This window comes from Lipophrys pholis (genome assembly GCF_963383615.2).
Source record: "Lipophrys pholis genome assembly, chromosome: 9".
In the NCBI taxonomy this organism is placed as follows: Eukaryota; Metazoa; Chordata; class Actinopteri; order Blenniiformes; family Blenniidae; genus Lipophrys; species Lipophrys pholis.
This window is the reverse complement of record NC_137639.1, coordinates 1,373,945-1,491,444: the sequence shown is the minus strand read 5'-3', so window position 1 is coordinate 1,491,444 and position 117,500 is coordinate 1,373,945. Positions and strand designations below refer to the sequence as shown.

General features: G+C 46.5%; 3 protein-coding genes across 6 annotated transcripts in view; 2 read left to right on the top strand and 1 right to left on the bottom strand.

Annotated features, from left to right (window-relative positions):
• Positions 1-7,402, top strand: part of gask1a (golgi associated kinase 1A) — a 53,482-nt gene extending 46,080 nt beyond the window's left edge. Inside the window, exons 5-7 of one of the 3 annotated variants that reach the window (XR_013935593.1) lie at positions 5,100-5,203; positions 6,133-6,477; positions 7,160-7,402. Coding sequence is in view for 2 of the 3 variants with exons in the window: in XM_080470829.1 (XP_080326955.1) it covers positions 5,100-5,203; positions 6,133-6,337 (309 nt within the window). In the remaining variant the exon portion in view is untranslated. Of the gene's footprint in view, positions 1-5,099; positions 5,204-6,132; positions 6,478-7,136 lie in introns of all 3 variants that reach the window. The other 2 variants (XM_080470829.1, XM_080470830.1) reach the window with 2 other exon arrangements.
• A 12,785-nt stretch (positions 7,403-20,187) lies between these two features.
• pomgnt2 (protein O-linked mannose N-acetylglucosaminyltransferase 2 (beta 1,4-)) lies at positions 20,188-39,850 on the bottom strand. Of its 2 annotated transcripts, none has more exons than XM_080470693.1 (2): positions 39,486-39,850; positions 20,188-22,380 (listed from the first exon to the last, which is right to left on the bottom strand). In XM_080470693.1, exon 2 carries the CDS (start codon positions 22,290-22,292, stop codon positions 20,490-20,492), a length of 1,803 nt encoding a protein of 600 aa, XP_080326819.1. In that variant the 5' UTR covers positions 22,293-22,380; positions 39,486-39,850; the 3' UTR covers positions 20,188-20,489. The 2 variants fall into 2 exon arrangements, 1 of the variants encoding a protein (XP_080326819.1); XR_013935590.1 differs by lacking the exon at positions 20,188-22,380 and adding an exon at positions 38,331-39,041.
• An 11,648-nt stretch (positions 39,851-51,498) lies between these two features.
• Positions 51,499-114,068, top strand: snrka (SNF related kinase a). Its single transcript, XM_080471288.1, is given in 9 exon segments — positions 51,499-51,690; positions 58,981-59,674; positions 85,247-85,388; positions 92,542-92,754; positions 100,423-100,557; positions 108,949-109,147; positions 109,375-109,487; positions 109,846-110,361; positions 110,363-114,068. Coding segments are annotated over 8 exon segments (2,499 nt in total). The 5' UTR covers positions 51,499-51,690; positions 58,981-59,085; the 3' UTR covers positions 110,955-114,068.
• Positions 114,069-117,500: the final 3,432 nt, after the last annotated feature.

The window sequence follows — 117,500 nt, the reverse complement described above, 5'->3', positions numbered from 1 at the left end:
CCCTGTCTCTGACTCTAGAACTTTGAGAGAGTCCTTCATGCCTTCATGTCTTCCAGACTGGACCACTGCCCCTCCCTCTACATTGGTCTGGACCAGTCGTCTCTTTGTCTCTCCGTCTCTCCATCTCTCCGTCTCTCCAGCTCTCCGTCTCTCCATCTCTCCGTCTCTCCATCTCTCCATCTCTCCGTCTCTCCAGCTCTCCGTCTCTCCAGCTCTCCGTCTCTCCATCTCTCCATCTCTCCGTCTCTCCAGCTCTCCGTCTCTCCGTCTCTCCGTCTCTCCATCTCTCCGTCTCTCCAGCTCTCCGTCTCTCCATCTCTCCGTCTCTCCGTCTCTCCATCTCTCCATCTCTCCGTCTCTCCAGCTCTCCGTCTCTCCAGCTCTCCGTCTCTCCGTCTCTCCGTCTCTCCGTCTCTGCGTCTCTCCGTCTCTGCGTCTCTCCAGCTCTCTGTCTCTCCGTCTCTCCGTCTCTCCAGCTCTCTGTCTCTCCGTCTCTCCATCTCTCCGTCTCTCCGTCTCTCCATCTCTCCATCTCTCCGTCTCTCCGTCTCTCCGTCTCTCCAGCTCTCCGTCTCTCCGTCTCTCCAGCTCTCCGTCTCTCCAGCTCTCCGTCTCTCCGTCTCTCCGTCTCTCCGTCTCTCCAGCTCTCCGTCTCTCCGTCTCTCCAGCTCTCCGTCTCTCCGTCTCTCCGTCTCTCCAGCTCTCCGTCTCTCCATCTCTCCATCTCTCCGTCTCTCCAGCTCCTACAAAAAGCTGCTGCCCGACTTCTAACAGGGACTAAGGAACCAGAGCACATCCCCCCAGCTGAGCCGGACTCCACTGGCTTCCTGTCTCTGTTAGAATTGTTCTGAAGACTTTATTATTGGTTTTTAAAGGATTAAATGGGTTGGCAGCGTCTTATTGGTCCATCTTTTACATGTTCACACTCCAGTTTATCACTGAGCTCAGCCAGTCACATGGTCCTTGTTGTACCCAGATCCAGACTGGAAGCTGGAGGTGACGGAGCCTTCTCCCTGGCTGCTCCCCGTCTGTGGAACCGTTTGCCTCTCCACATCAGAACTACTCTGTCTCTTCAGTCCTTCAAGTGTCCACTCAGGACACGCATGTACTCACTGGCTTTTAACTGTAATCGAGTACTGTGATACTGTGGCACGGTCAGTTTACTGTGATCTTTACTCACTCTTACCATGTTTTTTACTCGTTGTTGCCCTTTTTTGTTTTATTGTTTTATTATTACTTTTAACTGTGAAGCACTTTGATCGACCTCGGCTGTTGTGTTCAAATGTGCAATAGAAATAAAGTTGGATTGGATTAAAGATGGTTGGTGACACGGCCCAGAGCAGTATCTGTGCTGAGGGGAGAGGAACCCTGACTGGAACTTCTCATACAGGCCGTCCAGATGAAGATGCTCCTGAAGCTGAGCTGCAGCTCCTTTTTCTAGCGCCTTAGAGATGAAGTGAGGTTGGAGTTGGTCTGTGGTTGTCCAGGACTTCTGGGTTGAGAGAAGGTTTTTTCAGGAGTGGTTTAACAACCGCTGCTCTGAGTGCAGATGGAACCTGGCCAGGCTGTAGGGAGGTTAGATTTGATCAGGGTTGTGGGTCCAGGAGGCAGGGGGATGCTTTCATTCTCCTGATGAGGGCTTCTACTTCAGCTTGTGGGACTTTAAGGACCGTGTGCTGGGAACAGGACCACCCCGAGCTGGAGCTGGGTCACTGGAAAGATGAGTGTGACTGGTGTCCATTCTGAGTGTGTTTGGGACTGAAAAGAGCTGCCGGGAATCTCCGGGGGTTCTATTGTTGACATTAGAGTAGAACTGAGGACTTCATCCTGGAGTGACTTTGCTTTCTGATGGTCTTTAAACCCTCGCCTCTGGACAGAGAGACCAGATGTTTTAGCACGCCGCTCAAGGACCAGGGGGCTGAGCAAGAAAAAGACCCAGTCCTGGTTTCTAGAGGGGCGTGGAGATCCAGAAGATCCCTGAGAGCTTTACTGTCCACTGAAGAGAAGAGAAGCTGGCAGAGGCTGGATGCAGGAGGTCTGAGGAAAAGTAGTCAGGATTGATGTTTTTGACTTTGTGGAAATAGATTTGGCGTTTTGGCTTGGAGAAGGAGGAAGACATGGACCCTGGAAGAAAAGGACTTTCTGATCTGAGACTCCGAGGTGGTAGAAGGTTAGTTCTGGAGGTAGAATCCGTGAGAAGCAGGTTCCTTGGTAGGTGGAGGTGAGAACATGCTGATTTAAGCTCAGAAAGTCCAGGATGTGCAGAAGTTCAGCAGCTTGACCACAGGAAGGCGCCAGTGTGACGTTTAGGTCCCCAAGAAAAGAGCTACCAGGTTGGATCGTTGTTATGGTGACTGTCAACATAAATGCAGTATATCTAGTACCTGTTCCACTGTTCTAGGCTCCATGGTTCTGGTCCGGCCCACTCAAGATGGAACTGAGCGGAATGTGACCCCTGAACTGAAAAGGGTTCCACCCCGATTTAGAGTTTGTCGGAAATTAATCTGCCTTGATCTTCATTTTCAGTCTGAATCCAGACGGTGAAAGAGTTGTGGATTATTAAATACTACATTATTAAATACTACATTGTGGATTATTAAATATTACATTATTAAATACTACATTGTGGATTATTAAATACTACATTGTGGATTATAAACACTACATTGCGGATTATTAAACACTACATTGCGGATTATTAAATACTACATTGTGGATTATTAAATACTACATTGTGGATTATTAAACACTACAGTGTGGATTATAAACACTACACTGTGGATTATTAAATACTACATTATTTAATACTACAGTGTGGATTATAAATACTACATTGTGGATTATTAAATACTACATTATTAAATACTACATTGTGGACTACTAAATACTACATAGTGGACTACTAAATACTACATTGTGGATTATTAAATACTACATTGTGGACTACAAAGTACTACATTGTGGATTATTAAATACTACATTGTGGATTATTAAAAAATACATTGTGGATTATTAAATATTACAGTGTGGATTATAAACATTACATTGTGGATTATTAAATACTACATTGAGGATTATTAAATACTACATTGTGGATTATTAAATACTAAGTTGTGGATTATTAAAAATTACATTTTTGATTATTAAATACTACATTGGGGATTATTAAATACTACAGTGTGGATTATTAAATACTACATTGAGATTATTAAATACTACATTATGGATTACTAACTCAATGCCTCTGTTATTGATCATATCATTTACCCACACGCACAGCTGTTAAATACAGGAAATGCCCACTTGAAATCATTTGGCGCGCCCTGTAGCACGAACCCCCTGTAGAACGAACCCCCTGTAGAACGAACCCCTTGTAGAACGAACTCCCTGGAGAACGAACTCCCTGGAGAACGAACTCCCTGTAGAACGAGCCCCTTGTAGAACGAACCCCCTGTAGAACGAACCCCCTGTAGAACGAACCCCCTATAGCACGAACCCCCTGTAGAACGAACTCCCTGGAGAACGAACTCCCTTGTAGAACGAACCCCTTGTAGAACGAACCCCCTGTAGAACGAACCCCCTGTAGAACGAACCCCCTGTAGAACGAACTCCCTGTAGAACGAACCCCCTGTAGAACGAACCCCTTGTAGAACGAACCCCCTGTAGAACGAACCCCCTGTAGAACGAACCCCCTGTAGAACGAACTCCCTGTAGAACGAACCCCCTGTAGAACGAACCCCTTGTAGAACGAACCCCCTGTAGAACGAACCCCCTGTAGAACGAACCCCCTGTAGAACGAACCCCCTGTAGAACGAACTCCCTGTAGAACGAACCCCCTGTAGAACGAACCCCTTGTAGAACGAACCCCCTGTAGAACGAACCCCCTGTAGAACGAACCCCCTGTAGAACGAACTCCCTGTAGAACGAACCCCTTGTAGAACGAACTCCCTGGAGAACGAACCCCCTATAGCACGAACCCCCTGTAGCACGAACCCCCTGTTGCACGAACCCCCTGTAAAACGAACCCCCTGTAGCACGAACCCCCTGTAGCACGAACCCCCTGTATAGAACGAACCCCCTGTAGCATGAACCCCCTGTAAAACGAACCCCCTGTAGAACGAACCCCCTGTAGAACGAACTCCCTAGAGAACGAACCCCCTGTAGCATGAACCCCCTGTAGCACGAACCCCCTGTAGCACGAACCCCTTGTAGCACGAACCCCCTGTAGAACGAACCCCCTGTAGCACGAACCCCCTGTAAAACGAACCCCCTGTAGCACGAACCCCCTGTAGAACGAACCCCCTGTAACACGAACCCCTTGTAGCACGAACCCCCTGTAAAACGAACCCCCTGTAGAACGAACCCCCTGTAAAACGAACCCCCTGTAGAACGAACCCCCTGTAGAACGAACCCCCTGTAAAACGAACCCCCTGTAGAACGAACCCCCTGTAAAACGAACCCCCTGTAGAACGAACCCCCTGTAGAACGAACCCCCTGTAACGCGAACCCCTTGTAGCACGAACCCCCTGTAAAACGAACCCCCTGTAGAACGAACCCCCTGTAAAACGAACCCCCTGTAGAACGAACCCCTTGTAGCACGAACCCCCTGTAAAACGAACCCCCTGTAGAAGGAACCCCCTGTAGCACGAACCCCCTGTAGAACGAACCCCCTGTAGAACAAACCACCTGTAGAACGAACCCCCTGTAGGATGAACCCCCTGTAGCACGAACCCCCTGTAGGATGAGCCCCCTGTAGCACGAAAGCCCTGTCACACAAACCCCCTGTAGCATGGTGCTCCCTGTAGCACAGCGCCCCCTGTAGGACCCCCATACAGTGCAGACCCCCACCACCACTGACCCTGCTGATGTGTTCCAATAGAAATGTTGCCCAGACGTTTGTAACTCGTCTCTTTTACCTTCATGAGGCTCATTAAACTATTAGGGCTCCACCAGTCTACACCCCGATGACATGTGTGTGTGTGTGTGTGTGTGTGTGTGTGTGTGTGTGTGTGTGTGTGTGTGTGTGTGTGTGTGTGTGTGTGTGTGTGTGTGTGTGTGTGTGTGTGTGTGTGTGTGTGTGTGTGTGTGTGTGTGTTCAGGTGCGACAGGCGGACCCCTCCAGGCTGGTGTTCATAGACAACGCCGGCAGACCTCAGCTGTTGACCAACAACCTGAACTTCAGGCTGATTGAAGGAATCGATCAGTGAGTGAATCATCCATCTTCTATCCTGCTCATCCAGTTCAGGGTCACAGGGTGCTGGAGCCGATCCAGGTCCACCTGGACAGGTGAGGGCAGGTCCACCTGGACAGGTGAGGGCAGGTACACCTGGACAGGTGAGGGCAGGTGCAGCTGGACAGGTCACCAGTGTGTCACAGGGCAAAAAGAGTCAATGAAAACACAAGAAGACACTTCTTTAGGGACACATGTCAGGGGACAGTTTGAAGAAGCCAGTTCAGAAACACGTGACACAAGTAAACTCCAGTTTCTCCCCAGTGAACAGTTTTCTATCTGTCTGATTATATGACTGAGCCTCCTTTAGCTCGCCATTCAGTATGCTGAGGGAATCAGGTCTTCGTCTGTCACTTGGGATTACTGAATGATGTGGAGATGAATGAAGTGCAAAATGACTGAGTTCAGACTGTGACATACTTCTCAGATCATGTTTAAAGTCATTATCATTTAGACAAAGATGGTGTGTTTAGATGCACAGAGGGGACCCCCCCCCCCCCCGCTGCTCCAGGCTGGGGGATGAGGGGTGGGCTACCTGCCACAAACATCCACAGAAAATAACATTTTACTTTTACTTGAGTCCAACTCTGGAGTAAAACCAGGACTTTTAGAGGAATATATTGAAATAATCTCATTATTTGCCTCCCTTGTTAACACTTCATCATATTGCACCTTTATAAATGCAAATCTTCTCTACAAAACAATTTTTCTATAGTTTTTATCCAGCCATGGAGAAACTGTGATAAAGTGGTTTGTCATATCATATTTGGTGACAACTATCAGCTAGTAGCTACAGATTAGTACTCATACTTATACTAGTACTTGTCATTTAAAGAAGTAGTATTGGTTGTCAGGACCTTAATAAGGAGAATATTCTGTGGTAATGTTGCTGCTCTGCTCAGGTTTCCAGAAGAAGCTGTGTCCATTTTGGGCTCCGGCTGTCTGGAGACTCTTCTTCTGCGCTCCCTTTACGTGGACCGGGAGTTCTGGGAGAGCCGGGGGGGGTCTAGCGGTCTGCGGCCCCTGGTCCACATGGTGCAGCAGCGAGGCCTGGTTCTCCTCCAGCACATCCAGGACAGGAAGCTGCAGCTCCGGAGGGACCTTTGACTGGCCCAGGTGTGATCAATGACTCCTGCTGCAACCAAAACCAGTGAAAGAACCCAAACCTGCAGACACACGATGAGCCGGAACCACGTCAACAAACTCCCATTTCTTCAAGAAACAAACTTGGATCAGGTGTTGAGTCAGTGAGTTCAGTGGTTTGCTAGTCTGTCGTTTGAACAGAAAATACACAAAGGAAATGTAATGTAGAGGTAATGTACTTTTTTCAGTAACGAGTAATCTGGCACGTTACTATTTCTAAACCAGTTATCAGATTAAAGTTACTTCTCCAAGTCACTGTGCGTTACTATTGTAGCGTTAATATTATAGCATTACTATTGAAGTGTTACTATTGTAGTGTTACTGTTGTAGTGTTATTTGCTAATATCTACACCCCCACCCACTCTTCACACACACGCACACACATGCACGCACACACACACACACACACACGCACGCACGCACGCACACACACACACACACACACACACACACACACACACACACACACACACACACACACACACACACACACACACACACACACACACACACACACACACACACACACACAGAGGCTTGTTTGTCTCCATAACAACAAGCTCCAGAGGCGATGTGGTCAAAGGAAACATCTTCCCTCTCAGTCTGAAGCGTTACAGCCGATCGACTGACGGATTTGGACGTCTGTGTTGTGGTGATAAGTTTTAACGGGGGATTAAAATGGCTGCTGGAGCAGATCCTGGGACTCATTTGATGAAATGGTTCAAACATGAATATATAATGTTTTGTTGAAATGTGTTTTCAGAGGGATGTCCCTGTATTTTGTAGAACTGTGCAGCAGTGTGTGGAAGCGAGGGATGAGAGAAGAAGGAAGAGAGACTGGAGGAGGATCAACCAGAGAAGGAAGGAGTTCCTCCACTGGACCAAACCGTCTCCGCCCGCCTGCTGCATTTTAAAACTTGAAGCTGGTTCACAGTTCCCCCCTCTTATTTACACCAGTTTGTCAGAAAACATGTTCCATTGTGTGTCAGATGCTTAGTTGTTCTTATTAAAATCAATCATCAGACCTTTAAAAGCATTCAGATCATTGTTTAGTTTAAAAATGGGATTCAAGCCAGAGTCTGGATTTGATGTTGACTCACTACGACTTCCTGCCTTCAACAACACTAAAAAGACTAAAAACCATTGTTAGGGTGAAGAAGTCTGCAAGTCTCTGTCACCGTAACAACATGATAAATACTCTCTTTCTTTGTGCAAAATGGGCAAATGATTATAACAGCAGGGTAATAACAGAGATAAAGTGTTTATAACACCAGGATTAATAACACAGATATAAGTGTTTATAACACCAGGATTAATAACAGAGATAAAGTGTTTATAACACCAGGATTAATAACACAGATATAAGTGTTTATAACACCAGGATTAATAACAGAGATAAAGTGTTTATAACAGCAAGGTTAATAACACAGATAAAAGTCTGAAGTCTGTGTGTTTTGCAGGAAAAGTATCACATCATCTGCATAGAGACATATTTTATGTCTTACATTTACTGATGGTATTCCTTTTATGTTATTGTTCTGTCTGATGGCTGCTGCTAGTGGTTCCATAGAAATAGCAAAGAGAGATGGTGAGAGTGGACACCCCTGTCTGGTGTCTCTCTCAAGAGTGAACCTTGAGGACATTTGGTCACTGGTTTTAACACAGGTACTGGGTGAGGGGGACAGGATCTTTATCCAGGAGAGGTACTTTTCTCTAAATCCAAATTTACGTAGTGCATCGAGTAGAAATTCCAATTTACCCTATCAAAGGCTTTTCCTGCATCTAAGGAGGTGATAATGCTTTTGTTTATTATGGTGGCAGTGGTCTATAAGATTAATTAATCTACGTGTATTGTTAGTGGAGTGGTCTATAAGATTAATTAATCTACGTGTATTGTTAGTGGAGTGGTCTATAAGATTAATTAATCTACGTGTATTGTTAGTGGAGTGGTCTATAAGGTTAATTAATCTACATGTATTGTTAGTGCAGTGGTCTATAAGATTAATAATCTATGTGTATTGTTAGTGGAGTGGTCTATAAGATTAATTAATCTATGTGTATTGTTAGTGGAGTGGTCTATAAGATTAATTAATCTACATGTATTGTTAGTGGAGTGGTCTATAAGGTTAATTAATCTACGTGTATTGTTAGTGCAGTGGTCTATAAGATGAATTAATCTATGTGTATTGTTAGTGGAGTGGTCTATAAGGTTAATTAATCTACATGTATTGTTAGTTCAGTGGTCTATAAGATTAATTAATCTACATGTATTGTTAGTGGAGTGGTCTATAAGATTAATTAATCTATGTTTATTGTTAGTGGAGTGGTCTATAAGATTAATAATCTATGTGTATTGTTAGTGGAGTGGTCTATAAGGTTAATTAATCTACATGTATTGTTAGTTCAGTGGTCTATAAGATTAATTAATCTATGTGTATTGTTAGTGGAGTGGTCTATAAGATTAATTAATCTATGTGTATTGTTAGTGGAGTGGTCTATAAGGTTAATAAATCTACGTGTATTGTTTGTGCAGTGGTCTATTAGATTAATTAATCTACGTGTATTGTTAGTGGAGTGGTCTATAAGGTTAATTAATCTACATGTATTGTTAGTGGAGTGGTCTATAAGGTTAATTAATCTACGTGTATTGTTTGTGCAGTGGTCTATAAGATTAATTAATCTACGTGTATTGTTAGTGCAGTGGTCTATAAGATTAATAATCTATGTGTATTGTTAGTGGAGTGGTCTATAAGATTAATTAATCTACATGTATTGTTAGTGCAGTGGTCTATAAGATTAATTAATCTACGTGTATTGTTAGTTGAGTGGTCTATAAGGTTAATTAATCTACGTGTATTGTTAGTGGAGTGGTCTATAAGGTTAATTAATCTACATGTATTGTTAGTGCAGTGGTCTATAAGATTAATAATCTATGTGTATTGTTGGTGGAGTGGTCTATAAGGTTAATTAATCTACATGTATTGTTAGTTCAGTGGTCTATAAGATTAATTAATCTACATGTATTATTAGTGGAGTGGTCTATAAGATTAATTAATCTATGTGTATTGTTTGTGGAGTGGTCTATAAGATTAATTAATCTACATGTATTGTTAGTGGAGTGGTCTATAAGGTTAATTAATCTACGTGTATTGTTAGTGCAGTGGTCTATAAGATGAATTAATCTATGTGTATTGTTAGTGGAGTGGTCTATGAGGGTAATTAATCTACATGTATTGTTAGTGCAGTGGTCTATAAGATGAATTAATCTATGTGTATTGTTAGTGGAGTGGTCTATAAGGTTAATTAATCTACATGTATTGTTAGTGCAGTGGTCTATAAGATTAATTAACCTACGTGTATTGTTAGTGGAGTGGTCTATAAGATTAATAATCTATGTGTATTGTTAGTGGAGTGGTCTATAAGGTTAATTAATCTACATGTATTGTTAGTTCAGTGGTCTATAAGATTAATTAATCTATGTGTATTGTTAGTGGAGTGGTCTATAAGATTAATTAATCTATGTGTATTGTTAGTGGAGTGGTCTATAAGGTTAATTAATCTACATGTATTGTTAGTGGAGTGGTCTATAAGGTTAATTAATCTACGTGTATTGTTTGTGCAGTGGTCTATAAGATTAATTAATCTACGTGTATTGTTAGTGGAGTGGTCTATAAAATTAATTAATCTACATGTATTGTTAGTGGAGTGGTCTATAAGGTTAATTAATCTACGTGTATTGTTAGTAGAGTTGTCGATAAGATTAATTGATCTACGTGTATTGTTAGTGCAATGGTCTATAAGATTAATGAATCTACGTGTATTGTTAGTGGAGTGGTCTATAAGATTAATTAATAGATGTGTATTGTTAGTGGAGTGGTATATAAAATGAATTAATCTATGTGTATTGTCAGTGGAGTGGTCTATAAGATTAATTAATCTACGTCTATAGTTAGTGGAGTGGTCTATAAGATTAATTAATCTACGTGTATTGTTAGTGGAGTGGTCTATAAAATTAATTAATCTACATCTATTGTTAGAGTGGTCTATAAGATTAATTAATCTACGTGTATTGTTAGTGGAGTGGTCTATAAAATTAATTAATCTACATCTATTGTTAGAGTGGTCAATAAGATTAATTAATCTACGTGTATTGTTAGTGGAGTGTCGTCCTTTAATAAACCCAGTTTGCTCAGGGTATATGATGTGAGGTGTGATTTTTTCCAGTCTGCTTGCTAATGTTTTCCTAATTATTTTAAGATCTACATTGATTAGTGATATCGGCCGATAGCGAGATGGTAGTGTGGGATCTTTATCCGGTTTTAGAAGAAGACTGATATTTGCACAGTTCATATGTTGGGGGAGAGTTGAAGATTCTTTAATCTCCTCAATTATTCTGAAAAAAATAGGTGAGAGTAAAGAACATAATTCTTTGTAAAATTCAGTGGGGTATCCATCAGGTCTTGGAGCTTTACCATCATGTCCTGGAGCTTTACCATCAGGTCCTGGGGCTTTACCATCAGGTCCTGGAGCTATACCACCAGGTCCTGGAGCTTTACCATCAGGTCCTAGAGCTTTACCATCAGGTCCTGGAGCTTTACCATCAGGTCCTGGAGTTTTACCACCACGTCCTGGAGCTTTACCATCAGGTCCTGGAGCTTTACCACCAGGTCCTGGGGCTTTACCATCAGCCATGTGCTGGAGAGCTTCATGCAGTTCTTCTACTGAGATGGAAGCTTCAAGGCCTTGAATCTGTTGGTCTTTTAATTTCAGGAGGTCAACTGTGCTCAGAAAGTCTATTTCAGATTGTGAAGGGTCAATTTGTGAAGAGTAATGTCTTTTGTAAAATTCTCTGAAGGTATTGTTTATTTCTTGAGGGTTAAAAGTGATTTTACATTTTGAGTTTGGACTGAGGGGACTGGACACTTTTCTTTATTTCCTTTTAACTGATTGGCTCAGAGTTTTCTGGATTTATTACCATGTTCTAAGTTCTCCCAGCGTAGTCTCTGTAGTTTAAATTGTGTTTTATGTTCAATTATTTAATTCAAGTCCATTTTTTATTTCCTTAGTTCCATCATTAAGCGCTGGTCTTTGGAGGCAGCATGAGCTGTCTCCATGGTTTTGATTTCTTACTGAGGAGTAAGAAATGATTTAGTCTCTCATGAAGACTCTAGCGCCTCCCAGAGGACACAGGGAGAGACACCAGGCAGGTCTAGCGCCTCCCAGAGGACACAGGGAGAGACACCAGGCAGGTCTAGCTTCTCCCAGAGGACACAGGGAGAGACACCAGGCAGGTCTAGCGCCTCCCAGAGGACACGGGGAGAGACACCAGGCAGGTCTAGCGCCTCCCAGAGGACACGGGGAGAGACACCAGGCAGGTCTAGCGCCTCCCAGAGGACACAGGGAGAGACACCAGGCAGGTCTAGCTTCTCCCAGAGGACACAGGGAGAGACACCAGGCAGGTCTAGCGCCTCCCAGAGGACACGGGGAGAGACACCAGGCAGGTCTAGCGCCTCCCAGAGGACACGGGGAGAGACACCAGGCAGGTCTAGCGCCTCCCAGAGGACACAGGGAGAGACACCAGGCAGGTCATTTGTTTCTAAAAAGATTGTCCATTGTTTTTTAAAGAATGTGAGGAAGTCTGGATCCTTGAGCAGTGGTGTGTTAAATCTCCATTGTCTGATAGGAGGGTGATTGTTCTGTTAGTGACTGTCATAGTGACAGGTCAAAGGTCAAAGGTCACTGATAGTGATGGGGTGAATCTGTTTGTCCAAGGTGTCTTTAATTTGATTGATAATTGATTTACTCACCAGAAAGTAATCTAAGACTGAATAGGATTACAAGTACAAGTACAAGGTGTACTCTTTAAGAGTGGGATGAGAGGTGAGCCAAGCGTCGCAAAGACCATAGTCACTCATGGACTGCTGGACTAGATCTATTGATTAGTGACCATAGTCACTCATGGACTGCTGGACTAGATCTATTGATTAGTGACCATAGTCACTCATGAACTGCTGGACTAGATCTATTGATTAGTGACCATAGTCACTCATGTGCTGCTGGACTAGATCTATTGATTAGTGACCATAGTCACTCATGTGCTGCTGGACTAGATCTATTGATTAGTGACCATAGTCACTCATGAACTGCTGGACTATATCAGTGGATTCCCAGTGTCGGGTGTTTGCTGCTTTACTACCTCTGTTTACTTGTGGATTGAGGACCTAGTTGAGGACTCCTCCCACTGTCAGTGTTTGGTCAGAGGGTGGTGAGAGGGTGAAGAAGTTGTGATAGAAGGAGGGTCATCAACATTTGGGCCGTAGATGTTTGTGATCCACATCTCTATGTTCTGAAGAGAGATGTGAAGAATTATAAATCGTCTGAAAACAGGATTTGAATGTGAAAAAAATAAGATCTTTATCTGAAAACATTAAACCTGCAAGAGAAAAAATAACACCTCCTTTGAAAAAAATATATTTAAGAGTGAAAAATGAAAATAAAGGATTTTATCAAAAGAGTTCCAGAGCTGAATCAAAATTCTATGTAAAGTGAAATTACTTTTCATACACTTATGTTTTAATTTTCCAATTCATTATTTTTTTGAACATTCAGATTAAAAATGTTTTTTTTCAATCAAATTCTTTTTCAAATGAACAAACCTTTTGACCTCCATAGGAGTACTTTATTCTGTAGGATCTTTTTATGATTGTTTCCTCCCATTAACTTAGAAACAGATCAAAAGATGTGCTGAGGAGAGCAGTTCTGGCCACGCCGAGCCGTGGAGGATCACAGACCGGCTGCTGGCCCGATGTTCAGGCCCCGGATACAACGACCACCACGCATTGTGAGCCCACAGGAAGGTGGCGCCCGGCGTGGGACATGAACCCTCTACCTTGAGAGTCTCATGCTCTACCAGCTGAGCTGGCCGGGGGCTACAGCAGAGAACAACGAGTTCTAAACATTAACAACAGGAGAACACCGACATTCTACTGGACAGAACACCAAGTTGGATTGTTATTACGGTGACTGTCAAAATAAAAGTACCAGGTCCAGGAGAACATGGACTGGGAGTCATGACACCAGGGAGGAAACGTTGTTCTGATTGGCTCTACTGAGCATGTGCAGAAGGACTAGTTACCAATGCTGTAGTGATCGCGGGCAGTAGCAGTGGTTCTGCTGTTTACATGGAGTCAGAACGTTTCCAGAAAAATGTGTTTCCTCCATGAGACGGAGTCATGGCATTGTCAAGTTCTATCTTGGGAGCAGTTCTCCAAAAAATGCCTTATCAATGACTCTGAGCGCCGTTGTCGTGGAAACGGGGACTAAATAAGGAAAATGTTGCTGCTTGTGACCAAAAGCAAAGTCAGTCAGGAAAGTGACAGTAGTGAGAAGGAACAATCTGGACAGGGGTTTATAGCGTGTCGCCCTGATCACGGTCTGGTGGCTCATTACTTCACTTTCAGAGTTTCTGCCGTTTCCTTGTTGTCAGACCTCATTTTAAAAACGTTGCTGTCTGGACTTCTTATCTCATAAGGATGACGTGGTTCCGTTACAGGAACACGCAGAATCTAGAGAACTTAGATAGAAAAACTATTTCAACAATAGTAACCAGCATCGGCAGCTCTCAGCTCCTCTCTGGGTTTGTTGCTGCTCTGAACAGATCGCTAATAAAATCTGTTTTCTTTGACATTCTTGGTGGTTTGTTTAGGGGGCGGAGCCTGTAGTGGGCTGGTGTGTGACTCCTGGTCGAGGGTGGATGTGAGAGTCTGTGCTGTGGATTCTGGGTTTCTCTGCTGCGTGTCCGGCCCGTGGCGTCGTCCATTATTGATGACAGGTGGTGTTCGGGGTATCGTCCTCTCCAGCACACAGCTTCAGTCCTCCAGTTTGGACTGGATGACCTGACCCCTCTGGCGTTTGCGTCGCTTGGCCGCCATGTTTCCTGCTGCTGCTCTGGTGAATGACGTCACCATGCAGGGAGCGTAGCTTGCAGGAGTTCCGTGACATGCTGCGTGAAGTCAGTGGAAACAGGAATCCATCACAGAATTAGCAAACGGTTCAATAAAATTAAATCACTAGGAACCAGTTCTCAACAAGGACCGGTTCTGAATTCTGATCCCTGTCCAGTAGAGGGCAGTGTAATCCAGAAGCTCAGTAGTCCCACCAAATGTCTTTAGAGTTTCTTTATTTCCACGTCCAGGTAAAGTCCCATCGTGGACCAACTGGTATAAACACACTCATCGTTCTTTCCTTGAGAGCTCTGACATCTCGGTTTTGTACAAATTCTCTCTTCTTTGTTTCTTTCACTGATCGCACATGAACTACACAGCACAACACTGCCCCTACAGGTCATCTGTGGTATTGCTGCGCTATGCACCTCAATAGAAAAGAACCAAATTACAGAGGAAACGAAAGCCGAACATGGACAGCAGGCTCCGTCTGTACCCTCTTGTTGTTTGGGCGTTGGCTACTGAAAATGATGACGACTTATGTCAGTACGAAAGTAAAAAAAACTTGCAGAAAGTAAATAAACAGAGCTAACAGAGAATCAGGTTGTTCTAGAAACAGACAGAATAACGTGAACGTGTTTGATGGTTTCCTCAGAATCTGCCCGTTGGAACTCATTCTTCTCTTCTGCACTTTCTATTGGATAAACTAGACGCAGATAAAATCCCTCAGTATTCAGCGGCAGATTGAAATGGTGCTTCTTTTAACTAAAAGCTCAGTAAACCATTGAACTCAAAGTAAATATTCTCATTCTGAGAAAAATAAGATCAGCATTAAAACCGAACCGCAGAGGCGAGTTTGTCATGCTAATTGTTGTCAAAGTGACCGGCGGTAAGGAGCAACACTGGAGTTGAAAATGAAACTTTTGGAAGGAAACTTTAAATTAATTAACATTAAATGCACAAACAATGAACATTTGAAGTTATTACTTATTATTGTGGGTATTTACCGTGCTTTCTTTAGACTGGTCTGGCTCCATTGACGCTCCATGTTGAATTAAATGGAGGAAGTCAATATTCCCACAAGATGTACTCACCAGGAGACCAAACCAAAGAAAAGCAGAGTAAAATTTGAAGTGCTGGTTGTACTGTGGTGACTCTGAACACGAAGTGTCGGCTCGGGCAAAAAACCTGCTGCTCGTTGGGCAGGATTGATTTACATAGTCTGAGCAAAATATTCACTTAAAACTGTGGGAAGTGTTCCAAAAGTAAGAACGGAGCAGGAGTATCATAAATCTACTGCACTGGAAACAAGCAGCCACCTTAAGAGTTTTCTCACAGAGATCGTAACACTAACCCAGCAGGAAGACCAGGCTAACCCACACAAGAATTCATAAGATTAAAGCCAGATTTTCACTCAGTATCTTTCACTGAAAAGTACAAAAAAAAAAAAGAAACAAAAAAGGAACAAAAGTGGCCCACAGCACGATGTCTTGTTATACCAAAAGTCACCACAAGGCGGTGCAGTGGGACAGCAGAAAGAAAAGAAGCGCTGCAGCAGTCTTACTCTGAAGAACGGGAAATTTGATGAGAAAATTCTTGGCCATAACTAATGCTGAAACTGAAGAGCATTGCCTCACCACTGCCCCCCAGAGCGCAAAGTTAGCATTACATAAAAGTTCAATACCGTTGAAGCCGGAAGTGTTTGGTTAAATCGGTTTATTCCTTGGCTTGTCCTCTAACTCCATTTGAATCAAGCTTTGTGAACAAAGAAAATCAAACCACACTGTTACACCAGATCCAACTAAATACTAAATGTAGCACAAAGTAACTGAAATATACTTCAATTGAATATACTTTGTGAACCATGAATGTTTCAGTTTTGGGAAATCACAGATTTGACACAGACCTCTGCTATCCTGTAAGAAATAGACGTCTTTATTCAATCACAGTTACTCAGAAAGAAACTCTGCTAAAGTAGAAACCAGAGGCGTGTTACACTCATCACACACGGAGGCAGGGATGCACATAAACATCTATCCAACAACACAAACTGCACACAGACAATGGCCTGAAATGACTAATCATGCACCGAGAACTCAGGTTATGTGTACAGGTTGTAGTGATGTGGCAGATGAAGTGGCTGTAAAGGAAAAGTACTCACCCTTTCAGAAGTTTGCAGCTTGTTTGTATCATGACAGTCAATAGTTTGGTTTATTTAGTTTACTTTTCAGAACTTAAGGGAATCAGATTACTGCCATGGAATTTAATCTGACAAACAAATACACAATGTAACTTCAATATTTCGTACATTTCAGCCGCGGTCTGACTAAGAACCAGTTTCCACAGCAGCAGTGCGGGGGGGGGTTACACAACACCGGCGCTCGGAGCCTCTGAAACAAAACCTTTTTCAAAATGGCTGCCAAAGTAGAAATGTTGGGGCTCCGTTGTCGTGTCGACGTGTGAAAATAGCGAAGGTCACGAGTCCATATAGTCCCAGGACTTGGGAGTTTTGTAGTTGACAGCAACTGAAATAACAATGTAACTTGGCGTATTGTTCCCTGCGTGAATATGTGTAGTTTCATTACAAAATAAACAAACGGCGCCAACTGGTGGACTGGCACAACATTGTTTTCAAGGTTTCTGTGCAAAAAGACGTCGTTTTCAAAAGCTTGCAAAACTTTCTTGAAAAGAAAAAGCTGCGATGCTTTTTCACTTGAAATGCTTTTTATTTAACGGGCCTGATTCTGGGAGGAACAACAGAACTCATCCCCGTGAGTCCAAAGTGTCTTGTGTATTAAAAGACTGAAGTCAGCCAGAATTCCATCACAAACCACAGCATGAAGACGATATAAAGTGCAATGGATTCTGTCTGAAGGGTTTGGAAAGGTCCAACACAGGAAGAGGACAGACTTGAAAAACTAAAAAAATGTAATTTGGTCTGATGAGACAGAAACAGAACTTATTGGACAGAAATGTATGTGCTATGTTGGGTAGACGTAAATGGTGCACATCTACAGAACCAGAACATCCCTATTATGAAGCATGGGGGTGGCATCATCATGCACTTAAGTGGCACATGTTTGTAAGTTGGAACCTTTAGAGAGAAAACGCCCCAAATAATTCAGAGAAAACCGAACAAGAAAAGTTTATAGACGCCGTTTACACAACAAGGTTCAAGTGTTTCTGGTGTCTATACCGAGTCTGAGCGTCTTCTGAAAGGGTTTTAAAAAATTCCGCATCGGGAGCCATTTTCATAAAGCTGTGCTCCCATTGGCTCCGAGCAGCATTGTTGTGTAAACAAACATCCGAACCTCAACAAATGTTTTGCATTTTCAGTTGAAAATGTGGTCAAAGACTGGCTGGCTCCAGGGGGGTGTTGGGGGGCGGGGCGTGCTGGGGGCGGGGCGTGCTGGGGGCAGGGCGTGTTGGGGGCGGGGCCTGAGGCTTTGACAGCTCCGACGTTGTCATAATGACATCTGTACATCTTCTAAAACATAATAAGACTTTTTTGAACCAACCTCACAAATTCTTTTGGAAGGTTTTGTATGTTTGTGAGAGCGGCTGTTTGGCATCAGTGTAAAGCAGGGGTGTCCAGCTCCGGTCCTGGAGGGCCGGCGTCCTGGAGGGCCGGCGTCCTGGAGGGCCGGCATCCTGGAGGGCCGGCGTCCTGGAGGGTTTAGCTCCTCCCAGTTAAAACACACCTGATTTCAATGAGCAGCTCGTTATTGGGCTTTTTCACAACCTTGGTGATGACATCATCATTAGATTCAGGTATGCTGATGCAGGGAGAACTAAAACATGCAGGACAGGGGTCCTCCAGGACCGGGGTTGGACACTCCTGGTCTAATGTAAGATATTAGTTCAAATCGAGTCCACAAACAGCGACAACAAAAATAGGTTGGTAACCACTGCTGGAGATATAGATTACATACCAACTGGATGGGTTTGAAATATATCAACACTGAAAAACATTTGAGGGGTGAATACTTTTCCACAGGCACTGTAAAGGGAACAGAACTCTGAGTAATCAACAGTAGTTCTAAATACAAGAGAAAACTATATTACTGATGGCACAATAGAACTAAATCTGTTGTTTTGTTTCTGCAGCCGAAAGCTTCACACTGTTGGTTGGTAAGTTCAACACAGAACATTTGTGCAATTTCTGCTTAAGGTTTGACAGTAATCCTTCGTACGGCCAGAAGTAAGCTACAAAAACATGAGGGAACATTCTATATGGTAATCGACAGTATTTTAGGCCGTTTCCACGACACCCAACACCTAATCCGCTAAAAAAAGGAGAGTGTTTCCACTGCAGCAGCGGACACACAGACAACGGTGTAGTTAGTCTGCCGGGCCACTGGAGGGCGCTGTTGCTTGTATTTGTAATGAAACTACACAGACGTGTGCAGAGAACAAAACACTATAAAGGTGAAGAAAATGTAGAGAACCTGACATCCTAGTGGACTGATGAGGAACCGGATGATATCAGGGAGAGTCTCAACTATTAAACTACTGATCTGGAGGAGAAAACTAGAATATGGACCGCGGGTCGTACCACTACGGGTCGTACCACTACGGGCCGTACCACTACGGGCCGTACCACTACGGGCCGTACCACTACGGGCCGTACCACTACGGGGCGTACCACTACGGGGCGTACCACTACGGGGCGTACCACTACGGGTCGTACCACTAGTACCACTACGGGTCGTACTACTACGGGTCGTACCACTACGGGTCGTACCACTAGTACCACTACGGGTCATACCACTACGCGGCCGCCATGTTGGTTTACTGGTGGATGAGCAGGAGGGAGGGAGAGATGAGCAGTAACAGGCTCCGCCTCCATCAGTCTCTGCAGGGGGGAACAGTGACCGTGAAAGAATCTTTACCTCGGGAGGCGGATTAAGAACTTCATGGACTCAGTGGATCAGAACACTGGTGTCGTGGAAACAGACCCTCCAAAGTGAAGGAAGTTTTGCAGATACACTCGTATTTGTTGTGGTGAAAACGAGGCCGAAGACGAGGCAGTGTGATGCCAAGCTGCATAAAACCTTGTTATCATCATAAATACTAAGAAGTTCCCAGAAGCAGTACAATCCGGCTGTCCAGCAGTAAACTGCCAGACGCACGGAGGAGGGAAACCGCTCGACATTAATTACAACTTGACACTTGCCACAGGAAATTATGAGTCGAGTATTTAGTGTCAATTACAGGAAAATAAATATTTCATTTATGCAAAAAAAACATGTTAATTATTTATAACACTGGAGGCAACAACCAAGCTGTGAAGTACTGCATGTAACTGTGCTACTACACATAGAAAAGAGATTAGCGGAGCATTTATAAAAACATCCTTCTGTAAAACCGTCACCGGATTTAATTACCGACTGTTCAGTTGTTGGTGACGAAGACGACAGCGGTTCCCCATCTGGGGGGTGGGCGAGGTGTCGCCTGCTCTGAGGCCAAATGAAGCTTCGCACTAAAACAATGAGGCCGATTGGTTCTGATTCTGACGGGTCTTACTTTGGATGTTGGGGAGGATATGAGTGTTTTTCATTGTAATGTTTGGCAGGTCAAAAGTCAAAGAGGGGGTCAGAAGTGTTTCTTACAGGCAGTGTGTGTGTGTGTGTGTGTGTGTGTGTGTGTGTGTGTGTGTGTGTTACATGAAGGATTATGAAAGAAATCTAACAGCCTAGGTGAAAGTATGGTGCACACACACACACACACACAACATGGGACAGAAACCAAAAACATAAAAAATTCCTTTTGTTCTAAAATCTCTGCATCACAAAGAAGCTACATTGCATACTGTAAAAGATCCAGTGTTTCAGCTATTACTAGGAAACTGTATATATTATTTCTTTTTTTCACATAAATAAATCTGCTGATCTGAGTCCTGGTAGTGTCGGGAGAGACGTCGTTCCTTTCTCAGAACAGGAACTCTACTTTCCAGTTGGTGGCAGCCTGAGACCGCGGTCGGACTCGGCAGGTTCACTCTGTCGTCGTTCTTCCAGTCGTCTCCATGAAGGTTGAGCCAGGGCAGGTCAAAGCATCACTGAGCAAGAGTTCACAAGAACAGAAGCCTTGAAAACTGTAATCCAACAATACTCTGGTCCAACATGATTCTCTGGACCAAGAAAGGCCCCGACCTCTGTGTGAAAATGTTTGTACTAAGTCCTGCACATCAGAACGTCTGCGAAAGGGCCCAACAGGCTCTTGTTGAAGATGCACCTGACCCACACCAGGTAGGTGGTAAAGGGTTTGATATTCTCTGAAAAGGTGTAGTTCTGCTGGGGAAGGATGTAAGGCATGTAGGTGTTCTCTCCCTGCTCCTGGATCCACACCTCGTACTTGACCTCTCTGATTTTCAGGTACTTCAGATTCCACGGGATCTGCCAGGAAACGGTGAGCTTGGCCTCGTTGCTGGTCTGTACCGAGGTCTGACACTGGGGCTCTCGGACACGGCCGGGGTGGACGATGCTGGCTGCCTTGGACTTCTTCAGGTTCGGTTTGGACTTCATGCCCTCCCGCATGACGTCCAGGAAGGAACCGATGTCTACCCTGGTGTCCTGGTAGATCCTGAAGAGCCACTCCGGGTTTCGGCAGCACAGGTGTCTGGGCACGTCCTTGCTTGCGAGGATACGCTCCTGCTCCTCTTTTTCTAAATGTGCAATGCCTCCTTGTTCCCAGGGTCTGTCTGGATGGGTGACGGTGTTCTCCTCCATCATGTTCCTCCAGGAAACATAGTGGATGTCCATACCTGGCAGGGAGGCCAGGGTTTTATACGGGGTGTACTGCTCTGGGTTGACTGCAAAAGGGAAGAGCTCCACCACAGCAGCTCCTCTGGGGAGGAAGAGCGAGGTGATGAGCTGAGCTCCATGCATGCTGACCAGCATGGAAGCACCGCTGATCACCTGGACGATGCTGGAGAAAGACTGTTCTTCTAACGACACAGTGACCACTTTCATCTGAAACTCCTGGACCAATGTCATTATCAATTCAGCTTCATTTAAAATCAGCCTTGTTGTCGAGCGACTAAACACAACAATGTATTCATCTCTCTTCGTATTCTCTTCTTCAACACTTCCTCCATCCTTATCTGCCTCTTCTGGCCTTGTAATGTTCATTTTCTCCATCAGAGCCCTGGCAAACTGCCTGATCTCGTTCCCAGAGACCAGGATGTTTGCTTTAGGTCCCTGCGGCTGGACGAACCCATACTGGTACCAGGTGGTCATTTTGGACAAGCCTACATAAGACTTAGTGAAACACATGAGCTTGCCAAAGTTCCTCAGCTGCTCTTTGAGCAGAGGCTGCTTGTTGCTGAGAAGTCGGTAAAGATCGAAGTGTGGGCCTTCGCTCCAGCCCTCCATGAAGACCAGGCGCGCCTCGTCGTCCAGGTCCAGGTACTGCTTCATGGTGTAGTAGGCCGGCAGTAAGTCATCATGGAACACGTGCATGAGGTTATCAGGGTTGAAGCGGTTTAGGATCAGAGTCACATCTGGCACAAACACAGGTTTGGGCATAAACTTTAGAGCGGCAGCAGGAAGTTCTAAAAAGTTGAAGTACTGAGTGTTGTGATCCTCTACTGAGGACAGGTCCAGCAGGGCGGGCTGGAAGCGCCTGGACCCCAGGTTAGGGAGCATGATGGAGGAATTGGAGTGGAAGAACACAAATTCCTCAGCCTCTGAACAGTAGCAGAGGTAGTCGAAGCGACAGATGCGGTCGGTGTGCATCTTGCCTGTGCAGACCATGCGAGTGCCGTGTTCCTGAAGAGCCTGCAGGGCGACATGGTAGTCGATGCGGGCCTGCGAGACCTCTTGGGACTGCTGCGTCATGTGCAGCTCTTCCTCCAGCAGGGCCGCTCGCTCGCTCAGCTTAGAATACTTCCAGAGCAGAGCCGCAACCACGGAGACCAGGAGGCCGTTTAGTAGCGCGCCCACGCTCATCCTGCAGCCTGCCACCGAAGCCCGCATCACTGCCGCCGCCGAGGACCCGCCTCCTGACTCCCACTGGCCTCCGACCGCACAGGGAGGCGACGAGACATCCACTGCAAGGCAACGACTGGAGGTGGGGGCAGGTGGAGAGGAAGGAGAGGGGAGAAGAAAGGAAAGAGCTATTATAGATAAGTTCATTACAAAAGCCACTAAGAAACACAAAGAGAAATACTTGGTGAACGGAGATACAAAGGAACAGTGATATAATGAAGTCATGGCGAGCCGGAGCTGCTGCACAGATCTTTACAGAAGCAATCCAATCTGGTGATTCATCAGAGCAGGGTTCAGCTTTCACCGCTGGGAATAGTGGAGGTTTACCCCGGCAACAAACCTTCCGTCCCCCGTCACCCTACCTGGATATGTCAAGACAGATTCCACTGCGAGCGGACGCAGGCAGAGAACAAGAGCGGCGCTCGCAACTCTTCTCATTTGCATCAGATGAGAACAAGTGAGTCATTGAGAGACTGGAAGTCAAAGCGGTGGCTGAACTCCAGCAGCTGCCTGCAGATACCAGGCAGCTCGCATGCTAAACACCCAGCAGGGGGTCGGCCCGTCCGACTCAGGGCCAAGGTCGTTACTGGAACCAGCTGAACACGGGCACTCAGGCTGAAGATGGACTCAGGCTGAAGATGGACTCAGGCTGAAGATGGACTCAGGCTGAAGATGGACTCAGGCTGAAGATGGACTCAGGCTTTGGAAATTCTATTCAATAAGTTGTAAAGGTCTCTGCAGAGGGAACCAGCACAGAAGATAAACGACTCAAACTGAAGTTTAGGAAGCATCATGAGGACTCAGCTGTTATTTACATTTCTTTTAGAAATCTCAAAAATCATTCCATTAACTTGACTGGAAATCAAACCCAGGCTGAAGGAGAGAATCCCTCCTCACATGAGGGAAAACCATGAAGTCTTCTAGCGATGTAGTGGAACATTACTTGGATGATCATCAACATAGACTCGGACTAAATTCACAAACTTTCAAATCCTAGTGTTCTTAAATTCTGCTTCAAGTAATGTGATGCTCTGGAAAGCAACAGAAACGACAGAAACGACAGAAACGACAGAATCCTACAACATCCGCAGTTTGTGATGAAATGATGGGATGAGTATTCTCCACCCTTAATAGTCATTAAAAGCCTCCTTTTATGGGCTAATCGGCCATTTTACTGTTGCTGTTGATTGATGATGATTATTGTCTCGTGAGAAGACAGTTCTTTAATAGTTGCTGAGCACAAACCTCCTCTGGCTACGGCTTTATGAGCTCTGTTGTTGCTCTGGGCCTTTATTCTGTCCTTGCTGACTCCTCCCACCACCAGGTCTAATTCTGTCCTGACTCCTCCCACCACCCGGTCTAATTCTGTCCTGACTCCTCCCACCACCAGGTCTAATTCTGTCCTGACTCCTCCCACCACCAGGTTTCATTCTGTCCTGACTCCTCCCACCACCAGGTCTAATTCTGTCCTGACTCCTCCCACCACCAGGTTTCATTCTGTCCTGACTCCTCCCACCACCCGGTCTAATTCTGTCCTGACTCCTCCCACCACCAGGTTTCATTCTGTCCTGACTCCTCCCACCACCCGGTCTAATTCTGTCCTGACTCCTCCCACCACCAGGTTTCATTCTGTCCTGACTCCTCCCACCACCCGGTTTCATTCTGTCCTTGCTGACTCCTCCCACCACCAGGTTTCATTCTGTCCTGACTCCTCCCACCACCAGGTTTCATTCTGTCCTGACTCCTCCCACCACCAGGTTTCATTCTGTCCTGACTCCTCCCACCACCAGGTTTCATTCTGTCCTGACTCCTCCCACCACTGCTCTGGAGGAGCTGAGCAGAGTCCAGGGATATTTTTCACATCCAGCCCAGTGGAACACTGAGGGATAGTGACCACAAAGACACCGTGTAGATTTATCACCAGTGCGGTATAGACAGCTGCAATATAGGTATCACTAAAGACTGACTACAGTGCAATAAATATTATAGTATTTCAAGTACTGTGCATTCACGCTTTACTTGTAAACAACCAGATGGAGCCGTGCTTTCTGAGCTGGTGTTGACAACAGACAGTATTTAACGACACAAAGAAAGACTGAAGCAACAAACTGGTGGAAACTGCAGAGGCGTCACCACTGCATCCATCGATTGGCATTTTAACTCAGAAATAAATATCCCAAAGTACAAATACATCTACATCATAAGTGTTTCCTTAGTGGAAATCATATTCCAACTCCCCATCTCTAGTTTCTCTCAAGATCCATTTAGGTCCGTTTCTGTATTTAGTGAACAGTGGTGAGTCGTGGCATTACAGGATTTCAGCTCAACCAGTGTTTGTTCATCCTTATGTTCACTGGTCGCAGTCTGTTGACTATGACATGTATTCACTACGTCTCCAAGTTGAAAGACGCTCCCATTATACTCACACGAGCGCTGCACTTTCAGAAATAGCCAATAGAGCTCCTTCGTTGGGCCATGTGACCTCGGCCCTGCAGGGCCACACTGAGCAGAGTGTCAGCGTTTCACTCTCGGCTCCAGGAATCAATATTTTCATTCATAATGCAGCAGGTGCCTGCAGGTGAAGTAGAAGTGAACGACTCTGTTATCTTCAAATTTGTACATTTTCCAGCCTGACTGCGTTGCTTTCAGGGGAACTTCTAATGGACCTTTACTTCCTGACAGAACCTCTGTACTGTTTCTGTTAAAGAGGAAGTGGGTCCGGTCTGAATCCAGTCAACGCGTTCGACACGTTAACTAAACGGTTAAACGTTTCAAGCCTCCAAGGCGCCGCCATTCACCGGCCCGCCATTATTCAGACCGCAGAGAGACGCCAAGGTTTCCCCTGGAAAAAAGCAACGTCTGAATTTTTGTTTCAGAAAAGTTTCGCACATAAAGCAACGTTTTAAAAACAATGTCTGTTTCCACGCAAACAGCAGTAATGCAGAAAACAATGTAGTTTTCATGTTGGTCCACTAGGTGGTGCTGTTGTTAGTTTTAGTACTGAAAGCACACACACACACACACACACACACACACACACACACACACACACACACACACACACACACACACACACACACACACACACACACACACACACACACACACACACACACACACACACACACACACACACACACACACACACACACACACCAGCATGAACAACAGGAGAACACAGACATTCTAGTGGACGGACCATCAAGTTAAACTACCAAGTTGGATTGTTGTTATAGTGACTGTCAAAATAAAACCACCAAGTTGGATTGTTATTACAGTGACTGTCAAAATAAAACTACCAAGTTGGATTGTTATTACAGTGACTGTCAAAATAAAACTACCAAGTTGGATTGTTGTTACGGTGACTGTCAAAATAAAACTACCAAGTTGGATTGTTGTTACAGTGACTGTCAAAATAAAACTACCAAGTTGGATTGTTATTACGGTGACTGTCAAAATAAAACCATCAGGTTGGATCGTTATTACGCTGACTGTCAAAATAAAACTGCCAAGTTGGATTGTTATTATGGTGACTGTCAAAATAAAAGTACCAAGTTCCAGGAGCACATGGATAATATGTTAAAACCACTTTGTTATAAACAGTGTTTGTTAAACCAGTTTTCTGTGAGTAGAAAATTCATATTTCTCTCCTCCAAATAGTTTTTGAAAGTAACGGTCAAGAGGAGTATTTGGTGAGAATTTGTATTGCCAATGACACTCACTGTGAGGCAGTGAGCTGATGAGCACAGCAGCCCAGTGAATGAAATGTGTGCCTTTGTGTACACTGACCATATTACAGACGGTATCATGGAGACGACAGACAGACTGACACAGGGAGTCCTAAAAAGCACCGCTCACTGTGTGTCTACATTTGGTGTCCATATTATTGTTTAAAGCAGGGATTTTTAAACTGTAAGAGGATAACCTCACCTAACAAGGCTTCATCCACATATTCTGTCACATCTAGAAGTCATGTATGGTTGAGAGGAGGCTTTCCAAATGCTTTTTACATTATAGGTGACAACATTTGAGCTGCAGCCAATAAAAGGAAAACTACCTCAAAACGTTTAATGTAGACTGCTACTGTTGTTTTGCTAACAGTTTGGCACTAAGGAAATATTCCTGCTTTGGCAGTCATTCTCATGACCCCCAGATTTCTCCTGCTGCTTTACCCCCCCTGCACTTCTGTGGTACGCCAGGTACCCCGACACTTTGAGAACCACTGATTGAGAAAACAATGAGTTTTCACTCGGACTGTTTCCGTGTAACCATGGCCCTGATATTCAGTATGAACTCGACACTGCTACACTGCTAAAGCTACACTGCTAAAGCTACACTGCTAAAGCTACACTTCTGGAGCTACACTGCTACACTGCTAAAGCTACACTGCTACACTGCTAAAGCTACACTGCTGGAGCTACACTGCTACACTGTTCAAGCTACACTGCTAAAGCTACACTGCCTTAGCTACACTGCTGCACCGCTAAAGCTACACTGCTAAAGCTACACTGCCTTAGCTACACTGCTGCACCGCTAAAGCTACACTGCTAAAGCTACACTGCCTTAGCTACACTGCTGCACCGCTAAAGCTACACTGCTAAAGCTACACTACTGGAGCTACCCTGCTGCACCTCTAAAGCTACACTGCCTTAGCTACACTGCTGCACCGCTAAAGCTACACTGCTAAAGCTACACTGCCGTAGATACCCTGCTGCACCTCTAAAGCTACACTGCTAAAGCTACACTGCCGTAGATACCCTGCTGCACCTCTAAAGCTACACTGCTAAAGCTACACTAGTGGAGAAGACTGGTCAGACAGACTGGACACACTCAGTGTGCTAATACGGACTCTCTACATGCACACTCTACATGTGCAAGCGTGTGAAGGAAATTGAGTGTGTTCATGCAAGCAGCTGCACTAAAGTGAAAAGAGAAAGCAGCCTTCTCCTCACTCCCGCCATAAAAACCCACGAGGCTGTAAGCAGATGACCCCCCCCCATGACTACATTTCAGAGAGAAGCCTGGCAGAAGAGAGACGGAGCGGCGGACACACCGCTGTCATATCGCCTTGATGCTGACACAGCAGCCAAAATAAAGTGAAATGAGGCGTGAAGAAGAGGCTGCCAGTGAGGCTGATGTTCGGCAGGCAGCCTGCAGGCGCCTTCACCCCATAAGGGTCCGGGTGGAATCCCCTCACTCTCCCAACCGGATGCACACGATGCCTGCTGCAGCAGAAACCGCAACGCTTGTGAATGTCAGAGCTACCGCAGCATTCACACCCCTGGTTCTGCTGTCCGTGTGTGATGGGGCGAGATGCAGTCATTTAAAGTGACCTTGAAGCCGAGTGGCTGGTGTACCTTCTCATCAGCAGCAGGATGAAGTGAGCCGGCACGCTGCCCTACAATGAGAATGCTCAAATTAGAGAAAGGTCACCACGCTTCCAAATATAATCAAATGTGAGCCGAGACGTGTCTCCTGGGCAATGCCAATATGAGGGAACCATCTCATATTTATGTTTTGTGTGTGTGGGCACACATGGTTGAGTAACCCTCCACTCCTGTGTCCCGGGGCCACAGATAGAAATGATGCATAGAAGCCCTGTTTGCACAGTTCCTACCAGATAATTCAAGGATAACATGAGGAGAGGATGGACACTCCAGCGAGGCTTCACACGGAGAAAAGCCGTCACAAGCCATTAGCGCAGCTCAGCCTTGATCCAAATCTCATTTGAGGTGTTTTCCTGTTTCTTGTGCTGAGCAGACGTCTGACTGGACACTCGTGGCTGCTCTACTGCTAAATTACCCTTATCTTATATTAACTGTGAGACGGCAAACTCTGAACCGCTCCAGAGAGCAGAGTCTAGTGGCTTCCCTCATGGGATCCCCCAGGGGGCGCCAGGGATCATTTAACAAGGCAGAGGCTTTGTCTGCTCTGTCAGAATTAGATGTCAAAGAAAAGCTCAGTGAGCCACTTTATTTCCTGTGCTGGGGGGAAAGGATTGTCTTCACTGGAAAGTGTTAGTGAATCAGACATCGGTCCACTGGAGATGCACGCTAACTTACATGTCGCTGCATTTTATGATCTGCTATTGATCCAGCGCTGAGGACGAGTGACAAAAACATGCACTGGGGGTACCTGAGCAAGACCCCCGGCCCCCCCCCCCCGAGCTCCCTGCTTTCAACCCGGTCCGAGGTCTGCTCTGTACGGTGGCCACCGAGGGGCAAATCTACTCATTTCACTACCTGTTAGTGACTGTGGTTATTGCCATTGTATGTGACAAATAAATAAATAAATAAATAATGTTTGTAAAACTATAAAATAGGGCTTCTTTTAAATTCAATTAAACATGAATATGTTCTGTTGAAGCACATTTAAGTAGCATCGCACTTAAAACCTCTCAGTGTTTCCTCTACATTCATTTAGCAGCGGCAGGCAACCATTGCTAAATCCTCGCCGCCGCTCCTTTAAATAAAAAAGAAAAAATGAATAGTTGCAGATACACCACCGCCGCAAGTCTTCACAGCAGAGTCCCGCACGGGGTCGGGTACTCGTGAGAACGTGGGCTGATGGGAGGGACAAACGGGCTGGATGGGAGAGACTGAACTCAGACGGTATCTATGCTGCTAAAGTCCGTTTCAGTGTGAAGTGAAATCGAAACTCAACGTGAGAACAGCGCACATATTGTGGTGAGATGCTGGTGAGCTGCAGTGCTGCCACACTCGCCTGCTCGCTGGATGCAAACTGTGGACTGGATTTCCTGACTGGAGGCGGGTCTCAATGAGCCCAGCAGCCGGCAGCCAATCAATGGTGGCGTCGTCTCAGCCGCCCGTAAAGCACAGGAACGGCTCATGAATGGGAAATTTCTGAATGACGTTGGTATCAGAACCCGACGCCGACACTGGATCAGACTGGCCCAATCTAACACGTTATGTTTGTTTCATGTCGGGCCTCATTTCTACTCCATACTCAAGGGCAATGCGTTGCCGTGAACCATCTCCACCAAGCCTCCACCTACATAAACACCTAAATGTGTGTCGAAGCAGCACAGAACACAAGAGGACGTACGTAGACCCCGAGGGCTGTGATTGGTCTGTTCTACTACGTCATGGACCCCGAGGGCTGTGATTGGTCTGTTCTACTACGTCATGGACCCCGAGGGCTGTGATTGGTCTGTTCTACTACGTCATGGACCCCGAGGGCTGTGATTGGTCTGTTCTACTACGTCATGGACCCCGAGGGCTGTGATTGGTCTGTTCTACTACGTCATGGACCCCGAGGGCTGTGATTGGTCCGTTCTACTACGTCATGGACCCCGAGGGCTGTGATTGGTCCGTTCTACTACGTCATGGACCCCGAGGGCTGTGATTGGTCCGTTCTACTACGTCATGGACCCCGAGGGCTGTGATTGGTCCGTTCTACTACGTCATGGACCCCGAGGGCTGTGATTGGTCCGTTCTACTACGTCATGGACCCCGAGGGCTATGATTGGTCCGTTCTACTACGTCATGGACCCCGAGGGCTGTCATTGGTCCGTTCTACTACGTCATGTTAAGAACTCCACATGATCCAAAGACAGTGGAGTAAATGTGCACTTTATTGGAGAGGTTAAATTGAAAAGTAAAGCGCACACACCGTCCGGGGGCGGGGCCAAATATTCTGCACGCCTCTGATGATATGAACAACGCCTGCAGGTAGCTAGCATGTCGCGCGCCGCTGGGTTTGAGCTAAAGCTACGTCAAATCCTGTCAGTGCAGAAAGAAAATGATCAATTACAGTTTAAACTACGTTTTAAGTGAAAACAGAAAAATGTTCACTGAAAATGCAACCTTTTGAAAACACTCCACGGTAATTGGGGAAAACAACTTTCTAGAAATGCTGCCAATCCAATGCCAATGTGTGTGTGTGTGTGTGTGTGTGTGTGTGTGTGTGTGTGTGTGTGTGTGTGTGTGTGTGTGTGTGTGTGTGTGTGTGTGTGTGTGTGTGTGTGTGTGTGTGTGTGTGTGTGGACAGCGCCAACTCATGGCCTGGCAGGTTAACTACAGAATTTTCAGCACTTCTGTTTTAGATATTTACAAAACGCCGTCATGTAAATGTGAAACTTTACTGAAATGAACAAAAAAACTCAGAGTTTTCATTTGAAATAATCCCAGAATAATAACAGATAAAGAAAAATAAGACAGCATTTCATAGATCATATATATGAATCTTGTGCATTTGTTGTTAAGGAAACATTTCTCAAAGGTGAAACGTGCTCCAAAGCTTCTGTACCTTGTGTGCTCACTAGTGAACAGACGAGCTCAGAGACAAGGCCACTGGCACCACCATGTTATAATGTGCATGTCCAATTCAACATTTTCCTATTCAGCAGATACAGAGCAACACTATCAAGCTGTGTGTTTCCCTTCTAACGGCATCTAGATTTATTCACTGTGTGCTCACCAACATAAGCTTTCAATGAATACTGAATGTTTGCATTACTATTCACCATTATTCAATGTGAAAATGTACTAAAAGTGAAAATATGGATTAAAGTCCTGATTAAAATGCTCACACTGCTGAATGTGATGAGGATGAAATTATGCGCTGGTTATTACATTACTAGTCTTCACAATGTAATAAATATTAAACATGTATTTCATCAAGCGGCATAGAAAAACCAGACATACATGCAGATACATCTTCTGTCAGAAACACATAACGCAGCAAAAATGTTGCTTGTATGTATGCATTAAGGTGTTTTTACTTTCTTCTAGTAGTGGTTTCAAACACATTTCCGTCCCGGGGCCACATGAAGCCTAGTTTCATGTTGAGTGGACCAGACCAGTAAAACACTGACTTATACCCAATGAATGTCAATATTTTCACTAAACTAAACAATTACTACCTAAAACTGCTCCCATTGGAACGTAAAACCAATTCTAATGAAACCTTCTGGTGTGAAATACAGAGAAACGTCCCATAGTGTCAGTATGCATGTTGTTTTTCCATTGTAATGAATGATTTGCTTGGTTTGTCCGGACTGACGCCTCTTGCGGACGGTTTTGGCCCACGAGCCTCGTGTTTGACCCCACTGCTCCAGACCCGGGAGCTGTAACTTGGATAGCTCAGCTCTATATGGCTGATTCTGGTTGGAATTGCTTCAACGTGAACTTTCAGTTCGAGACACCAAACATGGCAAATGGATTTGAAGAAGTAATTAAAGGTAGTCGGTGGTGAAGGCGGTGAAGCTGACCTCTCGCTGGGTGGAGGCTGGGTTGCAGGCTGGCGCCGTGTAATTGCATCATCAGTAATACTTAAGAGCAGTGCTTCAAAAGGAGGCCTCCTCCTAGTCTGTCCTTGAGTGGACGGATTCTGAATCCACAAGGTGTTTATGTTTGTGAAATCGTGTCAAAGTGAAGGAAAGAGTTCCATGCTCCTGCTGGAATGTGAATATCAGAATAAGAACAAACATGGATGATAGACTTTTCAACCAACCAACCAACCACACGCATCATCTGACCCCGTTATCTTCAGCCAATATGAACATTAAGACTTTATGTGTTCCCTTTTAAGATCTGCATGCAGATTAATCAAGCTGCCATCAAAGACACGACGTTCTGTCCAGAGGAAGGATCTGCTCTACATGAAGGGAGGTAAACTACAAACCATTTGTGTGACGGCTCAACAGCTTCCTGAGTTGTTGTTCAGGACAGGATCTCCAGAGGAAGTAATACTTGTTATTCCTGAGTCACACTATTCCTGAGTGGAGATTTTGCTATTAAAGCCACGACTCCACAGAACTCCTTGTTCCTCAAGGTTACAGGCCGGATCACCTTCTGGTGACGTTTAATACTGGTCTGATCAGACAGTTCCTGTTGGTACCAGAGATAGAGATGAATACACTGAGGGGGTTCAGCCAGGGGAGCAGAGTGGTACAGAACACATCGGGGTCCAGGGTTTGTCTATACTGAGGTGGTCAAAGTTCAACATGTCAAACTGCAAGTTACTTTATGATTGAAAAAGGAAGCCACGTACTTGTTTTCTCAACAACCAGGTAGTGAAAACAGAAACCTTTGTTGTGTTTGGTGTGACCGTTTACATGACAACGGTGCTTTGAGCGAATGACAACACAACTTTGTGAAAACGCTCCGGGATCGTCTCCGCGTAAACAGAAGAGAACGCAAGTTTTTGAAAACGCTCTATGTCAGTGCTGACAGCGGAAACTTTGATACAGGTCATGACCACCACGGCCGCAGGAACTAGTTCCTCTGCACATGCTCAGTAGAACCAATCAGAACAAAGTTTCCTCTGTGGCATCATGACTCCCTGTTCATGTTCTCCTGGACCTGGTACTTTTATTTTGACAGTCACCATAATAACAATCTAACTTGGTACTTTTATTTTGACAGTCATAATAATCCAACTTGGTGGTTTTATTTTGACAGTCACCGTAACAACAATCCAACTTGGTAGTTTTATTTTGACAGTCACCGTAATAACAATCCAACTTGGTAGTTTTATTTTGACAGTCACCATAATAACAATCGAACTTGGCAGTTTTATTTTGACAGTCACCATAATAATATTCCAACTTGGTGGTCCGTCCACTAGAATGTTCTCCTGTTAATGTTTGGAGCTCATTGTTCTCTGCTGTGTGTGTGTGTGTGTGTGTGTGTGTGTGTGTGTGTGTGTGTGTGTGTGTGTGTGTGTGTGTGTGTGTGTGTGTGTGTGTGTGTGTGTGTGTGTGTGTGTGTGTGTGTGTGTGTGTGTTTTCAGTACTAAAACTAACAACAGCACCACCTAGTGGACCAACATAAAAACTACATGGTTTTCAGATGGGGTCTAAATGCATGTTTAGATGAAGCCTTGTCGTGTGAATGAGGCCTGAAGTTCCAACCGTCAGAGTCAACTGAGAAGAATCTCACAGCAAATTGGCCTTTTGCAGCGACTGTCCAGTGAGTGGATACAAGTCTTCTGCCATAAGACAATAATTACAAACAGATGAGAAGATCTGCCACCGGTTCTTGAAGGAACTCCAGCTTGTGCGTTTGAACGTCTGCTGGAAAAGCTCGTTTCACTTTTGCCTTAAAAACCAACCCAACGTGTCGTTAGGCCGAGGGCGGGCCAACGTTTGCATACGGTTGAACAAGTGTGAACATTTCAAGCACAGCTTTGCTTCAAGCTTCAGGACCAGTTCCACTGCTCTGTAAAAGACAAGTCTCCTTGAACGTGTCTCCTTGTCTTAAATGAAGAAACAGGTTCCTGAGACCTCCACACCCCCTGGTTGAACGGTCCGTCTGTCACGGCTCCCTGTGTCTCTGTTTGCTCTGGAGATGATGAGCACCATGATGATGTGGTGGAAATACGGTGCGGAGGCAGCCTGGAGAGTCGGACGCATTTTAATGAGAATCCTGGAAATCCAAAGCCAGAGGTGCCGTGTCACTGGCCCACTCCTCAGCAGCTGATCAGGTGATCGTCAGTCCTTCACGCCCTCATTTCCTCTTCTTCACATTCCTCTGAGCGCCACACCAGCTCTCTTCAAAATGGGGGAAAGGACAGCAACTGTAGCGTATTTTTCTTTTCCCGTCTACCTGGACGGACGTTCTCTGCAGGCGACTGATTGCTGAGCTCCTCTGGCAGCAATGATTGGCCCTGATTGGTTGTCGTCTTTGTTCCTGGGCCAAATGTGGCGTGTCAGGATGGATGAAGCTGCCTGGAGCTCAGAGTGGCACTGGGGAGAATGAATGGCCCAGCAGCCATTATCCGGCTGTACAAAGCCTCACTTTGCATCTCGTTCTCAAACACTTTGGACAGACAAAACAAAAGGTTCCATTACATGAAAAGGCAGAGCACTGCTGTCCAGTCTGAGCGTTGAGCAACAGGACGTCCCTTTCACAATGACCGTGTCAGAAAACGGTCTCTGGTTGGCACGTCACATGTCTCCAGAGTGAAAGTGATTACCCTCCTGATTGAGCGCCTGCCACTTCATAACATTTCCTCACTTCTCTATTTCAGTGTCCAGCAGGGAGCCACTGTCCTCTGCAGTCCAGCAGATTCAAGACAACCACGACACTCCACACATGTCTTCTACCTCAGGCCGCAGACTGGACAGTGTACAATGTGAGTGATTCTGAGTGTCGCGGTGACAGACACACAAGGAACAAAGTGGAAAGGACGTCCTCTAAAACCTCTACAGCAGAGCCCTCCAGTCTAACGTCCTCTAAAACCTCTACAGCAGAGCCCTCCAGTCTAGTGTCCTCTAAAACCTCTACAGCAGAGCCCTCCAGTCTAGTGTCCTCTAAAACCTCTACAGCAGAGCCCTCCAGTCTAACGTCCTCTAAAACCTCTACAGCAGAGCCCTCCAGTCTAATGTCCTCTAAAACCTCTACAGCAGAGCGGTCCAGTCTAATGTCCTCTAAAACCTCTACAGCAGAGCCCTCCAGTCTAGTGTCCTCTAAAACCTCTACAGCAGAGCCCTCCAGTCTAACGTCCTCTAAAACCTCTACAGCAGAGCCCTCCAGTCTAATGTCCTCTAAAACCTCTACAGCAGAGCCCTCCAGTCTAACGTCCTCTAAAACCTCTACAGCAGAGCCCTCCAGTCTAACGTCCTCTAAAACCTCTACAGCAGAGCCCTCCAGTCTAACGTCCTCTAAAACCTCTACAGCAGAGCCCTCCAGTCTAATGTCCTCTAAAACCTCTACAGCAGAGCCCTCAAGTCTAATGTCCTCTAAAACCTCTACAGCAGAGCCCTCAAGTCTAATGTCCTCTAAAACCTCTACAGCAGAGCCCTCCAGTCTAATGTCCTCTAAAACCTCTACAGCAGAGCCCTCAAGTCTAATGTCCTCTAAAACCTCTACAGCAGAGCCCTCCAGTCTAATGTCCTCTAAAACCTCTACAGCAGAGCGGTCCAGTCTAAAGTCCTCTAAAACCTCTACAGCAGAGCCCTCCAGTCTAATGTCCTCTAAAACCTCTACAGCAGAGCCCTCCAGTCTAATGTCCTCTAAAACCTCTACAGCAGAGCGGTCCAGTCTAAAGTCCTCTAAAACCTCTACAGCAGAGCCCTCCAGTCTAATGTCCTCTAAAACCTCTATAGCAGAGCGGTCCAGTCTAATGTCCTCTAAAACCTCTACAGCAGAGCGGTCCAGTCTAAAGTCCTCTAAAACCTCTACAGCACTCCATAACGCAACGTAACGTTCCATAACATAACGTAACGTTCCATAACATAACGTAATGTAACGTTCCATAACATAACGTAACGTTCTCCACCTTTCCTCAAGTAGTTTATGTTTCACTTCAGGAGTTCTGAGCTTCTGGATCTTTATTTTATTTAAATTGTGATTGTTCAGACGGGAGATGGAGGATCTCCTCACATAAGCGTCCAGTAGCTCTGGAGCATGAGCAGTCGGTGCCTACAGGTGGCGCTGTCGACCTCAGAGGGGCGGAGCCTAGCTCACAGGGTGGATGAAGATTTTGACATCACACTCTGCACACATGAAAGTTTGACTTTCTCTTTCCAGCAGAGAACATGAGGCCCGGGGACCCAAACCCACCAAGAGGCTCTTATCTGGTCCCGCCAAGCAAGGAGCTTATAGAGGATTTATACTAGTTTATTTTACATTTCATTGTATTTTGCACCAGAATGTTTCATTAAAATTGACTTTATATTGAGATTGTAATCATTTTCAGTACTAACTGTTTGATCTTACACAATTATAGACGATTCCATTACATCCACTGTGACCACAAGAAGGAAAAACTTTGAAGTGTAAATTTAAAGGTTATTACAGTAATATTTTACCAGGCAGGTCTACTCAGGATGAAACTAGACTATATGTGGTCCCTGAAGTTAGTTAAATCTGATTTAATAATTATCTTGTATACATCTTCTATACATGTGTAGATACACTTTTGTGCAGGTTATCAGGTCAAAGTCACTGGGGTATGTAAACTTTTGATCAGGGTCATTTGGGTACTTTCTTTTGTCATTTTGATTTAAAAAGAGTAAACACAGTTGTTTGTTTCACCCAAGCATTAACCACGAGTGGAAGAAAGGCTTTTGTGTCATCATTCATATTCCTGGAAGAACGGCCAAGAAATCATACATTCTCCCAGGGTATGTAAACTTATTACATACATAGTACAAGTGTATGTATATATATATTGTATACATCTTGTATTGGTTCAGTTATGTGTATTTAATTAACCAGAACATATTTGGTGTTTGGTTCCTTCAGTATCAACTGGTCCTACAATTTGTCCTCGTTACCCGTCTAAGAGAGGACACCTGCCTTCAGGGGATACTTGCCCTTGGATTTCAGGGTGTCCCTACGTCACAGGTTTTACTGTATATATACTGTAATCCAACATGAGGTTGTTCTGTGGCCAGAGGCTTCTCCAGTGTCTGTACACACCAGCGCCACCGCCTCATCAGATCAGGCATCACCGACTGTGCAGGGCGCCGGGAAGACCGTCTGATTAATAAAATAAGGACTCTACCTGATGGACAACTTGAAAATCTATGTTCAATGACTTTCAGATGATAAAGATTCACGCCGGGACCGTTAAAATGTTCTCTAGCTGACATCCTCACTGCTGAGCTCCATCACAGTCTGCAGGCATTTCATGAACAACAACATCGTTTTCCTGCCAAAGACGTCCGTCTGGACAGAAAGAAAACGTAGTATCTGTGGCTGTCCCCAGCATGGACACATTACAATCATTTCACATTGGACAAGTATGTGACCACCTGACTGTGAGTCTGACAGGTAACAAGTTATCTAAGGCCTCGACACCTGAGTCCGCCAAAATAAAACATTCAGTCAGTCAGAAACCTGAATCTGATGTGGGCAACAGGCTTCATCCTGTTTCACTGCAGAACAATGACTTGAGATTAAAACAGCTCAGACTCAGTAAACCCTGGAACATCTTTGAAGCCCTTAACCTGTTAGTGAGTGAATTACGTCGGTGGCTGTAACATACGTACCTTAAGGTTGTTGTGGAACTGTGTGATGGTACTTGTGTTAAATTCTACATTGAAAAATGCCTCAACAGCCACAACTTCCTGGTTACTCCTCAACACACCATGACCATTATCAAAGTTGAATCAAACACAGTCAATAAGAGCAACAGTGACGTCGTCTCCGTCAGACACCGGGAAGAAGGACAGAAGCAACCCCAGGGACGTGAAAACACTGATGGACCATAAATACCTCACAAGGTATTTCATTTCTCCTTCAGCAGTGATGTCATTACTGTGTGCAGACAGTTAACTAAGATAAACCGACCACACTGGTTTAATTTGTTCAGACTGTTCCTTTACAAAGCTGCACTCCAGAGCATTAAGACAGTAGCTGAGAGAATGAGAGTTTAACCAGACTGTTCAGGGTAAATAAGTCCAGAATGAGAGTTTAACCAGACTGTTCAGGGTAAATAAGTCCAGAATGAGAGTTTAACCAGACTGTTCAGGGTAAATATCCACGGAAAAATAGACACCTAATGTCAGAAAGTTAAATAAATATCAAGAATATTTGTCTCTCTCTTTCTCTCTCTCTCTCTCCGAGTTATGAAAGGTGTTTGCTTCTGATCAATGGTTCCAGACCAGGGTACCAGGACCCCGCTGTGGAGAGCACTAGAAGACCCCAGGGGGTCCGAGGCGCTCAGGTTGGTGGAATTAGATTTGCAGATGTCAAAGAAAATCTCAATACACTTTCTACACTATAGCAGGCTTCTGCTTGTTAAGGTACATTGGCAGGCTACTGGAGGAGTTAGGGCAACACGGGGGTAACAGGGCAATGCCAGTGAGTGACACTTAAGAATTAGAGCAACACTCGTCAGTGACAACAAAGACAACTCTAGTTGGCTGCAGCTGGGGTGAGGGCAGGGCGAGGGGGCAACGTTCAAGACTAGGATAACACAAGAACGTGACAATGAGGGCAACACCGGTGGGCTATTGTTGGGTTGAAGGCAAAGGTGGTAGGTGATGGTGAGCATTAGGGCAACATTAAAAAGTGACGATTACGACAACACCAGACAATGACAGTCAAGGTTCGGGCAATGCCAGTGGGTGACACTGGAGGTTTGGGCAAGTTTAATTGGCAATGGTTAGGTTTCGCGCAACACTAGTGTACACAACTGTCACGATGAGAGCAACACAAGCGTATACAACAGTCACGATGAGAGCAACACAAGCGTATACAACAGTCACGATGAGAGCAACACAAGCGTATACAACAGTCACGTTTAGGGCAGCACTAGCGTACACAACGATCACAATGAGAGCAACACTAGTGTACACAACGGTCACGATGAGAGCAACACTAGTGTACACAACAGTCACGATTAAGGCAGCACTAGCATACACAACGATCACGATGAGAGCAACACTAGCGTACACAACAGTCACAATGAGGGCAACACTAGTGTACACAACAGTCACAATGAGAGCAACACTAGTGTACACAACAGTCACAATGAGAGCAACACTAGTGTACGCAACGGTCACGATGAGAGCAACACTAGTTGGTGATGCTGAATGTTGGGGCAACAGTGTTGGGTGCAGGCTGAGGTTAGGGACACACTAAAACTCCATTGTTGGGCTGCAGGTTCAACAGAATAGGGCAACAGGGTTAAGGCGACCCAGTGTTGATATTCTGGTCACCAGATAGGATGTAGGATGTAATGCTGAGATAAAGGAGACACATCCTGCTCCCAACACATTATAGTCAGCCAGGCTCCAGTGATCGGCCCCACATGTTGAGCCTGAACACAGAAACATCATGAGTCAGTTCCACCATATCTGGACCGTGAATGCTGAAGTCGCAACAAGAATAAATTTGTAAAATATTGTGCAGCCTGAATATAAATGTTGAAGGATGCAGTCTCAGGGAGCTACGACTTCCCAACTGGGAAGTTCCCAAATGAACAGTGGTCAGCTGGATTTTCCCACATCCACAACTGGAAACATGGTAAAAGATTAGAAAATGTAATGAAAGTGATCGTTAATCTGAACAGAAAATACTGAACAGAATTCCCACAATGCATTGAAATGGTACTGGGCCCAGCTGGAGGTACTTTAAGGGGAAAACGAGCAGGTTTTGGGGTCTCCTGCAGGTTTGTGGTGAATTAGCTCAGAATTGTGGAAATACATGTGAGCTGGAGGCGCTGCACTCAGCTGGAACCACAACCAACACTAGAGATACTCACCTCCACCTCCTCCTCCTCCTCCTCCACCTCCTCCTCCTCCACCTCCTCCTCCAGGGAAAGCGGTTCTTTCTCTCTGCGGACGGAGGTTAGCTCATCCAGCCGGCAGCATCAGCGCCTCAGCGGGCTGTTCGCTCGATTCGCAGCCGGGGACATGGAGCGAGCGGCGGGGGGATGAACAGAGGCAGTCCGGAGGAATGAACGGCGGCAGGTCCGGTCAGTGGATCCTCTGAGACGCCCCCGGTGTTGTTCGGGAGCGGAGCAGGGAGACGGGGACGGGGGACCGGGGACCGGGGACGGAGGGAGCAGCGAGACACCGTGACTGCCGCGACACACAGCGTCTCCTCGTCCAGGCCCCGCCCACCACCACTGATCCCGCCGCGAGATCCCGCGAGAACTCAGCAGCCAACAGGCACGGCATAGATATATAGGACTAGAAACCATTTCGAGAGGAGAAACATAGACGTATAGTGGTAGAAATGTAAGGTATAAAAGTAGAAACTAAAATATATTGAATATATAAGAGTAGAAACATCAACTTTTTTTTACTTTTTATTTAATCAATATTAACAGAATATGAAGATGTAACATAAAATCAAACCTGTTTCATTTTATTATTATTATTATTATTATTATTATTATTATTATTATTATTATTATTATTGTTATTATTATTTTTATTATTGTTTTTATTATTATTATTATTGTTGTTATTGTTATTATTATTATTATTATTATTATTATTATTATTATTATTATTATTATTATTATTATTATTATTGATTTTATTTTAATGGTGAGGGAATGGGTGAATGTGATGAACCATGTAAAGCACTTTGGGGGCTGCTCACACCACTGAAAAGCCGATACAAGTTAAGTCCATTTACCATTTATAATCACCCTAATTGAAATCTGATTACCTATACTTCTACATATATCCCTTACTACTTATCAATAAAGTTAAACATAAATCCAAAGTCAGGATCAGGTATAATTTACCTTTATACCATAAACCTTCACTGAGTTCTGAGTCTCTCAAATAGTCCAATAGGACGGAAGTGTACTTACAAAACTAAAACGTGTTCGCAACAAAACACATTAAAATAAAGAATCTAAAAAAATGAAGGAAAAATAGGGAGTCTCAGTGTTAGATATTGGTGATAGATATTGGTGATAGATATTGGTGATAGATATTGGTATTAGATATTGGTGATAGATATTGGTGATAGATATGGTGATAGATATTGGTGATAGATATGGTGATAGATATTGATGTTAGACGTCAGTATCATTCCAGGGGTGTTGTTGTAGAACCGATACTGGGTTCTAGTGGGCCCTGGGGCTGATGCTGACCTTGCCTGCTTGACCGTTTTCTCCACTGCACTCCATGTAGAGGCCTCGTGTCCAGTTTGGTGTTCAGGTGTATGAAATGGTGTCATGTTGCTGGGGATGGTGACTGGCTCATGCCTTCGGTCATCACGGTACACCTTCCTCAGGTGCTCTACCAAGTCCTTTATGGGCACTTTGAGACTCCCACTCTTCTCTTGGGGTCCTTGACCGCTCTTTCCTCTTGTGTTGTTGTCTGAGGTGCTCTGTTCTTCTGAGCTTTGTTAATCGCCATTTTAATTCAGCTTGTAGATCCTGGACTCAGACTGGGTTCAAGGAAGGTTCAAGGAAGGTTCAAGGACCTTTCTGCTGCTTCTGGGTCTGAATGTTTTTTGTGATTTGATTTGTTTTGTTTGTTTGTTTTGTATTTGTTCTATTTTCATATTTCAAGTTTCATGATTTTGGGCCTGATGTTAGGTTGAACGAAAAGATTAAAAAAAATAAAAGACTTGGAATAAATAATATCTAAACTAACTTCTCACATGTTCATCAGTTCTTCTAGATATGATTGATTTCCTACACTTATATTTAACATAACTGTATTTCTGTGTGTGTGTGTGTGTGTGTGTGTGTGTGTGTGTGTGTGTGTGTGTGTGTGTGTGTGTGTGTGTGTGTGTGTGTGTGTGTGTGTGTGTGTGTGTGTCATGTCAGTACGTCAGTACGTCTGTATGTCTGTCCTGTACGTCTGTACTGTACTATAGTACTGACGTACTATAGTACGTCAGTACTATAGTACATCAGTACTATAGTACGTCAGTACTTCTGTACGTCAGTACGTCAGTACGTCAGTACGTCTGTCCTGTACATCTGTACTGTACTATAGTACTATAGTACGTCAGTACGTCTGTACGTCAGTACTTCCGTACGTCTGTCCTGTACGTCAGTACGTCTGTCCTGTACGTCTGTACTGTACTATAGTACTCAGTACGTCAGTTCTTCTGTACGTCTGTACGTCAGTACGTCTGTACTGTACTATAGTACGTCAGTACGTCTGTACTGTACTATAGTACTATAGTACGTCAGTACGTCTGTACTGTACTATAGTACGTCAGTACGTCAGTACGTCTGTACGTCAGTACAGTGGATTTTTATTTATGGGAAATCATGAAATTAACACACAGAAAGACATTCCCCATGCTCCACCACCACACGGAGGGTGGAGCACATTACACCATCACACTGAGGGTGGAGCATATTACACCACCACACGGAGGGTGGAGCACATTACACCACCACACCGTGAATGGAGCACATTACACCACCACACGGAGGGTGGAGCATATTACACCACCACACGGAGGGTGGAGCACATTACACCACCACACCGTGAATGGAGCACATTACACCACCACACGGAGGGTGGAGCATATTACACCACCACACGGAGGGTGGAGCACATTACACCACCACGCTGAGGGTGCAGCATATTACACCACCACACTGAGAATGGAGCAAATTACACACCACACTGAGGGTGGAGTATATTACACCACAACACTGAGAATGGAGCACATTACACACCACACTGAGGGTGGAGCACATTACACCACCACACTGAGGGTAGAGTACATTACACCACTCACATTACACCACCACACTGAGAATGGAGCTCATTACACCACCACACTGAGGGTGGAGCATATTACACCACCACACGGAGGGTGGAGCACATTACACCACCACGCTGAGGGTGCAGCATATTACACCACCACACTGAGAATGGAGCAAATTACACACCACACTGAGGGTGGAGTATATTACACCACAACACTGAGAATGGAGCACATTACACACGACACTGAGGGTGGAGCACATTACACCACCACACTGAGGGTAGAGTACATTACACCACTCACATTACACCACCACACTGAGAATGGAGCTCATTACACCACCACACTGAGGGTGGAGCACATTACACCGCCACACTGAGGGTGGAGCACATTACACCACCACACCGTGAATGGAGCACATTACACCACCACACTGAGGGTGGAGCATATTACACCACCACACTGAGAATGGAGCACATTACACACCACACTGAGGGTGGAGCACATTACACCACTCACATTACACCACCACACTGAGAATGGAGCTCATTACACCACCACACTGAGGGTGGAGCACATTACACTGCCACACAGTGGGTGGAGCACATTACACCACTCACATTACACCACCACACTGAGGATGGAGCTCATTACACCACCACACTGAGGGTGGAGCGTATTACACCACCACACGTAGGGTGGAGCACATTACACCACTCACATTACACCACCACACTGAGGATGGAGCTCATTACACCACCACATTGAGGGTGGAGCATATTACACCACCACACTGAGAATGGAGCACATTACACACCACACTGAGGGTGGAGCTCATTACACCACCACACTGAGGGTGGAGCGTATTACACCACCACACTTAGGGTGGAGCACATTACACCACTCACATTACACCACCACACTGAGGGTGGAGCACATTACACCACCACACCGTGAATGGAGCACATTACACCACCACACTGAGGGTGGAGCATATTACACCACCACACTGAGAATGGAGCACATTACACCACCACACTGAGGGTGGAGCACATTACACTGCCACACAGTGGGTGGAGCATATTACACCACTCACATTACACCACCACACTGAGGATGGAGCTCATTACACCACCACACTGAGGGTGGAGCACATTACACCACCATACTGAGGGTGGAGCACATTACACCACTCACATTACACCACCACACTGAGAATGGAGCTCATTACACCACCACACTGAGGGTGGAGCACATTACACTGCCACACAGTGGGTGGAGCATATTACACCACTCACATTACACCACCACACTGAGGATGGAGCTCATTACACCACCACACTGAGGGTGGAGCGTATTACACCACCACACTTAGGGTGGAGCACATTACACCACTCACATTACACCACCACACTGAGGATGGAGCTCATTACACCACCACATTGAGGGTGGAGCACATTACACCAACACACTGACAATGGAGCACATTACACCACCACACTGACAATGGAGCACATTACACCACCACACTGAAGGTCCTGATCTGCCCTGATGGTTACATGAAGGTCCTGATGGTTACATGAAGGTCCTGATCTACCCTGATGGTTACATGAAGGTCCTGATGGTTACATGAAGGTCCTGATCTACCCTGATGGTTACATGAAGGTTCTGATCTACTCTGATGGTTACATGAAGGTCCTGATCTACCCTGGTGGTTACATGAAGGTCCTGATGGTTACATGAAGGTCCTGATGGTTACATGAAGGTCCTGATCTGCCCTGATGGTTACATGAAGGTCCTGATCTAACCTGATGGTTACATGAAGGTCCTGATCTACTCTGATGGTTACATGAAGGTGCTGATCTACCCTGATGGTTACACGAAGGTCCTGATCTACTCTGATGGTTACATGAAGGTCCTGATCTAACCTGATGGTTACATGAAGGTCCTGATCTACCCTGGTGGTTACATGAAGGTCCTGATCTACCCTGATGGTTACATGAAGGTCCTGATCTACTCTGATGGTTACATGAAGGTCCTGATGGTTACATGAAGGTCCTGATCTACTCTGATGGTTACATGAAGGTCCTGATCTACCCTGATGGTTACATGAAGGTCCTGATGGTTACATGAAGGTCCTGATCTACTCTGATGGTTACATGAAGGTCCTGATGGTTACATGAAGGTCCTGATCTACTCTGATGGTTACATGAAGGTCCTGATCTACTCTGATGGTTACATGAAGGTCCTGATCTACCCTGATGGTTACATGAAGGTCCTGATCTACCCTGGTGGTTACATGAAGGTCCTGATGGTTACATGAAGGTCCTGATCTACCCTGATGGTTACATGAAGGTCCTGATCTACCCTGGTGGTTACATGAAGGTCCTGATGGTTACATGAAGGTCCTGATCTACCCTGATGGTTACATGAAGGTTCTGATCTGGTCAGAAAGTGATGGAACTCCGACACAGAAAGTCCATCATCAATCTATTGTTCCCGCAATGGAAGAGTTATTGTCACACAATTATCAGGATGTAGGAGAAGATCATGTTGTTAAAACACACCAGCACGGGATTATGTAATCTATTGTCATTTCTGCTGTGAGAATCAGCCACAGTCAGGAAACCTGAGAGTGTTTTATCTTTATCTTCATCTTCATCTTCATCTTCATCTTCATCTTCATCTTCATCTTCATCTTCATCTTCATCTTCATCTTCATCTTTATCTTTATCTTTATCTTCATCTTCATCTTCATCTTCATCTTCATCTTCATCTTCATCTTCATCTTTATCTTCATCTTCATCTTCATCTTCATCTTCATCTTCATCTTCATCTTCATCTTCATCTTCATCTTCATCTTTATCTTTATCTTCATCTTCATCTTCATCTTTATCTTTATCTTTATCTTTATTAGATAAGAACACGGAGGAAAAGCAGGTCTAAAGATGTTGGTGGGATTGTGAGCAGAGCCTGAGTTGACCAGATGATAGACAGAGCAACGTCTCCATCTAGAGTGTGAAACAAGCAGAGCAGCTCACCGTCAACTCAGTTCAAATCTCCTAATCCAGATAATCTGTCCTGTTGAAGGTTGGTTGATGAAACAAGGAAACAACGAAGCTCCAGCACAGCTTGTTAAAGTCAGAACACCAGACGCTCTATAATCTGGATGTGAGAGGAGGAAGATGCTCCATAATCTGATGTTCGAGGAGGAAGATGAATATAATCTGGATGTCAGAGGAGTAAAATGAACATAATCTGATGTTAGAGGAGGAAGATGAATATAATCTGGATGTTAGAGGAGGAAGATGCTCCATAATCTGACGATAGAGGAGGAAGATGAATATAATCTGGATGTTAGAGGAGTAAAATGAACATAATCTGATGTTAGAGGAGGAAGATGAATATAATCTGGATGTTAGAGGAGTAAAATGAACATAATCTGATGTTAGAGGAGGAAGATGCTCCATAATCTGATGATAGAGGAGGAAGATGAATATAATCTGGATGTTAGAGGAGTAAAATGAACATAATCTGATGTTAGAGGAGGAAGATGAATATAATCTGGATGTTAGAGGAGTAAAATGAACATAATCTGATGTTAGAGGAGGAAGATGCTCCATAATCTGATGATAGAGGAGGAAGATGAATATAATCTGGATGTTAGAGGAGTAAAATGAACATAATCTGATGTTAGAGGAGGAAGATGAATATAATCTGGATGTTATAGGAGGAAGATGCTCCATAATCTGATGCTAGAGGAGGAAGATGAATATAATCTGGATGTTATAGGAGGAAGATGCTCCATAATCTGATGCTAGAGGAGGAAGATGAATATAATCTGGATGTTAGAGGAGGACGATGCTCCATAGCCTGATGTTAGACGAGTTAGAAAAGTTTAAATAATAATTGCCACTAATTATATTAACCCTGCACGTAATGCATGAATCTGCACACAATTATCTTCTTGTTAGTTTTAAAATCACAGAAACTGAAATCTCCCTGTCCTGGTGGAAGTTTATCTAATGACAGACCGGTGGTTGTGCACATCATTGCAGCAGTTTATTTTCACACTTTACTCAACATGTGGACTCCTGTTTCTTTGGTTCTTTCCTTTAAAAAAACCAAAAACACTTTATAATTCTGAGATTAACTTGACTCTCTGGAGCTCTCCTGAATCACAAATCCTTTTTCCTTCAGTTCTATTTATTTATTTATTTATGTTAACTTGAACTGCTTCCAGTGTGACTGTTGTTTTGTGTCTAGAGTATAAAGCTGTGTTGAGGTGGACCATGCACAGATGTACTTCTGACCACGAGCCACTAGATGTCGCTGTAAGCCCTTCCTCCCGTCAGGCCACAGTTTAACCTTCCTGTGAAAAACGCCGGTTCATGTTAAACCTGGTGCTGCTGAGACAACTGCAGGTCTCTACAGTCCTTCCAGCCGGTTTCCCTCAGTCGAACATGTTTTAAAGCAGCCGCTCGAGCTCAGACCGACAGAAACGTGTGACGTTGTGGTTCCTCTCTTTTAAACTCTCGGTTTGACGTCACAGCAAAATGCGGTGAGGATGCTCACGTGCTGCGTTCAGGAAACCTCAGGAAGAAAGAACATCGGTGAAAATACATGTACTGTATGTCAAAACAAGTTAAGAAGTTCAACTGAATGTTGTTTCTTTTAAATAGATAAGCTCAGTAGTAGCGTTGTAGCACTCCAGACAGGCGCTGAGACCACATTTTCTAGGTCTAGATCTGGTCTTGGTCTTCACTCAATCTCGAGTCAGGAGGTCTTGTCTACAACACGACTTAATCAAGATACAACTTTTATTTTCTCAGTTAGGTGATAATAATGATAATAATAATCAAGGAGAAGAAGAAGAAGAAGAAGAAGAAGAAGAAGAAGAATTAGAAGAAGAAGAAGAAGAATCAAGTCAAAGTCAAATTTATTATCAATACTACAATATGTACAGGACATACAGAGCTTTGAGAAGCCGTTTCTGTCTGGCCCGTGGTGTAAACATAAAAACATAAAAAATAAATAAAAATGAGAATCAGACAGAAAAACAGGTCCCTGACTTTATTTCTTATCTAAAAGAGGGTGGTAGGGTTCAGTGTAGAAAGGTGGATGGTGGGTATCTGGGGGAGTCCAGGGTGTGTGTGTGTGTGTGTGTGTGTGTGTGTGTGTGTGTGTGTGTGTGTGTGTGTGTGTGTGTGTGTGTGTGTGTGTGTGTGTGTGTGTGTGTGTGTGTGTGTGTGTGTGTGTGTGTGCGTGCGTGCGTGTGTCTGTGTGTGTGTGTGTGTGTGTGTGTGTTCGTTCAGGATCCAGCTTTCTTGTGTGAGAGAGGCAGGGGGGGCAGAGCCGGGAGGGTCCTGACAGCCTGGTGGACGAAGCTGTCCCTCAGTCGGCTGGTTCTGGCTTGGAGACCCCGCAGTCTCCCCCCCGATGGCAGCAGGCTGTGTAACGGGTGGGTGGGATCACCTGCGATGCCGAGGGCCTGGCGGGTGAGGCGGGTGGCGTAGATGTCATGGAGAGCGGGGAGAGAGGCACCAGTGATCTTCTCAGCTGCTCTCACGATGCGCTGGAGGGTTCTGCGGCAGGATGCGGTGAAGGCGCCGTGCGACACCGTGATGCAGCAGGTCATGAGTGACCGGATGGTGCCTCTGGAGAAGGTGCACATGATGGGGGGCGGGGCTCTGGCTCTTCTCAGCTTGCGGAGGAAGGAGAGGCGCTGGTCAGCTTTCTTGGCCAGGGATGTGGTGTTGATGGTCCAGGAGAGGTCCTCTGTGATGTGAACACCCGGGAACTTGGTGCTGCTCACCCTCCCCACAGCAGCACCGTTGATGGACAGAGGAGAGTGCTGGGTGCACAACCATCTCCTTCGTCTTCTCCACCTTCAGGAAGAGACTGTTGTGGCTGCACCACTCTGCCAGGCGGCTCGCCTCAGTCCTGTAGTTCGTCTCATCAGCACCACGGTCGTGTTGATGAAGAGGTTGGAGCTGTGTGACGGTTTGTAGTGATGGGTCAGCAGGGTGAAGAGGAGGGGGCTCAGCACACTTCGTGTTCAGAATGATGGTGCTTGATGTGTTGCTGCCGACCCGTACTGCTTGTGGTCTCCCAGTCAGGAAGTCCAGTAGCCAGTTGCACAGCGTCGTGTTCAGAACCAGCCGGTCCAGTTTGACGATCAACTGTCGGGGGATGATTGTGTTGAATGCTGAGCTGAAGTCAATGAATAGCATTCGAACAGAAGAGTCTTTTTGTTCAGATCTGTTGAAGCCGTTTGAAGGGTGGTGGTGATGACATCATCGGTTGAGCGGTTTGACCGATATGCAAACTGGAAAGGGTCCAGGGAGGGGGGGAGGACAGCCTTGATGTTTTCCAGAACGAACCGTTCGAAGCTCTTCATGAGGATGGGGGTGAGAGCACCAGGATGGTAGTTGTTGAGTCAGGAGGGTGGCGACTTCTTTGGGACCGGGATGATGGTGGTGGTTTTGAGGCATGTGAGGACAATAGCCTGACTCAGCGAGATGTTGAAGATGTCTGTGAGGACATCCGTGAGTTCACCCGCACTGTCTCTCAGCACCCGGCCAGGTATTTTGTCAGGACCAGGAGCTTTGCTGGCATTGATCCTGCGGAGTGTTGTCCTCACACTGTCCTTGGACAGCGTGATCGCCTGGTCGCCTGGAGGAGGTGTGGACTTCTGTGCTGGCATGCTGTTGTGTGCCTGGAACCGAGCGAAGAACCCGTTCAGCAGAGAGGTGGTGCTGTTGCCGGTCTGCGGTGAGGGTTTGTAGTCTGTGATGGCCTGTATTCCCCGCCACAGGCTGCCCGAGTCTCTGCTGTCACTAAATCTGTGGGCTGTCCTCTTGGAGTACTGCCTCTTAGCCTGTCTGATGCCGCGGGACAGATTGGCCCTGGCTGTCCTGAGGCCTACCTGGTCTCCTGCTCTGAAGGCGGAGTTCCGAACGTTCAGGAGCCTGTAGACCTCCCTTGTCAGCCACGGCTTCTGGTTGGCCCAAACAGTGATATTTTTGAGGTGTGTTAGGTCGTCCGTGTACTTGGCGATGTAGGCAGTGACTGTGTCGGTGTACTCCTGGAGGTCTGTAGTCTTGTTGTAGGAGGCATTCTGTTTAAACGAAAGTCGATGTGTTTTTTCAGTTCTGGAATCAGTCTTTGGGTTTGCATGGTTGAAATCACCCGCCAAGATGAAGGCAGCCTCTGGGTGGGCTGCTGCTGCTCACTGAGGTGCAGATACAGTTCATGGAGCGCCTCACTCTGGCTGCTGTTGTTGGAGCTCGGCGGGATGTAAACAGCGACGATCAGAACTGCTGTAAACTCCCTCGGGAGATAGAATGGCCGGCACTTCATAACCATACACTCCAGTAACAGTGAGCAGTGCTTGAGAACCATAACAGCGTCCCGGCACCAGGCCTCGTCCCCCGCCGCGGGTCTTACCTCCTTCGACGAGAACTCTGTCTGCTCGGTAGCATGTTAGCCGCTCGAGCTGAATGGCGCGGTCCCAGACGTTGTTGTTAAGCCATGTTTCCGTAAATACAAACACACAGCAGTCTCTCACAGTCTTCTGAGTGTTTCATAGGAGACGAGTGTAGTCCAGCTTGTTATCCAGAGAGCGTACGTTGGCCGGTGCGATGGTGGGGATGACCGGACTTCTCACCTTCACCACACCCCGCCTCAGCACCATGGGGCCCCAGCATTCAGCTGCTCAGCACCGTGGGGCCCGGGCCCCAGCATTCAGCTACTCAGCACCATGGGGCCCCAGCATTCAGCTGCTCAGCACCGTGGGGCCCGGGCCCCAGCATTCAGCTGCTCAGCACCGTGGGGCCCGGGCCCCAGCATTGAGCTGCTCAGCACCGTGGGGCCCCAGCATTCAGCTGCTCAGCACCGTGGGGCCCGGGCCCCAGCATTGAGCTGCTCAGCACCGTGGGGCCCCAGCATTCAGCTGCTCAGCACCGTGGGGCCCCAGCATTCAGCTGCTCAGCACTCAGACTCTGGGACTCCCTCTCCCCAATCAGACAGTCAGACTCCATTACATCATTCAAAACTAAACTCCAAATCCACCTGTTCAAACCGGGTTTTTCACTCTCAGTGGACTCTGTACTTAACTTTACCTGTTTCTATGTTTTTTTTTTTACATGATTTGAACGAGCTACTGCTGCTCTGCATGACTTTTCTTTCCCACTCTTTGTCTGGTAATCATGATTAAATTGGACTAGAATTCGAGTTTAGTAAATAAGCTAATAGAAACTCTATATTTTTGGTAACCATCTTTTCTTCTTACCAGTGTGGTGGGTTAACAATTGACGGCTCTCCTGGCCAAGGTGCTGAACACATTCAATAATGACCAATAAGGTCAGCATTTGTGTAGTTTATCAGACGATGATGTGGATTATGTGTCAGTGCATTCATGATCTGCAAATTCAAAACAATGGAACCACAGGTGTGATTATTACCACCTTGAATAACTCCAGAAAGACGTTGTCAAAAGAAAGATGAAGAAAGCAGTTGTGAGTCAGGAACTGATCAGTTGGTCTGGCTGGTAAAGTTTTCTGTGTTTTGGATGTTTCTGGATCTTATGAGATCTAGGAGTGCTTTGTAATGGATTTATGGACCCCAGGAAGAATAGTTGTCACTCATCAGGGGGGTCAGCTGCCGCTCAGTTGAAAGGTTGCAGGTTCAATACCACATCTCCCTGGTCCACATGTTGTCCTTGAGCAAGACACTGAATTCCAAACTGCTCCCAATGGATGGCCTGAGCGCCGATAACATGGCAGCCACCTCCATTATAGTGTGAGTGCGTGTGTGAATGGGTGAATGTGATTCATTGTGTAAAGTGCTTTGGGGCAACTAATGGGGCCCCTGAAAAATAAATGTGAGAAGAATTCATTAACATTAGATCATTTTGATTGCATGTTTACGTTCATTCCTGTAATAAAAGTCAAGGAATAAAACTTTGACATCATTAAAATGTTGTCATCCTGTGAGTACTGAGAATTCCGCCCGTGCCTGTGGTCCGTGAAGGCGGCGCACAGCCCCGCCGCCTCTGCTGGGAGGATCCGACCATTACGATCCGGGCAGCGGTTGCCAGCGATGCGATGCCCCGTTCTGTGGAGGAGTCCCGGGCATAGGCGCTGTGTGGGTGCCGCGGTCACACGGAGTGGGCTGAACCGTCCCCGGTCTCTCTGACCGAGCACCGAGAGGAACGCACGCCACCCGGCGGGGACTCGAGTTTACCGGAGAGCCGCTGGAAGCAGAAGGTGAGCCGCGGTAACTTTAGCCCGCTGCGTGCTACATGCTAACGGGGCTAGCCGCGCTGAGTCCCCGGCAGAACCTGCCTGCCTGCCGGGGAGCCGCTCGTTCCCCCGGGGGGAGGCCGGTGTGTGGCGGGGCTCTGTGACAAGGGGCCGGGCTATTCGGAGATGAATGAAGCCGAGCCGTGAACGTCCTTCACCGGGGAGCGAACGTGGATCAATCAATGAACAACGAGCTAACCTCCGGTTACCGTCAGGCTAACGGCTGGCGGCGGCTTGTCCCCGCTGCCGGGCCCGCTACACAGCCGAGTATCCGGCCTGGCTGTTCCGTCAGGATGTGAGAGGAATCCAAGCTGCTTCTGGTAGTTTTAGAAGAGTTTGAACTCCCTACGGAGCCGCACATCAGGGGATGTTAGCTGGCAGCCTCCCGGCTGTCAAACCCAGTCAGCACAGCGTCTAGAGCCGGGCTACTAACATCCAGAGCAGGGCTACTAACATCCAGAGCAGGGCTACTACCATCCAGAGCAGGGCTACTAACATCCAGGCTACTAACATCCAGAGCCGGGCTACTAACATCCAGAGCCGGGCTACTAACATCCAGAGCAGGGCTACTAACATCCAGGCTACTAACATCCAGAGCCGGGCTACTAACATCCAGGCTACTAACATCCAGAGCAGGGCTACTAACATCCAGAGCAGGGCTACTAACATCCAGACTACCAACATCCACATCTAGGCTACTAACATCCACCTCAAGACTACTAACATCGAGGCTACTAACATCCACATCCGCACTACTAACATTCACATCCTGGCTACTAACATCCAGGCTACCAACATCCACATCCCGGCTACTAACATCCAGGCTACTAACATCGAGGCAACTAACATCCGCACCGAGGCTACTAACATCCAGGCTGCTAACATCCAGGCTACTAACATCCAGGCTACTAACATCCGCACCGAGGCTACTAACATCCGCACCGAGGCTACTAACATCCAGGCTACTAACATCCAGGCTACTAACATCCGCACCGAGGCTACTAACATCCAGGCTACTAACATCCGCACCGAGGCTACTAACATCCAGGCTACTAACTTCCACATCCAGGCTACCAACATCCACATCCCGGCTACTAACATCCAGGCTACTAACATCGAGGCAACTAACATCCGCACCGAGGCTACTAACATCCAGGCTACTAACATCCGCACCGAGGCTACTAACATCCAGGCTACTAACATCCAGGCTACTAACATCCAGGCTACTAACATCCGCACCGAGGCTACTAACATCCAGGCTACTAACATCCGCACCGAGGCTACTAACATCCAGGCTACTAACAGCCACATCCAGGCTACGAATATTCCCATCCAGGCTACTAACATCCACACCGAGGCTACTAACATCCAGACTACTAACATCCCCACCCAGGCTACTAACATCCAGGCTACTAACATCGAGGCAACTAACATCCGCACCGAGGCTACTAACATCCAGGCTACTAACATCCAGGCTACTAACATCCGCACCGAGGCTACTAACATCCAGGCTACTAACATCCAGGCTACTAACATCTGCACCGAGGCTACTAACATCCAGGCTACTAACATCCAGGCTACTAACATCCGCACCGAGGCTACTAACATCCAGGCTACTAACTTCCACATCCAGGCTACCAACATCCACATCCAGGCTACTAACATCGAGGCAACTAACATCCGCACCGAGGCTACTAACATCCAGGCTACTAACATCCGCACCGAGGCCACTAACATCCGCACCGAGGCTACTAACATCCAGGCTACTAACATCCAGGCTACTAACATCCGCACCGAGGCTACTAACATCCGCACCGAGGCTACTAACATCCAGGCTACTAACATCCGCACCGAGGCTACTAACATCCAGGCTACTAACAGCCACATCCAGGCTACGAATATTCCCATCCAGGCTACTAACATCCAGACTACAAACATCCTTTGATCCAGTATACTGTACGTTATGTGAACACAGATATTTGATGTGAACATTTCTCTTATTTTCTTGTTGTTATATTATAACGCTGCAGATTTTCTGAAGGAGGAAGCATGTTTACATGTGTGAGGTAAACAAAGGTTTACACTAGATCCACACTGTACAATAATAATCAACAGGTGGATTGTACTTATATTAAACAGGTTGATCTACAGTGACTACATTACAAACTCTTTAGTAGATTATGTTAATGTTTTCCCAGTAAAATAAGTCGAATGTACTTTTCAGTGTTCCAACTGTTTCTGTGTAAATAGACATTATTTTCAAAACAATAACACAACAAGGAGGCATTTTCATTAGAAGCGTTTTAATGTAAACCCACTGTGAATAATAGAATATATATATATATATATATATATATATATATTAGTGCCGTCAAAAATAACGCGTTCATTTAGTTAATTTATTTGAAACGTGTAACTCGTTAAATTTTTTTTAACGTAATTAACATCGTTTTATTAACTTCTGTTTTTTTATTACATTTTTTTTTTTTTTTTTTTTACTCCCTTACCAGAGCAGCAGCATGAGCAGCGTCTCTGGGTGCAGCACCGTGACTACAGAGCAGCACAATACCCAGTGGAATAATATTGAGGCAGAAAGTTTGACTTTAAAAAGTTCTCTGAGGCTGATTGAGAAAATAAGTCGTTAGTTTTACGTTGAAAAGCCGAATTTAACGACCACAGAAGTAATTCTGCAGGAAAACAGCAGGTTGCCATGTTGGCTGACCAGGAGCCTCCAAGCTGCTAAAGCTGGAGGAAATACTGGAAGAATATTAATTTATCCTCATACTGTGTGTGTGTGTGTGTGTGTGTGTGTGTGTGTGTGTGTGTGTGTGTGTGTGTGTGTGTGTGTGTGTGTGTGTGTGTGTGTGTGTGTGTGTGTGTGTGTGTGTGTGTGTGTGTGTGTGTGTGTGTGTGTGTGTGTGTGTGTGTGTGTTAGTTATTGGCACTTTGTTAATGTAATAAGTAGGGATGTCCTGATCAGATCGGTAGATATCGGGCCGGTATTGGTGATTTGTGACTGATCGGGAATCTGCAAATCCAGCCGATCACCCCGCAGATCTAAAAAAAACAACAACCCCAAAACCATTTCCCCATCAGCTGCCGTAAAGCAGCCCCGTGTGCGACCTGCCGTAAACTGAGGTGAGCAGCCTGAAGCCACTGAGAGGATCAACCAGCAGTCTGGAGGGAGTTTAAGGTGGATAACCAAACCAGTCCTGAAAGGTGGAGCACCAGAGCTTCACCACAGTCCTGAGAGGTGGAGCACCAGAGCTTCACCACAGTCCTGAGAGATGGAGCACCAGAGCTTCACCACAGTCCTGAGAGGTGGAGCACCAGAGCTTCACCACAGCCCTGAGAGGTGGAGCACCAGAGCTTCACCACAGTCCTGAGAGATGGAGCACCAGAGCTTCACCACAGTCCTGAGAGGTGGAGCACCAGAGCTTCATCACAGTCCTGAGAGGTGGAGCACCAGAGCTTCATCACAGTCCTGAGAGGTGGAGCACCAGAGCTTCATCACAGTCCCGAGAGGTGGAGCACCAGAGCTTCGTTTAACACAACTAATCTGATAAGACATCTAAAACGTAAACATGCGGCGGATTACACTCAGTAAAGACCATCATCCGTGGACAATAGATGACGTAATGGCCCCCCACTGTCAAAATAAAAGTACCACGTCCAGGAGAACATGGACTGGGAGTCATGACACCACAGAGGAAACTTTGTTCTGATTGGCTCTACTGAGCATGTGCAGAGGAACTAGTTACTACAGCCGTGGTACGCTTGCCCAGTAACAGAGTTTCCGGAAAGTTGTTTTCCTCATTTACATGGAGTCTGAACGTTTTCGAAAAGTTGTGTATTCCCAGTTCCCTCGGAGCCCGAGCGTTCTGGAGAAGATAAACATTGGGAGCCGTTTTCAAAAAGTTGTATTTTCAGCGGCTTCAAGCACCGTTGTCATGGAAACGGATACACAAATAGCACAAACGTTGTGCAAAGGTAAAATGACATTTATAAAACTCATCATATAACACGAGTCCAATCGAACAAAGAACACGTGTTTCAGGCTTAGTGAAAACACTGAATTTACACTAAACGCTCAGAGGTTTGTATTTGTACATCATAAAGTGGGAAATTGCTGTCTTATTAAATCCTAGAGTATCATTAGTCCCATCGGAATCTGTAATTATTTTAAATAAAAAAAAATAATAATTTACTTGAAATAAATATGGCTTTGGACAGTATCACAATTATTTATGTTAATGGTAATCGTAAAGTTCTGGTCTTACTGTTGGGAAAATATATTTTATAAAACAATAAGTACTTAAAAGTTTGTTTACATGTAAACACGGTTCTAGATTTTCATTTCAAACTAAAATGTAATCAAAATGGGAATGAGATCAATCTGTCTTCAGTGTTTGGAAAATACCTTGATAACGTGTCCTGCAAGTAATTCTAATGAAAAGATTGATTCTTATAGAAAAACTTCACAGTTGTATTTCAAATCGTACTTGTAAAAAAAACCAAAGAATCTTTCTGAGCGTTGCCGATCCACCGGAGTGACGGTGTTGGGCAGCGTTTGTGTGGCTGCGTGAGCATTCTGTAAGAAACATACTTCACTGCAGTTAAAGTGAAAATGGCCAGACCAGCATTAGCAGAGCCAACTTGGACCGCCGGCCGAGGAAAACGGCCGTAACTCCAGAAGTGAAGTGCGTCGATACCACCCAGTCTACAAGCATCAGTCCACGCTGTGCTGCTTCCTGGATATCTGAGATGACACGGCTGTTTGTCATTTTCTTGCAAAGCAGAACCAACATTCTCTGGTTTGTTCTCATGTGAACTCTCCTCAGTGTTCCAGGTCCTGCTGCCTTTTCATTTGAGCTCATTTCTGATCCTACTGGACATGAGAAAATCTTTCTTCTGGAGCCATTTATCCAAATTCTGGGGGTTTCAGTTTTGTTCTTCGTGTTAAGCTTGAAAGATGCTTTTGAAAATACATTTCTAAAACATTTGCCATCATCCGAAGGAATCGACAGTCATCTTGTCATTTCATTGATGTCCGTGTTTTGTTTTAGAGGTCTGAATATTTAGCCGTTTACAAGTTGCATACTAACATGTCGACGACATTGCCAGAGAATTTTGAAAACATTGGTTGTCCTGTGAACATGGAAAATATAACTTTTTGAAATGCTTAGTAGTGTACGTACTCACTACAATTACATTAAATAGGTTTCTTGCACATGCGTAAGTAGACGGACGAAAATCCCAATTTGCACATGCGTAAGTAGACGGACGAAAATCCCAATTTAGAATTCGGAGTGATTGTGCTGCTCACTCTTTGAATTTTCTAGAGCTTCAACAAAGCGCACATTCATTCCCTAACATTTACCACACCATCGTCTGCATACGATGCATTCTCACATCCTGCAGAGACTAAGTGGACACACAGAGGAAGAAAGAGGATTTAAAGTTCTGTTATCCAGCGTTTCACCTCCTCCTGTTCTCCTCTTCCTCCTGCTCCTCCTGTTCTCCTCCTCCTGTTCACCTCCTCCTCCTGTCCTCCTCCTCCTCCTCCTGTTCACCTCCTCTTCCTGGTCTCCTCCTCCTGTTCCTCCTGTTCACCTCCTCCTCTTGTTCACCTCCTCCTCCTGTTCACCTCCTCCTCCTGTTCACCTCCTCCTCCTCCTGCTCCTCCTGTTCTCCTCCTCCTCCTGTTCCTCCTGTCCTCCTCCTCCTGGTCTCCTCCTCCTGTTCCTCCTGTTCCTCCTGTTCTCTTCCTCCTGGTCTCCTCCTCCTCCTGTTCTCCTCCTCCTCCTCCTCCTCCTGTTCTCCTCCTCCTGGTCTGGTCGGTCCAGAAACCTTCAGTATTCTAAGTTTCTAGCTCCTCCTTGATTTTCCTCATTTGAATATTGGATCATAGGAGCTGCATTTAGAATCTGCTGTGTCTGTGTGAGCTGGACTGGCTCCGCCCACACATGCCCATCTTGGGAAGAGGAGGAAGTACTTCCTCTCGTGGTGCCATGTGCCAGAGCAGAGCTGCCTAATTGTGGGAGGAGTCAAAGGGAGGAAAAACACAGCACCAACTGGAGGCCTCACATGAAAGAACAGAGGCTTCAGCAGTTCTGCCTTTTCTTTAGGCAGAACGTTAGAACGTTTTCACCTGAAGGTTTTCTGAAACAAACCGAGCCATTTCCAGTCAAACGTACTTGTGGAAACAGAAATGAACATGCAAGCCAGTAGTGCTGCTCAATGAATCAACTCTTCATGGTGATGAGATTTCTCCTCCAGACGATCTCAGACTCCTGTAATGGAGGAACGAGGACGATGTAGTAGAACCGATGAACGGGAGGCGGCGGCGGCGTGTTCAGCGAGGAACTCCAAACTTTCTTCTCCGTTCAGCCACACGTCTCAGTAACTCTTTTCTTTTCTCTGTGTAACACCAAGATACCTCCCACCAGAAACCCCACCTCTACAAAATAAAGGTCCCCACCACCCCACAGTAACTGGGTGAATATGAACCATGATCCATTTAAAGCCTTTAATACAAATGTTGAATAACTTGATGAGAATTTAAAAGCTGCAGTAGATGGAGGCTCTTTGTAGTACTCTGTAGTATCCCTGCACTGTGTATTCAGACTGAATCTTGGAGTAACGTCCTGAAGTCTTTAAAGCTTCAGTAAGTGAAGAGAAGCCGACCTGAGTAGTGTCTTCCCCAGTCTCAGGGTAAACAATGCACGGCAGCGGTGGTACGTTAGGATGTACAGTCTCGGTTGCTCCAGTGGGCGGCAAACCTTTGCTGGTGGCTGGAGCTCCGACTTGTGAGGTGCAAGTGCATTTCAGTTCAACATGTCCTTTCGAACAGAGGTGACGACCGATTAATGACTGATTAGAAGGTGAGCTGACGAGTCCCAGGCATCCTAGTTGATAATATATGACTGAGCTGTGATGGTTAACGTGGGGCTGGGTAAGAAGATTCTGATATTGACCACAAATCAACACATTTCTTAACCTTTGTGTTTATTTTGAGTACTTCCTCTCATACTTCTTAGCAGAGTTGTGAATAACGCCTTATAAACAAACGTTTTCATTAATGAGTGACGGTTGTGGATCATCACAGCTGCTGAACTTCAAGAGAAAACTGCTGTTAGATCTTCTAGCTTTCAGTGTCAGTTCATGACTGAAAATCAGCATCTTCCTGTAGTTTCTGTGACTGAGTCTTAATTTGAAATGCTCACTAAATCTCCCTGCTGTTGTGTCCTGCAGGAGGCCGGAGCCATGGCTTTCTCCGTCAGCCTTCGATGAACCCAAATAAGCTGGACCCCCCCCGACTCGGCCAAGCCGCCCCTCTCCCCATCGCCCTCCCCGGCCATGGCGGGATTCAAGCGGGGCTATGATGGCAAGATCGCTGGCTTGTACGACCTTGACAAGACGCTGGGCCGCGGTCACTTCGCCGTGGTCAAGCTGGCACGCCACGTCTTCACCGGGGAGAAGGTGGCGGTGAAAGTGATTGACAAGACCAAGCTGGACTCGGTGGCGACGGGCCACCTGTTCCAGGAGGTCCGCTGCATGAAGCTGGTGCAGCACCCCAACATCGTGCGGCTGTACGAAGTCATTGACACTCAGACCAAGCTGTACCTCATCCTGGAGCTGGGAGACGGCGGGGATATGTTCGACTACATCATGAAGCACGAGGAGGGTCTGAACGAGGAGCTGGCCAAGAAGTACTTCGCCCAGATCGTGCACGCCATCTCCTACTGCCACCGGCTGCACGTGGTGCACCGCGACCTCAAGCCCGAGAACGTGGTGTTCTTCGAGAAGCAGGGGCTGGTCAAGCTCACCGACTTCGGGTTCAGCAACAAGTTTCAGCCGGGGAAGAAGCTGACCACCAGCTGTGGATCTCTGGCGTACTCGGCCCCCGAGATCCTGCTGGGCGACGAGTACGATGCTCCTGCCGTAGGTACGCAAAACACAGCGCTGACCAATGTTGCTCCAGTCATGAAATGAGTCACGTTGGTAATTGGAGCCGGGTGTTGCAGAGTTGAGTTGCCGACAGGATGTGAGCTCTATATTTGATGCAGCCCAGACACTGAAGGCATTCTGTCTGTTGGATTGTTTTCGTCGGGGCTTTTGTTGCTTGTGGCATCCATTAACGATCTGCTGTCATCACTTCTTCCACAAAACAACGTCTGTTTCTGTGTCACACGTTTCGCTTCAAGCAGAAAACTTGGGACTTTCCCCTAAAAATATACACATTTTTCATCGTTACTTCCTGCAAACCCACGCACCCACTCGTCTTTGAGCTTTTCAACACGAAAGTGAAATCCTCGGTGGTAAATGTTCCTTCCCTGAAAGTCCTGCTACTTTTACTTCTTTTCATTTCAGTTTGTGTGTTTGAATCTGATATACGTCAGTTTGTTTGATGAATGAAGAAAACTTTAGGTGAACATTAACGCATAACGGTTATGTAGATGATCTTAACGCATGGTGTCTCGAGAGCTGCTGTTTTATATCACAGTGTCGTTTCTCTTGCCCCTAATGTTCACCTGCTGTGACTGGACGGAGCTTTTCATATTTTTCATCATGTGTTCTTCAGTTTGACTGGTTTTTTCTTGGTGTTTGTGGCTTTGACTTCTTAAACTACCAAGGCCCCATTTACCCTGCAACTCCTTGCATTGTGGGAGTTTGTTTATGAAGCAATGGTGCTCAGAGCCATCGAGGACAGAACTTTTCTGAAACGCTGCTTCGTGCGCTTCGTGCGCTTCGTGCGCACCACGGCTGTAGTAAATAGTACTGCTGTAGTAAATAGTACTCCTGTAAACGAGGCCCTGCTATGAAGTCATTCCAGCAGTTTGTGTACAGAGAATCAGCAGATGTATTTGTGCTGGAACTTGTGTGTGATGATGAAGATCTGTAGAGAACGTTGGTTTCAGTTGAGTGTTGAAGGTTTGACGGTGCAGGACTGTGTCCCCTTGTCCTTCCTCACCCTGGGGAAACCCCTGAAGCTCCTGGACTCTTTAGATTCCACGTCCTCAACACGTGTTTGTCCCGCTGCCTCCTTTGCCTGTAAATTGCTCTCAGTTCCATGGTTACGTCCCCTGTCCCCCCTGAGTAACCGGATACTAGGGTAGTGATGACCGTTTGACAGTCATCACTTTGCCACCGTAGCAGGCTGCAGGCTGCAGAGTCAGCTTCGCCAGTGCCAGTGTCGTCCCCCGGTGTCCCATTGCACCAAATGAAGTGCCTCGTTGATTTTCTCTGAGGGAAGCGACGGTGCAGATTGAGTGTCAAGGGACACGTATCCCATTCGGTCAAATCATGGAAAGGGCCCAGCTTGAGGATTGGATGAGGAGACGGACTGGACTGAGCTTGTTTTGGGTCAGTGTGGTTGTGCATGTGCTGCTCATCCTGAAGGAGCCTGAAACTGGTCTCATGCTTTTAATTACACAAAGAAAAATCTGTCCCACAACTTTTTCAGATCCTGTGTTTCTGTCTCTTGTCTTAGCTGAGGTAAACAAACTGGTTCCAAACATTAACACTGTCTCTCGTTTGACCAGCTGGGACTCACGTCTGTCTTCACAAGGTGAATTCTCTGAATCTGGATGACGGCACACGGCTCACCTTTCCACTGTGTAGATACTGGTACACCTCAGTACTCTTACAGTTCTACTGTGTAGATACTGGTACACCTCAGTACTCTTACAGTTCTACTGTGTAGATACTGGTACACCTCAGTACTCTTAAAGTTCCACTGTGAGGATATACTGGTACACCTCAGTACTCTTACAGTTCTACTGTGTAGATACTGGTACTCCTCAGTACTCTTAAAGTTTGTCAGCTGCTCCGTGAGCCGCTAATGACAGGATGAGGATGTCTCAGGAAGTTACCACAGTCCTTTCTCATGTCGTCCTCTCAGGTCAAGATTTATAAGAGATGAGGCAACATGTTCCCACGTTAATGTCCTGGCAGCAGCGTAGTTTGTCATGATTTATTGTAGTTTTATAGACCAGATCAAAACACTACGCTGCCTCCACCATCATTCTCACTAACCGGAAATGCTCAAGAAAAAAATCGGAAGAACAGAGAATTTAAAGTGGGTGGAGTCTTGGGCGGAGCGGCATCAGGGATGACGTTAACGTCACTGTTAACTTTGACGGTGACGTTAGCTAACGTGATGACTAACCATGTTTTGAACAACGCATATTTAACGGTCGGTTAGCTAGCGGAGGGTTTAACCAGTGGTTAAAATAACCCAGTTAGGAACAACCGGGCCCAGACTGAGGAACAGCCTCTACTGGCTTTCATGGCTTTTAGTTTGAGTCTGTACGCTGTTATGTACAACCACAATCTGTCATGAGATGGATGAAGTCTGACTTTGTTTTCCACTGAAACACGGAGTGACCGAGAGGAAAGGGACAGATTTAAGACCTGAACGTCATAAGGCCCAATATCGCTGCTTGACCGTCAATCCTGAATGAAACTACACGCACACACACACACACACACACACACACACACACACACACACACACACACACACACACACACACACACACACACACACACACACACACACACACACACACACACACTCTCCTGGAAAATAGTTTTGAAGTTATTCGACATCGTCTGTTGCATTATTGCAGCGTGTCGTGAGCAGGTCCATCAGGTCCATCAGGTAGTTCAGCATTAGTATGAAATCTGATAGGATTTGTTGGGATTTGTTTATCATTCATTCATGACCGTCCAGAAGTCACAATCCCTGTTCAAACCGCTTTCCTTTTAATGGAGTTGACTGGCAGTTATATATATATATATATATATATATATTTGTAAATTGATAAGAATAATTAGAGCAAAAAAGTGGGACGTTCGGAGTGCCTCCCCTGGAAAAACTTTGAAAAAATAGGCCTTAAATTGTGCATTCTAATGTAATATGGACTACTAAATACTACGTTGTCGAGGACTAAATACTACAGTGTGGGCTAAATTCTATATTGTGGAGGACTAAATTCTACATTGTGGAGGACTACATAAGATATCCCTTTATTTATCTCGCATGTGGAGAAATTTGCAAACATACTACATTGTGGACTAAATACTACATTGTGGAGGACTAAATTCTGCTGTTTGATAACAACCAGCATCAGCAGCTCAGCTCCTCTCTGGGTCGTCTTGTGTTGCTACTCTGAAGAGATTTGTTTAAAAAAAAATCTAAGTTTTCTCTGAAATCGTGACCATTTGCTTGGTGGTTTGGTGGCTTGCTGCCTCTCTCTGCCTCTCGCTGCCTCTCGCTGCCTCTCGCTGCCTCTCGCTGCCTCTCGCTGCCTCTCCCGGCCTCTCCCGGCCTCTCGCTGCCTCTCGCTGCCTCTCCCGGCCTCTCGCTGCCTCTCACTGCCTCTCGCTGCCTCTCCCGGCCTCTCGCAGCCTCTCGCAGCCTCTCGCAGGCCGGTTTTGGCCCGCAGGCTTTATGTTTGACACCGCCGCGTTAGCCGGTAGAAGCTTTGCGTGTGAATGAAGTGAAGCTCATGCAGCAAGTGTTTCTGACGAGCCCACGCGCCGGCAGGTCTGGTCTAGTCAGGAATTCCCAGCAAACCTCAGCAGCAGTCTGTGTGGGAGAGGCTCTGCTGTCTGATGGACGTGACCTTCTCAGTGTGGTTCTTCAGACAGGAACCTGTAGAGCAGCCCTGGTACTCCCAGGTTAATCTCAGGACAGTGTGCTGGCATGCGTGCTCTCCGCAGATTGGTGGGTCCAATCTACACTTAAAGGATCCAGACTGGCTGCTGAAGACCAGAATACTGGCTTTTACCTGCAATTAAGGATTAAGATGTATTATCAGGTCTAGAGTTACGAGGTGAGGAGAACCAGGCCCATTTACGTGACGTTATCAAGTGAAAACAGAAAACTTTTATTCTTTTTCTTGCTTTCTATAACAAGGGTGCTATATTCCTATAACTGGGAAGGAGAAAATTGTGATAACCGATTGATAGAGCGATATAATACTTTGTGCTGGGGTGGCACGTTGACCTAAATACGTCGATTAGGGGTTGATTCAATGCATAACATCAGAGATGGTGAGGTCTGGTCAATGTGGCAGCAGCGATAAAGGCATGGACAGAGAACCTCAACGAGGCACGTCATGGGGAACTTACCAAGTTGTTGTTTATTTCACAAACTCACAAATGATATTACTTACTGTCCTGTTGTCATAGTGATTATTTAATGCCTGTGTTTCATTCACATTAGAGCAGTTACATTCTGCTGATATGCTAACAGAGCTTCATCATGACTTCCATGGTATGATGTTACATACTTTTGCGAGATACATTTAGTATATTTATTAGCTCTAATGAAGTGTTAGAAGTATAAGATTCTATCTTGATCATCTGAACTTTACAGATTGTTGCATCTTTCCTTGGTCCACATTTCAAGCATGGTTCTATTGTGCTCTCCCTACACGATCAGGCCCCGGCTTATCTTTTTTTATTTGTGTGCTTTTGGCAGCATTTGGTGAGCTCTCAGATGATGAAAATATCACTCCAATAATCCCACAAGTGCATTTAGCCTGGCACAGCAGCGCAGAGCTTTCAGTCCACGCTGCGTTTGCTTTGTTCCAGTGTGAACGAGGCCGAGCGGAGCAAGCGGTCAGCTGTCGGTCGGTTATGGTGGGATTAGTCGCAGCGAGCTGATCCCCCGAGAGAGGGAGACGTGAATGGGCGAGGCGACAGGTGGCAGAGGATGTGTTTTGCTCTCACTCTCAAGATGCGAGGAAAGACTCCCAGTCGAAAATCCTCCAGCCAGGCTGGATTTCAGGGTCGCTGCTCTCACAGCGAACAGGCCTGGTGCCATTCGGTCCAAAAAAGGAGCCTGAAGAACTTTTAGTTCAGCCGCTACACACACATCTTTATGATCATCGGTGGATCAGACCAGTAAAGCAGGAGCAGAATGATCCTTCAATGCGAACTATTGGATATTTCTAAATATCAGTGTAAAGGTGTCGAGGTATAGTTTCAGAAGTCATTGGAAGGCTGCAGAATACGGTATACTGCCAATTTATGTGATAACATGTGCAATAAGTCTGAACTGCATCACATAACAGAAACACACATGGAACCTCTGCAAGTTCAAAATGTTAGAATTTCATGTCATTTGATCGCCAGCGATTTTAAAGATTTTAATAGATTGTCAGCTCTTAATATTGAAGCTGGTGGCCCCGGGGCAGAAATCAGACACACAAAGACTTTAACAACATCTACTTAAGTGTTTATGTTCATCACAAATGATATGATTATCTGAATTATTGCAAGGTGACATCATACAGCCATTGTCCTCGAGGTAACATGCAGCAAAATATGCAAATACCACATTCAACAATGTACTTTTTTTTTTTTTTTTTTTTGCTTTCAGCATCCCTGTCTTTATAAATTCACCCACACACATCGGGCAAGTCGCCAGCCCATCACAGTTCACTAAAAGAGTGAGTGGTTACTTTCCTTAGAAGACTAAAGCTTTTCTTTCTAGTTTTCTAATCTCATCCTCGGGGCCAGAATGGACCCACTGGCAGGTTTTACCCCCATGGAGTAAAACCTGACCCGACGTTTCCCTCCTGGTGGTTTGTTCCAAAGCAGAGTTGAGTCATTTAGCTTAAATAATAATATAATTTTTTTTTTAAAGTGTGTTGAATTGTGTGTAACATGGCGAAAGTTGAGAAGGACATGATCAACCAATAAAATAAAACATTGTTCTCGGCCAGTAAGTTCAGTAATTCCTTCATTTACACGACAGCATTCGCAGTGAACAAAGTCTGTTTCCACCCTGAAAAACGTTTCCATAAGTTGTGTTTTCAGTGGTTCCGAGCATCATTGTTGTTTAAACTCACTTCAAAACATTGTCATGTACACTGGGCTTTAATCCTTTTCTATCAGAGTACTCATCCTAATAACTTCAATAAAAGGAACAAGGGTAGAAAAGATGGAAAACATTCATCGTCAGCATTAAGCATGCGTCAACATTTTCTTGTAATTGGAATGTAAATAATGACACTTCGGAGTCTCTTTGTGGTCTAAACTTCACCCGTTTATTCATTGTTGCTTTTGCTGGCTGACATCAAGAAAGGTTCCACGGTTAATTTAATTCACTATAGTTGTGATGGCTGTATAATAACTCCGTGAGTACCTTTACATCATGATTTTTGATTGGTTATCACATTTTCAGTTTGATCTGAGTTCTGAGGTTTCACTTGTCACTCCATAGTCTCCAGGCGTCACATTAAAGTCCCTCCACCGTTTCCTCCTCAGCCTGGCCTCCACCAGGTTGTGACCCAGTCTTGTCCCCAGTTAAAGTGATCCCACAGTTGGGAAACAAGTCATCAGCTCTCTCAGGCCCGAGTGCTTCCCAGGCGCAGGCGGCACAGCGGGACCTCGCCACTCTGTGCCAGTTAGTCTTTGGGCTGGAGCTGAAGGTCTGCGAGACGACTCTGGAGGTGGCGCTGACAGCCTTTTGGATCGCCGCTTGACAGGACTGTGACTGGGGGGCACTTCTCATTGTTTTGCCAGCGTGCAGGAGTCAGAGGACTCTGAAAGGAGCAGAGGCGTTTTGAGGAGTGAACTGGATGCCTGCCTTAGTCACTGCCTCATCGTGTGTGTGTGTGTGTGTGTGTGTGTGTGTGTGTGTGTGTGTGTGTGTGTGTGTGTGTGTGTGTGTGTGTGTGTGTGTGTGTGTGTGTGTGTGTGTGTGTGTGTGTGTGTGTGTGTGTGTGTGTGTGTGTGTGTGTGTGTGTGTGTGTGTGTGTGTGTGTGTGTGTGTGTGTGTGTGTGTGTGTGTGTGTGTGTGTGTGTGTGTGTGTGTGTGTGTGTGTGTGTGTGTGTGTGTGTGTGTGGCAGTATGTTTGGACTGGAGCCAGCATTACCTGTTGGTAATTGTCAGGCTCGCTTGGCTTCAGGAATGTTGCATCAGTACGTGCATATTTAAATCTTACTTGACTTTTGCTACGTGGATCCAGAATGAGGACGTAGCTACGTCCTCTGTCATTATTGATTAATGTCGTCATTTCATTTCCTGAACTGGCCAATCATTCGGGATGTACCACCATAAAAACTATACAATATAAGCAGATTCCTGCAGCGCCAGCTCATTTCATGACTGGCCTTGGTTTGCTCTTTACTTAAATAGTGCATCACCAATTCACCAGTCCCAAAACCTGAAAGGAAGAATGGACTGAAAACGGATGATTGCGGCACACAAAGTCAGATTTGAAAAGCTCAGAGGACTCTGGCTCTAGGAACTAAAATGGCAATGTGCTGAGTGGACCTATGAAAGACAGCAACTAAAACACGCTACTAACTTGTGACCTGTGCTCAACGTTTTCAACTAGCGCTAGGTATTATCAGGGAAGTCACAGTACCATACTTATCTCCATGTACATGGAGCACCTTGTTGGATGTATGACACCAACAATGAATACAACAGCCACAGATTCTACTAGATTCTGGAGTTTACAGTCTCACTGGTAGTCCTTTCTTCTCTCCTGGGCTTGTTCTCCTGCTTTGTTGTATCTTTGCTCAGCTCCTGGTTGAGCTGGCTTCACTCTGTCTCACAAATGTGCTATTAGTTCACCCAATAAAGCAATGAACGCCACAGCCACACATTCTCTCATCCAAAGGTCCACACATCCCACCCTGGATGAGCCAGAGCTGCCTCACAGAAACTGTTGTCTGGATCAGATATACGCTACAGGTCAAACGTCTTGGAACTCCCCAATTCTTCCAGATTTAAGCAGTTCAAGTTACTCTAGACCAGTGGTCACCAACCTTTTTCAAGCCAAGATCAATTTTCATGTCAGACAGAAAGCAGAGAGCTACCGTCCATGGTGGTGGTGGTGGGTGGGGGGGGGGGGGGGGGGGGGGGGGGACAGTGTTTTTAAAACGACTAATCTTAACGATTATTTTTTTTGACCATTCATTATTTTTCCATTATTTCAATAATATAGAAATGTACACATTGTGAATATTAAAAAAACCTTTAATTCTTAAAACATTTCAATGTTTATTCAACATATCTTTAATAAATTGGTTATACAGTGTTATTCCTAAAATCTCTGTAAATTCCAAAATAAAATTCATTAAGTAGTGCAAAATAATAATAATTGGAGTAAAGAACTACATGCCATGTTAAAACACCTATAAACCATGAGACATCCAGTCCTACTGGGATTTTCCAGACAGCGTTGGACTTCTGGCGGGTCTGGAGAACAAACTGTCTGGATGATGACAATGAAGGAAACTGTTGGAACTCAAAACTCATGTGTTGGGATATTTCTTTCAATACTACATGTACAGCCTGTTCAACAGCAGCATGTCTTTCCTTTTAACCTTTTAATCAGATGAAACTAAGTTTGTGCCTGTAACAACACGGTGCACAGAACCGGGCCACAGACCGGTACCGGGCTGTGGCAGTCAGCTTGTTGAAGGTTTCTTCAGTTGTTGAAACTCTGAGGAGTCTCTCCACCGCTACTACCACACACTCGTACACACTTCTTCTTTTGTTCCGCCTTTATAACAAAAAAAGAAGAACCCGCAGCTGACGGACCAATCAGAGACTGGAGACAGAGTGTCAGATTTAGGCCCTGTTTCCACGACAACGTTTCTCATGACAACACCTAATCCGCTAAAAAAAGGAGAGTGCAGCAGCGGACACAGAGACAACGATGTAGTTAGTCTGCCGGGCCACTGGAGGGCGCTGCTGCTTGATTTTGTAATGAAACCACACAGACGTGTGCAGAGAACAAAACACTATAAAGGTGAAGAAAATGGAGAGAACCTGACATCCTAGTGGACTGATGAGGAACCGGATGATATCAGGGAGAGTCTCAACTATTAAACTACTGATCTGGAGGAGAAAACTAGAATATGGACTACGGGTCGTACCACTACGGGTCGTACCACTACGGGTCGTACCACTACGGGTCGTACCACTACGGGTCGTACCACTACGGGTCGTACCACTACGGGGCGTACCACTACGGGGCGTACCACTACGGGGCGTACCACTGCGGGGCGTACCACTACGGGTCGTACCACTGTGGGTCGTACCACTACGGGGCGTACCACTACGGGTTGTACCACTGTGGGTCGTACCACTACGGGTCGTACCACTACGGGTCGAACCACTACGGGTCGAACCACTACGGGTCGTACCACTACGGGTCGTACCACTACGGGTCGTACCACTACGGGTCGTACCCCACGGGTCGAACCACTACGGGTCGAACCACTACGGGTCGAACCACTACGGGTCGAACCACTACGGGTCGTACCACTCCGGGTCGTACCACTCCGGGTCGTACCACTCCGGGTCGTACCACTACGGGTCGAACCACTACGGGTCGAACCACTACGGGTCGGCCATGTTGCTTTACTGGTGGATGAGCAGGAGGGAGGGGGAGATGAGCAGTAACAGGCTCTGCCTCCATCAGTCTCTGCAGGGGGGAACAGTGACCGTGAAAGAATCTTTCCCTCGGGAGGCGGATTAAGAACTTCATGGACACAGTGGATCAGAACACTGGTGTCGTGGAAACGGACCCTCCAAAGTGAAGGAAGTTTTGCAGATACACTCGTATTTGTTGTGGTGAAAACATGAAAACTATGATTGGTTAAAGGTTGTCTTTTAACTGGCCAAAGATTGAAGGGTTGAACCACTGGTCTATTGGCTTGAAACGGTTCCAAGGTAAACTCCAGGAGGTTATAAACAAGATAAGGTTGCCCAAAATTAAAAAAAAAAGGGGTTTTCAGAATTATCCAATAAAGACCCTCTTGAGAGAGTACAGTTCAACACACAACTGAATGGATTTCAGTGAAAATCTTTTCAAGTTGGGGTATTAAAAAAGTGTGTACAGATTGTATTTACTGTTTTATGAAATCCTTTCCTGAGGTTCCAGACATCCCCTCCCTCTGTTTGAGAAGAGTGCAGACTATTAGAGAAGGTGGTGAAAAGACTAACTGAAGACACGGCAGCCTCCAGACCAACTATTAGCACAGTAGGACTCCTGAGCTGGAAGCAGGCCGGCAGAGAGGTGATTGGGTGGAATTATTCCTTTCACTGATCCATGATGAATTGGAGGCGGTGCTGCTGTGTCCAATGAGGCCTTTCTCTGGGGATCATCACAGGCCAACGAGCGGCTCGCTGGCTGCGTGCCACAATAATCCAGTGACTGGTTGACATGCTGAATAACCTGTGGGGGGGGTTTGGATTGGACTGCAGCTGATGGTCGTTTAGTCTCTGATTTACTCCTCAGCTATGTTCCACAGTAATGGATTATTTGTTTTGGTGATCAAATGTCAATGAACCTCAAGAGACTGTTGGAAATGTCTCTTGTCAATTCTGAGTCGAATATCATTGAAGACTGAACGAAGCAGCTACTTATTCATACTGTCACTTTAAAGGAGAACTCAAAACAGGCTGTTATCTCATCAGCTTGAGGAAATAGGAAAGACATTGCTTCATTCATCTCGTGTGCACAGTGAGAATTGTCCTCTGTAATTAACCCAAAGAGCCCGAAGGAGCAGCCACTGTGCCGTGCCCAGGGAGCATTCAGGGTTTTAAATGCCTTGCTCAATGGCCCACAGTGGCAGCAATTAGGGTGGTACCTCCAGGTGCTTATCATTCCCTCCACTGAGCTCTCGTGCCGGCCAGGCGTCCTTCCGGTTGCAGGATTTCTTCACTAACCTGGAGTCAACCTCGCAGTAGCGTGTTTCTTCACTAACCTGGAATCAACCTCGCAGTAGCGTGTTTCTTCACTAACCTGGAGTCAACCTCGCAGTAGCGTGTTTCTTCACTAACCTGGAATCAACCTCGCAGTAGCGTGTTTCTTCACTAACCTGGAATCAACCTCGCAGTAGCGTGTTTCTTCACTCAGCTGCTGAAGCAATAAAAAAGCTAAAAGCAGAAACTCTGACAAAGTTTGAACGACTAACATTGTTTGTTTTGACTGAACTGTACCTACATATACATTTCAAAAATACATTTTGTATTGCAATTTTTTTAAAACTTTTATTTCTAGAAACTGCAATTTCCCCAAATTAAATAATTTGATTTGCATTAAACAACATTTTGGACCTTTTTACACAACAGTTTCCAGTGAAAATGGAAAACTTTGGTTGCCTATTGGGCAACGATGCTCTGAGCCAAGTTTATGAAAGTTCTCCATCTCTGTGTCGAGAAAAAGCTGCTACTGCACAGGAGTACCTCGGTGGTAGTAACTAGTTCCTCTGCACGTGCTCAGTCGAGCCAATCAGAGCAAAGTTTCCTCCCTGGTGTCATGACTCCCAGTCCATGTTCTCCTGGACTTGGTGGTTTTATTTTGACAGTCACCATAATAACAATCCGTGTGTGTGTGTGTGTGTGTGTGTGTGTGTGTGTGTGTGTGTGTGTGTGTGTGTGTGTGTGTGTGTGTGTGTGTGTGTGTGTGTGTGTGTGTGTGTGTGTGTGTGTGTGTGTGTGTGTGTGTGTGTGTGTGTGTGTGTGTGTGTGTGTGTGTGTGTGTGTGTGTGTGTGTGTGTGTGTGTGTGTGTGTGTGTGTGTGTGTGTGTGTGTGTGTGGTGCTTTCAGTACTAAAACTAACAACAGCTCCCACTAGTGGCCTGCCATGGTAATGGCATTGTTTAGTGTTTCTGCCACTGCCGTGTAAACAGACATCGTTTTAGAAATGCTGTGATACGACAGTGGCTCATTACTGATCAAAAGCCCTTGGTCCGGTTAATATCCCCTTAAAACTGGCTTCATGTCCGAATTTTTCACTCTGAAGCGAAGAATGGCCTCCCAGCCTTTCATATCGATGGGCGACGCCATTTTGAATGGTGACGTCACGTCACATGACTCGATGTTGCCATAATTTGTGATGAGAGCCAAAAGTCGTTTATGAATTCTCACGACTCAGACAAGTTAACCGCTGAAGGTTTTGGTGTTCGGTGGGATTTTTTGTTTTTTTTTCACATTATGACAAGGCTTCAGAGTCATTTGTGAATTATAGTCAGATAAGTTGTTTTCCAAATAAACAATAACTTGGGGAGTAGTTAAATATTTTCATCAAACTTTACTTTGGTCCAGTAAAAACTGCCTGATTACCTGGACCGGTAAAACAATTGGCGTTTCGCGATCCCTGAAAATGTTTCCCTGTGAACGTCAAACTTCTCTGAAAGGAAAATGCAAAAACAAAGAGTTTTCACTTGAAACGTGGAACTGAGGCCTGAAACATTTGGTCTGTTGCTGCGCGTGTGACGCCGTACGACATCATTACATCACAAAAAGGTAGAAATACTCGCTGCCCGGACTGAAACTTACATAACTGGTTCCATCAGTGGATGGAGCTTAAAGCATGGTTCCTTCACCAGACAGAAGCTCACTAAAAAGAGTTTGAGGTCTTTATTGAATGTTGGCAGCTCATTTGCATCTCTGCTGTTAAAAATAGGTTTGTTGGGACATTTTGCCAGCAAGGATTTAGCATTTCTGCACACATTTGTCGACTCCCACTGTGTAAAGGCCTCGAGCCAGTGTTTCTGCTCACTGCTCATCATTTGGTGGAGATCTCATCAATTCTCTTGGCACTGTACATTTTGAAATCCCTCTGGATCGGCAAGGCACGGGGCCCATCGGGTCCCTTTATGGTGCTGAAACGAAGGAAAGCCCTCCTGCAAAGCATTCAGACTGAGGTTCACTTCCTGGTGCTTCCTGGCTTTGTTCCCGCTGTCGTTTCCAGCAGCTTGCCGGGTTATCAGAGCTGAATGCTGAGCAGCAGAGGAAGAATCACCAGGGGACACGATCCCACAGTCGCTAATTAAAGCATCATGTTGCACTACAGAGACGAGGAGGAAGAGGATGTTCAGCTCATCACAGATAAATATGCTCATGAACTTGGAGGAAGAAAACAGAGGTTGCAGAACCTTGTTCACTTTGATCCAGAACCACTTTAGGGAGACGCTCAGATAAAGACCCAGCAGGATAAACATGCTGAGCTGGCAGGAGCTTGGAGGAGTGACTGCTTCTGGTTCTGGTTCTGGTTCTGCTTCTGGTTCTGGTTCCTTGGTCATACCAGTTGACAGTCGCTTTACATAGTTAGAATGTTTTACATTCTTCCTCATGAACAACTGAGTAATACTACCAGCAATCTCATATCTCATTATTATTTCCATGTTTTTACTACAATGAGAGGATTGATTGACAGTTGATTGATTGATTGACTCTTCATTGGATGAAGCCCAGGCAGGATGCTCTGGCTGGCGGGCTGTAAGCACTTTGTTGGAAACTCGCTGAGGTCACCTGATGTTGTCGATGGTTCTGGCAGTGGTGTAGTAGAGTATATGCAGGTATATGGTGCTCACTTATTTTTCAGTCAGCACTGCGTACGTACGCCCACTTCCAAATCCCCCATGATGCACCACTCAGCAGCGTCAAGAGCCAAATTGCTCATTTCTTTCCCTAGGATGATGAAGCCACAACCCGCCCTACTCTGCTTCTGATTGGCTCATCAGCCCTCATGCCGATAACCATCAACATTAACCGTTCAGATCAGTGAATGCTGTGAGTATTAGCCAATCAGAGTAGAGTGAGTCATGACGAGGCAAATACTGCTAACCGATGAATTATACCAAAAGGATGTGACATTGAGCAAATACTATGGAGGTATCATCACTAAATAAAGTCGTCTTACAAGCCACTGTTTCTAAAATAAACAAAAGGTTTCTGGACTTCAAAATAAGGCAACAATGAAGAGTGTACCCACCTGTACAGGGAGCTCTACACCGTCACCGTCAGCGGTGGAGAACCTGTGTTTCTCAGTGGCGGCGCTGTTTTTCTAGACAAACTGGCTGTTGAATTGAATCGTTTCTAAGACGCATCACGATCCAGACGTGGTCAATCCCACATGTTCCCTGCACACATTCACTCTTCATTCATATTAGTCAGCAGTTTTCCTCGACATTGTTTCCAGTGTAAACGCATCATTTCTTTATTTATGTTTCAGAAATATTTTATGTTTTCACTGCAACATTTCGAAAATGATCATGACTTTCTCCAAACTGAGTCCAGTGGTTGTGATTTGCTGCAGGCTACCAGAGTGTCATTAGTGTCAGGAAGGAGTGTGGTTCCGTGTCGTCGTGGTGAAGAAATGTCCCGTTGTTGTCTGAACACACTGAAACCGAGTGTGTCCAGAAGCTTTTGAAACAGAAGAATCCTCGAACCCTGCGCTCCCCCTGCAGCGCTGCCTGGACTCCGTCCTCAGAGCATGATGAGTTTCCAGCGGCGGCTCTCCGGAGGCGAGCAGAGCAGGATGTGATTCAGGGCCTCCATCCGTCACACACAAACCCCACCATCACTCAGGGAGCTTTGCACCGCCGCCGCCGCCACTGAGGGAAGGAAACAAATAGTAGTGTCTCGCTCGCCTGCGCACTTTCTCACTTTGCTACGTCACATAAACATTGTTTAACACTCAGTTGTAGTTGGTGCGATCATCAAGAAACCTGCTGGTTTGCAGTTATTCCATGAATAAATAAAAAAAGATCCTTTTACAAACACATGAAGTATTTCCTCTGTGGCTCCCATTCCAGCGGAGCTTCAGTCGGGATCTGTTGCTTGAGTTACTAGCTGGTTGTGGAGAAAAAGTTAAACAGGAAGCAAAGTACCAAACTCCACTGAAAAACACCGTCACAGTTTAATCTGCTCATTCCGTTCTACGCTATTTCAAAAAGACTGAATTGTTGTTGTTGCTTTACTCATTAGTTAATTTAGGAGTAATTATGAAGAGACTAAGCCCCTGTGTACACAACATTTTTAAATGAAAACTGCAAACCTTGGTGGTATTTCAGGTGTCAGTTCACACGACAACGTGTTCTAAAACTCCCGTTTATGGAAACGCTCAGGACCTGCCTCCATGTAAACGCTGCTACTGCATGCACACCACGGTATATTAGGTAGTTCTGCCCTGAGGGATTCATTCTTAACAATGAGTAGGGTGTGTGTTGTTTCATTTTCAAAGTGACAGTGCTTCTCCAAAAAAGTCTACATTTTCCACATCTGCACACAGAGCAACACTCTCCTTACAAGCTGACGCTGAGTGGACCGAAACAACCGGAGCTTCAACGTTTACTCTGTTCTGTCTGTCTGTTTACATAAAAACAGCACCCACTAGTGGCTCCACAGGAAAACTGCATCATTTTCAGCATTTCTGCTGTTTCCGCTGAAACGGACATTGTTTTTCACAACTTTAACGTGTAAATGCACAATTTTTCTGAAACAAAAACAACTTTCACTTGAAACATGGCGTAAACAGAGCCTGAAGGCCCCTGCATACTCCCTTTTGGAAGCCATAAGAACAAGAAGAAAATTCGGTGGTGACATCAGCCAGCTGTTGGGAAAAAAAAGCTTTTTCGGCAGGATAAGTAGAAGCTGTGGAACTCGCAGGCCATGCCCCTTCACAACAGGCCACGCCCCCCTGCAGCAGCCACAGGTCTGTGAAGCGGTGTTTTAACTTTTCAACGCACAGCTTATTTCTCGCTTGCAATGTTTTCAGAAAGACATTTCTCTGAACTGTTTCAGTAATAAAAGAGAGTTTGTGTCTGAGCCTGGTTGGTCTGGTTTTAACTGCAGGAGCTGACAGCTCTGAGTGATGCGTTCAGGTGCATCACGTAACTCCGCCCTCCAACATGCTAACGAGCTGTGGGGCTCATACAGTAGAGCGGTTACATGATAAACACAATTAAAATATGACTGATAGTCATTAGTGAGCTGGGACATGCATGAGCAGCACGCGGCAGAGCAGAAGTTTCAGCAGAGCAGAAGTTTCAGCAGAGCAGAAGTTTCAGCAGAGCAGAAGTTTCAGCAGAGCAGAAGTTTCAGCAGAGCAGCTCCTACACAGTTCAGCCAGGACGGCTGGAACAGCAGAACCAAATTCCTTCAGCCAGAAGGAGCTGGAAGAAGACATGAGGTCACTTTGTTCTGCAGGACCCCGGAGTGACAAACTTTATTCTTGTTCTTATGGAGGAGGAATCGCCCTTTAAGGGTGCTGCAAATAAAAAGAAATATCTCGCTTGACTCTTAATGTTTATACCCACAATGCAGTTCATCTTGGACTGTTTGCCTCTTGTGAGAAGGAGAAGGACGTTCCACTTTAGCCAGCCCACCATTAAAAGCCCAGAAGAGACGGAGCAGCTTCTTATTTGCACACAGTTCAGAAAATAGAGAACAGTGAACTTACACTCATAACACACTTTGCTCTGCTCCTGATGCCTGTCGAAAAGCTCCGTACTCTTAAATATGAGGCTCTAGAAGTGGATTTGGGATTGAGAGTTTACAGGTTGGAATCCCACAGCTGACATATCACCCCCGTGTGTGTGTGTGTGTGTGTGTGTGTGTGTGTGTGTGTGTGTGTGTGTGTGTGTGTGTGTGTGTGTGTGTGTGTGTGTGTGTGTGTGTGTGTGTGTGTGTGTGTGTGTGTGTGTGTGTGTGTGTGTGTGTGTGTGTGTGTGTGTGTGTGTGTGTGTGTGTGTGTGTGTGTGTGTGTTTTCCTCCCTCTGCCTGTCACTGACAGCACCGTTTACACTGATGTGAAGAGAGAGAGAGTGTGTGTGAGTGACAGAGTGCTCTTGAGCTAGACAGCTCTGTACATGTTGGTGACAGCCTGTCTGTTAATCGGAACGTCGTGTCCACTTATGCTTCTTTTTATTTTTCCACTGTGGACTCCTGAACCCTGAGAGGATGTGTGTGTGTGAACGCCCACATCCCATAAAGACGTCATTAACATGAGACTGTTGATGCTCGTCTCATTTAACCAGCGTATTTGATTGGATCTGAAATGGAAAACATGGATGATATTAGAGCTGCAGGATATGTTGAAAATTGATTGTCATTGAAAAAACAATCAACATTCACAATATCTCAAAGACTGGCTGTAACCATGCACATTCATACTCTGAAACATAACTTTACCTGCAGAGTCTGACGGAGTTTAGAATCAGAAAATTACAAAAATTAAGGAAAAATGACAATAAAAATTCCACAAAGTGCTTCACTTCTAGAACCATGCTGAAGGGAACACCTGATGGGTGTGATCTAAGAAAGAAGAGGAACCAAAGCAAGAACTGGGCCCAATAAGAGAAAGAGCACTGCTATTTTAGAGTACACAAAGACATCAGCATAAAGTACTTAAAGTATTTATTTACTTTAAGCTGGAGAGCAGTAATAGCAGCAGGAGTAGGAGCTGGAGAGCAGGAGTAGTAGCTGGAGAGCAGGAGCAGGAGTAGGAGCTGGAGAGCAGGAGTAGGAGCTGGAGAGCAGGAGTAGGAGCTGGAGAGCAGGAGCTGGAGAGCAGGAGTAGGAGCTGGAGAGCAGGAGCTGGAGAGCAGGAGTAGCAGCAGGAGGGCAGGAGTAGGAGTTGGAGAGCAGGAGCTGGAGAGCAGGAGCTGGAGAGCAGGAGTAGGAGCTGGAGAGCAGGAGCTGGAGAGCAGGAGTAGCAGCAGGAGTAGTAGCTGGAGAGCAGGAGTAGTAGCTGGAGAGCAGGAGCAGGAGTAGTAGCTGGAGAGCAGGAGTAGTAGCTGGAGAGCAGGCGCTGGAGAGCAGGAGCTGGAGAGCAGGAGCTGGAGAGCAGGAGTAGGAGCTGGAGAGCAGGAGCTGGAGAGCAGGAGTAGTAGCTGGAGAGCAGGAGCAGGAGTAGTAGCTGGAGAGCAGGAGCTGGAGAGCAGGAGCTGGAGAGCAGGAGTAGGAGCTGGAGAGCAGGAGTAGGAGCTGGAGAGCAGGAGCTGGAGAGCAGGAGTAGCAGCAGGAGTAGGAGCTGGAGAGCAGGAGTAGCAGCAGGAGAGCAGGAGTAGTAGCAGGAGAGCAGGAGTAGGAGCTGGAGAGCAGGAGTAGCAGCAGGAGAGCAGGAGTAGGAGCTGGAGAGCAGGAGTAGGAGTAGGAGCTGGAGAGCAGGAGTAGCAGCAGGAGAGCAGGAGTAGTAGCTGGAGAGCAGGAGCAGGAGTAGGAGCTGGAGAGCAGGAGTAGTAGCTGGAGAGCAGGAGTAGCAGCAGGAGAGCAGGAGTAGGAGCTGGAGAGCAGGAGTAGGAGCTGGAGAGCAGGAGCTGGAGAGCAGGAGTAGCAGCAGGAGTAGGAGCTGGAGAGCAGGAGTAGCAGCAGGAGAGCAGGAGTAGGAGCAGGAGAGCAGGAGTAGGAGCTGGAGAGCAGGAGTAGCAGCAGGAGAGCAGGAGTAGCAGCAGGAGAGCAGGAGTAGGAGTAGGAGCTGGAGAGCAGGAGTAGCAGCAGGAGAGCAGGAGTAGTAGCTGGAGAGCAGGAGCAGGAGTAGGAGCTGGAGAGCAGGAGTAGTAGCTGGAGAGCAGGAGTAGCAGCAGGAGAGCAGGAGTAGGAGCTGGAGAGCAGGAGTAGGAGCTGGAGAGCAGGAGCTAGAGAGCAGGAGTAGGAGCAGGAGTAGTAGCTGGAGAGCAGGAGTAGGAGCAGGAGAGCAGGAGTAGCAGCAGGAGAAGGAGCAGGAGTAGGAGTAGGAGCTGGAGAGCAGGAGTAGGAGCTGGAGAGCAGGAGTAGCAGCAGGAGTAGGAGCTGGAGAGCAGGAGTAGGAGCTGGAGAGCAGGAGTAGCAGCAGGAGAAGGAGCTAGAGTAGGAGTAGTAGCAGGAGTAGGAGCAGGAGAAGGAGCAGGAGTAGGAGCTGGAGAGCAGGAGTAGGAGCTGGAGAGCAGGAGTAGGAGCTGGTGCGCTGGGTGGTATTTTCTGCTGCTTTTTCCTGTTTGCGCCTCTCTATTTTTGGCTGCACTGCTTGTGTTGCTCTCTGCGTAGGAATACATGTTTCCACTGAGTTGTGGGAATGTCCATGAAAAATAAGGAGGGATGTAAGTGATGAAACGGCTCCACCTTTGATTTCCTGGTTTGTATGAACAGTCCCAGTCACCTGACTGATGAATTGTCTTAGTGATCAGGCCTGCTGTGGTGATTTACTTCCTTTTGAAATGGAATAACTGAATAATATCTTCTTGATTTGTAACCAAGTGAAACACTTCTGTCTCAGTTCAACCGCACTTGCTATTCTATTTTAATAAATCTCATATGTCAACAGATATTTAGTTAAAAGCCCGTCTTTAGATATGACCTACAGCTGTTTTATACTTTTGGTTTGGCTCCATTGCTTATTTCATTAGAATTTCTTATTTGAATCTTTACTTAATATTAATTTCTAATAATGTTCCACTATAAAACATTTTTTTTTATTGTGGTTTCTTCTTGAAGGTTTTCTTTGCTCAGATTCTCCTCGTTTGTTTCTGTTTTTCCTCATCACTGACGGCGTTGGGCATCAGAGCCACGCTGTAAGATCCAACCTGTGAAAACATGCACACTGATGGCTGCACACATTGAGAAGAAGTCTGCTTTGACCGACATTATTGTGAAGAGAAACACTGATCAGCTGGAGTCGGGGGTGACGGAGGTCCTACAGAGAGCCACATCATCCAAATACTAACCCACTCAAAATCACTTAAAGCTCCACAAACTGCCTGGTTTTGGGCGTCTGAGACGAGAAGTGGTGTGGTGGAAGAACCGTTAGTGGAACCCTCGATCGCGGCTCAAATCGGTGGGGCTTTGTGTCGGGCTGGAGGACGGCCGGTTGTGTCTGATATGTGGGAGGCGTAGCTGCTGCTGCTGCTGCTGCTGCAGGAAATAATAAATAATAAAGTCGTCTTACTTCGAGCTCCAGCTGCAGCACCAGGTCGTCCTGTTCCTGTTTTCAGTTTTAAGATGATAAAACAGGTGAACAATGTTGAGCTTCTCAGAACCGTCAGCTGCTGCCTTGTTTGTCTCAACAGCAAACTGAAACAGTTTTACATGATGGAAGACCGGAGGAGCAAGAATTAACCAACTGCCTTAAGCAACCTGAAACTCTCTGGAAATGAGTTGCTGGCAATATGTTTTTGTTGATTGACTCATTGGTACAAATGGTGTTACCCTTTCAGGAAACATGTCAGCTTCTATCCAGCAGAGAACCACATGAGAACACAGCCATCAGCAGCCTCCGTCAGGCAGAGAACACAGCAGTGTGACCCACCCTGTGTCCAGACCCTGTGTCCACACCCTGTGTCCACACCCTGTGTCCACACCCTGTGTCCACACCCTGTGTCCAGACCCTGTGTCCACACCTTGTGTCCAGACCCTGTGTCCACACCCTGTGTCCACACCCTGTGTCCACACCTTGTGTCCACACCCTGTGTCCAGACCCTGTGTCCACACCTTGTGTCCACACCCTGTGTCCACACCCTGTGTCCACACCCTGTGTACAGACCCTGTGTCCACACCCTGTGTCCATACCCTGAGACACCTAATTGGTATATTGAACCACAAGCTGCGACGCCAACAACCTTTGTCTTTGTCCACATCTTGTTAATATTTCAGCAGCCAGACATCAGAGGAAGAAGTGTTTCCAAAACACTCCTGATGTGGAAACATGTCAATCTCGAGCAGATTATATCCTAAAACCTGCTGCACAAACATCCAAATAGTTTCTCCACTCGCTCTAAAAAAAAACTGAAATCGCCACATGTGTAGGGCCCACATGGTATTACACCTTAATGTCATGTTTGTCTCATTAGGGTCCTCATTAGTGTTGTTGGATCTCAAAATGAATATCCAGATACCACCACAGCGATCGGGTATTCAGGTCCAGCCGTAGTTGTATGTATTTTAAAAATCTTGAAACAACAGTGACTGATGTTTTCTGTCTTACTTCTACTTACTTCTGCCTACTATAACCTGCTCACGGATCTCTTGGATGAAAGTCATGTCTATATTCTGTCCATCCACCCCAACCTCCTCTTCGCACACATTGTCTTGTTTCTTGACGACACAGTGAATCACAACGCCGTTCCTTCCAGTTTCTGGTGTTGTCATAGCTCTGTGAGCTGAGGCAGCGTTTTTATCCTTTCAGAACAAATATCAGTGTCTGGTCCTCTTCATACACATCACACACACGAAGAGGGCAGGTACTTTGTGAAAGGGAGTTTTAGTTAGAATGATTTAAAAGACAATCTTCAGTGTCCTGCCTCAGTGGTTTGTCATAGTTTAGCAGTACAGCCTTTCACGTCTGTGTCCTCTCAGAACAAATGCCATTTGAAAGTGGGACAGGAAACCAGAATTACCTCCTAAACGGCTCAGTGGCCGATGTTCTTCCTGCTCAGCTCTTTCCTGTTCCGAGCTGAGGGAACGTACTGGAGGTAGATGAAGGCTGCGTGAAACAGGCCTGAGGGAGCAGACCTCCCCCGTCCTCTGCTGAGGCCTGGAGTCCAGTCCGCCCACAGCCAGGGGGCGCTGGACAAACAGGAGCTGGAGCCGCCGGAGTACTGCCGAAGTACTTCCGGAGTACTGCCGGAGCATCGCTGTGCCCTGAGATTGAATTTTTGGGATGCAATTAAAATCCAAACCAAACTCATTAAAACCAACAAGCCATCCTGAGGCACTTTCAGGGTTCGTGTGACGTTCAGCTGCAGTGTATTGAATGTTCTGTCTCCAACGGTGGATAAAAGGCTTGCAGTGGTGCAGTGGTGCAGTACCATGTTGTCCAGCAATATTCAGTCAATCAGATACCTGAAGTACACCAGCTTGTACAGCAAGTACACCAGCTTATACACCAACTTGTACACCAGCTTGTACACCAGCTTGTACAGCAAGTACACCACCTTGTACAGCAAGTACACCAGCTTGTACACCACCTTGTACACCACCTTGTACAGCAAGTACACCAGTTTGTACAGCAAGTACACCAGCTTGTACACCAGCTTGTACAGCAAGTACACCATTTTGTACAGCAAGTACACCAGCTTGTACACCAAGTACACTACCTTGTACAGCAAGTACACCAGCTTGTACACCACCTTGTACAGCAAGTACACCAGTTTGTACAGCAAGTACACCAGCTTGTACACCAGCTTGTACAGCAAGTACACCATTTTGTACAGCAAGTACACCAGCTTGTACACCAAGTACACCAGTTTGTACAGCTTGTACACCAACTTGTACACCTGCTTGTACACCAGCTTGTACACCAAGTACACCAGCTTGTACACCAGGTACACCAGTTTGTACAGCTTGTACACCTGCTTTTACACCAGCTTGTACACCAAGTACACCAGCTTGTACACCAGGTACACCAGTTTGTACAGCTTGTACACCTGCTTTTACACCAGCTTGTACAGCTTGAGGAAGTGAAACAAGCCCACTATCAGGTCTTGTAGTTTACGTCTTCAGGCTTCCCACTGTGTACCTCTTGTAGCTCACCTTACTTCATGTTTGCACGACGACGTTTCAAGTGAAAATGATTGATTTGCATTTTTGTTTCGGAAAAGATTTTCAGTCACACGGCAACGTTTTGAAAACTATCTCTGTTTACACAAAAATATCAGAAACGCTCAAAATTATGTCGATTTCACGTTGAGCATGTTGTTAGTTTTAGTACTGAAAATACACACACACACACACACACACACACACACACACACACACACACACACACACACACACACACACACACACACACACACACACACACACACACACACACACACACACACACACACACACAGCAGAGAACAATGAGTTCTAAACATGAACACTGGGAGAACATTCTAGAGGACAGACCATCAAGTTGGATTGTTATTGCGGTGACTGTCAAAATAAAAGTACCAAGTCCAGGAGAATAGAAACTGAGTCATGACACCAGGGAGGGAACTTTGTTCTGATTGGCTCTACTGAGCATGTGCAGAGGAACTAGTTACTACAGCTGTGGTGAGTACACATGGCAGCACCATTTATAATTTGTTGCATTTTCCATGGAATTGGAGAATTTTAAAAAAGTGCAGCCTTGGGTGTGGTTTTGAAAAGGCTCAGTGGCTCTGAACACCGTTGTCGTGTAAATGCTCCAGAAGTTTAGTTTTTTCAGTTAAAACTGTGTAACCGGACCTGTTTCTGCAGAGAAGCTGTACAAACCAGCATCAGCAGGATGTTTGTATTACATCACAGGAACTTCACCTCATTACATTGATTATTGACGTCTCCTAATGGAGTCCTGGTCCAGGAGTCTTTGAAAGCTGACCCTTCCAATTTCTTTGGCATTAAACCTTTTTTTCTGACTTGACAAACACTGAGAAATGACTTCATTTGGCTTTCAGAAACACGGACTGAACTTTTCCACCTGGACGTTTCAGACAGTAGGAGTTGGAGTGATGGAGAAACATATCTTGATTCCCTTCATGTGACCGATGATGACGTATTGCTCCTCCAAAGCACTCAGTTCAGTTTGTGTCTGTACGCTGGAGTTTCACAGCCCGGAGACAAAGTCAAGTCTAAATATGGATCTTGTCCAAATGAGCATTCGCTGCTGCTGCAGGCCGCCTGGAAGCTAAAAGCATTTTATAATCTTCCTGAAAGGTCCCATCATGCTTATTTAAGGCTTTTTCCCCTGTACTCTGTCGGAGCTTCACTCTGCCAAGTCATTAACTATTGAGGGCATCTGAGCATTTGAGCTTAATTAGAAAGTCACTTAAAAATCCTCATCATGGTAATTACTTCATACTTGCCAATATTTAAGTGGAAACTCTGTGATGTGTATTTTTGAGCCCTGCAGCCTGAGCGAGCTGGCTCTGGAAGCCTCCAGCATTAATTGTAAAAGCTTCACGTGTTGTTGGAGGACCTGCTGGGAAACTCGTGTGTTTGAGTTCTGGTCCATTGATTCTGTGTGAATCAGCTGAAGTTGTAATCATAGTTTCATATCAACTCAAGTCAAGACAGCCACAACTATTATACAACATGATATCACTCCTCTCTTTTTAAAACTCAACTTTTTGTGTTCATGACTGAAGAAAAGCGTTTATTTTCCTGCGACTGCTGAACTTCTACATTTAGCTCCGGTTGACACGACAACGTTAAGTGAACATGGAAAACCTTTGTTGTGTTTTGGGTGTTTTCATGGCAGTGGGGCTCAGAGCCACTGAAAACACAACTTTTTGACAACTGCTCCCAAAGTGGACCTTTTCAAAAACACTCCGTCTCCATGGAAACGGTAGAAAATACAACTTTTCAGGAACTCTGCTACTGTGCTTGAGCACCACGGCCGCAGAAACTAGTAGTTCTGCACATGCTCAGTAGAGCCAATCAGAACAAAGTTCCCTCCGTGGTGTCATGACTCCAGTTTATATTCTCCTGGACTTGGTACTTTTATTTTCACAGTCACTGTAATAACAATCCAACTTGATACTTTTATTTTGACAGTCACCGTAATAACAATCCAACTTGGTAGTTTTATTTTGACAGTCTGTCCACTAGAATGTCTGTGTTCTCCCAGTGTTAATGTTTAGAACTCGTGTGTGTGTGTGTGTGTGTGTGTGTGTGTGTGTGTGTGTGTGTGTGTGTGTGTGTGTGTGTGTGTGTGTGTGTGTGTGTGTGTGTGTGTGTGTGTGTGTGTGTGTGTGTGTGTGTGTGTGTGTGTGTGTGTGTGTGTGTGTGTGTGTTTTCCCATCAGTCCACTAGAGTGTCGGTTCTCTCCATTTTCTTCATGTCTATATCATTTTGTTCTCTGCACACGCTGTGTGGTTTCATTACTAAAACAAGTGACAGCGCCCTCCTGTGGCCCGTCAGACTAACTCCATGGTTGCCAGTGTGTCTGCCGCTGCAGTGGAAACGTGGTCAGATGATGGTTGTGGTGTGAACGGGGCCTGATGGCTCGGCTGGAGTGGCCGTATGTTCCACAGCCTCGTTCTCGATGCTTCCTGTGTTTACATCTGATCACTGCTGGAAGCCCAGCTGCTCAGAAACGTTCTCGTCAGGCAGGACGTTTCCACACATCATCGTGTTCCCAATGGATGGAATCCTCTCAGTGCCCCGATGCTATAAACAGTGGAAACAAGGTCGAAGCAGACGTCCACTGATCTGCTTCTGGAATACTGCCAGCCGATCTGCACATGATGGTCGGAAGCAAGCGCCAAACAACCCGGCGTACCTGCTGTAGATTTGTGATAAAAGTGAGCGCGTTGTTATTTGGTTCTATGAATCCCATTACATGAAGTACTTTGGCGTTTGTTCCTCTCAGTACTCGTGTTTATCACATCTCACCGGTTTGATACTGTGCAGCTGTAGTTGATGGGACGTTGTCCCTCTGGGAGTTTGAACTCTTTGTAGTAGTGACATTGGACATATTTGTCTTACTGCTGTTAGAAGTTCTCTCACAGTGATCAGCTGTTTGTCCATGATTCTTAAGTTTCCTGCTGACCAACAGTTTCAAGCTTGATGTTTTAAATCATTGCAGTACTGCTCAGTGAACGAGGAAGAACACAGAACTAAAGAGTGAATCAAAGAATTTGTAAGCCGGCTGCTGTGTTCAGTTCCCTGGTTGTTCAGCCCGTGGGTTAGACTCCTGGTCCAGAAGTGTTCGAGCTCGGCTGCTATAGCAGCTCTTCTTTCCATCATGGCCACCCTCCCTCCCTAACCTAACCTAACCTAACCCAACCCTCCTGTTGTTTCCTGCAGACATCTGGAGTCTGGGTGTGATCCTCTTCATGTTGGTGTGTGGACAGCCGCCCTTCCAGGAGGCCAACGACAGCGAGACGCTCACCATGATCATGGACTGTAAATACACTGTCCCGGCTCACGTCTCCTCCGCCTGTAAAGAGTGAGTGATGCTCCACCGCTTTCATTCCACTGCTCTCTTCTTCAGTGTTGGTCGGAATCCAGTGTGTCAGCCTCTGAATGAAAGGGGGCATATCTTTATTCATCTTTCTCACATTCTCTTCCTAGTTCGCACCTCAAATCACAAAATAAGCTGATGAAGGCCCGTCAGAGCGTCAGAGCGTCAGAGCATCAGGGCATCAGGGCGTCAGAGCATCAGGGCGTCAGGGCGTCAGAGCATCAGGGCATCAGGGCGTCAGGGCGTCAGAGCGTCAGAGCGTCAGGGCATCAGAGCATCAGAGCATCAGGGCGTCAGGGCGTCAGAGCGTCAGGGCATCAGAGCATCAGAGCGTCAGGGCGTCAGAGCGTCAGAGCGTCAGGGCATCAGGGCATCAGAGCATCAGAGCATCAGGGCGTCAGGGCGTCAGAGCGTCAGGGCATCAGAGCATCAGAGCGTCAGGGCGTCAGAGCGTCAGAGCGTCAGGGCATCAGGGCGTCAGGGCGTCAGAGCATCAGGGCGTCAGGGCGTCAGAGCATCAGAGCGTCAGGGCATCAGAGCATCAGAGCGTCAGGGCGTCAGAGCGTCAGAGCGTCAGGGCATCAGGGCGTCAGGGCGTCAGAGCATCAGGGCGTCAGGGCGTCAGAGCGTCAGAGCAGAGCATCAGGGCGTCAGGGCATCAGGGCGTCAGAGCGTCAGAGCAGAGCATCAAAGCGTCAGGGCATCAGAGCGTCAGAGCATCAGACTCAAATAGGTTCAAGAAAATAACTGCTGATCTCATTTTGCACCATTTCTGAAGACTTTTCCTCTCATTCTGTCTTTTATATGATTCACCCAAATCTTTTTATGCATCAAACATTAATATTCAGTTTCCACCCGTCCATCCATCCATCCATCCATCCATCCATCCATCCATCCATCCATCCATCCATCCATCCATCCATCCATCCATCCATCCATCCATCCCTCCTTCCCTCCTTCCATCTATCCATCCAACCAATCGGAGTGCCCAGAGGAAATCCATGCACGCAGGGAGAACATGCAATCTCCACCCAGAAAGGCCTCAGCCCATATTTGAACTCACGACCTTCTCAGTGTGAGGCGAGAGCACCAACCACTGCTCCACCATATAACATTGAGCCTCATTAAAGCAGAAGTGAAGGCTCACTGTCCACTGCAGCGGGAATCCTTCATCTGCCAGAACTCCAGGACAGTTGCTCAGAACGTGGCTTCAGTAAAGCGATGGACAGAACCAGAGCCGAAGCATCTTTCATGGTGAGAAACTGGAGAATGAAAGTTTGAAAGCTGGAGAAGCAGAAGAAGCTGGAGAAGCTGGAGAAGCTGGAGAAGCAGAAGAAGCTGGAGAAGCTGGAGAAGCTGGAGAAGCAGAAGAAGCAGAAGAAGCAGGAGAAGCTGGAGAAGCAGAAGAAGCTGGAGAAGCTGGAGAAGCTGGAGAAGCAGGAGAAGCTGGAGAAGCTGGAGAAGCTGGAGAAGCAGAAGAAGCAGAAGAAGCAGGAGAAGCTGGAGAAGCAGGAGAAGCTGGAGAAGCAGAAGAAGCTGGAGAAGCTGGAGAAGCAGCAGCAGCCCAGCAGAGTATCAACCAGAGACTGTTATTCCATGAAGATCACCGCTCGACTCCACACTGCAGTCCAGCGCACGTTCCACTCTCAGCAGTCCAGCACACGTTCCACTCTCAGCAGTCCAGCACACGTTCCACTCTCAGCAGTCCAGCGCACGTTCCACTCTCAGTCCCATAGTTCCTCATGTTTTAGTAGCTCACCATAGTAATTTAGCTCCAGTTGACTCCCTGGTGATTCGCTGGTTTCTGGAGATGGACAGTCTTTCCTGAAATCATCGCCAGGATCACTTTGTCAAATCATTCATGATCTCACTTTTCTAACTCCACCCAAAGGGTTCTCACCTAGATCCTTTTTCAGGTGGAGGAGGCGTCATGAAGTGTGTGTTTGCTCACAGCTTGTGGTCCTCAGAGGCCAGATGAGCAGGGAGCTGAACATGCAGCATGAGCCAGGGTGTCTAGACTCAGGGAGTCATGGCTTTTCTCCTCGGAGTGGAACCAGCAACCCTCCTGGACTGAAGAGCTCAGCTGAAGCAGCTGTGCTCTGTCTGATGGGCTCCCACTTCAGAGGAGAGCTGCAACGTGTCTCCGCCTCGTACTTTTACTCTCCGTGTCACAGAGCTGCTTGTCCTCCGCTCTGCAGTCCGTCCTCCGCTCTACAGTCCGTCCTCCGCTCTACAGTCCGTCCTCCGCTCTACAGTCTGTCCTCTGCTCTACAGTCCATCCTCTGCTCTACAGTCCGTCCTCCGCTCTACAGTCCGTCCTCCGCTCTACAGTCCGTCCTCTGCTCTACAGTCCGTCCTCCGCTCTACAGTCTGTCCTCTGCTCTACAGTCCGTCCTCTGCTCTACAGTCCGTCCTCCGCTCTGCAGTCCGTCCTCTGCTCTACAGTCCGTCCTCCGCTCTACAGTCCGTCCTCCGCTCTGCAGTCCGTCCTCTGCTCTACAGTCTGTCCTCTGCTCTACAGTCCGTCCTCCGCTCTACAGTCCGTCCTCTGCTCTACAGTCCGTCCTCCGCTCTGCAGTCCGTCCTCCGCTCTACAGTCCGTCCTCCGCTCTACAGTCCATCCTCCGCTCTACGGTGCGTCCTCTGGACGTCACAGTTAAAGGAGCAGTGCAGGTTCAAGGACTCAGAAGCTGGAATTGGAATTCATAAAACCAACTTCAGAATGTGAAACTCTACTCACACGTGCTTCCTGCTCTGTTGTGTAGAATTGAAAGTACACACTGTACTGTGTGTAGTGGAGCCTCCGTCCAGACGGAGCTGTCAGGCCGGGTGGAGTGAGAGACATTGTCTCCATTACCAGCATTAACATTGTCACTCTTATTTTTAATCTTTATTTGTGGCCCTTTGTTTCTCTCAGCATTTTAAATTAATTGACCTTCATTCTTCCTGAATTATTTCCTCTGTTTTGTGTGTTTTTAATTTATTCTCTTATTGTTTACATTCAGACTGGTTTGTCCTCAGTTTGGAGATTTCACCTCTATGTTTCCCTCTTTTGTTAAGATTAGATCAATATTCATATTGTCAATATTTAGATTTTACTTTTTCTTTCTCTCCCTGACGACTCACTGAATCCATTTACACGCCTCAATTAATTCATTATTCATCAGCTTGCTTTTCTCGGTCCTACACCCTCCTCCTCCTCTCCTTCTTCTTCCTCCTCCCCCTCCTTGTCCTCCTCCTCCTCCTCTTCATCTTCCTCCTCATCCTCTCCTTCTTCTTCCTCCTCCTCCCCCTCCTTGTCCTCCTCCTCCTCTTCCTCCTCTTCCTCTCCTTCTTCTTCCTACTCCTCCCCGTCCTTGTCCTCCTCCTCCTTTTCATCTTCCTCATCCTCTCCTCCTCCTCCTCTTCATCTTCCTCCTCGTCTTCTCCTTCTTCCTCCTCCTCCTCCTTGTCCTCTCCTCTTCATCTTCCTCGTCCTCTCCTCCTCCTCCTCTTCATCTTCCTCCTCGTCCTCTCTTTCTTCCTCTCCTCTCCTCTCCTTCCTCCTCTCCTTCCTCCTCCTCTTCCTCCTCCTTCACCTCCTCCTTGTTTTAAAATAGTATAGAAGAACCTGAAACTATCTGGTGGCTCCTGGTTTACACACACACACACACGCACGCACGCACGCACGCACGCACGCACGCACGCACGCACGCACGCACGCACGCACGCACACACACACACACACACACACACACACACACACACACACACAGATGTGACCTAATACATATAGATATGGTATCTGCATATGTGTGACTGAAATACAGTAATCATAAGGTTTTGTTTATGTTTTTATAAAAGTGTTGGCTCTTCAGCTCGTCCTTCACCTCATGCTGTGTTCTGATCTGATGTGATCGGGAGATATTGACGGTGACTCCTCTGTTGAGCTCTGTGCACTGGAACACACCAGTGATGTTTGGTAGAGAAGCGACACACAGAGTGATCCAGTAATACGCAGGCTATTCAGATATGAAATATCATTGCTCACCGCTCGTGCTACACGGTGGCTACGCTAAGATCTTGGAGTTTATCTCACTAATACGGGGTTTTCCTGACTGTACTGGACTCGAGTTCATTTATCTAGTTGACTGTAGATTACCTAGTCCAGTGGACTGAAGTTGACTTATTCTCATGGACTTCATCCTCAGTCTACTTTATTGTGATAAATCTCTGTTGGTTTAGATCCTGGTCCTGGTCCTGGTCTTGGTCCTGGTCCTGGTCCTGGTCCTGGTCCTGGTCCTGGTTGGAGCGAGCCTCCATTTTGACAGCATCAGACCACAGGACCTTCTTCTAGCTGACCTTGGAGCCTCCCTCATGACTTTGGCTTGTATGAGTTTCCTTCAGCCATGGAGTTCACCTGGTATTCTCCTAGAAAGTTTGAATTGTGAAGAATTCCGTTTCCCCTAAGCTGCTGTCCAGAGGAGTCACATTGGCGCCTTCTACTGCAGCTCTGGGTGAAGCTCCTCTCCCACAATCCACTGGGAAGAATGAAAACTCTAGATCCAGTTTTAGTTGTTGATTTACATCTCTGATCTGTTGTCAAAACCCTTCTGATTTCCAGCATTTTATTTTGGCGGGACATCCCTGGTTTGTTGGTGGTGAGCCCACAGGAAGGTGGCGCCCGGTGTGGGACATGAAGCCTCTACCTTGAAAGTCTCCTGCTCTACTAACTGAGCTCGCCAGGGTCCGGTGTTTTACATATAGACGTATTATGCTATCCCCTTATTTTCATATTAGCTGGGATCCATATCCCTCCTAATCTGGTCCATCTCCGTCTCAGCTGTCCACAGTGGGATTAGTATGGACGCTAAGCTCTGGCTGTAGCGTGACGGCCCGGCTCTCTCTCAGCCTGTCACTGCACATTAAACACCATATATCTGCTCCTCCATCTGCTCTCTCTCCATGTTCTGCATCAACAGAACGGGTTCCTGAGGCAACGGGGAAGTGGAAACACAGGCTCTCCCAGATAGAACTAGAACGTACGGTGGAAAGTCTCTCTGGATGGGAAGTGACCTGGCCTTGCTCCTCTGGTACGAGCTGAGGCCTGATGAACGGAGCACCTTGCAGAACTTCCCCCCACGTGGAGAAAACATGCAGAGGTGGAGGTTTTAATTGAGTGGAGGACAAACAAACAACCTTCAGCATCTGCCACTGAGCCCAGTCCCTCCCAGGAGACCTGCTGCTGGGCAACGTGTTGACACACTGCTGATGATAACCTGTAGACAACCACACTGTCCAGGCAGACCATGAAGATCTCATTAGTGTGTGTGTGTGTGTGTGTGTGTGTGTGTGCGTGGGGGGGGGGGAGTTGATGGTTGTGCTTGTTACTGGCTGGACTGTCCTTGGATGAGAGGTAGTAGAAGCAGAGAAAAGGACGAGCATAAGGATTAGGAAGAGTTTGACAACAAAGAAGACAGAGAATCTCCAAAACCTGGAAGTGCAGTGGTCACTATTTGTTAAAAGGAGACCTGTAGTGGTATGACCCGTAGTGGTACGACCCGTAGTGGTACGACCCGTAGTGGTACGACCCGTGGTCCATATTCTAGTTTTATGGTCCAGATCAGTAGTTTAATAGTTGAGACTCTCCCTGATATCATCCGGTTCCTCATCAGTCCACTAGGATGTCAGGTTCTCTCCATTTTCTTCACCTTTATAGTGTTTTGTTCTCTGCACACGTCTGTGTAGTTTCATTACAAAATCAAGCAACAGCGCCCTCCAGTGGCCCGGCAGACTAACTACATCGTTGTCTCTTTGTCCGCTGCTGCAGTGGAAACACTCTCCTTTTTTTAATGGATTAGGTGTTGTCGTGGAAACGGGGCCTAACTTATAACAGCTATCAATTAAAAATCCTCTTAGTTGTGGTGAATCAATACGATCGATATCAATCTCATCACATACTGATTATTAATGTCTTTTCTTTCTAAAGTCAACAGTTTTTTATCAGTTTAATGAATTTCCCTCTTGGATTAATAAAGCATTGTATTGTAACTTGGACAGCACTGTAATCACAAACTTATAATCTTTTGTGTTTTTAGCCATGTATCTTTGTAGTACAGAACAATTAAAGTATATTAATGCTGACATGTTTCTGCATCCTGGTCTCCTTCTCCCATAAACTCAAACAATGGATGCAGACAGAAGCTGAGTGTTTGGACTCGGATCCTCTGTGACGGCTCTGGAGTCACACCTCTCACCTGTCAGTACTTGACTGGATGGTCCTGATAGGTGTGTTCTCTCAGGCAGGGGGGCAGGTGGCGGGGCAGGAGGGGGAGGGGGAGCAGGAGGACGCCTCCAGGCATCCAGCTCCAGTGATTCACAGAACCGGACCCTGCGCTTCCTGTTTGTAAAGTAGAAGTCCTCTGCTGTGAACACCACAACCGGGTGCGGCTTATTGTCACATCAGAGTCGTTCAGCGTGATACAGGCTGGAGCCTCGAGTCATGACAAGCTGATACTACGCCTCTTCGTCCTGAACTGGAGATGCACCGCAGCATCGCTGGCTGTGAGCCCGAGGGCGTGTTCACATTCTGCTCCTTGATCCGGACCAGAGTTCTATTCTGGGGAAAACCTTTTGGTTGGAGCATCTGGAACACTCCCAGTTGCTGGTGATAAAGTTGCTGCTGATGAAGTTGCTGCTGGTGAAGTTGCTGCTGGTGAAGTTGCTGGTGGTGAAGTTGCTGCTGGTGAAGTTGCTGCTGGTGAAGTTGCTGCTGGTGAAGGTGCTGCTGGTGAAGGTGCTCCTGATGAAGTTGCTGCTGGTGAAGTTGCTCCTGATGAAGTTGCTGCTTTTGAAGTTGCTGCTGGTGAAGTTGCTGCTGAGTCTTGGTATTTTGTCAGAACATCATTTACGGTCTGTCGTAGTTTTGTCGTCACTAATTAATATTAAACGATCTCCAAACGAGGGACATTTCTCGTGCTTGTTTCACATTTCTTGTGTACCTGCGAGCAACGTTGCTGATGAATGATGTCAGGTCGTACATGCTGGGTTGTGTTGGGGAGCGTTTACTAGTACGAGTACTATGTGTGGTATCGGCTCTGATACTGATATCGGTTTGGGTGCATCCCTGTCCTGAACACGCTGTCCTGTCTCTGTTCAGTCTCATAGACCGCATGCTCCAGAGGGACCCGAAGCGACGGGCTTCACTGGAGGAGATCGAGGGCCACGCCTGGCTTCAGGGAGTCGACCCGTCGCCCGCCACCAAGTACAACACCCCCCTGGTGTCCCACAAGAACCTGTCAGAGGAGGAGCACAACAGCATCATCCAGCGCATGGTGCTGGGAGACATCGCCGACCGGGAGGCCATCGTGGAGTAAGTCCAGCTCTTCTTCCTCAGGTTTCTTCTCTGAAAAGCTTTCTGGGCGTTCAGGCTGATCAGTGGTGGTTAATCGTGGGGAACTGCAGCCTTAGTTTCCAACCAGGAACTTGAGGGCTTATCAAAAGCCATAAAGTGTTTTATGATTGGCCATCAAACTGTATTTAGGAGGATCATGCCATGAAGTCAACGATCATCAGTCAACATGTAATTTCTGTCAGCGTCACAGCAGGACTGACTTTATCAAAGTGTTCATGGCCCTGGTCATCTACCGTCTCTCCTTGATCTGGACTTTTCTCTTACCGTCAGGACAACCTTGTCGACTGAACAAACAATCTTGGCACTTATTAACTCGTCGATAAAAGGAATCAGTTTTTAAAACTGGGGGAATTTAGTCCCCAGTCAATTCTTTTAAACAATTTCCTTTCATTTAATTCATTTTAAGCCTTTAATCACAATCATCAACGACTATCAGATTCTAAAGTCTGCTGAAGTTTGGGGCTCTGTAGCGCCGACTAGTGGTGGGAGGGTGCATGCTTTTGAAAATAATGTCCATTTACACGAGGCTCCAAGAACCATTTTCGTGTAAACAAACAGCCAAAACTCTACAGAACTGTTCTGTTTTCACTTGAAAAGGTTGTTGTGTAATCAGGGCCTGACTTAATATTTCTATACCTGCATCCCCACTGAATAGCAGAAACTGGAAAAGACTTTGTGATTTAGTAAGTTTCTGATGTACTTCTGGAAAATCACAATGTTTCTTCTTGCTTCCGACACACAAATATTGTCCAATCAGTTCCAGGTTTCAAAGTGGAATCCTACAAGTATCTGTTATGTAACCTACAACCTGTCAGTATTTAATCAAACCCTATCATCATAAGCATCACCGATCAACACCGTCCTGTCAGAAAGAATCATGGCTTCCCTCCCACGCCAACACAAGAAGCTGGTACAGAATCACTCAACACTTTAGGTGGCATTAAGCTATAAACACTGAACACAATCAATGGAAGCGTCACTCACTCCACCGGGCAATTACACTAATCACAGTGTCTGAATTCCGCTTGCCGCTTCTGTAAAATGTGAGCTGACCTGTTTTCTGAGCGCACGGCGTGACGCCAAGCCTCAAGGAACTGACAGATGTTTAGCTCCACGCTATGCTAGCTCCTTGGCCTCCAGTCATCAGCGCCGGTATGCTGCTCCACGCCAGGAAGGAGCAGCTGTCCGTTTCAAGGTTGAAGTTCTAGGCATGGGGCTGATCCGATCCAGTATCATTATCGGGTTCCGATATCAGCGTAACTCACTGATCAGAGGTTCTGCTTCATGATCCTGGTCTGATCCATGTTCCTGGTCTGCTTCATGGTGCTGAAATGATCCCCAGTGTTTCCCTGCTGCTGCTCTGCTCGCTGGCTGCAAACTGTGGACTGGATTTCCTGAAGGGAGGCGGGTCTCAATGAGACCAGGAGGAATGAGTCAGGAAATCCAGTCCACAGTTTGCAGCTAGCGAGCAGGCTAGGGAAGTAGCACTGTGCTAGCCAACTTTTCATGGCAACATGTTGCTGTTTGGACGGATTTTAGTCTCAAAACACCACAAAGCAACACAGCAACGTGGATGTTAGCAAAGCAACACAGCAATGTGGATGTTAGCAAAACAACACAGCAATGTGGATGTTTGCAAAGCAACGCAGCAACGTGGATGTTAGCAGAGCAATGCAGCAACGTGCAGTGTTAGCAGAGCAACACAGCAACGTGCAGTGTTAGCAGAGCAACGCAGCAACGTGCAGTGTCAGCAGAGCAACGCAGCAACGTGCAGTGTCAGCAGAGCAACACAGCAACGTGGATGTTTGCAAAGCAACAGCAACGTGGATGTTAGCAAAGCAAAGTGGACGTTAGAAAAGCAAAACAGCAACGTGGATGTTAGCAGAGCAACACAGCAATGTGCAGTGTTAGCAGAGCAACACAGCAACATGGATGTTAGCAAAGCAACAGCAACGTGGACGTTAGCAAAGCAACATAGTAACGTAGCAATGTTTACAAAGCAACGCAGCAACGTGGATGTTAGCAGAGCAATGCAGCAACGTGCAGAGTTAGCAGAGCAACACAGCAACGTGCAGTGTTAGTAGAGCAACACAGCAACGTGGATGTTAGCTAAGCCGTAGCACAGCGAGGCGGCGCTCTGCAGCCAGACCTCAGTGTTTTCAAACTCCAGCTCTGGGAGGAGAACAGCACTGACATCAGAACAATGAGCAGCAGCTCCTCCAGGCTGTCAGCAGGCGATTCACTCCTCCGTGAAGCTGCGTCCTCCTCCACGCTAAACTCCCTGAAAATAGTCCCAATGGTTGGAGCTGCGTTAGAGCTGGAAACATTGTGTTGCTGCTGCCTTGCTCAAGAATTTCCCCAGGGATTAATAAAGTCATTCTGAGCTTTTAAAGATAGAACTAGTTTATTATGAGATGATGACGTCACGCAGACCCCCACATTGTCCACATGGAACTAAAATACTTTGTACTGCTTCATTTTCTGACCTGATACTAACCTGAAGTTGTCTTTAGAGAGAGTACATGTATACATTAGTACATTTCATACTTTAGTGTAGAGGGGAGTTTATTACAGCCTCATATAAAATCAACAATAATGATAATAATATTAAGGCAAACAGCTCTGGTATCAGAATAGTATCAGCAAATATCAAATTCAGGTATCAGGATCAGATCAGTAGTGAAAAAATGTGGATCGGTGCTTCCTTATCAAGTTCACACTCGGTTCAGTTCACCTGTGGGAGCGTTTCAGGTGTCAAACACGTGTTTTAACTGCGGCGTGACCATTCAGCATCATGTGATCTCAGCAGGGACAGATCAGTGAGGTCAGAGCGTAATGACCTTTAAATACCAGCATGTATCAATGTTTTCTTTATGGACGCAGGTGATTAATTGGCTCAAGATTCAAGATTGAAAACTGACAAACAACCACATGAAGCCAACACTTTAATATCAACCTGCACCAACCATGCTGCTGCTCGCTGCGAGCTAGCCATGTGCAGGCTGTTCTGACGTGGTGTGCTGAAAATGTGAGAAGATAAGGCAGGTCATCACCACAATGAGTTCACAGATCTGCTCCACTCCACTGATTAAAAATTTAAAGGCATCAGGAAGTTTCAGCTAGGGTCTAAATACCAGGTGGAGGGATGCTAAATGCTAAATGCTAACCTCCAGAGTTATGCAGAGAGCAACGAGTCTCCAACTATAACAGATTTTCAAATCTGATCAACAGGGTTCCCATGGGTTCTAAAAAAAAGTATTGAAAGTATTGAATTTACAAATCTGCATTTAATACCTTAAAACATTCTTAAACGGGTATTAAGTTTGATATAGTACGTACGATCTGCTGCCATATTTTTTGCGCTGTATTGTGTTTAAATGTGTTTGGTAATTGTCCAAACTGCAAAGAAAGTAACGTTAGTGTTCCTGCTTCCAATTAGAACCAATCAGCAGTGGCTCTGCAGCCGGTGAGAAGTGATCAGCCACATTGCAGATATCAGTGACTTGTGCATTGCCTGAAAAAGTTGATTGTGGAAACTTTATGGGACCGCTCACGAGCAAAACGCACATGGAAGAGTGAATTTAATATGGCTGGCTGCAGAAAAAATCATTCTCAAGCTGGTTGACGCTGGTGGAGAGGAAGGTATTTGAAGCTCGTCCAGGAAATCAAAAACTTTGAACAATGAGAATCAAGGCGTGGAGTCACAGGAGCAGTTGTCACAACACATGGCTCAATTTAAAGCTAAACAACAAACTCCGCAATCGTCCGCTACCCAGTGGGGATCGTCCCCTGGTACCCAGTGGAGATCGTCCCCTGGTACCCAGCGGGGATCGTCCCCTGGTATCCAGTGGAGATCGTCCCCTGGTATCCAGCGGGGATCGTCCCCTGGTATCCAGGGGGGATCGTCCCCTGGTACCCAGTGGGGATCGTCCCTTGGTATCCAGCGGGGATCGTCCCCTGGTACCCAGTGGGGATCGTCCCTTGGTATCCAGCGGGGATCGTCCCCTGGTACCCAGTGGAGATCGTCCCCTGGTACCCAGCGGGGATCGTCCCCTGGTACCCAGTGGAGATTGTCCCCTGGTACCCAGTGGGGATCGTCCCCTGGTACCCAGTGGAGATTGTCCCCTGGTACCCAGTGGGGATGGTCCCCTGGTACCCAGTGGAGATCGTCTGGTAAAAACAACTGGTGATTTATTAATTTTTTTGCATATTAATTTTTTATGTGGAAACAGTGAGACGCAGCAATACTTTACATAAGTTGAGTTCTATATTTCCATTTTTATGTGTATACACAACTGAACAAACAGACAACACCCCCCACCCCCTTGAACACAGGGTACACCCAATACAAATCACAGCCAGTTATATTAGAGACGGTAAGGGAATACTAAAAAAAGAAAGGAAAAAACAAATAAGAAAAACTAAATACATATATGAAAAGACTTTGAGTAAGTGGATCATTTTAAATGCATGCAGCCATGATGTTTGAGAGTAAATGGAATGGTTGAAGACTTCAGGTAGTCTCAGGTAAACTTCTGACTTTGCCTAAGTGAGTCAAAATGGGATCCCAGATAGAATAAAATTATTCTTTGGACCCTCTGAGTATTTGATCTTTTCTAACTTTATAAAATGCGTCACGTCACTCAACCACAGAGATGCTTTCAGGGGTTTGTTGATTTCCAGTACAATAATATTCTTCTGTGTGCCAGTAGTTCTGTAAAGGCAATGATGGTTTTGTGACTTTTCCTCAATGTAGAAGTATTTTTATCTGTGATGCCAAATATAGCAACCATAGCACTGGGTTGAAGGACAGTATTTAGTGCCTCTGACAGTGTTTTAAAGATTATAGCCCAATACGTTGCCAGGGCAGAACACGTCCAGAACATGTGGGGTAGGTTAGCAGGTGAATAATGACATTTATGTTTGGGTATATTCAAGCTAGTTTTGCTTTGGATAAGAGGATCCAGTGTAAAACTTTGAGTTGTATGATGTTAAGCTTTGCACATGAAGTACTATCATTGCCAGGATCCCTCCTCCATGTCCTCCCTGGGCTCAGTTTCCCAGCCACTCCTCATCTTCATAAGAGACGGACTATTGAGGGAAGCTATATGGTCATTTATTCTCCAAATGAGTCTTTTGGAGTTAGAAGGGATTTTTAAGATATCATCTACACCCGGTGTAGAAGTTGGGTTTGGGAAATTAGGGTCCTTACACTGAAGAAGGTGCCGGTTTTGAAAGTACCTTAATAAACTGGACTTTGGGAGGCTTCATTTGTGTGACAGGTCTTCAAAGTTTGCAAATGAGCCATTAATGTACATATCTTTTAATTCACAGACGCCTCGTCTTTGCCGGTTATAGAATGCAGAGTCTATTCTAGCTGGAGGAAAGACGTGGTTATTACATGAATGACTTGTATTCAGAAAATGTTTGAATCCAAAGTTTTGCCTTAATTGAAACCATATTCTGAGCGAGTTGATGACGACGGGTTATTTGTTTACTTTGAAATAGTGAGGAGAAGACTGGAAGTGACCAAGGCTTTAAGGGATGTTGAGATACAAGATAAGTTTTCCAGATGGCACCAGTCAGTATCAGGGGTGTAAAGCCAGTACAGAACTTTCTGAACGTTGGCAGCCCAGTAGTAATAGTGAAGGTTTGGAAGTTTTAGCCTCTGAAGAACTTCTAAACACAATCTCGTGTTCTTACCATCCCATACAAATGAGGTGTAAGCTTTATTAATTGAATTGAAAAAGGACTTTGGAAGATAAATTGGAATACTTTGAAACAAGTACAGGAATTTTGGAAGTACAGACATTTAATACAATGAACCTTGCCAGCCAAAGAGAAGCGGACTGTCTTTAGGTCGAGTTTAACATTCTCAAGCAGAGTGAGGAAGTTTTCTTGGTATAGTTTTTGCATATCTTTTGTAATATTAATACCCAGATATTTGATGCCGGTTTTAGACATTTTGAATGGTAAAACGTTGTATTTGAAGGGCCAAATCATTGACAGGAAAGCACTCACTCCTACTGAAGTTCAATTTGTATCCAGAAACTTTACTGAATCTCCCAACAAGTGAAAAACATGGGGAATGCTTCCAATAAGGTCAGATACATATAGTAAAAGGTCATCAGCATATAAAGATAATCTATTTTCTACTCCTTTTCTGTTTATCCCACTTATTGAGGATAGTGACCTCAGTGTAATGGAGAAAGGCTTAATGGCTCGGGCAAATAGCAGTGGGCTTATTGGGCATCCTTGACGAGTTCCGCTTGATAGATAAAAGTACGTAGGTTTTTTCTGCGTCTAATGAAATAACCTCAGGGACCGCACTAGATGCAGGAGAGTAAATTATTTAGGAGTCGTTGAATATTTGTAAATGAGTGTCGTCCCGAAATAAAACCTGTTTGGTCATCAGAGATTCCATCACACCTTGTGGTTTGTAAGCGTAAGGCCAGAGCCTTGGCTGAGATCTTCACGTCACTGGTCAAAAGAGAGAAGGGGCGATACCAACTGCATTCTGTCTCAGCTCTGCCTGGTTGGACGAGGAGAATAATTGATGTTTCAGGCAGTGGCCCACGAGACAGTGAGTCATTGAACATATCAAGTACAATTGTTGACAATTTGTCAGAATTCCTCTGGACAGCCGTCGGGGCCAGGTGTTTTACCACTTTGCTTTGCCATTCTAGCGTTTACAATTTCAGTTTGTTGGAATAGGAGCTCAGTCCTCCTTTGTCCCGCATGCATGGAGGGTGCCAATAGACTGGTGAAGAAGAGTTCCATGTCAGTATTGTCTTTAGGAGCTTCACACGTGTATAGATGTGAGTAGTACATGGTGGATGTTTGGCTAATGGCTTTAGGATCAATGGTTAATTCGCCGTGGGGAGTTTGTTGAGCGGCGGAGCAGCATTTGATTTGGCGTGTCAAAAAGCGTCCAGTTCTCTCGCCATGTTCATAAAAGTAGCCCCGCGATTTCAGTCCAGGTCGCTCTGTCTCATATTTTACAGAGTTCAGGGGAGGGGGAGATGGAGTACTGAACATCTACTGTGTTTATTGAATTAATTAGCTGATTCTGTTTAAGTTGCAGCATCGTATTCATTCTAACAGAGTGTACGATTATTTCACCTCGTATTACAGCTTTCAGTGTTTCCTAATTGGTCGTGTATGTGATTGAACAAATTGTTTGAAATGTCACATGCCTGAATTGAATGAATAATACAATTTTAAACTCTTCCCTGCAGGTTTTACCTCCTTTAAAAGAAGCCCTGTAATTACCCCCCCCCCCCCCCCCAAAAAAAAAAAAAAAACCCAACAACTTTCAGAGCCAGTTCCGAATTTCACAGTAAACATTTTTCCTTTCCTCAGCGTTAGTTTTGGGTGGGATAAATACGCATGTCTCCAGTATTGGGCGAAGCAGGATCCGAAATGCAGAAGCACTCAGATCAAGTGTCTGATCACCTGATCAGTCAATGGGAGAGGAAGCACTGCAGAACCAATGACTTCTAGTAGAGGAAATACGGTAGTTTCATCCCAGCCTGATGCCTTGTGGATTCTTGTTTTCTCCTTTTTGTCAGGCTTTTGGGGGTATCGTTACCTCACGCTGATTTCTTTCCTCATTTTGTGTTGCAGAGCTCTGGAGACCAACAAGTACAACCACATCACTGCCACCTACTACCTGCTGGCAGAGAGGATCCTGCGGGAGAAGCAGGAGAAGGAGGTCCAGACCCGCTCCTCCAGCCCCAGCAACATCAAGGCCCAGTTCAGGTAAAGATGATCTGATGTGTGGAAGAAAGTTTTCGAGCTCATAAAGAAACTCAGGCCACATCCACATGAGCCAAAACCATCTTTTTCTCCCTGAGGTTCTCCATCACTATGAACACGACTCAACACAAGGCTTCAGGGCATGTAGTACATATGGCAGGCCTTTAGGGGCGCTGTGACTCACCAAATACACCAAAAACACAGAAGAAGACACGAAACACATAGAAATTTAGAAGTAGACTCCACCTCAAAGACTTCTATATAACTCAGTTCTATAGGTCTATGCTCCTGCTCCTCCTCTGGCTGGCATCAGTTGCTTCTGCAGCGCCACCTGGAGCATGTAGTCCGCCATTGTTGTGGTTATTAGGTGACGTCGCGGACTGCGGTGGAGGGTGATGACGTCATCGTTTTTCCACAGATGATGGTCTTTGCCGTCCGCACCTCACAGCCAAACCGGGGTTTTAGAATTTCCCCACTCTGGGACCCGTTTTCTGGCTCCTTAAGCTCCGCCTCCTCTGGATGATCGGCCAAAAACGGCTCGTTTACGTGAACCGGCGTTCTGGTGTGGAGTCAGGCTCGGGTCACACCTCCATGTTTCAGCTGGAAACTCTGTCTTCGGTTCACATAATACGGCAACATTTTAAAAATGATGTCCATTTACACAGAAACGGCAGAAACACTGAAAACGTAGTTTCCATGTTGGGACACTAGTTGGTGCTGTTGTTAGTGTGCACACACACACACACACACACACACACACACACACACACACACACACACACACACACACACACACACACACACACACACACACACACACACACACGCAACATTAACACTGGGAGAACACGGACATTCTAGTGGACAGGCCATCAAGTTGGATTGTTATTATGGTGACTGTCAAAATAAAACTACCAAGTTGGATTGTTATTATGGTGACTGTCAAAATAATATGTCATGTGAAAGTTGATAAGCATTTTGTATAAATGAACAATTCGTTTCAGATTTATTGTGAAGGATCCACAGCCTCTGTTAGTTTTGAATCTCAGCCGCTCTGATTCGAACTGTTCAGTGATCAAATGATGCAGTGAAGAAAAGTCGTCATCGACCGTCAGTGTTTCCTCTTTGCTCTGCTGCCAACTTTGTTCCTTTGGTTTACAACCAATGAAGAAGAGGTCGATGAAGACGCTTCCCTCACATTCCTGTTTCTGCTCCACGAGTGAGAAAGACACTAGTTTTACCCCCTGCAGGGATCAGGGGGTAAATGAAGTTACCCCAGATAGCAGAGAAAATGTTGGAGGCGTGAGCGATGAGATGTTCAAGAGTACAGAGCAGAGTGAGTGGCAGAGCGGCATGTTACTGCAGGTTTAAGGCTGTTACTGCAGGTTCCTGCTTGTTACTGCAGGTTCCTGCTTGTTACTGCAGGTTCCCGACTGTTACTGCGGATCCCTCCCTGTTACTGCAGGTTTAAGGCTGTTACTGCAGGTTCCTCCCTATTACTGTTAGTTCCCGCCTGTTACTGCAGGTTCCCGACTGTTACTGCGGATCCCTCCCTGTTACTGCAGGTTTCAGCCTGTTACTGCAGGTTTAAGCCTGTTAGTGCAGGTTTTAGCGGGTTCCTGCCTGTTACTGCAGGTTCCTCCCTGTTACTGTTGTTTCCAGCCTGTTACTGCAGGTTTCAACTTGTTACGGAAGGTTTGCAGCCTGTAACTGCAGGTTCCTGCCTGTTACTGCAGGTGTTTTCAGCCTGTTACTGCAGGTTTCCCACCTGTTACTGCAGGTTCCTCCCTGTTACTGCAGGTTTAAGCCTTTTACTGCAGGTTCCAGCCTGTCACTGCAGGTTCCTCCCTGTTACTGTTAGTTCCCGCCTGTTACTGCAGGTTCCCGACTGTTACTGCGGATCCCTCCCTGTTACTGCAGGTTTAAGGCTGTTACTGCAGGTTCCTCCCTGTTACTGTTAGTTCCCGCCTGTTACTGCAGGTTCCCGACTGTTACTGCGGATCCCTCCCTGTTACTGCAGGTTTAAGCCTGTTAGTGCAGGTTTTAGCGCGTTCCTGCCTGTTACTGCAGGTTCCTCCCTGTTACTGTTGTTTCCAGCCTGTTACTGCAGGTTTCAACTTGTTACGGAAGGTTTGTAGCCTGTAACTGCAGGTTCCTGCCTGTTACTGCAGGTGTTTTCAGCCTGTTACTGCAGGTTTCCCACCTGTTACTGCAGGTTCCTCCCTGTTACTGCAGGTTCAAACCTGTTACTGCAGGTTTAAGCCTTTTACTGCAGGTTCCAGCCTGTCACTGCAGGTTCCTCCCTGTTACTGCAGGTTCCAGCCTGTTACTGCAGGTTTAAGCCTTTTACTGCAGGTTCCAGCCTGTTACAGCAGGTTCCTCCCTGTTACTGTTGGTTCCAGCCTATTACTGCAGGTTCCTCACTGTTACTGCAGGTTTCTCCCTGTTACTGCAGGTTCAGCCTGTTACTGCAGGTTCCTCCATGTTACTGCAAGTTCCGGCCTGTTACTGCAAGTTCATCCCTGTTACTGCAGATTACTCCCTGTTACTGCAGGTTTAAGCCTGTAACTGCAGGTTTCAGTCTACAGCTACACAGAAGTTTCCATCTCCTCTGATGTCTCTTCACCTTCAGCCTAAAGTGTTTAGTGTTGTTTACAGTCAGAGGACATCCAACATGGCCGCCCAGTCGTTCCTCTGATCTCTGACCTTTGACCTCACATGAACGACCTCAATAGAGGTAAAGCAGATCAACAGATACAATGCCTGAAGCGACTTCAAGAGCCACAGTAGCTAAAAGTGTTAGTATGGTAGAACACACCCGGGAAGCCCAGCCTGAGGGGGGGTCGGTGTGTGTTGGGCCGACACACCCGGGACGCCCAGCCTGAGGGGGGGTCGGGTGTGTTGGGCCGACACACCCGGGAAGCCCAGCCTGAGGGGGGGTCGGGTGTGTTGGGCCGACACACCCGGGAAGCCCAGCCTGAGGGGGGGTCGGTGTGTTGGGCCGACACACCCGGGAAGCCCAGCCTGAGGGGGGGTCGGGTGTGTTGGGCCGACACACCCGGGACGCCCAGCCTGAGGGGGGGTCGGGTGTGTTGGGCCGACACACCCGGGACGCCCAGCCTGAGGGGGGGTCGGGTGTGTTGGGCCGACACACCCGGGACGCCCAGCCTGAGGGGGGGTCGGGTGTGTTGGGCCGACAGCAACGCCTCTCCTGGGAATCATTGTCACCAACAGCAACTCTGGAAGGGTCGGCCTCACTGAGTCCAAACATCTGGAGGAAAAGTTCTGAAAAAGTTCTGAAGATGTTCTGAGGAAGTTCTGAAGGCTTCATGTTTCTTTCAGTTGAGTTAGAGTAGTGTAGTGTTAGTAGGAACTCCTACAAGAACCACTGCACAGATTAAGGCCTGTTGTAAACAACATGTTGTAAACTGCAAGTGAAAACGCAGGGATTTAAAGTTTTTATTTCACAAAGCTTTCCCACTTACAGGGCGACATTTTCAAAACGACGTCTATATACATGGGGGGCTTTTCCACCGGAAAGAACCAGGTTCTAGTTCTGGTCCAGGGCCAGATTTAGCACCAGTTCTTTGTCTTTCCACCACCAAAGCCCCAGCCAATCAGGAGCTAAACTGCTGCTACGCTGGCCCCACTTCATTGCTGGACCAGAGAGGAGCTAGACTGGGACCCGACGCGTCATCAGCTGGGGGCGGAGGTATCTCTGGAGCTATCTCTGGAGTTATCTCTGGAGGTATCTCTGGAGTTATCTCTGGAGGTATCTCTGGAGTTATCTCTGGAGGTATCTCTGGAGGTATCTCTGGAGGTATCTCTGGAGTTATCTCTGGAGGTATCTCTGGAGTTATCTCTGGAGGTATCTCTGGAAGTATCTCTGGAGTTATCTCTGGAGGTATCTCTGGAGGTATCTCTGGAGTTATCTCTGGAGGTATCTCTGGAGGTATCTCTGGAGGTATCTCTGGAGTTATCTCTGGAGGTATCTCTGGAGTTATCTCTGGAGGTATCTCTGGAAGTATCTCTGGAGTTATCTCTGGAGGTATCTCTGGGGTTATCTCTGGAGTTATCTCTGGAGTTATCTCTGGAAGTATCTCTGGAGTTATCTCTGGAGTTATCTCTGGAGTTATCTCTGGAGTTATCTCTGGAGGTATCACTGGAGTTATCACTGGAGTTATCACTGGAGTTATCTCTGGAGTTATCTCTGGAGTTATCTCTGGAGTTATCTCTGGAGGTATCTCTGGAGGTATCACTGGAGTTATCTCTGGAGGTATCACTGGAGTTATCTCTGGAGTTATCTCTACCTAAAAGGCGGAAGCGGACTGTACCGGCTTTCTGAAAACTCCAGCGAACACGGAGCCCCAGAGTGGTTATAGAGATTAAAATTAAAAATACGCGTCGGAACGATATAATAAGTCGTTCCCTGAAGTTAATAATACAAGGGAACGGGATTATTTAATCCGCGTTCGCGGAACCGCGGCTCTCGAGAGCTCTGCCGCGCTCCTCCGCTGTCAGTCAGCTACGTCAGATAGAATTTAGAAGCAGTTTTCCATTGTTGTTTATTTTTCACACTTTTCATGGTGACATTATTCTAACTAACGTCACGTCCAGGTCTTGTTTCACCTTCTGACCGCCGGCTGAGGAGCTGCAGCCGCTGAGCAAGGCAGTGTGAGGCAGCAGGGGGCGCTCCACTCCGCTCCGAGACGCTCCAATATTATTTTATAACCACAGAACTTCTTTATAATGAATACTTTGGTTCATCAGCAACTACTAAACAAACTACAAACTACTGTAAATGAAAGCTGGAGTTTATAGACATAAAATGAGTCTTTTAACGGCTTCATGTGAAAGAACTTTAATCAGAGTGTTTACGGAGGTTACCATGGAAACAGTTTTTAGAGCTTCGTTCTATCATTCTACACCTCCATTCCTCCATGTTGAAGCTTTTGATTCAGAAACGTCCAGAAATAAAGTGAAAGGAGCAGAAAGTCACTATGTTACGCCCAAATGTAGAAAACTAAAACCCAAACTCATGCACGCGTTATTTATTTGTCCCTCTATGTCCACTCTGGAGCTCTGGACTAAAACAAGACGGACGTGAAAAAACACCAATAGAGAAGAGACGTAATGTCTTCTGGCTCTTTGGTGCATCAGAAGTTCTGGTCAGACTAGATGGAGCGACCCGGACTAAACCACTGTTACAGTCCGTCTCCTGGTTCCTGGACGAGGCTGTCAGCGCTACATTGGTGAAATCAGTGACGTATCACGTTTTGGAGTGACGCAGTGACGTAGCTCTACTGGCTCCGTTAACGGTGGAAAAAGAACCGGTTCTGTGGTGGTGCTCATTTAAGAACCGTCCCTGAACTAGAACCTGAACTAGAACCTGGGTCTTTTTGGTGGAAAAGCCCTAATGGAAACGGCAGAAACACTGAAAACGATGCAGTGAGCATGTGCGGTCAGTAGGGGTGTAACGGGTTTTGTATTCATCTCGTACGACACGGTGGGTGTCGCGTTTGAGTCACACGATAAATATGAACGGCCACGTTCACACGTCCCCGCGTTTCACAAGAACTGACATTTCCCTCCACGTTTACAAAAACTCTTCACTGACTCAGACCCTCATATCCACCTGGTTCAGAGCTGCTATGAGCAGCCAGACCTGCAGGGGGCAGTGTAACGAGAAGCATGAAGCCATGATAGCCAATCAGAATTAGAGAAAAAACACCACGTCACTAATTGTGATGTAAAGCTCCGCCTCCCGTATTTAGACAAGACAAGACAAGATAAGACAAGACAAGACAAGACAAGACAATCCTAATTGATCTCTCAGATGGATAATTTAGTGTTACTGCAGCAAAGCAGTGTCGCAGTAGAAAATCACACAGTGCAAAATAAAAATTTGATAAAAATATAGTAAAAGAAAGTAGCATCAGTGGCTAGTGGCTAAAGTCTGTACCGACTGTACGATGCAACCACACCCTCCACTGTGGGCGGAGTTTAAGAAATCAATGTTTGTGGAGCTGGAAGCTGGTTTATGTGTGAAAGTAAGAAACGTGGAGAAATATCAGTTTTTTTAAATACTCTGGTACCAGGGTGAAACCAGGCCTGAGTATTAAACCCAGGTGGCGCTAATGAGCCTGAAAGCTGCCATCAACGTTAATAGAAGGAGGAGGAAGAGGAGGAGGAGGAAGAGGAAGAGGAGGATGTAGACCTTAGAGCTGCCGAGCCGCCTGTGTTTAATCAGGCGTTTGGGAACTTTGTCTTCCATTGAAACTCGAGACCGGCGGCCGGCAGACGGACAAAGACAGGCAGACGGACAAAGACAGGCGGCCGGCAGACGGACAAAGACCGGCAGACGGACAAAGACCGGGTCCGGCAGACGGACAAAGACTGGCGCCGGCTCAAGTTTCAGGAGTTGCTGCAACGTGTTGCTGAAGGAACGTCAAAGATTGTAACTTGAGCCTGAATCACGCCGACGTGTCGCTGGAGGAACATCAAGTAACTGTTGTCCTGAACTCTGGCTGGAGACAAACCTCCACCCGGGCCGTCGGCACATACAGAACTTATCCCTGACCAGACGCTCTGTTTCCCCGGGATGAATGAAGGACTGTGAACCCTCCTGATTCTATAATTCTTTTAGTTTATAGAACGGTGGTGGGAGGAGCAGTAACAGCGTTTCAGAACTCTCGTGTTTCACGTTTCCAAGGAAACACAGTCGGACCATTTTCAAAAAGCTCCACCTTGGGACTTGTTTTCAAAAAGCTGGGTTGTCAGTCGCTCCGAGCTCCGTGTGCAACGAAACACAAGCAAAGGGTTCTGTTTTTGTGGTGCAGATGGAGCCTGGTGGTGGAGGAGTGACACCTTCAGCAGGACGACCGTCTGAAGCAGACAGAAACTTTGACCTTCCAACAAAAAGCGGTTCCACACTCACATCCAAACCTTTACTGATAAATCATTGATCTCAACGAGAGAACAACGGGAGGACAACGAGAGGACAACGAGAGAACAACGGGAGGACAACGAGAGAACAACGGGAGGACAACGAGAGAACAACGGGAGAACAACGGGAGGACAACGGGAGGACAACGAGAGAACAACGGGAGGACAACGAGAGAACAACGGGAGAACAACGGGAGGACAACGAGAGAACAACGGGAGAACAACGAGAGAACAACGGGAGAACAACGAGAGAACAACGAGAGAACAACGGGAGGACAACGAGAGAACAACGGGAGAAGAACGAGAGAACAACGGGAGGACAACAAGAGAACAACGGGAGGACAACGAGAGAACAACGGGAGGACAACGAGAGAACAAGGAGAGAACAACGGGAGAACAACGGGAGGACAACGGGAGGACAACGAGTGGACAACGAGTGGACAACGGGAGAACAACGAGAGAACAACGGGAGAACAACGGGAGGACAACGAGAGAACAACGGGAGAACAACGGGAGGACAACGAGAGGACAACGAGAGAACAACGGGAGAACAACGGGAGGACAACGAGAGAACAACGGGAGAACAACGGGAGGACAACGAGAGGACAACGAGAGAACAACGGGAGAACAACGGGAGGACAACGAGAGAACAACGGGAGGACAACGAGAGAACAACGGGAGGACAACGAGAGGACAACGAGAGAACAATGAGAGAACGAGAGAACAATGAGAGAACGAGAGAACAATGAGAGAACAACGGAGGAACGAGTCAGTCAGTCAGAGTTGCTTCGTGGACGTTGACTCCTGGATCACCAGTTGCAGAGACGGGTGCAGAAACATCTTCCTCTCCTGGATAAATGTGAGCAGTGCTGCTTCACCACGTTCTCACCGAGACAGACGAGACGGAGGTTTTCTGGAGACTCGTCCTGATGGGACACGGAGACGATCAGGTTGTGAGTCCCTCAGCGTCGGTTCCAGTCCTCAGAGGAAGACAGGTTATCCACAGCGAGAAATTTCCTGCTCCCTCCGGCTCCACCGCCAACTAATCTAATTCCTCCACCACCTGACGAGCTGCGGGGCCTCAAAGCCCCGTCAGGATCGGTCATCAGCTCCGTCATCAGCTCCGTCATCAGCTCCGTCACAAACACTGCACCACTCTCCAAGCCTCCCGGCCGGCAGCGTGGGGAGTGTACACGTTGAGGGGTTGGTCGATATGTAATGTGTGAAATCTCCAATCAGACTGACACGATGCCGTTGAGCAAGCTGGTCATGGTGTAGACCTACAAACCTTGTGGTTTTGTTTATTTCAATATGTGACGTGTTCCGTGTGACTGTTGAGCAGCGGTGAAGCTCCGGGTTGAATTCTCTCCACAGCAGACTTCTGTCCTCCTACTATGGTTTGATTGGTTGTGTCTGGCCTTCCTTGACGGGCCATGTTGTCCTCTGCAGGCAGTCGTGGCCGACCCGGGTGGACATGCACCAGGACATCGAGGACAGCCTGGCGGCTTCTGCCATCTCCCACGCCGGAGGCCCGCAGTCTCCAGCCCGCAGCGCGGAGAACCTGCTGAACGGGCACCGATCTAAAGGCCTGCTGGAGCTCAGCCGGCGGGAAGAAACGCTGACGGACTCTGCTGCTGCGCCGCCACAGGTACAGGAGTCAGGAAAACCTCTTGATATTATAGATATTATATATATATATATATATATATATATATAGAGAGAGAGAGAGAGAGATATTTCTAGGGTTTGGCGTGTTCATCTGTCCACCTCTCCTTCTTCTAACTGCTGTGATGGTCTGAAGCGAGGTGATCAGTTTCCTCCTGGTGAAGGACCTGGACTGAGACAGTGAAGCTGTAACACCGTCTGTTGTTGCAGGGAGCCTCTGCTGCCACTTCCTGTCCAGCTTCCAGCTCCACCTCTGGGACCAGCAGAGCGCCGCCCCCCTCCACCGCCACCGCCGCCGCCAAGCAGCGCACCTGCCTCTTCAGGTGGGACTGGGATTGTTGTCTTTACATTAGTGTTCCACTGTGTCGAGGTTTCAGAACAAACTAGTCGATAAACAATGGTAGTATTTCCTCTTATCTTCCTTTGATCAGGTGTAGAACTGGTACTCAGCATTACCACGTATCACATTTCTTCAGGTTCTAAATGATTTGGAGCCGGTTGGTATGAAACAAGTTTAGTGTCTGGAGAACATCTGAACAGCTGAACCGATCAGCTGTACAGTGGAGTTGCACCGATACTGATCAGCCAGCAGCCAGAAGTCGCTGCTTCCTTAGTGTTTCAGAACAGAACATACATCTTCTCTGGCGTCTTTAACAGATTCTGATTAACTGTGTCCACCAGGGTGGAGGAGGATGAGGAGGAGGAGGAAGAGCAGGACCCCTCCCCCCTCCCGGCGCAGGTGATCCTGCGTAGGAAGCCCCCCTCCATCACCAACCGCCTCACCTCCAGGAAGAGCGCCCCCGTGCTCAACCAGATCTTTGAGGAGGAGGGAGAGTCGGACGACGACTTCGACATGGACGAGGGCCTCCCCCCCAAACTCAGCCGCCTCAAGATGAGCATGGCCGCCCCCCCCCCGGGGTCACAGGCCTCGTCCTCCTCCCCCGGCTCGGCGCAGAAGAGGTACCAGCGGCGCAAGAGCCAGGGGCGGGGCTCGTCGTGCTCCAGCTCCGAGACCAGCGACGACGACTCGGAGAGCCACCGCCGGCGGCTGGACAAGGACTCGGGCTTCAGCTACAGCTGGAAGCGGCGGGACAGCAGCGAGGGGCCGCCGGGCAGCGAGGGGGGGGGCGGATCGGGGCAGGGCAAACCCCCCGCCCAGGGGGGAGGGGGCTCCTCCGGCCCAGACAGGGGCAGCCCCCCCGGGGAGAGCGGGGGAGGCGGCGGGGGGGATGGCGGAGGGGGGGCAGGGGGAGGGGGGGGGAGGGGGTAAAGGACAGGACAGCCCCTCCACCTGCTGCAACAACAGTAGCACCGGTAGCCCTGCCCTCAGCACGCCGTCCCGCCCCCCCCGCGGCCGCAGCAGCGAGCTGGTGGAGAGTCTGAAGCTGATGAGCCTCTGCCTCAGCTCGCAGCTGCAGCAGACCCGGGGGGGGCGGGGCGGTGGCCGCGGGCCGGCGGGGGGGAAGTTCATCATGGCGGCCGGCAGCGTGAGGATCCAGGAGAAGTCTGCCTGGAGGATGTGCATCGGCTCCACCGCCAGCCTGGACACCATCACCCTCCCCACCACCCGCTCCCACCACCACCACCCCCGCAGACCCGCCCCCCCTGGCCCGCCGCTGCCCTCAGGGGGCAGCAGGGACGCTCGCAGCAACTTGAGCGCCCTGAAAAATGGCGTCCTCCAACTACCTCTGTGTGAGAAGACCATCTCCGTCAACATCCAGCGGGGCGGGGCCTCCCGGGACGGGCTGCTCTGCACCGCCGCCCCCGCCAACTGCTGTCAGGTCATCTGAAGCTCCGCCCCCCAGGCCCATGTTTGCTGTAGCAGGTAGCTGAGCTCACTCCTCCACACGCGTGTCCACTGCCTGGTGTCCTTTTTTATTGTTTTTAACATTTTTTTAGAAGTTTTTCATGAACCAAAAGAGCACTTTTACATTCTTAATGAGAATCCAATGTTTTTTTTTTACAACTTATTTATGGGTGGGGGGGGACCGAACCTCGATATCCTTTAGTACTGACCGGGTTCAGGCCACTGAAACAAAAACATCAGAATACTGGTTTTACCTGAAAGTTCAAGGAAAAGAAGCTAAATTTGTCAAAAATATGTAAAATAAATCTTGTTTGCTGGAGCTGGTTTATTCTCGGGGCTGTGAGGTGGTCTAAATCAGCAGAAGTTATTATTCATTTAATAAATAGTCCCAATTTGTAATACCACTAATTGGCCTCAGGTGGCAGTGTTGAGTCAGCGTCCTCAGGTGTGACGCTTTGGCCCGGTTCTGGTTCTGTACCACAGTGAAACTGATGGTGAATTGTATCGTTCTCATGATACCAAACAAACTGTTCTATGTGGCATCGAGCAGCTCGACTTTGACCTTTGACTGATGACATCACCGCTCCCCTGAAACGTAGCTGAAGCTCTTGATCGCCCCCCGGAGGCTGTTGGAGGCACAGTCCAGCAATCTGTACCTCCTTGTTGATGAATGAGGCTGAAGTTATAATCATGTTGACGTAATTCAAAGCCTTTGATCGTCTGTCAAGTCAATTATGGTAGCAGTTGTAGGACTCACTGCACCACCTGGTGGTACAAAGTGGTATTACCAGTCTGGAGCTGAAAGGTTTGTCACAGGTCAAAGTGTTTGTATTGATCTTCCTGAAAACCTGAAAATCTTTGCAACATATTAGAAATCCGAGGCGAGGAAGATCGTTATCTTTTCTGCTTCAATTCAACGATTCTAAAAGTTCAGATTTAAACTTCAATATGTGGTTATACAATAAATAACTCGTGTTCCATCACTGTAAAGGAGCTGAAATACCCAGCGGGGTCTGCTGAGTGAACAATGTTTCTACACTCCTTTGTGGATCTTCCACAGCTCTGCCTTGGTCCAGGTAGGAACAGGGGAAATCCACTTCCTCACAGGTTAACATGCTTTTTATTATTGATCAGCTTTTATCTAGAAAACCGGTAAAATTCTGCTCCAGCAAAAAAACTAAAATCTAATTAAACTGTTCCTCAAAGATTTACTCTTTCCTGGAACCCAGGAAGTCAGTGGTCTGGGCTCTGGGGGGTCTGGTCACCTGGCGGTCTGGACTCTGGGGGGTCTGGTCACCTGGTGGTCTGGACTCTGGGGGGTCTGGTCACCTGGCGGTCTGGTCACCTGGTGGTCTGGACTCTGGGGGTCATGTCACTTGGTGATCTGGTCACTTGGTGGTCTGGACTCTGAATGTGGACCGTCTGCAGACCAGTCCAGTCTGACCCCCCCCGCTCCAGTTTGTACATACGGTCTGATGAAAAGTTTATTTTTGAAAACTTGTACATTTTCAGCTGTTTGGGATCGTTTCCAGGAGTTTTGGTTGCAGGAGCTTCAGGTTTCTCACCTGCACCTGAAAAAGGCTTTAAAAAGATCGAAGGACAAACGAGACAGAGCGAGACAGGAGGAGACAGAGCGAGACAGGAGGAGACAGAGCGAGACAGGAGGAGACAGGAGGAGACAGAGCGAGACAGGAGGAGACAGAGCGAGACAGGAGGAGACAGAGCGAGACAGGAGGAGACAGAGCGAGACAGGAGGAGACAGAGCGAGACAGAGTGAGACAGGAGGAGACAGAGCGAGACGTGAGCTGGATGCGGGTCAGAGTCTCCTGAAGGTCCCAAAGGAGGACGTCTGCTTTACTTCCCAGTTCTTATGAGATGACGCTAAACGATTCCCAGTCCCAGAACCAGGTCGTTCAGGTCGTTCTATTGAGAACAATGGAGCTCCTCTGGGGGGCGCTGCAGAGCTTCAAGCAGGACAAAGGCTCTAATTTCAAGGAAGAAGAAAAACCAGTTTGAGCATTTTTCTAGATTTGCTGTGAGCAGGAAGAAATCTAATTCTACTAAAGTGAAAGTGAGGAGATGTTCAGCAGCTCCAACAAACTATCTGAAATCTGTTTAATCCCGACTCCAGGTAGTTTAAAGGTTTTTAACCTTGAGATATTCTGGTATCGTGAGCATGGCTATGCTAACGATTAGCATGTTATTAATCACAAAGTATTGTTTTCTTTTTGCCTTAATCTTCATGAAATGTAAAAGCCACAGCAGGATTACGTGTAATCTGACCTCTGAACACGTCAAACATCATTTTATGATCATTTAACTTTAACCTGAACTTTTATTCCGTAATGAAGTCAGATATCAACGACTCGTCAGATTAGAGCATCAACAGATTAAATGAAAGCGTTGAACTGTTTCACTTTTATTCTCATCATACTTAGTAAATCCTAATCTAACAACCTGAATTCTTCTTGAAAACCTTTTGAAGCTCCTGATTGGACAAGACGCCCCCCGCCCCCCTGCAGGCTTTGTATTCTGTTCCTTCAGAGCTCTCTGGCGCCCCCAGTGGAGTGCAACAGGATAACGACCCGTTTTCTGCTCACGGCTTCGCTTCCGTAGGAAAAGAGAAAAGAGTTTGAAAGAGATTAAATAAGCTAAAGCAGCCGTTCGGACTGAAACTTTTCATTAGTTCCTTTTTTTAAATCCAAAACAACCAAACAAACACCAGGATGGTTTGAATCTATTTTTTCTGTTGGTTTGTTTTTCTGTACATACAGACTGTAAATATGGTGCTCTTTACCTGTACAGTCCATCTAGCCTTACGAATACTACTGTAGTACCTGTAGTACAACTGTTTGGGTGTCGCAGCTAAAAGAGAGACGGCGTCCTGCCGGTCTGGTCTGAAGCCGCTGTGTCCAGGTGAATGACGTGCATGTCCTCAGTGTTTGGAGACGCCGGCGGTCAGCGTCACCGGACCAAAACAAGAAGAACTGACAGAAATATTCAGTGTATTACTCTGTACTTGATACCTGTTGTCAGACGTTACATATTGCTATGGTAATATCCCAAAATAAAACGTGGACTTGTGTCTCACACGTCTCCTCCGAGTCCGTCTCCTTTTTCTTTGTCTCATTCTGGAAACTGCTGCTGTGCAATACTTGCAGGATCAGTATCCATCTGATACCAAGTAAGTACAGGGCCAGTATCGCCGATACCCAATACTTTTTGATATTCAAATATCATCAAAGATTCAGCTGAATCTTCACGACCTTTAGCTGTTTGTAGGATTTGTCCTTTTGTGAACCGACATCAGACTTTGGTTAAAGTTTAGAGATTAAGAGAAAATACTTTATTATACTAATAAAAGTTCTACTAGTTTCTCATGTCGGAACAGGATGAGACGATACTACGGCCTGTTCAGACAACAGCCATGACATCGTCAAAGTGTACAAAACTATCACACCAGGGGAAGTACTACGACGCTGGAGTTTCATCTTATCTAGGTAACTTCAGGATTACCTCTGGTTTTCTCTTATAGAAGTAACTTCAGGATTAACTCTGGTTTTCTCTTCTCGAGGTAACTTCAGGAATAACACTGGTTTTCCGTACTATGATGCTGGTTCACTTCTTCCCAGGATATATCACCATGGTAACTGACTCTGAATGTCTAACCTGCTCCGGAGCAGGATATGTTCTGGATAAGATCACAGTGAGTGTAAAGCTCCGCCTCCTGACCAATCAGATCTCCTGGGTAATGCCCCACCCATTCTTAAATGATGGTGATTGGTGGGCGGGTTCAGCTCTGAGCTGCAGCGGAGAGGAGACCGTATCTAGAACAATCTTTTTGACAGAACCCAATAAATCCTGGTCTCTGAGCTTTGAAGGAGGTTCTGGTTCTGGTTCTGGTTCTTGACTTGTTCCATGTCTGTTTGGCTCCACGAGGGTTGATCTGGAATAATGAGCTTAATAATAATGCTGACGCTGACAGAACTGCAGAACCATGAATTAATGGAAGCAGAACTTCTCCTGTCGTCACGGTGATGAATTAATATTCCAACAGGAAACACACTCACACGGAGGAACCTCCTCCTCAGAACCTCCGCCTCAGAACCTCCGCCTCAGAACCTCCGCCTCAGAACCTCCTCCTCAGAACCTCCTCCTCAGAACCTCCGCCTCAGAACCAGTGGAGGTAAAATGTAAAGTAAAAGAAGAGCAGTGAGGAAGCTCTGCCTGGAACCGTTCTGCTGGAATAAAGTGAAAGTGACTCCGGTTCTATTGTCCCATGAATTAATCTGCTCTAATCTCACCAAGTCAGCATTAACAAGTCAGGAAGGTTCTGGTTCTGGCTGCAGCAGCAGTGTTGCTTTGAGCTGCTGGATGGGTTGGAATTCTTCATAATCTCAGAGATTAACTGCTGCTCTATGGTAGAGTCAGCTGCTCTGCAGGGTTTCTCCCTCTGTGATTGGTCACATGCTGCAAGCTCCGCCCCTTTCATGTGAACGCTCTGATCCTGGAGGGAAACTCTGGTTGAACTAGTGAGGTGATGACCTGCTTCCTGTTAATGCTGATGAGGATCCAGAATGTCTGGGTTAGTTAATCTAGGTAACACAGATATCCTGGTATGTTAATCTAGGTAACAAAGATATCATGGTATATTATTCTAGGTAAGAGAGATATCCTGGTATGTTAATCTAGGTAACAGAGATATCCCGGTATGTTAATCCAGGTAACAGAGAGATATCCTGGTATGTTAATCCAGGTAACAGATATATCATGAAGTTACCTTGATAAGAGGAAATCCAGGGTCGTCTTATCTTCTTGGCATTTTCTTCCTCCAGGTTTTCATCAGAATCGTAGATCAGAAGTTGTTTCACTCACTAAATTGTAGCTGCTGGGAGGAGCTGCTCAAGCTGAACTTTAATACAACAACAACAACAACAACAACAACAAGAGTAATAATTATAATAATAATAATAATAATGATAATAATAACGGCCCCCGTCCAGCTCAGCTGGTAGAGCATGAGACTCTCAGTCTCAAGGTAGAGGGTTCATGTCCCTTGCCGGGCGCCACCTTCCTGTGGGCTCTCCACCTTCCTGTGGGCTCTCCACCTTCCTGTGGGCTCTCCACCTTCCTGAGGGCTCTCCACCTTCCTGTGGGCTCTCCACCTTCCTGTGGGCTCTCCACCTGCAGGAAGGTTCTTAATGGGTCAATGTGATCTGGGTGACGGTGCTCAGACTGACACCACCACCACCCGGGGGACAGATTTGGCGCTCTGTTCTTAGTACTTTGTCCCGTCAAAGGAGGTCCAGAGGTTTTCCATGATGGAGAACCTTCCTTATGGGTTCTGAATAGGAGCACGTTCTCTTGGTTCCAGATCACAGTAATCGTTCTCTTTCTCTCGCCCCTCATGTCTGTTTACTTTCCAGTGTTTCTGCTCATTTCTTTCAGGATTTTGCACTTTGGACTTCAGTAATGAAATGAATTGATCACGGTGGAGAATCAGGAGCTGGATGTTCTACAGGAGGTACAATAGGTGTTACCATCCTGATGGAGTAAAGAGCTTCACCACTTCACCTTTCAGTTGGTGGAACTGAACTTTATTTCAGCGACTTGTTCTCGTACAGAGCAGCTCAGAGAAACAAATACTCAGATTACATTGGAAGGCACCAGGGTGACGGAGGAGTGCAGACGCCGCAGCATGAATAAATATGTGAGGGTGGAGTCACCGAGACTTCAAACTAAAGGTTTACGTGACAGGATGCAGAACATCAGAAAACCTGGTGGAACATCATTACTGTGGAACGTCTCCCATCATATCATGAACATAGAAATCCCACACGCTTGTGGTGTTAGAACGTTTCTGGATTGTAATCTCGTTAATCTATACACGGAGTGTAAAAGTGAAACTCTTCATGTTGTAACCGGTTACGTCACAATTCAATATGGTGACGAGACGTTAAATCATAAAACATCATCATTATGTTCATGTTATAACATGTTATAACATGTTATAACATTTCATGACGTCACAAGGTAATACTGTTATAACAACGCCGCGGAATCTTTTCATGTTATAAAGCAGAAGAATCGAGTTTCACTGTAAAACTTTGTTGTATCATAACATGTAATTTGCCAGGATAAGTTGACTTATTAGAAATAAAGATTTTAATTCTTCTTACTGGTGAATAAACGGGAAGGAAACGTTTAACGTTATGACAGAATCTGAAAATAGAATCTGACTCATCAAAGTAAGAAAACCAAAGAAGCAAAACTCTTTGATGACGTGAGAATTGAAGGTGAAATGACCAGGACACGTCTAAAACACGGCCGGGCTCCTCGGGTCGGGTTCACGAGGCGTCAGCAGGAAATCCTGTTCAAACTGAAGCAAAACAAAAGAATTGACATGATTCAGGAATCAGCAGCCGAGTCGGCGCTTTTGTAAACGAGTGACGGAGCTGAAGTCGTTTCCAGATGATTGTCTGTCCCGCTGGGGGCGGAGCCAACAGGTTAACGATTGTCCGTCCTCCTC

Coding starts and splice junctions, on each gene's coding strand:
- pomgnt2 (XM_080470693.1), bottom strand. CDS start 22,292: ATGCGGGCTTCGGTGGCAGGCTGCAGGATGAGCGTGGGCGCGCTACTA.